The sequence below is a fragment of the Pristiophorus japonicus genome, chromosome 7, assembly GCF_044704955.1.
Source record: "Pristiophorus japonicus isolate sPriJap1 chromosome 7, sPriJap1.hap1, whole genome shotgun sequence".
In the NCBI taxonomy this organism is placed as follows: domain Eukaryota; kingdom Metazoa; phylum Chordata; class Chondrichthyes; family Pristiophoridae; genus Pristiophorus; species Pristiophorus japonicus.
This window is the reverse complement of record NC_091983.1, coordinates 222,027,865-222,149,760: the sequence shown is the minus strand read 5'-3', so window position 1 is coordinate 222,149,760 and position 121,896 is coordinate 222,027,865. Positions and strand designations below refer to the sequence as shown.

Genomic DNA, 121,896 nt, shown 5'->3' with positions numbered 1-121,896 from the left:
GCTCACCGTCACACTTTGCAGCACTGACTCTGCTGTTCCTCCAGAACGGAGAAGAAGGGCAGGTTTGTCAAGTCGCCCACTGAATCATACTTTACATCTCTTAAGCCACCGATGAACCTCACAAAAGAAAAGGTAGGAAAAAATAAGAGTGCAGATAAACGCATTTTAATTGAGATTAAATATATTATTGAAAGAAACGGTTTCTGAAATTGCACTGGCCATTAAAAAATAAAGCGCACAGCGATAAAATCTTTCCAAGTTTAATATTCTGGGAAAATTCTCTGCAAGAGTAACAGGCCAGAACATCAGGCCACATTTCCAGCAACATCTCTCTGCCAAGTAAGAGCCCATTACATTTCCGTTTCTCTGAAAATCAGAATAACGCAAACCATATAAAACAGCTGGTGGCGTCTATAATTAGGAATACAGCTGTAAATACAAAGCACAGAAAGTAAAGGGGGCGGGGAAAGCACTATGTACAAAACAAGTGTTAAAGAAACAATTATTTATAAAGGAGAGGGAGAAAAAAACCCACAAAAGCGCTGCCCGCAGAAATGGCCGCCATATCAGGTCACAGCTATACTGATGGGGACATACCAGAATCGCGCGCCAGGAAACAAACAGATCATTTCAAAAGGAAATTTTAAGTTACTCTTAACGTGAAGATGCTTTGGTAGCAACACAAAAACCTCCAGAACAAGCCATGACACCTGGTAGGCTGCAAGTGACCAAGGATGCCAGTACGAGATGCAAGCGTTAAATTATATTGCAAAAAAGTCTGCATCTAGCGCGGGTCTGTCACACTTTTGCTGCTAAGGCAAAAACGATTAATAAAAAAAAAAAAATTGCATCACACTGGGTTCTCCTGACCTGGAGCCCGACACTTTCAAGCAATTTGCCGACCTGGGGATTTTAGAAGCAGCTCTCATTCCCCCTGGGTCCCAACAGGGAGAAATGGAACAGCATCTTTAAAGGGACGGGCTAGGGCAGCAGCTACACTTCACCACTGCGCTCCGAACCAACAAGTGAGCAATACCATGGCGGATCCCTCCAAGCAGATACTTTTTTTTTGATTATGAGCATCCGCCATTAGACCTGTACAAGCCAAAAAAAAATTATAGCTTTGTTAAAAATTAAAATGGTGAACGGCTTTAGTGTGCTGTTTTAAGATGAGTACAGAAAAAGGAGCTATCCTGCGTTACAAGGAACGGACTGACACCATGCTATTCGGATACTGCCAGTGGAGTCGGCCATCCGCAGAGGGAGGAGGGGCAAGCTGGCTGCTCGGTAATTCTGCCCTCGACCCCAGTGTCTGCCCCATCTCGTCTGAAGGTGCTGCCTCATCGCCGGCCTGCAGCTGCATGCGCGCTTCCCACTTTACAGTGCCCCGTCCAAGTGCCCATCCTTCACCCGGGAGCCCCAGTAGGAGGGCGCCGGCCTGTCCTTCACCGACCGCCGCACGTGTTCGCTCGCCTTGCACATGGATCAGTGCATGGTGAATGAGGCAGCTAGCCGATTATAGCAGCCTGCTACTGCTTGCCCTGGGGCTAAGGTCAGCTAACTCGGGGGGGGGGGGGGGCGTAGAGACAGGTCAGTTCCAGCCTCCCCACTCTGCTTGTGCGAATCAGACCAAAGCACTTTGAAAATGGCAATCCATCTGAAAGATGACTGAAAGCAGGTGAGCCTTGAACTATGGACAAGGCATGAGTGCTGCATCTACCAGAGCACTTCTTTAATACTGTTCGCAGGGAGCGTCCAGGGCAACGTCCAGTGCACTATATTCCAACCATCGAGATCACTGGTCCTGCCAGTTCATCCAACCTCCCCCCTGGCATTTTCCTAAATAAAGTACTGCCCCCCCCCCCCCCCCCCATCCCAAATGTGCTCTGGTTTGCCATCGCTATTATCTTGCTGAAAAGGCTATTCAGGTTCAGGGATAATTCGAAGTTAGAACTTCAAATGATCACTGCAATATCAAGGAAGGAAGGCCTTTCTTTAGCACAGTTCTATTGCTTAGAATGAACACAATGGAGGGTTGGACGGTATAGACTGCACCAGGAAGGGTTTTGGCAACAGGGTGGGAAATTAAAGGATCTGTGGAAGCCATTTCAAAATGTTCAAATTCCCATTCAATCGCCAGCCAGCAGTGAAATGACCCCATTTGCCTGAGCTGAACTTGGGTTCCAAGTTCCCACAGCAGTCAATGTGGATGGATTGATGTGTCCCAGAGCTTAGCATTGCTTTCCCTACAGAGTCTTAACCCACAGCTTTACCACAAGGATTTCGTGACAGACCCAAGAATAATTTCTTTTTTAAAGAAATTCTTTACCTGGACAGAGTGGCAGCAGGATGCTCGACTGTAGAAGGCATCACAGGCAAGCCCGACCCTGCCTTCACTAGATGACCAGCAGCTGGGATTGTTGGACATGGACTATCAAGAGTTTAGCCCGCAGATGCTATGGGGAATCCTCGCCTCCCAATCACTGCTGCAGCCGAGATCCAGTAATTCAGCAGAACAGAGGTCGGAGCTGGGATCCTCCCGGTTAATGTAGCTCAGCATCTCACTGGTTGGTCCGCTTACACATCAAGCCATGCAATGGGGAATGGTTTGGAGGGGGGAGTGGGGCGGGTGGATGATAATGGGACATATATGCAACCTTAAAGTCAATCCTCAAAAAACAGCAAAACTGGGTAACGTACTGCTACAGTATTCCACCACTCTCTGCTTGCCCCTACATCCAGGGCCTTCATAGGCCTCTCCTGTCCTCTAGAACGAGGCGTTAGTCGAAGAGCTCAGGCAAGAGGCGCCAGTCTCTCAAGAGGCACTTTCAAGGCAGGACGATTCCTCCGAGGGCCGTCTTACTTCAACAAGGACACCAGCTCGTTAACACTGAGGAAAGGTTGCTGCGGAAACCAGACTGTGCAGGTCCCTAGGCATCCCTCTTGCCAGGGGAGGCATGCATGTCGTGGACTGAAGCAGGCGGAAGGTTAGACCAAGGGAGCACGGGGACAATTCCTTGTAACCAGGGGGATTTCAAATCCCGAATAAATCCCGGTTTTTAAAAAATATATAAAAGCGGGAAAAGGGGTGCCGCTCACTGAATGACTGGAGGCGAGCCTTCCCATTGAGGGTCCCACCTCCACTTCACAGAGTGAGCAGTGGGCCCAACGTCGTCCGAGACAAGACCACCGGCGAGATGCTTTGGGCGCAAGGACGGTCACGGCCAAAAGGCTAACCCGCCTTTCCTCTTCCAGACGCTCCCACTCCCACCTTTAATCTCAGATTTCAAGCCCGTGCGATATTCGGTTTAACCACACCTCGGTGGAAACTTTTGCCATTCGTTTTAAGAAGTGAAACCAGCTGAGATTTTTGAACACTGGCGAGCTCGGCAAAACAGGCAAAGCTTTTAAGCCCAGAGGATCCATCATCCGGCGTGAACTGCGCCGCGGAAGCCATTCATTCAGGTGTGTCGACAGGTCGATAGTGATTCTCGGTATATCTCCAAGTATTTCTTCCTTAACCAACCCCCTGCCCCTGGGCTTTCAGTCGGCACCCCCAGACTCGACAACCTACAGAGGGTACATGAACCAACACTCGCAACGCAACACCAAGTCATCAGTAACAGCAAGAACTCAGTATAATAATAAGACTGAAGAAGTCTAATGAAACCAATTCCTGGCAGTGATTCTCATTACTGCAGTAGCAGATCCTTCACCCAATTTATTATATAGAATGATTTAGATAATTATTTCAATGCACAATGTGCAAATTAAAGTTTACAAAAGAAAACAAAAAAAAAAAGCAGGTGCCAAGCGTGGGCACGCCTGGTTTTATCTGGTATAATATACTCTGTAATAAACGGTTTTTGACCTCCACAGTGAGTAGGAGTTGTCGAATTTCAGAAGGTAGACCCCTCTGCCCGGGTACTGATGGGATCCGGCGTAGACCTCCTCGTGGCAATCTCGTCTGTAGACCGGTACCACCTCGTCGATCTGAACTTTGCTGGCCCCCTTCTTGACCTTTATTCCTTCGCTGGGGCTGTCTGCAGAAAACACACAAAGGAATCGTCAAGACTTAAAACTTTCTGCACAAACGTACCACTCATCTCTGCGCCCGGAGGGATCGACCCCAGCTCATGCATCGTTCCACCAAGTGCCTTCCGGGATAAAAACATACACAAGAAATAGCAACAGGAGTAGACCATACGGCCCCTCGAGCATGCTCCGCTATTCAATATCATAGCTGATCTGATCACTTCCCCGCCCGCTCCCCATAACCCCTTATCCCCTTATCGTTTAAGAAACTGTCGATTTCTGTCTTAAATTTATTCCACAGCTCTGAGGCAGAAAATTACGCAGATTTACAACCCTCCGAGAAGAAATTTCTCCTCATCTCTGTTTTAAATGGTCGGCCCCTTATTTCAAGATCATGCCCCCGAGTTCTAGCCTACCCAGCAGTGATCTTGCTGCTCCCTGGACAAGAGGCACAGTCAGAAATTCCCTGCGCTAGCACGGCTCGGCTAACTCCCCGCTCAGACCGCTGATCGAAGCTGGGAGCTGCATGACCTCCACCGGCAGTTTTAATCTTCCCCTTTTTTGGTGGGGGGTGTGGAAGAAATGAGGCTATGCACTCCCCGTGCATCACCTCACCCCTCCCTTCACTTTTTAACCTTTCTGTGGGGTGTCGGTCTTCACTGTGCAATATAGAGACACAGTGCAAGCCGATAGTATGGGATCCTGACTGGGACATTGGTTTGCTAACCCAAAGTCGACCCATATTTCCATGTGTGGCTTACAGTGGGAGAATGCCAGCTCCTTGAGAAACATAGAAAATAGGTGCAGGTGTAGGCCATTCAGCCCTTCGAGCCTGCACCACCATTCAATAAGATCATGGCTGATCATTCCCTCAGTACCCTTTTCCTGCTTTCTCTCCATACCCCTTGATCCCTTTAGCCTTAAGGGCCATATCTAACTCCCTCTTGAATATATCCAATGAACTGGCATCAACAACTCGCTGCAGTAAGGAATTCCACAGGTTAACAACTCTCTGGGTGAAGAAGCTTCTCCTCATCTCAGTCCTAAATGGCCTACCCGTTATCCTTAAGACTGTGTTCCCTGGTTCTGGACTTCCCCAACATCGGGAACATTCTTCCCGCATCTAACCTGTCCCGTCCCATCAGAATCTTGTATATTTCCATGAGATCCCCTCTCATCCTTCTAAAGCCAATGTATAAAGGCCCAGTTGATCCAGTCTCTCCTCATATGTCAGTCCAACCATCCCGGAAATCAGTCTGGTGAACCTTCGCTGCACTCCCTCAATAGCAAGAATGTCCTTCCTCAGATTAGGAGACCAAAACTGAACACAATATTCCAGGTGAGGCCTCACCAAGGCCCTGTCCAACTGCAGTAAGACCTCCCTGCTTATATACTCAAATCCCCTAGCTATGAAGGCCAACATACCATTTGTCTTCTTTACTGCCTGTTGTACCTGTATGCCAACTTTCAATGACTGATTAACTATGACACCCAGGTCTCGTTGCACCTCCCCTTTTTCTAATCTGCCACCATTCAGATAATATTCTGTCTTCGCGTTTTTGCCCCCAAAGTGGATAACCTCACATTTATCCACATTATACTGCATCTTCCATGCAGTTGCCCACTCACCTAACCTGTCTAAGTCACCCTGCAGCCTCTTAGCGTCCCCCTCACAGCTCACACCGCCACCCAGTTTAGTGTCATCTGCAAACTTGGAGATATTACAATCAATTCCTTCATCCAAATCATTGATGTATATTGTAAAGAACTGGGGTCCCAGCACTGAGCCCTGCGGCACTCCATTAGTCACTGCCTGCCATTCTGAAAAGGACCCGTTTATCCCGACTCTGCTTCCTGTCTGCCAACCAGTTCTCTATCTACTTCAGTATATTACCCCGAATACCATGTGTTTTGATTTTGCACACCAATCTCGTGTGGGACCTTGTCAAACGCCTTTTGAAAGTCCAAATACACCACATCCACTGGTTCTCCTTTGTCCACTCTACTAGTTACATCCTCAAAAAAATCCAGAAGATTTGTCAAGCATGATTTCCCTTTCATAAATCCATGCTGACTTGGACAGATCCTGTCACTGCTTTCCAAATGCACTGCTATTTCATCCTTAATAATTGATTCCAACATTTTCTCCCCACTGATGTCAGGCTAACCTGTCTATAATTACCCACTTTCTCTCTCCCTCCTTTTTTAAAAAGTGGTGTTACATTAGCTACCCTCCAGTCCATAGGAACTGATCCCGAGTCAATAGACTGTTGGAAAATAATCACCAATTTCTAGGGTCACTTCCTTAAGTACTCTGAGATGCAGACTATCAGGCCCCGGGGATTTATCAGCCTTAAATCCCAATTTCCCTAACACAATTTCCTGCCTAATAAGGATATCCTTCAGTTCCTCCTTCTCACTAGATCCTCGGTCCCCTAGTACTTCCGGAAGGTTATTTGTGTCTTCCTTCGTGAAGACAAAACCAAAGTATTTGTTCAATTGGTCTGCCATTTCTTTGTTATAAATCCCATTATAAATTCACTTGAATCCGACTGCATGGGACCTACGTTTGTTTTCACTAATCTTTTTCTCTTCACATATCTATAGAAGCTTTTGCAGTCAGTTTTTATGTTCCCGGCAAGCTTCTTCTCGTGCTCTATTTCCCCCTCTTAATTAAACCCTTTGTCCTCTGCTGAATTCTAAATTTCTCTCAGTCCTCAGGTTTGCTGCTTTTTTTGGCCAATTTATATGCCTCTTCCTTGGATTTAACTCTATCCCTAATTTCCCTTGTTAGCCACGGTTGAGCCACCTTCCCCGTTTTATTTTTACTCCAGACAGGGATGTACAATTGCTGAAGTTCATCCATGTGATTTTTAAATGTTTGCCATTGCCTATCCACCGTCAACCCTTTAAGTATCATTTGTCAGTCTATTCTAGCCAATTCACACCTCATACCGTCGAAGTTACCTTTCCTTAAGTTCAGGACCCTAGTCTCTGAATTAACTGTGTCACTCTCCATCCTAATAAAGAATTCTACCATGTTATGGTCACTCTTCCCCAAGGGGTCCTCGCACAACAAGATTGCTAATTAGTCCTTTCTCATTACACATCACCCAGTCTAGGATGGCCAGCTCTCTGGTTGGTTCCTCGACATATTGGTCGAGAAAACTATCCCTAATACACTCCAGGAAATCCTCCTCCACTGCATTGCTACCAGTTTGGTTAGCCCAATCAATATGTAGATTAAAGTCACCCATAACTGCTGTACCTTTATTGCATGAATCCCTAATTTCTTGTTTCAATGCTGTCCCCAACCTTACTACTACTGTTTGGTGGTCTGTATACGACTCCCACAAGCGTTTTCTGCCCTTTGGTATTCCGCAGCTCCACCCATACCGATTCCACATCATCCAAGCTAATGTCCTTTCTTATTATTGCGTTAATTTCCTCTTTAACCAGCAATGCCACCCTGCCTCTTTTTCCTTTCTGTCTATCCTTCCTAAATGTTGAATACCCCTGAATGTTGAGTTCCCAGCCTTGGTCACCCTGGAGCCATGTCTCCGTGATGCCAATTACATCATACCCGTTAACTGCTATCTGCGCAGTTAATTCGTCCACCTTATTCCGAATACTCCTCGCATTGAGGCACAGAGTCTTCAGGTTTGTCTTTCTAACACACTTTGCCCCTTTAGAACTTTGCTGTAATGTGGCCCTTTTTGCCTTAGATTTCTCTACCCTCCACTTTTACTTTGCTTCTTTCTATCTTTTGCTACTGCCCCCATTCTACTTCCCTCCGTCTCCCTGCATAGGTTCCCATCCCCCTGCCATATTAGTTTAACTCCTCCCCAACAGCACGAGCAAACACTCCCCCTAGGACCTGCCCAGATGCAGACCGTCAGTTTGTACTGGTCCCACCTCCCCCAGAACCGGTTCCAATGTCCCAGGAATTTGAATCCCTCCCTGCTGCAGCACTCAAGCCACGTATTCATCTGAGCTATCCTGCGATTCCTACTCTGACTAGCACGTGGCACTGGTAGTTATCCTGAGATTACTACTTTTGAGGTCCTACTTTTTAAATTTAGCTCCTAGCTCACTAAATTCGTCTTGTAGAACCTCATCCCATTTTTTACCTATATCGTTGGTACCTATATGCACCACGACAACTGGCTGTTCACCCTCCCTTTTTTGAATGTCCTGCACCCGTTCAGAGACATCCTTGACCCTTGCACCAGGGAGGCAACATACCATCATGGAGTCTCGGTTGCGGCCGCAGAAACGTCTAGCTATTCCCCTTACAATTGAATCCCCTATCCCTATAGCTCTCCCACTCTTTTTCCTGCCCTCCTGTGCAGCAGAGCCACCCACGGTGCCATGAACTTGGCTGCTGCTGCCCTCCCCTGGTGAGTCATCCCCCCTAACAGTACCCAAAGCGGCGTATCTGTTTTGCAGGGGGATGCCTGCACTAGCTTCCTTGCACTGCTCTTCCTGTTGGTCATCCATTCCCTATCTGGCTATGGATCCTTTACCTGCGGTAAGACCAACTCACTAAATGTGCTATTTGCGTCATTCTCAGCATCGTGCATGCTCCAGAGTGAATCCACCCGCAGCTCCAGTGCCGCAATGCGGTCCGTCAGGAGCTGCAACCGGATACACTTCCCGCACACGTAGTCGTCAGGGACACCGGAAGCGTCCCTGACTTCCCACATAGTACAGGAGGAGCATAACACGTGTCTGAGCTCTCCTGCCATGACTTAACCTCTAGGTAAACTTAATTTGGCAACAAGGCTAAAAGGTTACTTACTGATAAAAGAAAAAGAAAAACTATTTACCAATCACCAGCCAATCACTTATCCCCTTGGCTGTGACGTCACCTTTCGATTTCTTTCTACTTCTTTTTTCCTTCTTTCCCTGCTGCAGCTGTATCAGCTGGGCCTTAAGTAGGCCTCCTGAACTCCCCGGACTCGCGCTGCTCTGAGCTCCCGCCTCCTGGGCCTTAAGTAGGCCTCCCAAACTCCCCGGACTCGCGCTGCCCCTAGCTCCTGCCTCCTCACGCCTGCTGGGCCGTGTATCTGATCCCACCCCTCCCCCCAAATCTTCGGGGAGAGGGTGGTGGGTGGAAGGGGAGGTGTGCATTTTATTGCCTCTTTCATTCCCCAACCGCCATCCCTGCCAAGAACCAAGACGACTCTCTCTTAGTCATTTATCAAAAGCACTCAGTCTCCAAAGAAATTGAAGAACTTGAATTTCTATAGCGCCTTCCACCACAGGACGTCCCAAAGCCCTTCACAACGCACTAAGTACTTTTGAAGTGTTGTCGCTGTTGTAATGCAGGAAACAAGACAGCCAATTTGTGCACAGCAAGCTCCCATAAGCAGCAATTTATGATCAGCTGAACTATTTTTAGGTGTTGGTAAAGGGATATTGGCCAGGACACCGGGGATAACTCCCCTGCTCCTCTTCGAAATAGTATAATGGGATCTGTTACGTCCACGAGGGCAGATGGGGTCTCGGCGGAAGACAGCACCTCTGACTGTGCAGCACGCCCTCAGTAATGCCTAGATTATGTGCTCATGTTTCTGGAGTGAGACTTGAACCCACAACCTTCTGGCTCAGAGGCACGAGTGCTACCCACTGAGTCACCTAAACATTCTGACTTGTGCTGGGACAAGATGCCCTCCAGTACTATGCCCAAAGTGAGTGCAAAACATTGCGGGGGGGGGGGGGGGGGGGTGGATTGGCAATCAGGGACAGGTCTCTTCTGAACTGGTCCTTGCCTGACATTTACCCACGTGGCCTAAACCCATTTCACTTAGGACACTTATGATGTTCCACCCCCGTCAGACGTAGAGCGAAAAGTCTGAGCTGTGATTAAAACAATAGTGGTAACCACTTTTGCCTAGGTCAGAAGATTGTCGGTTTGGGGATCACATAATCGCCGCTGACACTCCAGTGCCGTACTGGGGGAATGCTGCACAGTGGGAGGTGCCGTCTCTCGGATGAGACGCTAAACCGAGGCCCCGTCTGCCTGTACACGCAAACGTAAAAGATCCCACAGCACTATTGGAACAGGAGCAGGCAGTTGTCCTGGTGTCCTGGTCAACGCTCTTCCTTCAGCCAACAAATTAAAGGACCAATGCCTTTGTGGCCCCATAATAATCACTGCATTTCCAGTGAATTCACTGTCTACTTTGGGACATTTGTCAGCTGTGGCTCAGTGGGTAGCACTCTCGCCTCTGGGTTCAAGTCCCACTCCTGAGACTTAAGCACAAAAATCTAGGCTGACCCTCCAGTGCAGTGCTGAGGGAGTGCTGCACTGTCGGAGGTGCCGTCTTTCAGATGAGACGCTAAACTGAGGCCCCGTCTGTTCTCTCAGGTGGAAGTAAAAGATCCCATGACATTATTTTGAAGAAGAGCAGGGGAGTATTTATTCCTCAATCAACAGAACATAAAAAACAAAATTCTGGTCATCATCACATTGCTGTTTGTGGGAGCTTGCTGTGCGCATTTCCTACGTTACAACAGTGACTACAGTCCAAAAGTACTTCATTGGCTGTAAAGCACTTTGAGACGTCCAGTGGTCGAAAAAGGCGCTACAGAAATGCAAGCCTTTCTTTCTTCTATTACCTACAATGCAATTCAGCCTCTCAGTCCCCAAGACACAGTTTCCTAATGTGGGTGGTCATTAGTTATAGAAACATAGAAATCTATAGCACAGAAGGAAGCCATTCCGGCCCATCGTGTCTGCGCCGGCCGACAAAGAGCCACACGGCCCTCGGTCAGCAGCCCTGAAGGTTACATATAAACCTATGAGCAATGGCGGAAAGGTAAAGAGCACCCAGCCCATCCAGTCCGCCTCACACAACTGCGACACCACCTAAACCGCAACATTCTACACTCCACCCCAACTGGAGCCATGTGATCTCCTGAGAGAGACAAAAACCAGATAAAAACCCAATTAGTGAGCTGCAGGATGGGGAGTCACTACAGAATGCTGTCTCACGAGACTCGGTGTCACTAACGCAGCCGGGTTCAGTCACTTGGCAGGTCTGTGTGGCCATATATCAAGCATACTGCGATGCCACCTGGCCATCACTCTGGACCCTGCAAACCAGGCCGAGGGCAACCTGCTCCTTGCCCAAGTGCAGCTTGGCCCACATGCGCAGGTACTGTGCACTACTGCCCATCGCAGCAGTCTCCAGGCTGGGCCAGATCCCAGTCTCCCTCCCCACACCTCAACACCCTGGCAGGTAAATGCACCATCTGATGTGATATTGAACCACATAAACCCCTGCGTGTGACGCAGAAAGCTCCCAGGGTGGAGAGTTAGCTGGTCTCCACTGATTCGCATGCTACAATCGGCCTCGGTGTTGCTGGGCTGGGCAGGCGGGCAGAAAGGCAACAGAAAACAGCGAGGCTTCCCACTTCTGACTGCTATGCAGTGACCCCAGTTGTCAGTCATGTGCTCCTCCAATAGAAACATAGAAAATAGGTGCAGGAGTAGGCCATTCGGCCCTCGAGCCTGCACCGCCATTCAATGAGTTCATGGCTTAACATGCAACTTCAGTACGTCATTCCTGCTTTCTCGCCATACCCCTGGATCCCCCTAGTAGTAAGGACTACCTCTAACTCCTTTTTGAATATATTTAGTGAATTGGCCTCAACAACTTTCTGTGGCAGAGAATTCCACAGGTTCACCACTCTCTGGGTGAAGAAGTTTCCCCTCATCTCGGTCCTAATTGGCTTACCCCTTATCCTTAGACTGTGACCCCTGCTTCTGGACTTCCCCAACATTGGGAACATTTTTCCTGCATCTAACCTGTCTAAACCAGTCAGAATTTTAAATGTTTCTATGAGATCCCCTCTCATTCTTCTCAACTCCAGTGAATACAAACCCAGTTGATCCAGACTTTTAGTTTGTCAGTCCCGCCATCCCGGGAATCAGTCTGGTGAACCTTCGCTGCACTCCCTCAATAGCAAGAATGTCCTTCCTCAAGTTAGGAGACCAAAACTGTACACAATACTCCAGGTGTGGCCTCACCAAAACCCTGTACAACTGTAGTAACACCTCCCTACCCCTGTACTCAAATCTCCTCGCTATGAAGGCCAACATGCCATTTGCTTTCATAACCGCCTGCTGTACCTGCATGCCAACCTTCAATGACTGATGTACCATGACACCCAGGTCTCTTTGCACCTCCCCTTTTCCTAATCTGTCACCATTCAGATAATAGTCTGTCTCTCTGTGGATAACCTCACATTTATCCACATTATACTTCATCTGCCATGCATTTGCCCACTCACCTAACCTATCCAAGTCACTCTGCAGCCTCATCACAGCTCACACTGCCACCCAACTTAGTGTCATCCGCAAATTTGGAGATATTACATTTAATCCCCTCATCTAAATCATTAATGTACAATGTAAACATGTGCTTTAACTTTGCACATTAATCTCTTGTGTGGGACCTTGTCGAAAGCCTTCTGAAAGTCCAAATACATCACAACAACTGGTTCTCCCTTGTCCACTCTACTGGAAACATCCTCAAATAATTCCAGAAGATTTGTCAAGCATGATTTCCCTTTCACAAATCCATGCTGACTTGGACCTATCATGTCACCTCTTTCCAAATGCGCTGCTATGACATCCTTAATAATTGATTCCATCATTTTACCCACTACCGATGTCAGGTTGACCAGTCTAGAATTCCCTGTATTCTCTCTCCCTCCTTTTTTTAAAAAAAGTGGGGTCACATTGGCTACCCTCCACTCCATAGGAACTGATCCAGAATCTATGGAATGTTGGAAAATGACTGTCAATGCATCCGCTATTTCCAAGGCCACCTCCTTAAGTACCCTGGGATGCAGTCCATCAGGCCCTGGGGATTTATCGGCCTTCAATCCCATCAATTTCCTCAACACAATTTCCCGACTAATAAGGATTTCCCTCAGTTCCTCCTTCTTACTAGACCCCTTTTGTATCTGGAAGGTTGTTTGCGTCCTCCTTCGTGAATACCGAACCAAAGTACTTGTTCAATTGGTCTGCCATTTCTTTGTTCCCCGTTATGACTTCCCCTGATTCTGACTGCAGGGGACCTACGTTTGTCTTTACTAACCTTTTTCTCTTTACATATCTATAGAAGCTTTTGCAGTCCGTCTTAATGTTCCCTGCAAACTTGCTCTCGTACTCTATTTTCCCTGCCCATATCAAACCCTTTGTCCTCCTCTGCTGAGTTCTAAATTTCTCCCAGTCTCCGGGTTCGCTGCTATTTCTGTCCAATTTGTATGCCACTTCCTTGGCTTTAATACTATCACTGATTTCCCTTGATAGACACAGTTGAGCCACCTTCCCTTTTTTATTTTTACGCCAGACAGGGATGTACAATTGTTGTAGTTCATCCATGCGGTCTCTAAATGTCTGCCATTGCCCATCCACTGTCAACCCCTTAAGTAACATTCGCCAATCTATCCTAGCCAATTCACGCCTCATACCTTCAAAGTTACCCTTCTTTAAGTTCTGGACCATGGTCTCTGAATTAACCGTTTCATTCTCCATCCTAATGTAGAATTCCACCCTAAGTGGCCTCGCACAACGTGATTGCTAATTAATCCTCTCTCATTACACAACACCCAGTCTAAGATGGCCTCCCCCTTAGTTCGTTCCTCAACATATTGGTCTAGAAAACCATCCCTTATGCACTCCAGGAAATCCTCCTCCACCGTATTGCTTCCAGTTTGGTTAGCCCAATCTATATGCATATTAAAGTCACCCATTATAACTGCTGCACCTTTATTGCATGCACCCCTAATTTCCTGTTTGATGCCCTCCCCAACATGAGGTATTCCACTTAACACCAGCAACCCCCCTCCCCGCTTGACGAGAGCACAGAAAGGTGTAACTAATAGTTAAACGGTCTCTTGCTCCCCCTCCCTGCCGCCCCCACACCCCGTCAGCAGAGGTAGGGGTCAAAGTACCTTCGTCTTCTTCCTCGTCATCGCTGGACTCACTGACATGCACGCTCACAGTAGTGTTCGGAGAATCCGTCCATTCAAAGCACACGCCAAAGCCTATGTCATAACTGTCTGTAGCAAATTCCCAGAAGAGGTAAGAGCCCTCCTCGTGAGTGGGCACTCGCACGGTCACCACCTCCCCCCGGCCCACGGTGATGACAGAGTCCGCGTCCTGACGGATCTTCTCCTTGAAGTCTTTGATTTGTGGCCGGGTCCACATGGACGGTGCGGCAATGACCGGAGCTGCGTCTGCAGGAAGACCAAAACGGGACTGAATCGCGATGGAAGTCATTCAAAATAAACAACGGAAACCGTCGCAAGATGCACGGCAAGCTAACCCACAACAGACTCGGATCATAGAAACATAGAAAATAGGTGCAGGAGTAGGCCATTCGGCCCTTTGAGCCTGCACCGCCATTCAACAAGATCATGGCTGATCACCCACCCCAGCACCTCCCCCCCCCCCCCACACCCCTCCAGCCGCAAGGACCACACCCAACTCCCTCCCGAACACATCCAATGAACTGGCATCCACAACTCTCCGCGGCAGGGAACCCCACAGGCCAACAACTCCCCGAGTGAAGAAGTCTCTCCCAATCCCAGCCCCAAACAGCCCACCCCCCATCCCAAGAGACTGCCCCCACCCCCCCGGCTCTGGACCCACCCAACACCGGGAATACTCCCCCCGCACTGTCCCGTCAGAATCCTTCCCAAATGCCGAACATCCCCGGATGTCGAGCCCCCAGCCCCGGCCACCCCGGAGCCACGCCCCCACGATGCCAACCACACCACATCCACCAATCGCCATCTGCGCAGTCACCGAGGTCCACCCCTCCAACACACTTCGCCCCCCACCCCCGCCCCCCCAGACCTTCGCTGCAACGTGGCCCCTCCTGTCCCCCGCCTTGGATTTCTCCGCTCCCACCTCCACCACTCTCCCCTCCATCCCCGTCTCCCCTCAACTTCCCTCTGCCCACCTCCCATTTTAATCGCTCCACCATTGGCTGCCTTGGCCCCAAGCTGTGGAATTCCCTCCCTAAACCTTTTCACCTCTCTCTCCTCCTTTAAGATGCTCCATAAAACCGACCTCTTTGACCAAGCCTTTGGTCACCTGTCCTAATATCTTATGTGGCTCTCCTGTGACCCGCCACGGGACATTTTACTACATTAAAGACACTATACAAGTACAACTTGTTACTGTTACCTTCTACGTGATGTGATCTCTGCCCCAGTTTAACCAAGTAAAAACACACCGGTTGCCAGCACAGAATTGGTAAGCTACCCACTGCCCTCCCAGCTAGACCACCCTACCTGCTAGGTCAGGTGGAGAGTCTCTTTATGGGAGGCGGGAGAACATAAGAAATAGGAACAGGAGTAGGCCATACGGCCCCTCGAGCCTGCTCCGCCATTCAATAAGACCATGGCTGATCTGATCATGGACTCAGCTCCACTTCCCCGCCCGCTCCTCATAACCCATTATCATTTAAGAAACTGTTTATTTCTGTCTTAAATATATTCAATGACCCAGCTTCCACAGCTCTCTGAGGCAGCGAATTCCACAGATTTACAGCCCTTTGAGAGAAGAAATTTCTCCTCATCTTGGTTTTAAATGGGCGGCCCCTTATTCCAAGATCATGCCCTCTAGTTCTAGTCTCCCCCATCAGAGGAAACATCCTCTTTGCATCCACCTTGTCAAGACCCCTCATAATCTTATACGTTTCGATAACCTTCTGGAAATATTAGGGGACTGAGGGTCTAGAGAGACGAAGGAACTGAAGGAAATCCTTATTAGTCAGGAAATTGTGTTAGGGAAATTGATGGGATAAATCCCCAGGGCCCGATAGTCTGCATCCCAGAGTACTTAAGGAAGTGGCCCTAGAATTGGTGGTCATTTTTCAACATTCTATAGACTCTGAATCAGTTCCTATGGATTGGAGAGTAGCTAATGTAACCTCACTTTTTAAAAGGAGAGAAAATAGGGAATTATAGACCAGTTAGCCTGACATCGGTAGTGGGGAAAATGTTGGAATCAATTATTAAAGATGTAATAACAGCACATTTGGAAAGCAGTGACAGGATCGGTCCAAGGCAGCATGGATTTATGAAAGGGAATCATGCTAACAAATCTAGAATTTTTTGAGGATGTAACTAGTAGAGTGGACAAGGGAGAACCAGTGGCTGTGGTGTATTTGGACTTTCAAAAGGCTTTTAACAAGGTCCCACACGAGATTAGTTTGCAAAATTAAAGGGCATGGTATTGGGGATAACGTATTGACATGGATAGAGAACTGGTTGGCAGACAGGAAGCAAAGAGTAGGAATAAAGGGGTCCTTTTCAGAATGGCAGGCAGTGACTAGTGGGGTACCGCAAGGCTCAGTGCTGGGACCCCAGCTATTTACAATATGCATTCATGATTTAGACGAAGGAATTGAATGTAATATCTCCAAGTTTGCAGATGACACTAAGCTGGGTGGCGGTGTGAGCTGTGAGGAGGATGCTAAGAGGCTGCAGGGTGACTTGGACAGGTTAGGTGAGTGGGCAAATGCATGGCAGATGCAGTATAATGTGGATAAATGGGCGGCTATCCACTTTGGTGGCAAAAACAGGAAGGCAGATTACCTGAATAGTGACAGATTAGGAAAAGGGGAGGTGCAACGAGACCTGGGTGTCATCGTACATCAGTCATTGAAAGTTAGCATGCAGGTACAGCAGGCGGTGAAGGCGGCAAATGGCACGTTGGCCTTCATAGCGAGAGGATTTGAGTATAGGAATAGGGGAGGTCTTACTGCAGTTGTACAGGGCCTTGGTGAGGCCACACCTTGAATACTGTGTACAGTTTTGGTCTCCTAATCTGAGGAAGGACATTCTTGCGACTGAGGGAGTGCAGCGAAGGTTCACCAGACTGATTCCCGGGATGGCATATGACATATGAAGAAAGACTGGATCAACTGGGCTTATATTCACTAGAATTTAGAAGAACGAGAGGGGATCTCACAGAAACATATAAAATTCTGACGGGATTGAACTGGTTAGATGCAGGAAGAATGTTCCCGATGTTGGAGAAGTCCAGAACTAGGGGACACAGTCTAAGGATAAGGGGTAAGCCATTTAGGACCGAAATGAGGAGAAACTTCTTCACTCAGAATTGTGAACCTGTGGAATTCTGTACCACAGAAAGTTGTTGAGGGCAGCAAAAGGGAGTTAGATGTGGCCCATACAGCTAAAGGGATCAAAGGGTATGGAGAGAAAGCGGGAATGAGGTACTGAAGTTGCATGATCAGCCATGATCATATTGAATGGTGGTGCAGGCTCAAAGAGCCGAATGGCCGACTCCTGCACCTATTTTCTTACAACAGACTGTCAGATTTCTCTGACTCACTCACCCAGCCTACCTCCCTCTGAACTTGCAGCACTCCCGTTCTCTCGGCTCCAACCCCAACATTGTTACTAAAGTTGCTGACGAGGACAGCGCTGTTGTTGTTTGACAAACACCAACTCTGACACCTTCCCTTGGACCTTGACCCCACTATCGAACATCAAGCCATCGTTTTCAAGACCGTCACTGACCTCATCTCCTCTGGAGATCTTCCCTCCACGGCCCCCAACATCATAGTTCCCCAATTCCGCACAGCCCGCTTCTATCTCCTTCCCAAGATCCACAAACAGGACTGCTCAGGTAGACCCATCGTTTCAGCCTGTTCTTACCCCACATAACTCATCTCTTCCTATTTCGACTTTTTTTTTTTCTTCACTTGTCCGGTCTCTTCCCACCTACTTCAATGACTCTCCGACACTCTCCACCACCATCAGTGTCCTGGCCCCAACCATCCCTTTTCAAATCTCTCTACACCTCCATCCCCCACCAGGACAGCCTGAGGGTGCTCTGCTTCTTCCTTGAACAGAGGCCCAACCAGTCCCCATTCACCATCGGCCTGGCTGAACTTGTTCTTGCATTGAACAACTTATTTGACTCCAGTCACGTCCGCCTAATTAGAGGTGTGGCTATGGGAACCCCCATGGGTCCTAGCTATGCCTGCCTTTTTGTAGGATATGTGGAACATTCTTTGTTCCAGTCCTACTCAGGTCCCCTCCGTCACCTCTTTTTCCAGTACATTGATGACTGTTTTGGTGCCGTTTCCTGCTCTCGCCCTGAACTAGAAAATTTCATTCACTTTGCTTCCAATTTCCATCCTTCCCTCACCTTCACATGGTCGATCTCCAACACTTCCCTTCCTCGATTCCTGTCTCCATTTCTGGGATAAGCTATTGACAAATATTCACTACAAGCCCACTAACTCCCACAACTACTTGGATTATACTTCCTCCCATCCAGAATCCTATAACGACTCCATTCCATTCTCCCAGTTCCTCAGTCTCTGTCGCATCTGCTTCCGATATGTCTTCCTTTTTCCTCAACCGAGGATTTCCCTCCGTCGTGGTTAACATGACCCTTGACTGTGTCCATTCCATTTCCCACCTATCTGCTCTCACCCCTTCCCTCAGAGAACCACGACAGGGTTATCCCCTTGACCTCACCTTCACCCCACCAGCCTCCACATTCAACTCCTCCATCCTCTGTCATTTCCGCCACCTCCAGCATGATCCTAACGTCAAACACATCTTCCCCCTCCCTTCTTCGCATTCTGATGGGACCGCTCCCTCCACAACACCCTGGTCCAGTACTCAACCACCCCCAACACCCCCTCCCACGGCACCTTCCCGTGCAAGGGCAGGAGATGCAACAACTGCCCTTTCACCACCTCCCTTCCCACTGTCCAGGCATTTACTTGTACTTCTTGAAATGTAGTATACTGTATTCACTGCTCACGGGGAAATCAAATGCAGACTGGGTGACCTCTTTGCGGAACACCTCCAAGTAATCGAAGCATGTCCCCGAGCTTCCGCTCGCCCGCTCCATCCCACTCTGATTTCTACGTCCTTGGCCTCTTGCACTGTTCCAACGAAGCTCAACGTAAGCTCGAGGAACAGCACCTCATCTTTCAAATTGCGCACTTTACAGCCTTCTGGACTCAACATCAAGTTCAACAATTTCAGAGCGTAACCTCTGCCCCTATTTTTTATTCACATGGCAGTTGTTGATGTTTCTGCCATTTACACTGCTTCTAGACTCATCTTTTGTTTCTTAACTTGTCCCATTACCATCTCCTTTTGCTTTGTACTATGTCATTCAATCACAACTGCCTTCCATCCAATCACAGACCTTCCCTTTTGTTCCTTCCGCCCCTCCCTGCCCCTACACTTGCTTAAAAATCTGTTACATCTCAAACTCAATCTGTGCCGAGTTAGCTCATTGTAGCTGGGTGGTATCAGGGGCACAATTTACCTGAACAAGGGAGAGGGAGGGGCAAGTAATAAATGATCAGTCACAGCTGGAAGTTGGCTGTGACACCCCAACGCTGGAATAGCCGACCGACTCCATGGCGGGACTGACCTATCAAGAAAGATTGGATCAATTGGGCTTGTATTCACTGGAGTTCAGAAGAATGAGAGGGGACCTCATAGAAACGTTTAAAATTCTGACGGGTTTAGACAGGTTAGATGCAGAAAGAATGTTCCCAATGTTGGGGAAGTCCAGAACCAGGGGTCACAGTCTGAGGATAAGGGGTAAGCCATTTAGGACCGAGATGAGGAGAAACTTCTTCACCCAGAGAGTGGTGAACCTGTGGAATTCTCTACCACAGAAAGTAGTTGAGGCCAATTCACTAAATATATTCAAAAGGGAGTTAGATGAAGTCCTTACTACTCGGGGGATCAAGGGTTATGGCGAGAAAGCAGGAAGGGGGTACTGAAGTTTCATGTTCAGCCATGAACTCATTGAATGGCGGTGCAGGCTAGAAGGGCTGAATGGCCTGCTCCTGCACCTATTTTCTATGTTTCTATGTTTTCTATGTTTTAGGAGGGTGATGGAATACTCCCCACTTGCCTGGATGAGTGCAGCTCCAACACTTAAGAAGCTCCACACCATCCAGGACAAAACAGCTCGCTTGATTGGTACCCCATCCACCACCTCAAACCCTTTCCCTCCACCACCGGCGCACCGTGGAAGCAGGGTGTACCATCTACACTGCAGCAACTCAAAAACATAAGAAATAGGAGCAGGAGTAGGCTATACGGCCCCTCGAGCCTGCTCCGCCATTTAATAAGATCATGGCTGATCCAATCATGGACTCGGCTCCACTTCACCTGCCCGCTCTCTATAACCCCTTTTCCCCTTATCGTTTAAGAAACTGTCTATTTCTGTCTTAAATTTATTCAATATCGCAGCTTCCACAGCTCTCTGAGGCAGCGAATTCCACAGATTTACAACCCTCAGAGGAAATGTCTCATCTCAGTTTTAAATGGGGGGCCCCTTATTCTCAGATTATGCCCTCTAGTTCTAGTCTCAGTGGAAACATCCTCTCTGCATCTACCCTGTCAAGCCCCCTCATAATCTTATACGTTTCAATAAGATCACCTCTCACTCTTCTGAATTCTAATGAGTAGAGGCCCAACCTACTCAACCTTCCCTCATAAGTCAAGCCCCTCATCTCCGGAATCAACCTTGTGAACCTTCTCTGAACTGCCTCCAAAGCAAGTATATCCCTTTCGTAAACCAAAACTGCAAAAACAGGAAGGCAGATTATCTGAATGGTGACAGATTAGTAAAAAGGGAGGTACGAGACCTGGGTATCATGGTACATCAGTCATTGAAGGTCGGCATGCAGGTATAACAGGCGGTGAAGAAAGCAAATGGCATATTGGCCTTCATAGCGAGAGGATTTGAGTATAGGAGCAGAGAGGTCTTACTGCAGTTGTACAGGGCCTGGGTGAGACCACACCTTGAGTATTGTGTGCAGTTTTGGTCTCCTAATCTGAGGAAGAACATTCTTGCTACTGAGGGAGTGCTCCCTCAAAAGTAGTAATCTCAGGATTGCTACCAGTGCCACGTTCTAGTCAGAGTAGGAATTGCAGGATAGCTCAGATGAATACGTGGCTTGAGGAGTGGTGCAGAAGGGAGCGATTCAAATTCCTGGGACATTGGAACCGGTTCTGGGGGAGGTGGGACCAGTATAAACCGGATGGTCTGCACCTGGGCAGGACCGGAACCAATATCCTAGGGGGAGTTTGCTCGTGCTGTTGGGAAGGAGTTAAACTAATATGACAGGGGGATGGGAACCTATGCAGGGAGACCGAGGGAAATAAAAAGGAGGCAGAAGCAAAATATAGAAAGGAGAATAGTAAAAATGGAGGGCAGAGAAACCCAAGGCAAAAAACAAAAAGGGCCACATTACAGCAAAATTCTAAAGGGGCAAAGTGTGTTAAGAAAACAAGCCTGAAGGCTCTGTGCGAGGAGTATTCGGAATAAGGTGGATGAATTAACTGCGCAGATAGCAGTTAACGGATACGATGTGATTGGCATCACGGAGACATGGCTCCAGGGGGACCAAGGCTGGGAACTCAACATCCAAGGGTATTCAGCATTTAGGAAAGAAAAGGAGGCAGGGTGGCGGTGCTGGTTAAAAGATGAAATTAATGCAATTGTAAGGAAGGACATTAGCCTGGATGATGTGGAATCGGTATGGGTGGAGCTGCGGAATACCAAAGGGCTGAAAATGCGAGTGAGTGTTGTGTATAGACCACCAAATAGTAGTAGTGAGGTTGGGGACAGCATCAAGCAAGAAACAAGAGATGCGTGCAATAAAGGTACAGCAGTAATCATGGGCGACTTTAATTACACATTGATTGGACTAACCTAACTGGTCGCAATGCGGTGGAGGAGGATTTCCTGGAGTGTATTAGGGATGGTTTTCTAGACCAATGTGTCGAGGAACCAACCAGGGAGCTGGTCATCCTAGACTGGGTATTGTGTAATGAGAAGGGACTAATTAGCAATCTTGTTGTGTGAGGCCCCTTGGGGAAAAGTGACCATAATATGGTAGAATTCCTTATTAAGATGGAGTGACAAAGTTAATTCAGAAACTAGGGTCCTGAACTTAAGGAAAGGTAACTTCGACGGTATGAGGTGTGAATTGGCTAGAATAGACTGACAAATGATACTAGAAGGGTTGACAGTGGATAAGCAATAGCAAACATTTAAAGATCACATGGATGAACTTCAGCAAATGTACATCCCTGTCGAGAGTAAAAATAAAACGGGGAAGGTGGCTCAACCATGGCTAACAAAGAAAATTAAGGATAGTGTTAAAGCCAAGGAAGAGGCATATAAATTGGCTAGAAAAAGCTACAAATCTGAGGACTGGGAGAAATTTAGAATTAAACAGAGGAGGACTAAGGGTTTAATTAAGTGGGGGAAAATAGAGTAAGAGCAGAAGCTTGCAGGGAATATAAAAACTGACTGCTAAAGCTTCTATAAATATGTGAAGAGAAAAAGATTAGTAAAGACAAACGTAGGTCCCTTGCAGTCGGATTCAGGTGAAATTATAATGGGGAACAAAGAAATGGCAGACCAACTGAACCAATATTTCGGTTCAGTCTTCACGAAGGAAGATACAAATAACCTTCCGAAGGTACTAGGGGACAGTGGGTCTAGTGAGAAGGAGGAACTGAAGGATATCCTTATTAGGCAGGAAATTGTGTTAGGGAAATTGATGGGATTGAAGGCCGATAAATCCCCAGGGCCTGATAGTCAGCATCCCAGAGTGCTCAAGGAAGTGGCCCTAGAAATAGTGGATGCATTGGTGATTATTTTCCAACAGTCTATCGACTCTGGATCAGTTCCCATGGACTGGAGGGTAGCTAATGTAACACCACTTTTTAAAAAAGGAGGGAGAGAGAAAACGGGTAATTATAGACCGGTTAGCCTGACATCAGTAGTGGGGAAAATGTTGGAATCGATCATGAAGGACGAAATAGCAGCGCATTTGGAAAGCGGTGAGGGAAATCATGCTTGACGAATCTTCTGGAATTTTTTGAGGATGTAACTAGCAGAGTGGACAAGGGAGAACCAGTGGATGTGGTGTATTTGGACTTTCAAAAGGCTTTTGACAAGGTCCCGCACAAGAGATTGTTGTGCAAAGTCCAAGCACATGGTATTGAGGGTAATGTACTGACGTGGATAGGGAACTGGTTGGCAGACAGGAAGCAGAGAGTCGGGATAAACGGGTCCTTTTCAGAAAGGCAGGCAGTGAATAGTGGAGTGCCGCAGGGCTCAGTGCTGGGACCTCAGCTCTTTACAATATACATTAACGATTTGGATGAAGGAATAGAGTGTAATATCTCCAAGTTTGCAGATGACACTAAACTGGGTGGTGGTGTGAGCTGTGAGGAGGACGCCAAGAGGCTGCAGGGTGACTTGGACAGGTTAGGTGAGTGGGCAAATGCATGGCAGATGCAGTATAATGTGGATAAATGTGAGGTTATCCATTTTGGGTGCAAAATGGACAGGTTAGATGCGGGAAGGCTGCAGAATATTATCTGAATGGCGGCAGACTAGGAAAAGGGGAGGTGCAACGAGACCTGGGCATCATGGTTCATCAGTCACTGAAAGTGGGCACGCAGGTACAGCAGGCGGTGAAAAAGGCAAATGGTATGTTGGCCTTCATAGCTAGGGGATTTGAATATCGAAGCAGGGAGGTCTTACTGCAGTTGTACAGGACCTTAGTGAGGCCTCACCTGGAATATTGTGTTCAGTTTTGGTCTCCTAGTCTGAGGAAGCACGTTCTTGCTATTGAGGCAGCGCTACGAAGGTTCACCAGACTGATTCCATGGAGCTGTCATATGAGGAGAGACTGGATCAACTGGGCCTTTATTCACTGGAGTTTAGAAGGATGAGAGGGGATCTCATAGAAACGTATAAGATTCTGACGGGACTGGTCAGGTTAGATGCGGGAAGAATGTTCCCGATGTTGGGGAAGTCCAGAACCAGGGGACATAGTCTTAGGATAAGGGGTAGGTCATTTAGGATTGAGATGAGGAGAAACTTCTTCACTCAGAGAATTGTTAACCTGTGGAATTCCCTACCGCAGAGAGTTGTTGATGCCAGTTCACTGGATATATTCAAAAGGGAGTTAGATGTGGCCCTTGTGGCTAAAGGGATCAAGGGGTATGGAGAGAAAGCAGGAATGGGGTACTGAAGTTACATGATCATACTGAATGGTGGTGCAGGCTCGAAGGGCCGAATGGCCTACTCCTGCACCTACTTTCTATGTTTCTATGCAGTATTCCAGATGTGGCCTCACCAATACCCTGTACAACTATAGTAAGACTTCCCTGCTTTTATACTCATAGAAACATAGAAAATGTTCTGGACTTCCTCAACATCGGGAACATTCTTCCTGCATCTAACCTGTCTAATCCCGTCAGAATTTTATATGTTAATTCTGGCAAACTTGTTAAACATGACTTCCCTATCATAAATCCACGCTGACTCTGCCTGACCGAATTTTGCTTTTACAAATGTCCTGCTACTACTTCTTTAATAATGGACTCCAACATCTTCCCAACCACAGATGTTAGGCTAACTGGTCTATAGATTCCTGCTTTTTGTCTGCCTCCTTTTTTTTTAAAAATAGAGGGGTTACATTTGAAGTTTTCCAATCTGCTGGGACCTTCCCAGAATCCAGGGAATTTTGGTAAATTACAACCAATGCATGCACTATCCTTGACGCTTCTTCTCTTAAGACCCTAGGATGCAAGCCCAGGGGATTTATCTACCTTTAGGCCCACTATCTTACTGAGTACCACCTCCTTAGTGATTGTGATTGTTAAATTCCTCCCCCCCATAGCCCCTTCACTATCCACTGTTGGGATATTGTTAGTGTCCTCTACCCTAAAGACTGATACAAAATATTTGTTCAGAGTTTCTGCCATCTCCATGTTCCCCATTACTAATTCCCTGGTCTCGTCCTCTAAGGGACCAACATTTACTCTAGCCACTCTTTTCCTTTTTATATACCTATAGAAACTCTTGCTATCTCTGTTTGTATATTTTGTGCTAGTTTACTTTTATAGTCTATCTTCCCTTTCTTAATCATTTTTCTAGTCATTCTTTGCTGGCTTTTAAAAGCTTTCCAATCTTCTGTCCTCCCACTAGTTTTGGCCACTTTGTATGCCCTTGTTTTTAATTGGATACCATCCTTTATTTCTTTAGTTAGCCACGGATGGCTATCTTTTCTCTTACGCCCTTTCCTCCTCATTGGAATATATTTTCCTTGAGATCTCCTTAAATGTACACCACTGTTCATCAACCGTTCTACACTTTAATCTATTTTCCCAGCCCACTTTAGCCAACTCTGCCCTCATACCTTCATAGAGTCCTTTATTTATACTTAGTACGCTGGTTAGAGATCCAACTTTCTCACCCTCCATCTGAATTTGAAACTCAATCATGTTATGATCACTCATTCCAAGGGGATCCTTTACTAGGAGATGGTTTATTAATCCTGTCTCATTACACAGGACCAGAGCTAAGATAGCCTGCCCCCTGGTTGGTTCCGTTACATACTGCTTAAGGAACCCGTCCCTTATGCACTCTATGAACTCTTCCTCAAGGCTACCCTGACCAATTTGATTTGTCCAATCAATATGGAGGTTAAAATCACCCATGATTATTGCTGTTCCCTTTTTACAAGCCCCCACTATTACCTGGTTTATTCTCCGACTAACAGAGATGCTACTGTTAGGGGGCCTCTAGACTACGTCCATCAGTGACTTTTTCCCCTTATTATTCCTTATCTCCACCCAAACTGTTTCAACATCCTAATCATTTGAGCCAATATCGTTTCTCACTATTGCAGTGATTCCATCCTTTATCAATAGAGCTACCCCACCTCCTTTTCCTTTCTGTCTGTCCTTCTGCATTGTCAAATACCCCTGAATATTTAATTCCTTGCAACCACGTCTCTGTAATGGCTATTAGATCATACCCTAACCCTAACTCACCAAGGCTTCTTCAGCAGCACCTCCCAAACCCATGACCCACCACCTAGGACAAGGGCAGCAGGCGCATGGGAACACCATCACCTGCAAGTTCCCCTTCAAGTCACACACCATCCTGCCTTGGATGTATATCACCGTTCCTTCATTGTCGCTGGGTCAAAATCCTGGAACTCTCTCCCTAACAGCACATGGACTGCAGCGGCTCACCACCACCTTCTCAAGGGCAATTAGGGATTGGCAATAAATGCTGGCCTTGCCAATCCTGTGAATGAATGAAAATAAAAACTCTTGATGTTCAGGCTTGCATGTCAAGAACAGCCAGTTGAGTGAAGTACTGGAGGGTACCTGTGGAACTGGAACCCCTCTCCTCGAGATATTTAGGAGAGAAGGGGAGAAAAGCAGTTCCCAAAGTAGACGGGAAAGGGGGGCGAGAGGGGTATTTCAACTGGGTTGGCCAACCCAAACCTGGCTCGAGATCGAAGAGAGAAATAATGGCAAGTAAATCGACATTACATGAAGTTACCAAGAGTCCATGTACTGTACGTGGCAGAATGTATTTGACAAGGCAAGTATGGAAAACTGGGCCAGTCAATAGTTACAGAGCAAACATTTAAGATCACCAGAGGAAGAGGTTTAGAGAATAATATTTTATTGGCTGTTGGTATATGGAACATCCTCCTAGAAACAGTGGTGGAAGCACAACCCATAATTGCTTGAAAAAGGGATGTGGATAAAAAATTTAAAGGGCATGGGGAAAAGGGGCAGTGGACTGGGACAGAGTGGGCAGCTCTTTCAGAGATGGGCTTTTGTATTGTAAAATTCTAGGGTTCCAAATTGGGCTTTTTACTCCAATTCCATGTGCACCCTTCGCTTCTCTGGTACTGGCTCACTCCCTCCAAACTACCTTTCAACATCCCCGCCTTTCAAAAACCACCTGAAAACTCTTCTCTTAACTGTGTTCTGCATTCATTCCTTCCTACCAACGGTTGTGCCCCTTCAAATTGTCTTTGTCCACCCTGTAAAATGCTGAGAGACATCTGTGAGAGTAGTGCTGGGCCTGTATTCACTAGAGTTTAAAAGGATGAGAGGGGATCTCATAGAAACATAAAATTCTGATAGGACTGGACAGGTTAGATGCAGGAAGAATGTTCCCGATATTGGGGAAGTCCAGAACCAGGGGACACAGTCTAAGGATAAGGGGTAAGCCATTTCGGACTGAGATGAGGAGAAACCTCTTCACTCAGAGAGTTGTTAACCTGTGGAATTCTCTACCGCAGAGAGTTGTTGATGCCAGTTCATTGGATATATTCAAGAGGGAGTTAGATATGGCCCTTATGGCTAAAGAGATCAAAGGGTATGGAGAGAAAGCAGGAAAGGGGTACTGAGGGAATGATCAGCCATGATCTTATTGAATGGTGGTGCAGACTCAAAGGGCTGAATGGCCTACTCCTGCACCTATTTTCTATGTTCATAAACACGAACTGCTTTAGTTATCAATAATTAAGTCACTGAGATTGTATTTAAAACCGTATTTTTAATATTTATACGAGCCCCAGTTGCTAATTGGATCACTTTGAAGGGGGTTAAAGTGCAAACATTTCTGTGGCATCCTAGATAGTTACGATGGTGCTGCATGTAAGAAAATGAGTGTAGGACTAACATCACCAACTCAGGACTGGGTAAAGAACAGGTTAGGGCCCGGTAATATAGAAATGTAGAAATGACCAAGACTCCAATAGACTGTGGTTTGCACTTTCCATTTCTGCACTCACCAGCCCTGGATGTTCTGCCCATGAAAAATCAGTGTGTGCAAGTGAAGCAGCTGAAAACTCCAGTCCATCTCCTTGCTGTCCGAGCAGTTGTATCTGATAACGGTTCTCTTCATGACACTTGACCAATTTTACCCAGGTGATCCAAGCAGTTGCCCCTATAGCCTTCTCCCTTCAAGCTATTCCAAAAAACAGACCATCCACCCAACGTTTCCGTCCAGCCCTGTCCGAATCTTTATCTTCTCGGCTCTTATTGCTGTCTGATCCCAAATCAAATAGCCCTGACTGATCCTCTTCATCCCCAAGTTTGATTCAGAGAGTTGTTAACCTGTGGAATTCTCTACCGCAGAGAGTTGTTGATGCCAGTTCATTGGATATATTCAAGAGGGAGTTAGATATGGCCCTTATGGCTAAAGGGATCAAAGGGTATGGAGAGAAAGCAGGAAAGGGGTACTGAGGGAATGATCAGCCATCATACCCCTTTGCAGTCTTTTTCTCCCCAAGTCACAGCTCTTCCAGCCAATCCAATTCTCCGATGAGGAATCTTGGCTCCTCCTGTCAGGAGTTCCAGCTGTTTCAAGACAATCACTCTCCCCAATGAGAATAATTCCAGTTCTTTCAACCGACCCCATGTTATATTCTTTGACCCTCACATTTTAGCTCCTTTCTGTATCTTTTCCAACTCAACCACACTTTCTGGAGTGAGGGCTCCAGACAACACATAATACTCCAAGTGGGGCTTGACCAATACTGTATATAATAGCTGGATTGCTTCCTTTAATCCATTCTATTCCTCCTTTTATACAACCCAACATCTCATTAGCTTTTTTTTTTGGACAGCAACCAGACATTGGCTTGGTACCTTGAGGGTTGAGTGATTTAATCTCCTTTGACTCCTGCTTATACAGTATTTTCCCCATTAATTTTATAACACCTCTGCTTACTCTGTATCCCTAAATGCACAATGAGCTACATTAAACTTTTTTTTTAAAAAAGTGTCAGCTGTGGCTCAGTGGGTCACACACTTGCCTGAGTCAGAAGGTTGTAAGGTTCAAGTCTCACTCGAGAGACTTGAGCACATAAATCTAGGCAGACACTCCAGTGCAGTGCTGAGGGAGCACTGCACTGTCGGAGGTGCCGTCTTTCAGATGAGACATTAAACCGAGGCCCCATTTACTCTCTCAGGTGGACATAAAAGATCGCCGGTCAACAGGAGAGTTATCCCCGGTGTCTTGGTCAATATTTATCTCTCAATCAACATCACAAACAGATTATCACGTCATTATCACATTGCTGCTTGTGGGAGCTGGCTGTGTACAAATTGCTGCTGCGTTTCCCACATTACAACAGTGACTACACTCCAAAAGTACTTCATTGGCTGAGATGCCCAGTGGTGGTGAAAGGCACTATATAAATGCAAGTCTTTCTTTTTGAGCTGCAGAAATACAACAAAAAATGTAGTTCGAGATGTGGGGAAGGCTTGGCCGACATTTACTGTCAGCCCTAGTTGATAAGGTGGTGGGTCTTCTCCTTGACTTGACTTACTGGTATGTTATTTCCATTGCTGTACACGAATAAAAAACAACATCCCCTGCAACAACATTACTTCTATCCCCTGGCTATGTGGCATGAGGGTCTTTCAAAATTAGAACAGGAGTCATCCAGGAGTGTGTCAATATTCAGGGGGAGGGGCGGGCAGGCACCAGAAAAGTTTGAAAACCACTGCTGAAGAGTAGTAACAGTGCGAGCAGTTTTAGGCAATGAATTAAGAGCATCACATTTTTAAAAAAGACTTGCATATATATACTACCCCTGATCTCAGAAACAACCCACAGTACTTCACATATGATGAACTACTTTACAATGAAAGCTCTGCTAACGCATAGCCAAACAGCAAGATTCAACTGCATTTGGTGGTGGAGGATGAGGGAACTGTTGGCCAGGACACTGGATCTGTAGCCATCTCCTAATCAGGCAAGTAGGGCCTCAGTTTAACATCACATCCAAAGAATGGCATCTTTGACAATGTAGCACTGCCTCAGTACTGCACAGGAGTGTCGGCCCAATGTGATGAAGGATTGGGGGCTTGAGCCCAAAATCTAACCCCCAGGCGAGAGGATTCCCAACAGAAAGTGTGCTGGCTTTCCGGGGTGGGGGGGGTGGGTGAACAGTGGAACAGAGGCTGGTTAGTAAACTCAGATTTCTACCTTTTGGTCCATTTTCCAATACTTCTTCAGAAGATTCTGGCTCCGGCTCTTTCTCCAAGGAGTCTGTGTGTGTAGTTGTCTGTCCGTTCACTGTCGGGACCTCTCCTACCCCAATGTGGGTTGTTGATACGATTGGCTCCTGCTGTTTCTGTAGTGTTGCCTGAAGGGACCAAAGAAACCCACAGACAACATAAGCCTGCAGTTCTAACCGAGACACGCATAATCTGTGGAATTCGTTGCCTCAGAGAGCTGTGGAAGCTGGGTCATTCAATAAATTTAAGACAGAGATTATCAGTTTCTTAACCGATAAGGGAATAAGGGGTTATGGGAGCGGACAGAGAAGTGGACCTGAGTCCATGATCGGATCAGCCATGATCGTATTAAATAGCGGAGCAGGCTCGAGGGGCCGTATGGCCTACTCCTGCTCCTATTTCTTATGTTCTTAGTAGGATGCTATAACACAACAGACCAACTGAGGGTTTTTGATGGGAGTCTATGCTACTAGTCTAGGGTGGAATAGCATGATTTTTTTCCCCACCTATTTTCCTGAAGGCACTGAGTCCTCACTGAGATGTGGCTGCAAGGACACTGGTTATCCTCTGGTACCCTGATTATGGATGAGCTTTTATGGTCCATTCAAGCACAGGAGGCATCACAGCTAAACCTGTCCTCGCTTGATATCTACACAGGCACACTGTCAGTAAGGGTTTGAGGACTGTTCAGGAGCAGGAATGCTGGTTCCCAATCAAGAGGCACTGAGCCTATTTGCCGTACCATGGCTGAGACCAGCGAGCTCAACACAAACTGGGCAGTGAATGCTCGGAGGTTTGTGGCCAGTGTGGCTCAACTGCTCATTATATGATCTCAATGAGCAGTTCTCATCATCTGGAAAGCCGGATGTCCTAGGAAACTGGTTTACTCGATTGATTGGGATGGGTAAACAATCTATCCTCGGATAGATTGGTGAAAATCACAAACATACGATAGCAAGCTTTTCACATGCAGCACAATACCATCGGATCTTGGGTGGGATAAGAATGTTCAGGAGAAGAGTAATATTAGGCTCAAGAAGCCCTTCTTTTCCGTATTTGCATCTCACTATATCCCAAATCCTCTCTCCAGAAACCCATCTAATTGCCCCTGGAAACCACATACATTCCGCCTTTTAAAATGCTGCTTCCTGTTAATTTAACTTATTCCACAATTTCTGCTCAGCCTGCCTTTGTGCGGGATTACTCCAGCTCGTTGATTTTAGTCGTGGCCTGGGCCATGAATATTAGTTTGGACCCCTCAAATTTAAACTTGCCCCCAAAATTTTAACCAACTTCTCATTTCAGTTGATGAGCGCGGTTACAAAGTGAGCCTAGCTGATTCCGCCCGATTATTAATAGCCTAGCAGGTCTGAAGCAGCAGGAATGAATGTAGAAGGCAGTGCGGTACTGGTACTGGCACAGGGAAACTACGCAATCTTGTCCCCGCCCTGTATTTGAAGAGGCTAATGTCTCGTTCACGGCTCGCTGCCAGGCCCACCCTTACCTGCTGCTGTGCTAGCTGCACCTGGTACAGCTGCTGCATGTACTGTTGATAGTGCTGCTCTTGAAGCTGGCGAATCAGGAGCTGCTGCTGCTCAAAGTTGCCAGGATACTGCTGGGCTGCGTACTGCTGAAACTGTACTGCAGTCTGCGCGTTTAAGGCAGCCATGATTTGTTGCCTAAAATCAAAAGTTCAAAGAGTGAAGTTCTGGGTTAACGTGTCTCACTTTTGCACGAGATGCTTGAATTTCTGAGCAGCTCTCCTTTGGTCTTCCGCCCTCCTGCCAAAGGTCTGCTGGATGAGCGCACCATCCGAATATGGTGCGAAACCATGCAGGCCCGGCAGGGCCCAGGTTCAGGACCGTCCCAGGTCACAGCACGGAGGTTAGAACCCTGGAACCGTCCTGATTTTAGCCAGGTGGTTATAGGGGGACTTGAATATTGGGCTCAGTACCAAAGGAGGGAAGAAATCAGCCAGGGTTCCTACTCCCGACCACTATCCTACTGGAAGGTGCTGTTTGGAATGGGCTATAGTGACGTTTCCCAATAAACCCAACATGAAAGTGGACACACGGATGGTCACTTTGGAGACTGGTGCGCTCAGAACTGGAGTCCAGCACCGGTCAGCATCATCAGATAGAGCTATTTAATGCTAGATTATATCCTGGTGCTACTCGTGGACACCAGGAGGGAAGGCAACAGATAAACGATTAAATAAAAATACTCCTGGGACAACCAGCAGCCAGTTACATACAGCAGAGACACAGGCCTGATGATTGCCTGGTGGGAGTGGGAGGGAAGAAAGAAAGATATTCACATCTATTCACGCTGCATCAGTTTACTAAATGCCTCAGAACACTGCACAATGGATTCGTTTTTGGACTCTCTTGAAGGTAACCATTCTGCAACAGTGATGTTCCTCAAACAGCAAAGAGACGACCACTTGGCTCTTTTTTGCCCCTGGCGATGGTTAAGGAAGGAACGTTGGCAAAGACATAGGGAGAGCTCCCTGCTCTTATTCAAGAATTGCCATCCATCAGATAGTTGAGTGGCATCAGAGGGCCTCGGTTTGACACCTCATCCAAAAGACTGCCTCTCCGGTAATGCAGCACTCCTTCATACCTGCACTGGAGTGTCAGCCTCGATCGTGATCACGTGCTAGAGTAAGGCTTGAACCGACAACCTTCTGACCCAGAGACAAGAGTTACCAACAGACTCCCAAGTTAGACTATAATGCAATGGTAATTTCAATACTAGCAAGCCCAAATGAAGACCATATTAGTATATGAAGAGCATCAAGCACATTAAATGTACTTCATCTGATGAATAGCTCTTACTTTTGTTGTTCCATTCGAAACCGTTCTTCCTCCAGCCTCGTCCTCTCCTCCTCTTCCCGCCTCCTTTTTTCTTCCTCCTCTCGCTGTCTTCTCTCTTCCTCCTGCCGCAAACGTTCTCGCTCCTGCTCTTCCCTGAGACGCCTCTCCTCCTCTTCTCTCCTGCAGACAAAAGGCAAACCGAAGATACAGTAAAACAAAGTAGTCTGCGTGCAGGACATGTGCAGTGTAAATACCAACAACCACTTTCATTTACAGAATGCCTTCAATGTGGCCAAAGCGCTTCATGGGAGTGATTATCAACCAAAAATGAGACACAACCACAAAGATACTAGGATAGGTGACCAAAGTGGTAGGTTTTGCGGGGTCTCTTAAATGAGAGGTGGACGTTTGGGGGGGGGGGGGGGAGGATTCCAGAACTTACAGCCCAGGCAATGGTGGGGCAAAAGAAATCAGGGATGGACAAGAGGCCAGAATTGGAGGAGTGTAGAGATCTCGGAGGGTTGTAGGGCTGCAGGAGGTTACAGTGATAGGGAAGGGCGAGGGATTTGAAGACAATGAGAAGTTAGGCAACTGCTTTTAAAAAAGGGGGGAGGGATACAAAACTGACTGCATGAGAAGGGAGGTCAACTCAAGTGGAAAATAGAGATATTTGGCTGAAACGGAGGTTGGGGAGTACACCAGGGACATTGAAAGGAAACAGCACAGTACAGGGGCGAAGGGGGAGGGCCGAGAGAGCAGAGAAGTGGCTGGCACTGCATTACCACACTGGACTCTCACCTCTTGGATCTGGGTTCCAATGCACTCCGGACCTATTAGTGTCCCGTCTTCTATATGTAAGGGTGTTATATGAAATGAGCAAGTAGCGGCGTTTGTGGTGGAGGAGGGCGAGAGATTGTGGCGGAGGTGTGGCAAATGAGGGGTACGGGGCCCAGGGGCAGCACGGGCCAGCCCACACGGCGATATATGTGTGCACTAGGTCCGTGCAGCAGAGCTGGTCTCCAGTCGTCCTGGTTAATCCTTGCCACTGGATAACGGCCTAGCTCTGTCAAGCCCGTGTGGTGGCTGGTGTGAAACGGCCAACACACGGTAAAAAAATCCTTCCAGCCTTCAACATGTAGTTCGGGACCTGGTATATTAGGTCTTTCACTGAAACACCTGTGAACTCATCCCTTTTTGGCGTGGAAGCAAGTCATCCTCGATACTATGATGATCCCTTTGTACTCCAGCCCCTTGAGGTAACGGCCAACATTCCATTAGCCTTTTAAATGGTTTTTGATACCTGCCCACTAGTGTTTAGCAATTTCTGTACTTGGACTCCCTAAATCTCCCTGCTCCTCCAGCTTCTCATCATTTAGAATCTCACTTCTTGTGGCCAAGTATTTCATGCTCCAACAACTCCGCGTAATGAAATTTCTCCTAAACTCACACTCAGAGACAATTTTAAACCGATGACCTCCCGTCCCAGGCACCACAGGAAATAGCCTTTGTTCACGATCAGAACCTCTTAAATGTTCTCTGCTGTAGTGGAAATAGTCCCACTATCTCGAGTCTTGTTTTTTTCCATTCTCTGGCATTTGTTGCCCATCCCTAGTTGCCATGGATACAACTGAGCGGCTCGCTCGGCTACTTCAAAGGATAGTCAAGAGTCAACACTCTTGTGGGGACTGAAATCCTGCGGGCAAACTGGTTTCCTTCTCTAAAAGTACATTAGTGAACCAGTTGGCGTGTTACAATTATCCAGCCGTTTCATGCTCACTTTTACTGATAGCAACATTTTTTTTTTAATTCTAGATTTTTTTCCCCCCCAAACTGTATTCTATTTTTTAAACTGCCATGGTGGGAATTGAATTCTCATTCGCTGGACTATTCATCAAAGCCTCTGGATAATCAGTTAACGAACATAACCACTATTGCAACCATACCCGCACAAGTTTCTCTTCATAACTAGAGTTTCACATCCCTGGCATCTTCTTCACAATAGTGCCGTGGGATCTTTTACATCCACCTGAGGGAGCAGACAGGGCCTCGGTTAAACGTCTCATCCGAAAGATGGCAACTCCGACAATGTAGCACTCCCTCAGTACTGCAGTGGGAAGTTTCAGCCTCTGGAGTAGGACTTGAACCCACAAGCTTCCAACTCAGAGGACGGAATGCTATCCATTGAGCCACAGCTGAGACTCTGTGATCGACCAGCTCGGAGAAATACCAGCCTGCACCACTTGGCAAACTGTATTTATAAAAATATGTAAGCGCCTTATTAAATCGCAATCCTGTAAAGACAGGCAATGCTGCTCTTACCTCTTCCTTTCCTGCTCCTCCTTCTCTATTTTATGGGAGGTGACGTACGGTTCAAACAGGTTGCAACATTTGTTCAACAACTGGACAAATTCCACCATGGCATTTTCTTTCCTCATGTTCCCCAGGGCAGTCCATTCTCTCCTGATAAATATTAGCATAGTTAGAAAAGACAGACATGCATTAATATAGTGCCTAACCAAATCTCAAACATCACAAAGTGCTTCTAATATAATGAATTATTTTAACTTAAGCAGGCAAGCCTGGGCACACTGCAAGATCCCATAACCAGCAATATGAATTGATCAGCTAATCGGTCTTTTGCAGTATTGATTGAGGAATGTTTGCTCAGGTGCTGCCTGACCCGAGCTGCTTCTGCATAATTATGAATTTTAACTGAACTGGCTTGGAAGGGGAATTAAGTTCCTGGTTCTTCACATAGCACCACAGGACCTTTGAGATCCACCCTATCACCAGGACAGACATTCGGTTAAACGTCTTACCTGAAGGACAGCGCGCGCCTCTGACAATGCAGCAAGCACTCCCTAGATTACGTGCCCAAGTCCCGTAGTGAGGCGTGAAATCTCAATCTTCTGACTCAGAGGCGAGGGCTACAAATGGAGCCACGTTGATGGTGGGTCAAAGAAAGCTAAAGCAGAACCTGCACTAAGCTCTCACTTTCAGCACCAAACCGATAATTATAAAGACTGGCTGCCATTACAGCATTCAGCCGTTTATGATTTGAGTCCAAATGTCCCGGCTTCAACACTTCCCGGCATCTATTCTAAACTCATCGTTCACAACAGTGAGTTTGTGATACCTTATCCTGCTGTCCGTGTATCTGAAAGTAATGCTCCAAGTGTGCTTTCTCCGCTCCACAAAAGAATCTTATATACCTCTATTGGATCCCTCAGAGATGTCTTTTACTGAGACCGAGACAGTCATAGGAACAGGAGGCCGTTCAGCCTATCCAGCCTGTTCTGTCATTCCATCAGATACTGGCTGATTTGTACCTCAACTCCATTTACCCATCTTTCATTCCCTTAACTAATAAAAAAAATCTATCAATCGCAATTGAAAGTTTCAATTGACCCAGCATTCACAGCCTTTTGGGGGAAGCGAGTTCCAGATTTCCACTGCCACAGTCCTACCTTATCCAGTGGTTCCTCATACGTCATCTCTCCAATACTTGGGCTCAGCCTCCTCACTCCCTCCGCAGTGCCTCTACCCCCTCCATGGTGGCCCACGTGTGGTGGTGATCAGATTTGCACAGAGTACTGGAAGTGCCAGGTAGCCAGAGGCATGCACAGCTTCAGCCTAACCCATGGGGGGGGGGTCTGAAGTCAACCGGCTGGGAGGGGGAATTAAATGCACCACATTGTGATGAAGGACCCCACCATCTGTAACCGTTAACTGTTCTCGTTCAAAATGCTGCCTGACCCAGCTCATCTCAACCGAAGGTGCCAAGTCACAGAGCAGCAGCTGTCCAGGTCAGTGCCCTGCCCAAGTGGCCACTCCTGAAGGCCGATTGCCAGCAGGTTATTGCGGTTTTCCCTCTCTGGCTGTTGCTGCGTGGAAGTTTAATTAAGAGGCCGAGAAGCAGAGATTTCACCATTCCAGTTTGATAAGTGCTGGGATGGAGAATTAAGAGAGCAACACAGTGGGAGGGAAAAAGGAAATGAGAAAACATTTCACAAATGGAAACCAGCTGGGCTTGGAACAAAAGGCAGCAAGTACAAGTTCTTAATGCACAGCCTCCTGTCCTTGGGTACAGCTCGAGTGTATATGGGACATTTGCTTCCAACCTGGGCTCTATGGACCACAGCAGGCTGGCAAGAGCTAACAGTAGCAACAATGTTGGTCAGAGCATAAACCAGGAAATAGTGGGGGCTTGTCAAAAGGGAACAGCAATAATCATGGGTGATTTTAATCTCCATATTGATTGGACAAATCAAATTGGTCAGGGTAGCCTTGAGGAAGAGTTCAGAGTGCATAAGGGACGAGTTCCTTGAGCAGTATGTAACGGAACCAACCAGGCGGCAGGCTATCTTAGATCTGGTCCTGTGTAATGAGACAGGATTAATAATCAATCTCCTAGTAAAGGATCCCCTTGGAATGAGTGATCATAGCAGGGTTGAATTTCAAATTCAGATGGAGGGTGAGAAAGTTGAATCTCTAACCAGCGTACTAAGCTTAAATAAAGGAGACTATGAAGGTATGAGGGCAGAGTTGGCTAAAGTGGACTGGGAAAATAGATTAAAGTGCAGGACGGTTGATGAACAGTGGTGTACATTTGAGAGAGGTATTTCACAACTCTCAAGAAAAATATATTCCAGTGAGGAGGAACGGATTTAAGAGAAAAGAAAGCCATCCATGGCTAACTAAAGAAATAAAGGACGGTACTCAATTAAAAACGAGCGCATACAAATTGGCCAAAACTAGTGGGAGGACAGAAGATTGGGAAGCTTTTAAAAGCCAGCAAAGAATGACTAAAACAATGATTAAGAAAGGGAAGATAGACTATGAAAGTAAACTAGCACAAAATATAAATACAGATAGCAAGAGTTTCTATAGGTATATAAAAAGGAAAAGAATGGCTAAAGTAAATGTTGGTCCCTTAGAGGACGAGACCAGGGAATTAGTAATGGGGAACATGGAGATGGCAGAAACTCTGAACAAATATTTTGTATCAGTCTTTACGGTAGAGGACACTAACAATATTCCAACAGTGGATAGTCAAGGGGCTATGGGGGGGGGGGGGGGGGGAACTTAACACAATCACAATCACTAAGGAGGGGGTACTCAGTAAGATAATGGAACTAAAGGCGGATAAATCCCCTGGACCTGATGGCTTGCGTCCTAAGGTCTTAAGAGAAGTAGCGGCAGAATAGCGGATGCATTGGTTGCAATTTACCAAACTTCCCTGGAATCCAGAGGCCCCAGCAGATTGAAAACTGCAAATGGAACGCCTCTATTTAAAAAAGAAGGCAGACAAAAAGCAAGAAACTATAGACCAGTTAGCCTAACATCTGTGGTTGGGAAAATATTGGAGTCCATTATTAAAGAAGCAGTAGCAGGACATTTGGAAAATCAAAATTTGGTCAGGCAGAGTCAGCATGGATTTATGAAGGGGAAGCCATATTTGACAAATTTGCTGGAGTTCTTTGAGGATGTAACGAACAGGGTGGATAAAGGGGAACCAGTGGATGTGGTGTATTTGGACTTCCAGAAGGCATTTGACAAGGTGTCACATAAAAGGTTACTGCACAAGATAAAAGTTCACGAGATTGGGGGTAATATATTAGCATGGATAGAAGATTGGCTAACTAACAGAAAACAAAGAGCCGGGATAAATGGTTCATTCTCTGGTTGGCAACCAGTAACGAGTGGGGTGCCGCAGGGATCAGTGCTGGGACCCCAACTATTTACAATCTATTAACGACTTGGAAGAGGGGATTGAGTGTAACGTAGCCAAGTTTGCTGACGATACAAAGATGGGAGGAAGGGTAATGTGTGAGGAGGATATAAAGAGGCTGCAAGAGGACATAGACAGGCTAGAATTTGGCAGATGGAGTACAATGTCGGAAAGCGTGAGGTCATGCACTTTGGCAGAAAAAAAAAGAGCAGGTTATTATTTAAATGGAGAAAGATTGCAAAGTGCCGCAGTACAGCGGGACCTGGAGGTACTTGTGCATGAAACACAAAAAGATAGTATGCAGGTACAGCAAGTGATCAGGAAGGCCAATGGAATCTTGGCCTTTATTGCAAAGGGGATGGAGTATAAAAGCAGGGAAGTCTTGTTACAGCTGTACAGGGTGTAAGAGAAATTTGGCATTAGGGGTACCAGCAGGACAAGAGTTAAAGTGCTGGTTCCTGCATCGACCCATAAGGAGGTAAAAGGCCTCTCTTCGGCCTTGTACCAAGGCTCCAGAAGTTATCAATTCAATAATATTCCGACAGGATATGATGCGAGAACCTAAACAGACATTGATAAGACCTTGCGAAGAGGCTCGAGGCGGACTCATGGGCACCAAGGAGAATCAGCAAATTCTGACCTAATGAAGTCATTCTAGTCACGGCCTAAGGTGGTCACAAGGGTTTTGGCCTGTCAATCCAAAGTAGCACTAATAAGGTAGTCCAATTAGAGAAGTAGTACTGATAAGGCAGTCCAATTAGAGATCTAGGGAGGTCTTACCAGGGAACGGAGGGGTTTTTGAAATGTATAAAAGTTGTATGATTGTGCTGTTCGGGGAGCATCTCCACTCACAGGCGGCTGTGATGAGAGGTGTTCACGGATGTTCATAATAAAAGATCGTTATACCTTGCCATCCGTCTCTGTCTGCTAACTCCGGGGGCTGTTTCGCGGGTCGGGGCGAGCGTCGACCCTCTATATCAGGGGGCCCGCTCATGGGAGGAGAGGCCTTCCCATTTTCCCCTTACAAGGATATTGGTGAAGCCACACCTGGAATACTGCGTGCAGTTTTGGTTTCCATATTTACGAAAGGATATACTTGCTGTGGAGGTAGTTCAGAGAAGGTTCACTAGGTTGATTCCGGAGATGAGCGGGTTGACTGATGAGGAAAGGTTGAGTAGGTTGGGCCTCTACTCATTGGAATTCAGAAGAATGAGAGGTGATCTTATCAAAATATATAAGATTATGAGGGGGTTGGACAAGGCGGATGCAGAGAGGATGTTTCCACTGATGGGAGAGACTAGACCTAGAGGGAATAATCTTAGAATAAGGGGCCATCCATTTAAAACAGAGATGAGGAGACATTTCTTCTCTGAGGGTTGTAAATCTGTGGAATTCGCTGCCTCAGAGAGCTGTGGAAGCTGGGACATTGAATAAATTTAAGACAGAAATAGACAGTTTCTTAAACGATAAGGAGATAAGAGGTTATGGGGAGCGGGCGGGGAAGTGGAGCTGAGTCCATGATCAGATCAGCCATGATCTTATTGAATGGCGGAGCAGGCTCGAGGGGCCGTATGACCTACCCCTGTTCCTATTTCTTATGTTCTTAGAGTGCCAGTCAGGGATTGGGCTTACTCCGCACCACAAGAGTTCTGTAATCCTCACATTTTGCTCTATAGGACAACCACAACCACATTATTTGTTGTTTAATACTAATTTTTTAAAAAACAAACCCACCTGCAACAAAGGCACCGTTTTCCTTCCATAGAATCATAGAACAGTACAGCACAAAAAAGGCCACTCGGCCCATCGAGTCTGGGCTGACTCTTTCGAAGAGCAACCAGTCAGTCCCCAGTCCTTAGTCCTTTCCACGTATCCCTGCAATTTTTTTCTTCTCCCAAGTATTTTTCCAGTTCCCTGTTGAAGGCTACTGTTGAATCTGTAGCCACGGCCCGATCAGGAAGTGCATTCCAAACCCTAACCACTCGTTGCGCAAAAAAGTTTTCCTCAGGTTGCCCTTCACCGTAAATCTGCGCCCTCTGGTTATTGGCGACCGTTTGTTTATTTACTCTAGCTGAACGCATGATTTTAAGTACCTCGACCAAATCTCCCCTCAGCCTTCTCTGCTCCAAAGAGAACAAGCCCAGCTTCTCCAGTCTATCTACATAATTGAAGTCCCTCATTAATTATATATAATATATATATATATATATACACACTATATATATTATATTTAAATATATATATGGTACTGAACCCTGGGGAGCTCGACTGTATACTTCCCTCCAGTCTGAAACACAGCCATTCACCACAACTCTCTCTTCTATCCTTTAACCAATGCTGTATCCATGCTGCTACTGCACTTTTTTATCACATGGGCTTCAATTTCACTAAGTATAATATGTGGTATTTTATCTTTTGAAAGTCCATATGCACTGCCCTCATCCACCCCTGCCCTCATCAAAAAACTCAAGTTAGTCAAACACTATTTGCCCTTAACAAATCCGTGCTGTCTCTCCTTTATTAGTTTATGCTTATCCAAGTTGCTACTAATATTCTCCTGGATTATTGTTTCTTAAAGCTTCCTCACCACCAAAGGTAAACTGACTGGCCTGTCTTTCTCCCCTTTTTGAACAGGGGTGTAACATTCCTTTGTCACCACCCCTGTATCTAAGGAGGATTGGAAGATTGTGGTCAGCACCTCTGCAATTTCTGCACTTACTTCCCTCAGCATCCTAGGATGCATCCCATCTGGTCCAGGCAACTTATCTACTTAAAGTACTGTCAGCCTTCCTAGTAACTCCACTTTATTTTTTTTTTATCTCATCCAGTATCCTGGTATCCTCCTCATTTACCGTAGCTTTGGCAAAGTCCTATTCCTTGATAAACACCGATACAAAGTATTCATTTAGAGCCTCAGCCATGCCTTCTGCCTCCACAAATAGACCTCCATTTTGGGCCCTTATTGGCCCCACCATTCCTCTGACAACCCTTTGTGCAGCTGCTGGGTTGTTTTGGAAGTTAGGACAGGGGATCCCGAAAAGTGCATTGAATGTTGCAAGGTCCCCGAATCAGGAAAGTTTGAAAACTACTGTTGTATGGATGGTGGGTTTCACCAACAGAGAGGATGGGTGTCAGGTTCCACCCACAGTCTAACTATTCAAATTCCAATCATTTTTATACATTTTCCCCATCGTTCGTCCTCTCCCCCCGTCCTCCATAACATTGAAGAAATAGATCATTCTGGGATGGTACAAATTACATATTAATTACAGCACAGAAAACAGGCCATTCGTCCCAACTGCTCAATGCCAGTGTTTATGCTCCACACGAACCTCCTTCCACCCCTCTTCATCTCTTCCCATCAACATAACCCTCCATTCCTTTCTCCCTCATGTGTTTATCTATCTTGCTCGGTCTGTGCAGCAGAGCTCGTCTCCAGTCGTCCTGGGTAACCCTTGCCACTGGACAAAGACCTTGCTCTGTCAAGCCTGTGTGGTGGCTGGTGTGCAACAGCCACTACACGTTAAAAACAATCCACGCACAGGCATCTTCCACCCTTCAGGATGTAGTTCGGGATCTGGAATATTAGGTCCTTCGTTGAAACACCTATGAACTCATTCCTTTCTGGTGTGGAAGCAAGCCATCCTCGCTTTGAGGGACTGCCTATGATAGAAACATAGAAAATAGGTACAGGAGTAGGCCATTCGGCCCTTCGAGCCTGCACCACCATTCAATAAGATCATGGCTGATCATTCACCTCAGTACTCCATTCCTGCGTTCTCTCCATACCCCTTGATCCCTTTAGCCTTAAGGGCCATATCTAACTCCCTTTTGAATATATCTAACGAACTGGCTTCAACCATTTTCTGTGGTAGAAAATTCCACAGGTTCACAATTCTCGAGTGAAGAAGTTTTTCCTCATCTCGGTCCTAAATATGATGATCTAGCTTCCCCTTAAAAGTCATCTATGCTATTCGCCTCAACTACTCCCTCGTGATCGCAAGTTCCACATTCTCAGCACACTCTGGGTAAAGAAGTTTCCCCTGAATTCCCGATTGATTTTATTAGTTATTATCTGATATTTATGGCCCCTAGTTTTGGACTTCCCCAAAAGTAGAAATACCTTCTCCACTTCTACCGAATCAAACCCTTTCATAATTTTAAGGACTTCTATCAGGTCACCCCTCAGCCTTCTCTTCCAGAGAAAAGAGCCCGAGCCTGTTCAGACTTTCTTGTTAGAACCTCCCACTTCTAGTATCATCGTTGTAAATCTTTACTGCGCCAACTTCTTTTTATTTCAGATTCCCAGCAGTATTTTGTTTTAAAAGTTTCCAATCCCTGGTATCAACCTGGTGAATGTTCACTAAATGCTCCCTGTTGCTTTAACGTTCGTTCTATAATGGGGCACACGGCACTCTATGGCACCTCTAACAATGCAGCACTCCCTCAGCACCGCACTGCATTGTCAGCCTCGATTGTGAGCCCGCATCCTAGAGTAGGGCTTCGACTCATAACGTCCTGAATAAAAGCTGACCAGATTGACACGTAAACTGCTGTTCGGTCATAACTATGCCATTGATATGCCCAGCTGTGAATGCCGGCATTAGAAGATATACAGATAAAAAAATCAATACACCATTTTTATCTTTTAGAAAATGTCTTTTAAAAATGCTTATACATTGACTTATTAATTGTTAAATGTTTCGCCATTTCAATTAATAATGTGTTTGTTTTCGATTCGTTGCTTAACACAAAGTTGTTTTATTGAATAAAACGGTTAGGTGTAACTGAACTTCGATTGATTCAAACTAGCGGGCCCCAGCACAGAGTCTTCGCTGTTGCTCAGAGCTGGCCAGGCTGCTAAGCTTTGGGATCTATGACTTCTTTTATGCACTGGGGAACTTGAACGAGATAATGCAGGCGATTTTTCTCCTCTGCTTTACAGTAATGGGGGTTCTTGTCCCGATACTGATACACTGAATACATCCAGTGTACTAAAAGGGCTGCAACAAGATAGCTGAAAGAGCAGATTGTACTTGTTACGGATATTTTGGTCCAATGAAAATTCTCAGCACCAAAATGTCCTCTCAAAGTATATTAGAACATTGCAATATCCATGTAACTCCTTTCCTCCTGCCCCCCCCGCCATGGATGTGTTGGCAAATTCAGGACCCTCAATCAAATGGCCCGCTGAAAGTCACTGTCAAGGCTCTCAAGATAGCAATTAGAACTGGAAGTCAACCTCAAGGCATCAAATCCAAGTGCAGTAATGGTTCCAGAGAACTGGACCACCCGCTGGTAAAGGACCCACACACGCACATCGTTATGGCTGACATTCTCCTTCCCTTTTACAAGAGGTGCCAAGGTCAATCGTACACCCTACTGCTGACTCAGTGTTTGGTTACCCCGCCAAACATTTCCTCCCTTGGCTCAGCATTCAATTTTTGTTTGATTCCACCTTTAAGAAATGCCCTGGGGACGTTTTTGTCCAAGTTAAATGCTACATAAATGCAAATTATTGCTGCTGAGGAGAGGGGGAAATGATAGAGATTCGATAGGGTAGATACAGGGGAACTGTTTACTCTGAGGGAGTAATCCAGATCAGGGGGCGGGGGGCATAATCTTAAAATTTAGGAAACACTTTTCACCCCCCACAAAGAATACTGGAAATCTGAAACGCCCCTGCCCTCAAAGCTTGTAGATGCCAAGTCAATTGAAACTTTCAAGAGAGATCATGTGTTAGACAAGTGTATTAAAGGATAGGCGAGTAAAATGGAGTTGAGCAACAGATCTAACTGGGGAAATGGTCTAATCCTGTTCGATTCAACACGGAAGGGCCGTCTTCCAATGAGATGTTAAACCAAGGTCCCATCTGCTATCGGGTGAACGCAAGATCTCCAATGGCACTATTTGGAAGAACAACTTGTATTTATATTGCCCTTTAGCAAGGTAAGGTGCTTCACAGGAGTGTTACAAGACAAAGAAATAAATCTGACACCGAGCCAGATAAGAAATAATGGCAGATGACCAAAACTTGGTCAAAGAGGCAGGTTTTAAGGAGCATCTTGAAGGAGGAAAGGTAAGGTTTAGGGAGGGAGTCCCAGAGCTTAGGACTCAGGCAGCTGAAGGCACGGCCACCAATGGTTGAGCGATTATAATCAGGGATGCTCAGGAGGGCAGAATTTGAGGAGCGCAGATATCTCGGGGGAGGCGGGGGGGGGGGGGTGTTGAGGCTGGAGGAGATTGCAGAGATAGGGAGGAGAATCCATGGAGTGATTTGTAAACAAGGATGAGAATTTTGAAATCGAGACGTTGCTTAACCGAGAGCCAATATAGGTCAGCGAGCACAGGAATGATGGGTGAGCGGGACTTGGTGCGAGTCAGGACACGGGCAGTCGAGTTTTGGATCACCTCAAGTTTACGTAGGGTAGAATGTGGGAAGCCAGCCAGGAGTGCATTGGAGTAGTCAAGTCTAGAGATATCCTTAAACTTGTATTTATACAATGCCTTTAGTAGTCAAGTCTAGAGGTAACAAAGGCATGGATGAGGGGAGCAAGGGAGTTCTCCCCAGTGTCCTGGCCAGTATTTCTTCCTAATCGAATATCAATTAAAATAATTAAAGTCATACGTCTGTATGAAACATGCTGAGTTTATGAAAGGCACTATTCTAAATGCAAGTTCTTTCTTTCAACATGGGAAGCAAAAATGGCCAACACACACTCAGCCAATGTCGAATCAATGCAGAGCAGTGATCAACAAAGCCATTCGAATGCAGAGCTACATAGTCAGAACAGCACAGTCTAAGTCAGATGAGGTGGACACTCAGTGTATAATGCCCTGGTCAGACAATAACCTCGAGTACCATTTTCAGTTCTTGTCTTTCAGACACAAGGACATTCAAGCACTGAAGAACAAAATGTCACAAGCTTTGTCCCTAGTATCAAAGATATGAAGTACTAGGATAGCCTGGAGAAACTTGGGCTTTTCAGCCTCAAAAGTTGGTGACAGAGGTGATCTTATAGACATATATAGACAAAATAGAAATGAAAAAATAAATCCGGAAAATGACTTCAAACTGAACTGCAAAGATTAGGACCAGGGGACACAGGTTCAAATGTAGGACAGTCAAGAGGTTCTTCACATGTGATCAACAGGTGGAATTAACTTCAGGACAGAGTAGAGGCAATAAACCCTGGAAACATTTAAGAAAAAAAATGGATACAATGGCGGCAGGAGGGGCAACGGCACTAATTTGGGCAAAACGGCTTTCCTCATCTGTATTTATCTTGTGATTCTGGAGAAGCTTAGACCAGAATCAACACTCGAGTACGGCAGGATGTGTTCGGCTCAGAGAAAGTTAAAGAAGCTTTGGACCGCACTGTGCATCGAGGACACTGGGCAGCAACAAGGACAGAATGATCAACTCGACAGCAACGAGGTGCGTTGGGCTGCGTGCAGTACCAAAGTATGTTATGGTCAGACAAGTGCAATGGAAGGAGTGTGCGCTGAACAGCTGAAGATCAATACTCTCGCAGGTTGATTCGTTTCCAACTAGGAAGAGCCCTGCTCTTCTTCGAATAGTGCCGTGGGATCTTTATGTCCACTTGAATGTGCAGACAGGGCTTTGCGTGAACATCTAACCTCTAATACTGACGCACTCCCTCAGTATTGCACTGAAGTGTCCGTCTAGACTATGTGCTCAAGGCCTGAAGCTGGGCTTGAACCCCGTCAACCTTGTGACTCAGAGGCAAGAGTGGTACCACTGAGCCAAGCTGACACTCCGAGGTTCGGGAAGAGATGAGAGTACGGAAAGCCACAAGTAAAAGGTTTTAAAAATGCCTATTAAAGATTTTTATATAAAACAACAGAAAACAGGGGCAACACTCCGCAGATCAGGCAGCGTCTGTGGAGAGGGAAACAGATGATCGCTCAATCAACCTGAAAGGTTACCTCAGATTTCTCTCTCCACAGACGCTGGCTGACCTGCTGAGTGTTTCCAGCATTTTCTGCTTTTATTAAGGAATTCCAGCATCTGCAGTATTTTGCTTTTACATAACATAAGAAATAGGAACAGGAGTAGGCCATACTGCCCCTCGAACCTGCTCCGCCATTCAAGAAGATCATGGCTGAGCTAATCATGGACTCAGCTCCAGTTCCCTGCCCGCTCCTCATAACCCCTTATTCGTTGAAGTGTCTATTTCTGTCTTAAATTTATTCAATGTCCCAGCTTCCACAGCTCTGAGGCAGCAAATTCCACAGATTTACAACCCTCAGAGAAGAAATTTCTCCTCATCTCAGTTTTAAATGGGTGGCCCCTTATGAAGATCATGCCCTCTAGTTCTAGTCTCCGCCATCAGTGGAAACATCCTCTCTGCATCCACCTTGTCAAGCCCCCTCATAATCTTATACGTTTCGATAAGATCACCTCTCATTCTTCTGAATTCCAGTGAGTAGAAGCCCAACCTACTCAACCTTTCCTCATAAGTCAACCCCCTCATCTCCGGAATCAATCTAGTGAACCTTCTCTGAACTGCCTCCAAAGCAAGTATATCATTTCTTAAATACGCAGTATTCCAGGTGTGGCCTCACCAATACCTTGTATAGCTGTAGCAAGACTTCCCTGCTTTTATACTCCACCCCTTTGCAATAAAGGCCAATATACCATTGGTCTTCCTGATCACTTGCTGTACCTGCATACTATCCTTTTGCGTTTCATGCACAAGTACCCCAGGTCCCGCTGTACTGCGGCACTTTGCAATCTTTCTCCATTTAAATAATAACTTGCTCTTTGATTTTTTTCTGTCAAAGTGCATGACCTCACACTTTCCAACATTATTCTCCATTTGCCAAATTTTTGCCCACTCACTTAGCCTGTCTATGTCCTTTTGTTAAAATCCTTCAGAACAGAGGGAAGCAAAGATAGAAAAAGGAGCTGGAGAATGGGTCCTGCATCAAGCACAGAGAAGAGCTCTGCTTGTTCCATGTGCCTGTCTGCTGTGCAATAAACCAAAAGCTCAAAAGTAAAGTTAAGTGTTGACACTGGGATCCTCAGCAGCCTTCTGAATGATACCCAACCTGAAGGGAGTGTTCCTACGACTGAACCATGCCTGTAATTCTCTGATCCAGCGAGAAGTCAAGCAATTCAACAACAAGAGAGGTTGTTTCCACTGGTAGGGGAGTCGAGAACTAGGGGGCACAGCCTCAAAATACGGAGGAGCCAATTTAAAACCGAGTTGAGAAAGAATTTCTTGTCCCAGAGGGTGAATCTGTGGAATTCTCTGCCCAAGGAAGCAGTTGAGGCTAGCTCATTGAATGTATTCAAGTCACAGATAGATAGATTTTTAACCAATAAGGGAATTAAGGGTTATGGGGAGAGGGCGGGTAAGTGGAGCTGAGTCCACGACCAGATCAGCCATGATCTTATTGAATGGCGGAGCAGGCTCGAGGGGCTAGATGGCCTACTCCTGTTTCTAATTCTTATAACTTGCATTTATATAGCGCCTTTAACGGAGTAAAATACCACAAGGCACTTTACAGAAGCATAATCAGACAAACATTGACCGAGCCATGTAAGGAGATATTAGGACAGGTGACCAAAAGCTAGGTCAGAGAGGTAGGTTTTAAGGAACATCTTAAAAGGAGGAGGGGGAAGAGAGTTTAGGGAGGGAATTCCAGAGGTTAGGGCCTAGGCAGCTGAAAGCATGGCCACCAATGGTGGAGCGATGAAAATTAGGACTGTACAAGAGGCCAGAATCAGAGGAATTCAGAAATTTGAAAGGTAGCGCCTGAGAGAGCGAGCGGGCTTATCTTTCTGGACGGGACTCTGCATCACAACTCAGTTCTCCAAAAAAATCCCATTTGAAATGTTAGGCTGCCTCAACTCTCTTTCAGGTTCGTTGTATCTCCAGCATTTTCTGTGCCCCTCCCCATTAGATTTTCAGGGTCTATAGTTCTTCTGTTTAATACAGTATTGTCAATTTGAAACCTAGTTATTTCTGCATGCCCACTAAATTCAAAGTCCAACCAAATAAGAGCCTTTTTAAAAAAAAAAAGGCAAGATTGAGTAGTGTGATGAAGACTGCAGTTGGGAGAGTGCAGGTATGAAATACCCACTCAGAATCAGGTCACAATTACCTCCTATCATTGCCAAGAACATCAAAGAAGCCAACTTCCGGACAGGAATCGGGGCTGTAAGGGCCGACGGAGATCTGTTTGTGCAGAGCCACGAGCTTCAGTTTCTCTTCATATGTCGGGTGAAAAGCTTTTCCGTCTTTTTCTGTAAATGGAAAGATAGGTTAGAAGGTTTCTTTTAACACGCTCCCACCGCTCCCCGACATGAAGAACATAAAAGCAGTAGGCCCCACGAGTCTGCTCCACCGTTCATGGCTGATCATCAACCTCAACTCCACTTTCCCGCCCTATCCTCATATCCCTTGATTCTCAGTGTCCAAAAAGCTAGCGATCTCAGCCTTGAAGATGCTCAATGACTGAGCATCCACATCCCTCGGGTCCAAAGATTCACAACACTCAGTGAAGAAATTTCTCCTCATCTCAATCCTAAATGGCCGACTCCATCAGGGATCGGATCCTGCCACTACTCCGCAGACTGGGAGTAAAGAACACAAGGAACTGGATCTGGGGAGACGGACGTCACGAGCCGGTGTTGGCAATCAATCTAGGAGGGTCCCAGCCAATAACTGGACTGAGTATCTATTCTACAGCAGTGGATCAGGACCCTCACCAGTCATCTTCCCGACAATGTACAGCAGCCCTGGCACTAAGTTCTTGTCCCTTGGGACATAAGTGGGTTCCGTCTGTGGGCTTTCATTCTGGCTCCTTACACCCACGTCTACTCGTCCTTTCCGAGGCGCTCCTCACTTGCGGAAAATGGTCTGTTCGGACCACAAGACCGGCTACCACATGCAGCCCCTCTCGCTAGAACCCACTCTTTACAGGTTTCTTTCCAACAAGAATTTTTTTTAAACACTGTGCTCGGAACACTACTATTGTAGGTTCAGTGTCAAAATCTACTTCCAGAGATCAAGATTAGGGGATGGGGCAAACAATCCTATTAAGTAGGATAAAGGGGGGGGAAAAGAGTTGAACCTTCCCTTGGTTAGGGGATGGGAGAACCTTCCCTTCGATTAGTGGACAGGGATGGAGAAGGAAATTAACTTTCCCGACTAGGGGACAGGAATGTCGTTGAAACTTGCCGTTGATTCGGGCAGTTAATTCATTGTTGGCGAGACACTGGCATTTTCACCTCCTTCAGGCCTTTTATGATTATTCTGGGACTCTGGCAGCAGACTGCGCTAGACTTGTTAAGTGTAGAAATTGGCAGAGCTTCAGGCCATGCCAAATCCCTGCTCCTATTGATAATCCAGCTGTTGGCCTCGCCATAGTCCCAGAACTGGCTGATGGAGGGGTGATACCATCGTGAAGCTTAACTCTGATCACTGCCGCTTCAATTTGATGCCTTTAATTTGCTTTCCTCCTTGGCCTGGAGCTGCTGATTCATGTGGGGGGTTACAGCAGCCCTCTGTACCGAACTCAAGTGGCCATGCTTGATGCGCAAGTCTAAACTGCGCGTGATGGCTGGTTATTTGACTGCATAGGATAAGTTAAGCCTGATCCTGTCCTCAACTCACACCAACACCCAGGCAGTTCCCGGGAAAAATAGTGGCTAGTGATCAGGAACCCCGGCAAATGCTCCCTCATCTACCCCCCCCCCCACGCGGTGGGCAACCATAGAGTCCTAGTCAGTACCCCAGTTGAGAACAGTGAGGTCAGCACAGAGCTTGCTGGTGCAGTAGTTCAGCAGGGGCTGTATTCACACACCGAGAAGGAGATCCTTTCTTGTTCACAATTGTTCCAGTCACAGGACTCAACCACCACCCCCGCCTGCCAAAACACATGACAAAGTCCATTACAATACTGACCCCTCTGATCGAGCCAAGGGCTTTAGTGCGTAGGCTTTGAACCAGAACACCCCCCTGACCCGAGGGGATTGGCAAGCTCGTCGGAGTCCTGTATTGGCTGACTTACGGACATTACTTCTGCTGCTGCATACACTTCCTGCAAACTGAACATGTAGATGCATTTATAGGGAAGCTAGATAAACAAGTCTTCCTCGATTCCGAGGGACTGCCTATGATGATGATGAGATAAGCATATAAGGGAGAAAGGAATCGCAGGATATGCTGATCAGGTGAGATGAAGGAGAGGTGGGAGGAGGCGTGTGTGGAGTATAAAGGCTGGCAGAAACGAGCTCGGCCAAATGGCCTGTTTCTGTGCTGTACATTCGATGTAATATGTGTTCAGACTCAGTCTTTCGACAGTTCGGAACAGGCATCTCAGGGGTGTGCAGTGTCATCAGGTTTCCTGTCCTAAAGTACATTAGTGATCCAGATGGGTTTTTACGACAATCCACCTGCTTCATGGTCACTTTTACTGACACCAGATTATATAAACTGGATTCAAGTTCTCAAACTGGCACAGTGGGATTGGAACTCACATTCTCTGAATTAAGTGACAGCCGTGGCTCAGTGGGTAGCAATCTCACCTGTCAGGTGAATTCATGGCCCCTCCAGGGACTTGAGCACATAATCCAGGCTCACTTCAGTGCAGTACTGAGGGAGCACTGCACTGTCGGATGAGACGTTAAACCAAGGCCCTGTCTGCCCTCTCAGATGGGCATAAAAGACCCCATGGCACTATTTCTAAGAGCAGGAAAGTTTTTCCTGGAGCCCTGCAACCAACATCACTGAAAAATATCTGGTCATTTTCACATTGCTATTTGTGGGAGCTTGCTGTGCGCACGACGGCACAGCAAGCTGCGCATGTCCTACATACTGCAACAGTGACTACGCTTCAAAAGTGCTTCATTGGCTGTAAAGCGCTTTGCAACATCCTGGGGTCATGATAGGCACTATACAAGTGCAAGTTTTTTTTCTTACTGCTCCAGTAACATAACCACCATACAACTGGACCCAAGTGTTCAGTGACAGTTCACCCATTACATGAATGTAACTTGATACATAGCTGCTCTGGAATCAATGGTCCCAGAAGTTTCAGTGTCTAGGGAACAAAACTGGAGGGTACACATAATCCCGAACACATTATCTGGGCCCCATGATCGAATTCAACTGGCCAATTCATCAACAGGCGTTTACAGGCCTATTATAAAAGTACCAAGTTTCACAATGCAATTCCACTCTCTAAAATTCACTTATCTAGGAACAGCTTTCATTAATCATTTAAAAAAAAACACGAGATTACCAACAGGATCGTGAAAGAGCATTTAACTTAACATTTATAAAGCTGTTAACCTGTCAAACACAATGTTCCACAGATGGTTATAAATATATAAATTAATCAGTAGGAGGGTGAAGTGAAAAAAATAATGGCATTCTAAAATGAAATTATACCAGTCAATCACTGACATTTCACACGGGAGAGCAAAGACAAAATGTATTCTTCAGATGGAGTGAGGTTAGAGGGTCAGAGATAAATGGATCAGGGCGAGCAGACATCAATCAGCCTCCATTTTAAATTTATATATATTTGGCCCTTGTTTTTATTTGATACTTTGATTATTGTCAACCATAGAAAGTACAGCAATTCAGGAAGCAGGGTTGGTTGGAACACAAGAATTTTCCGATACAGGGTGAGGGGCCGAATGCCCCACCCTCCCTATTGTGCTGTAAGATGCCCGGCCATTCAAGACTGGGGAGCTGGGAGACACAAATTGGAGGTACTACAGTGCCACTACTGACAGAGGGCCGCAAATACAGCGTGACAAACTTACAGGGGCAGTCTCCATTATAAATCATAGCATCATGGAGCACAGGGGGAGGCCATTCAGCCCATCCTGTCTGTGCCAGCTGAACCACTCCCCTGCTCTTTCCCCAAGTGTGGACACAGGAATTTATAATGGCAAAGCTAAGACTGCATCAGCTAACTAATGGAAAATAGTGGCGTCACTGCAGAAAATGGCTCTTTTCAATCAGTAAAGCAGCAATAAAATTAATATGCCGGCAAGTCAATGAATACAGGAACACACAGCCCGTCACAAATTTGAACCCGAGGCCTCTCACCTTTCTGCCCTGGTACATCGGAAAGTGTTTACTCTCTCTCAAATACTTTATGTACCTCTGTACAATCCCTTCAGTGATGTCCATGGGGCTGACGAGCCCCGCACTCTAACCGAGTGTCAAGTTTAAAGAATAATGGTAGGAAATCGCTTATTTTCTCCAAAATTTCTCAAGGGGAGAGAACCTGAAGCAGGTTTTGAAATGTTTATGGACGCCAGCCTTATGGCAAATGATAGAATGTTACAGCACAGAAGGAGTCCATTCAGCCCACAAGCCCATGCGGCTCTTTGAACGAGCGAGCCAATTAGTTCCACTCCCTCGATCTTAACTCTCAGCCTTAAGTTCGCTCTTTGAAAGAGCTATTCAACCAGTCCCACTCTCTGCCCTTTTCCTATAGCCCTGCAAATATTTCCCCTACCAAATATTTATCGAATTCCCTTTTCAAAGTTAACATTGAATCTGCTTCCACCCCCTTCAGGCAGTGCATTCAGATCATAACTTACTGTATAAAGAAAATAACATGTCCTGGTCTCCCCTCTTGTTTGCTCTTCTGCTAATTATCTTAAATCTGTGCCTTCCAGTTACCATCCCTCCAACCAGTGGACAGTTTGTCCCCATCTACTTTATTAAAATCCCTCATAATTGAGCACCTACATTAAAATCTCCCCTTGACCTACACTGCTCGAAGGAGAACAATCCCAGCTTCCCCCGTCCCTCCTCTCTCTAAAAGCAGGGTAAGTATACAAAAACACACACACACAGAGAAAATCATTAGACAGCAGCTCCAAATTACCCAAACTCTTGGAAACAGAGAGGCTGAATCCAATATACTTGTTCAACATGAAGAAAAGGCTTGAGCGGGTAAATAGTGAAAGAGTACCTGTGTTGCATTTGGTCAGTTAGTCAGTAACAAGCAAGCATCAATTTAGGATAACTATTAAAACCTTTACCACAAGGGACTATTGGAGACAAGTCGAAGAGGACACGAGAGAAGAAATGAGATAATCACTCGGAGAAAATAAAAGGATTAAGGGTACGAGGGAAGAACGTGGAAATAGGATCAGAAGAGATAACTGATTTGTCGCTAGATGGGTCAAGTAGCCTCGTCCAGTGCTGAAGGTTCTATGGCTTTGTGACATACAATCCAAAACCAGAAAATAATTTCCAAAGAGAATCTCCGAAGAGATAAACTGAGAATTGAAGCCAGGTAGTGGGATGGTGTCCCTACATTACAACAGTGGACCACCCCGACACCACCGCAGGTCGGGAGTTTAAGAGCTGGAGCGAGCCCACTGCAGCTTCCAGCGCGAGTCGACACAAATGTGCGACGGCTTCGAGGTGGGCGACTGGGTGACATCATCAGGACCCAGGACGCCATTTGGAGCGTGGGTAGAGCCCTGGTGCGACGGAGTACGTTCGCGGCGGCAAACGAGAGTACGGGGCCCAAAAGAGTGAGGGCTCAGGGGCAGTACGGACCAGCCCACACTGCGATGTGTGCGCGCACTAGGTCCATGCAGCAGAGCTGGTCTCCAGTCGTCCTGGTTAACCCTTGCCACTGGATAAACCTAGCTCTGTCGAGCCCGTGTGGTGGCCGATGTATAACGGTCACCACACGTTAAAACAATCCACGCACAGGCATCTTCCACCCTTCAATTGGAGTTCAGGGGGAACATCGGGTCCTTCATTGAAACATCTGTGAACTCATGTGGAAGCAAGTCATCCTCGTTCAAGGGACCGTCTATGATGAGTACACTTCAAAAAGTATTTAATTGGCTTTAAAGCACTTTGGGGCATCCCGAGGTCATGAAAGACACGATATAAATGCAAGTTCTTCCCCTCCCATTACAACACACAAGCAGGCTATCAGCCCATTCGTCAATCTCCCTTTCACTCCCTGTGCCCTTTAATGTTCTCTTGATCAAGCAACTACCCAATTCTATTTTAAACAACTGATGAGTGCCGCTTCCACAACAGTTTGTGGAAGAGAATTAGTCTTGTGATCATCTCAACTCACTGTCACGCCAACGAGCAGAAATAATCTCTCACTATTTACCTCATCATAATCTTGAAGACGTTGTCTTGGGTCACTCTTTAACCTTCTCAGCACTGGTGTAAAATGCCCCAACTTCTCAAGTCTCTCTTCATAACCGTAAACCCTCATTCCTCGTAATATCCTACTGATCCACACTGGACACTTTCAACCTCTAATAAAACCATTTAACGTGCTGTGCAAGTCAAGTATAGCCATAAATGCATTATTGTAGCATTCCTCAATGGCTCACTTGTTAACTGTATTCCCTCCCTACTTGTGAACCTGAACCACACAGAACAAAGAAGTCCCAACGTACATCTTTGGTCTGTGCTGGTTTGGCTGATCTTAAGAACAAACGAACTTGCATTTTTATAGCACCTTCCACAACCTCAGGTCGTCCCATAGAAATATAGAAAATAGGTGCAGGAGTAGGCCATTCGGCCCTTCGAGCCTGCACCACCATTCAATAAGATCATGGCTAATCATTCACCTCAGTACCCCATTCCTGCTTTCTCTCCATACCCTTTGATCCCCCATATCTAACTCCCTTTTGAATATATCTAATGAACTGGCATCAACAACTCTCTGCGGTAGAGAATTCCACAGGTTCACAACTCTCTGAGTGAAGAAGTTTCTCCTCATCTCAGCCCTAAATGGCTTACCCCTTATCCTTAGACTGTGTCCCCTGGTTCTGGACTTCCCCAACATCAGGAACATTCTTCCTGCATCTAACCTGTCCAATCCCGTCAGAATTTTATATGTTTCTATGAGATCCCCTCTCATTCTTCTAAATTCCACTGAATACAGGCCCAGTCGATCCCAAAGCACTTCACAGCCAATGAAGTACATTCTGAAGCGGAGTCACTGTTGTAATGTAGGAAACGTGTTAGTAGAGTTGTGCACGGAAAGCTCCCACAAACAGTAATGGGATATTGTTCGTATTAAATAGAGAGAGAATACCTGTATTGCATTTGATCAGTGATCGTATTAAATGCTGGAGCAGGCTCGAGGGGCCGTATGGCCTACTCCTGCTCTTATAATGACCAGATCATCTGTTTTAGTGATCCACACGGTGTACTTTCCAGCACAGGGCATTGTTCAGGTATGACGAAAGGTCATCGACCTGAAACCTTGACTCTGTCTCTCTCTCCACAGATGCTGCCTGGCCTGCTGAGTAGTTCCTGGTTTTTATTTCAGATTTCCAACATGCGCAGTATTTTTCTTTTGTATGTGTTTTCGTGATGCTAGTTGAGGAATAAATATTGGACAGAAAATGTTACTATCAGCTTCAGTGCCTCGAATCTGGGTGAGGTTTGAAAACAAAAAAAACAAAATTATTCATGCCCGAACAATGCACTGTGATGGAAAGTACACCTGTGTGGATGCCAGGCGATGCACTCCTCAGTCAAAAAGCCCACTGATACAAGCGAAGGACAGCTATTTGGATGAAGTACTGGGGTTTTTGGAGGGGGGGGGGAAGGGAAGGGAAGGGAGAGAAGGGAACTTACTATCACAACATGGTGGCATCATTCACATTATAAATCATCAGTTCTAACTATTTGACACCTAGTTTCAACCCACTGGGTCTCGGTAACCTCGCCATCAATTGCATTCCAGGTGTTTATTGCAGCTTCTGCCACAGTCTGCCAGACCCACAAAAACCTTTTCAGAATGCAAAAAAGTTGCTCAGCTTAGCGGCAACAGGCAAGCAGAACTAAACTGGTCGTCAACTGCAACAGGGATCATTAGAAACAGGAGAGCCCAGAGAACAACCGCGATAAAGCGTCCCGCAATCCAGAGACAACGCAAGCTTGCATCGCAACTGTGCAGCTAGCAAAGTAACGCAACATGTTTGGAAACATACACCCACCCCATCACCACTGCAAAACATCAGTTAATTACAAAGAAACCCTTTAGGAAGCAGGAAGCTGCTGTGTTTAAAAATGCAACAGGGTTGGTTCACCAACAGTAGAATCGAACAGATACGAGTACTGCTCGCTCTATTTCACCACCACTCTGTCCAACGTCCGCTGCTTAAGATGCTGACTCATGTTGGGAGTATGATTCCCACAGGTGCCAATGCTCAACCATCATGTACAAAGTTTCTGGTGAAAGTGGGCAGGCTTTGGGAGGGGGGGGGGGGGGGGGGTGAAAGAGGAGGCCGAGGAAAGAGGGCCAAGCCTGATGGTCTCCTCACCCAGTACCCACGAACTAGGGGTGGGAGAAACACTAGCCAGGGTGCCTGCTTACTATAGAGACCAGTACTGGAAAGTAGAATTGCCCTGGTGAGTGGGGACAGATTTGGGCTCATCTCTGTGGTCGAAGAAGTCTGACACCAACTGTCTATGCTCATGTATGGAGAATGGTCACTAGTGCAAAGTAAAGCCCTCTTCGAGGGAAGATCCCCCTACCCCAGCAAGTGGTTTCAAGTGGGCCAGGGGAGGGCAGAGAGAAAACTATACAGACAAAACAGAATCTGGCCTGTTCAGTTAACCAAGTCATAGAAATCACAACACAGATCAACTAAAACAAGATACTCTCATCCCACTGCCCTGTCAGATGAGTGGCATCCAGATAAACAGTTCTTATTTTTTATATGATGCAGTTATATGGAAGTTACAACACAGGAACAGGCCATTCAGGCCCAACAAGTCAGTCTGGTGTTGGTGTCCCCTCCACATGAGCAATAGCCCTTTTCTCATGAAGCAGCTCATTCCCATACTCCTTTATTCTGTGGCTCAATGGGTAGCGCTGTCGCCTCGGAGTAAAAAAGTGTGTTCAAATCCCACTCCTGAGACTTGAGCACAAAAATCTAGGCTGACACTCCAGTGCAGTGCTGAGGGAGTGCTGCACTGTCGGAGGTGCCGTCTTTCGGATGAGGCGTTAAGCCGAGACCCCGTTTTCTCTCTCAGGTGGCCATAAAAGATCCCACGGCACTATTCCGAAGAGGAGCAGGGGTGTCACCCCCGGTGTCCCGGCCAATATTTACCCCTTAATCAACATCACTAAAACAAATTATCTGGTCATTATCACATTGCTGTTTGTGGGAGCTTGCTGTGAGCAAATTGGCTGCATTACGACAGTGACACTTCAAAAGTACTTCACTAGCTGTAAAGCGCTGTGGGACGTCCCGAGGTCAGGAAAGGTGCTACATAAATGCAAGACTTTCTATTATTGTTTCCTTTAACCACCTAGCTAACCATTTCTCAAATGTTAGTCTCTGCTTCCATCACCAGCTCCTGTAATGCACTCCACAGCCTCACAGTCCTCTGTATAAAAAGTTGATCTAGTATTATTTATAGTTAAATGGCAAAACATACAGCAACTGGGAAATAGAGAATAGTTGATTGGAACTTCTCTGCAATATCAGCTGAGGAACTGAGACACAAAATTGAGGTGTGACAGTTCCAACAACAGCGGGTGGCGTAATTACAGGGTGGCAAATTTACATCGGCAGTTCGGCAAAAAATGTGGACATCGGTATTTATACTGGGAAAAATTGACAGGAAATCTACAATGTACAGTTTTGGTCTCCTGGGATGGGGGGGTATTGTCCTACGGGGGGGGGGGGGGGTGAGATTGAGGAAACGAGGCCTACGTTCCCTAGAAGAATGAGAGGTGATCTCACTGAAACATCTAAAATTCTGACAGAGCTTAACAGGGTAGATGCCGAGAGGTTGTCTCCCCTGGCTGGAGAGTCTCGAACTAGGAGGGGGCGTCAGTCTCAGGATAAGAGGTCGGTCATTTAGGACTGAGAGGAGGAGAAATTTCTTCACTCAGAGGGTGGTGAATCTCTGGAATTCTTCCCCAGTCACTGAGTATATTCAAGTCAGAGATCGATAGATTTTTGGATACTAAGAGAGCCAAGGGATATGGGGATAGTGCAGGAAGGTGGCATTGAGGTCAATCAGATCATCTTATTGAATGGCAGAGCAGGCTCAAAGGGTCAAATGGCCTACTCCTGCTCCTATTTCTTATGTTCCTAAAGTGTACTCAGAGGCAAGATTTTTAATACAGATGTTCAATAAATATTTTAAATGAAGCAGCATTTTAAATATACACTATATATTTTGCATATAAAATGAATATATTAAAATCTTACACTTCCTGTTAACTTTTTTCAATTATGTCCACATTTCTAATTGAAATTATCCATGTAACCTCATCAACCTGCAATTACACCCTCCCCTTAGTCGAGGTGCCTGTGACACCACTGGTGCAACGACACCACAACAAATTTACATCAATACAAACAGGGACATCATTTCTAAAATGGGAAAATATTTGAAAAGGACTTTGAAACGGAGACTGAACTATATTCACAACTCTTGTCCAATTATGCTCCAGCCTTCTAACCCCGCTTCTCTTGAAGGCTATAATTTGGTTTTGACTCCGTGTTACACGACAGATCAGCTAGTAATTATAATAAAGCACTTTAGATACTACACAGCATTTTAAAAACATTTAATGCTTTAAAAGTGCACATTGTACGCGATCATCACCATCTAAATATACGTGAATTATACTGTTGAGAGTCTAGATAAACTGGGATTGTTCCCCTTAGAGCAGAAAAGGTTAAGGGGAAAGGAATGTTCAAACCTATGAGGGGTTTGAATGGAGTAAATAAGGAGGATTGGTAACCAAAGGACACAGATTTAAGATAACTGGCAAAAGAACCAGAGGCGAGTTGCAGAGAAGACTCTGGAAAGGATGAGCAGGCTGGATTTCTTTTCTCTTTAAAATTATAAAAAGATATTGATAGAGTAAATAGAGAGTGTTTCCACTTGTGGGGAAGAGCAAAACTTGAGGCCATCAATACAGGATAGTCACCAAAAATCAAATAGGGAATTCAGAAGGAACTTCTTTACCCAGAGAGTGGCGAGAAGGTGGAACTCGCTACCACAGGGAGCGTTGAAGTGAATAGTATAAATGTATTTAAGGGGTTGCTTATGTAGCCTAGGAGGGAGAAGGGATTAGGGGGTTATGCGGGTAAGAGTTAGATGAGGAAAGACAGGAGGAGAATTGAGATGAGCATAAACTACGCCATGGACAGGTTGGGCCAAATGACCTACGTAAGTTTTTTTTTAAAAACACAGCAAGTTGATTTGATCTGGAATGCTCTGCCTGAAAGGGCGGTGGAAGAATAGTAATATTCAAAAGGGTATTGGATACATACTTGGAAGAGGAAAAAGTGTGCAGGGTGATGGGGACAGAGGGGATGGAGTATAAAAGCAGGGAAGTCTTGCTACAGTTATACAGGGTATCGGTGAGGCCACACCTGGAACACTGCGTGCAGTTTTGGTTTCCATATTTACGAAAGGATATACTTGCTTTGGAGGCAGCTCAGAGAAGGTTCACCAGGTTGATTCCGGGGATGAAGATGGATTGACTTATGGAGGAAAGGTTGAGTAGGTTGGGCCTCTACTCATTGGAATTCAGAAGAATGAGAGGGGATCTTATCGAAACGTACAAGATTGGGAGGGGGGCTTGACTTATGAGGAAAGGTTGGGGACAGCGGGGGAGCAATGGGACCCATTGGATCACTCTGCCCAAGAGCCAGCACAGGCTCGGTGGGCCGAATGGCCTGCTCCTGTGCCGGATGATCCGAATAGAAGTTAATGTGACATCTATAAACAGGACCGTGCACACATAATAACTTTATTTTAAACATAATTGCTATTAATGATGAAAGAGTGTGGGAGGGGGTGCTGTACCTTTGAAGAATTTGAGAGCTAGACAGTAGAGTTCAGTGAGGAGGAAGCCCCACTGCCTCTCCATCTCCTCGGCCTGTGACTGGGCCTCCTCCTCCTCCTCCTCCTGCTCCTGCTCCTGCTGCTGCTGCTCCTCTTCCCCGGCGGCGGCGGCCCGTCCATCCCCAGAGCCTGAGCCCGGCCCGCTCCCGGGCCCCGCGGGACTGGGCTGTGGATGAGCGTTGCCGAGCGAGGCCTGTTGCGGCTTGCTGTCGTCGAGCGCTCCGTCCTCCGGGTCCGGGCTCAGCGTCAGGCCGTCGATGGACACTTCCAGCCGCCCGCTGCCCGAGCTACCCTGGGCCGCCGCCATCATCTTCAGCATCGCCGCGGCGCTGGCCCTCTCTGGCCCCGCCTCCCGCTCCGCCCCAGGCCCCGCCTCCCGGGACCCGGCCCAGGCTCCGCCCCCCGCCACCTCACCAGGCCCGCGCGCGCACTTCCGCCCCCCCCCTCGCGCGCACCGGAAGCACTGCGGCCCCACTCCGCCCACAGGGGTTGCCGGGAGACAGGGCAGTCCAGTCAGGCTGTCAGTGGCAACTCTTTTGATAGGAGACAAAATTAACCAGTTAAGTCACGTGCCCCCAAACATTTTTCAACTGCCCTTTTTTTGTTTTTTTTTTAACTTTTTTTTTGTGATTTTTTTTTGCTGTCAGTGGCAATCCCTGCTTCACCTCTCACCTCCTGGCATTTCAGGTGATTTCACTTAATCCATGTCAGGTGATTTCACTTTGTTAATTTCAGGTGATTTCACTTAATTCATTTCAGGTGATTTCACTGTTAATTTCAGGTGATTTCACTTAATTCATTTCAGGTGATTTCACTGTTAATTTCAGGTGATTTCACTTAATTCATTTCAGGTGATTTCACTGTTAATTTCAGGTGATTTCACTTAATTCATTTCAGGTGATTTCACTGTTAATTTCAGGTGATTTCACTGAATTCATTTCAGGTGATTTGACTGTTAATTTCAGGTGATTTCACTTAATTCATTTCAGGTGATTTCACTTTGTTAATTTCAGGTGATTTCACTGAATTCATGTCAGGTGATTTCACTTTGTTAATTTCAGGTGATTTCACTGAATTCATTTCAGGTGATTTCATTTTGTTAATTTCAGGTGATTTCACTGAATTCATTTCAGGTGATTTCATTTTGTTAATTTCAGATGATTTCACTGAATTCATTTCAGGTGATTTCACTTTGTTAATTTCAGGTGATTTCACTGAATTCATTTCAGGTGATTTCACTTTGTTAATTTCAGGTGATTTCACTTAATTCATGTCAGGTGATTTCACTTTGTTAATTTCAGGTGATTTCACTGAATTCATTTCAGGTGATTTCACTGTTAATTTCAGGTGATTTCACTTAATTCATTTCAGGTGATTTCACTTAATTCATTTCAGGTGATTTCACTGTTAATTTCAGGTGATTTTACTGAATTCATTTCAGGTGATTTCACTGTTAATTTCAGGTGATTTCACTTTGTTAATTTCAGGTGATTTCACTTTGTTAATTTCAGGTGATTTCACTGAATTCATTTCAGGTGCTTTCACTTTGTTAATTTCAGGTGATTTCACTTTGTTAATTTCAGGTGATTTCACTGAATTTATTTCAGGTGATTTCACTTTGTTAATTTCAGGTGATTTCACTGAATTCATTTCAGGTGATTTCACTTTGTTAATTTCAGGTGATTTCACTGAATTCATTTCAGGTGCTTTCACTTTGTTAATTTCAGGTGATTTCACTTTGTTAATTTCAGGTGATTTCACTGAATTCATTTCAGGTGATTTCACTTTGTTAATTTCAGCTGATTTCACTTAATTAATTTCAGGTGATTTCATTTTGTTAATTTCAGGTGATTTCACTGAATTCATTTCAGGTGATTTCACTGTTAATTTCAGGTGATTTCACTTAATTCATTTCAGGTGATTTCACTTTGTTAATTTCAGGTGATTTCACTGAATTCATGTCAGGTGATTTCACTTTGTTAATGTCAGGTGATTTCACTGAATTCATTTCAGGTGATTTCATTTTGTTAATTTCAGGTGATTTCACTGAATTCATTTCAGGTGATTTCATTTTGTTAATTTCAGATGATTTCACTGAATTCATTTCAGGTGATTTCACTTTGTTAATTTCAGGTGATTTCACTGAATTCATTTCAGGTGATTTCACTGTTAATTTCAGGTGATTTCACTTAATTCATTTCAGGTGATTTCACTGAATTCATTTCAGGTGATTTCACTGTTAATTTCAGGTGATTTTACTGAATTCATTTCAGGTGATTTCACTGTTAATTTCAGGTGATTTCACTTTGTTAATTTCAGGTGCTTTCACTTTGTTAATTTCAGGTGATTTCACTTTGTTAATTTCAGGTGATTTCACTGAATTCATTTCAGGTGATTTCACTTTGTTAATTTCAGGTGATTTCACTGAATTCATTTCAGGTGATTTCACTTTGTTAATTTCAGGTGATTTCACTTAATTCATGTCAGGTGATTTCACTTTGTTAATTTCAGGTGATTTCACTGAATTCATTTCAGGTGATTTCACTGTTAATTTCAGGTGATTTCACTTAATTCATTTCAGGTGATTTCACTGAATTCATTTCAGGTGATTTCACTGTTAATTTCAGGTGATTTTACTGAATTCATTTCAGGTGATTTCACTGTTAATTTCAGGTGATTTCACTTTGTTAATTTCAGGTGCTTTCACTTTGTTAATTTCAGGTGATTTCACTTTGTTAATTTCAGGTGATTTCACTGAATTCATTTCAGGTGATTTCACTTTGTTAATTTCAGGTGATTTCACTGAATTCATTTCAGGTGATTTCACTTTGTTAATTTCAGGTGATTTCACTGAATTCATTTCAGGTGCTTTCACTTTGTTAATTTCAGGTGATTTCACTTTGTTAATTTCAGGTGATTTCACTGAATTCATTTCAGGTGATTTCACTTTGTTAATTTCAGCTGATTTCACTTAATTAATTTCAGGTGATTTCATTTTGTTAATTTCAGGTGATTTCACTTAATTAATTTCAGGTGATTTCACTGTTAATTTCAGGTGATTTCACTTAATTAATTTCAGGTGATTTCACTGTTAATTTCAGGTGATTTCACTTAATTCATGTCAGGTGATTTCACTTTGTTAATTTCAGGTGATTTCACTGTTAATTTCAGGTGATTTCACTTAATTCATTTCAGATGATTTCACTTTGTTAATTTTAGTTGATTTCACTTAATTCATTTCAGGTGATTTCACTTTGTTAATTTCAGGTGATTTCACTTAATTCATTTCAGGTGATTTCACTTAATTCATTTCAGGTGATTTCACTTTGTTAATTTCAGATGATTTCACTGTTAATTTCAGGTGATTTCACTTAATTCATTTCAGGTGATTTCACTTTGTTAATTTCAGGTGATTTCACTTAATTCATGTCAGGTGATTTCACTTTGTTAATTTCAGGTGATTTCACTTAATTCATGTCAGGTGATTTCACTTTGTTAATTTCAGGTGATTTCACTTAATTCATTTCAGGTGATTTCACTTAATTCATGTCAGGTGATTTCACTTAATTCATGTCAGGTGATTTCACTTTGTTAATTTCAGGTGATTTCACTTAATTCATGTCAGGTGATTTCACTTTGTTAATTTCAGATGATTTCACTTAATTCATTTCAGGTGATTTCACTTTGTTAATTTCAGGTGATTTCACTGTTAATTTCAGGTGATTTCACTTAATTCATTTCAGGTGATTTCACTGAATTCATTTCAGGTGATTTCACTTTGTTAATTTCAGGTGATTTCACTTAATTCATTTCAGGTGATTTCACTTTGTTAATTTCAGGTGATTTCACTTAATTCATTTCAGGTGATTTCACTTTGTTAATTTCAGATGATTTCACTGTTAATTTCAGGTGATTTCACTTAATTCATGTCAGGTGATTTCACTTTGTTAATTTCAGGTGATTTCACTGTTAATTTCAGGTGATTTCACTTAATTCATTTCAGGTGATTTCACTTTGTTAATTTCAGGTGATTTCACTTAATTCATTTCAGGTGATTTCACTTAATTCATTTCAGGTGATTTCACTTTGTTAATTTCAGATGATTTCACTGTTAATTTCAGGTGATTTCACTTAATTCATTTCAGGTGATTTCACGTTGTTAATTTCAGGTGATTTCACTTAATTCATTTCAGGTGATTTCACTTAATTCATGTCAGGTGATTTCACTTTGTTAATTTCAGGTGATTTTACTTAATTCATGTCAGGTGATTTCACTTTGTTAATTTCAGGTGATTTCACTGTTAATTTCAGGTGATTTCACTTAATTCATTTCAGGTGATTTCACTGAATTCATTTCAGGTGATTTCACTTTGTTAATTTCAGGTGATTTCACTTAATTCATTTCAGGTGATTTCACTTTGTTAATTTCAGGTGATTTCACTTAATTCATTTCAGGTGATTTCACTTTGTTAATTTCAGATGATTTCACTGTTAATTTCAGGTGATTTCACTTAATTCATGTCAGGTGATTTCACTTTGTTAATTTCAGGTGATTTCACTGTTAATTTCAGGTGATTTCACTTAATTCATTTCAGGTGATTTCACTTTGTTAATTTCAGGTGATTTCACTTAATTCATTTCAGGTGATTTCACTTAATTTATGTCAGGTGATTTCACTTTGTTAATTTCAGGTGATTTCACTTAATTCATGTCAGGTGATTTCACTTTGTTAATTTCAGGTGATTTCACTGAATTCATTTCAGGTGATTTCACTTTGTTAATTTCAGGTGATTTCACTGTTAATTTCAGGTGATTTCACTTAATTCATTTCAGGTGATTTCACTTAATTCATTTCAGGTGATTTCACTTTGTTAATTTCAGGTGATTTCACTTAATTCATTTCAGGTGATTTCACTTAATTTATGTCAGGTGATTTCACTTTGTTAATTTCAGGTGATTTCACTTAATTCATGTCAGGTGATTTCACTTTGTTAATTTCAGGTGATTTCACTGAATTCATTTCAGGTGATTTCACTTTGTTAATTTCAGGTGATTTCACTGTTAATTTCAGGTGATTTCACTTAATTCATTTCAGGTGATTTCACTGAATTCATTTCAGGTGATTTCACTTTGTTAATTTCAGGTGATTTCACTTAATTCATTTCAGGTGATTTCACTTTGTTAATTTCAGGTGATTTCACTGAATTCATTTCAGGTGATTTCACTTTGTTAATTTCAGGTGATTTCACTGAATTCTTTTCAGGTGATTTCACTTTGTTAATTTCAGGTGATTTCACTTAATTCATTTCAGGTGATTTCACTTTGTTAATTTCAGATGATTTCACTGTTAATTTCAGGTGATTTCACTTAATTCATTTCAGGTGATTTCACTTTGTTAATTTCAGGTGATTTCACTTAATTGATGTCAGGTGATTTCACTTTGTTAATTTCAGGTGATTTCACTTAATTCATTTCAGGTGATTTCACTTTGTTAATTTCAGGTGATTTCACTTAATTCATGTCAGGTGATTTCACTTTGTTAATTTCAGGTGATTTCACTTAATTCATTTCAGGTGATTTCACTTTGTTAATTTCAGGTGATTCACTTAATTCATGTCAGGTGATTTCACTTAATTAATTTCAGGTGATTTCACTTTGTTAATTTCAGGTGATTTCACTTAATTCATTTCAGCTTTTGCTCACCTGCCCTAATTTCTCTTTCTGTGACTTGGTGTTCAGCCCGACTGCCTGCCTCTCTTCCACGGTTAGATTCGAGCCAGTGTGTCCTTGGAGATGGAACACGCGGTGTCCAGTGGTACGCTCGCGGCCTTCCGTGAGTGGTGGGCACCGGAGGGACTGGAGTGCATCATCATCCCTAGCAACCAAATTCAAATTTGATTAAAGGTTTTTGTTAAAGTTTTAAAATGTTAATTTCTGGGTTCTAGTCCCTTGTCAAAAGGGGGTATTTGATTTTACTATCAACATAATAGTTGTGGCTCGCTGTCAACTGTTGTCTCATAATCACTCCTGTGAAGCGCCTGGGGGAGGTTTTTGTACATTAAAGGCACAATATAGACCAGTTAGCCTAACATCTGTTGTTGGGAAAATGTTGGAGTCCATTATTGAAGAAGCAGTAGCAGGACATTTGGAAAAGAAAATTCAGTCAGGCAGAGTCAACATGGATTTATGAAGGGGAAGTCATGTTTGACAAATTTGCTGGAATTCTTTGAGGATGTAACGAACATGGTGGATAAAAGGGAACCAGTAGATGTGGTGTATTTGGACTTCCAGAAGGCATTTGACAAGGTGTCTTCACAAGATAAAAGTTCATGGGGTTGGGGGTAATATATTAGCATGGAGAGAGGATTGGCTAGCTAACAGAAAACAGAGAGTCGGGATAAATGGGTCATTTTCTGGTTGGAAATCAGTAACTAGTGGGTGCCGCAGGGATCAGTGCTGGGGCCCCAACTATTTACAATCTATATAAACGACTTTGAAGAAGGGACTGAGTGTAACGTTGCCAAGTTTGCTGACGATACAAATATGGGAGGAAAAGCAATGTGTGAGGAGGACACAAAAAATCTGCAAAAGGACATAGACAGGCTAAGTGAGTGGGCAAAAATTTGGCAGATGGAGTATAATATTGGAAAGTGTGAGGTCATGCACTTTGGCAGAAAAAAATCAAAGAGCAAGTTATTATTTAAATGGAGAAAAATTGCAAAGTGCTGCAGTACAAGGGGACCTGGGGATGCTTGTGCATGAAACACAAAAGGTTAGTATGTAGGTACAGCAAGTGATCAGGAAGGCCAATGGAACCTTGGCCTTTATTGCAAAGGGGATGGAGTATAAAAGCAGGAAGGCTTGCTACAGCTGTACAGGGTATTGGTGAGGCCACACCTGGAATACTGCATGCAGTTTTGGTTTCCATATTTCTGAAAGCATATACTTGCTTTGGAGGCAGTTCAGAGAAGGTTCACTAGGTTGATTCCGGGGATGAGGAAGTTGACTTATGAGGAAAGGTTGAGTAGGTTGGGCCTCTACTCATTGGAATTCAGAAGAATGAGAGGTGATCTTATCGAAACGTATAAGATTATGAGGGGGCTTGACAAGGTGGATGCAGAGAGGATATTTCCACTGATGGGGGAGACTAGAACTAGAGAGCATAATCTTAGAATAAGGGGCCGCCCATTTAAAACTGAGATGAGGAGAAATTTCTTCTCTGAGGATTGTAAATCTGTGGAATTCACTGCCTCAGAGAGCTGTGGAAGCTGGGACATTGAATAAATTTAAGATAGAAATAGACAGTTTCTTAAACGATAAGGAGTTATGGGGAGCAAGCAGGGAAGTGACTTGAGTCCATGATCAGATCAGCCATGATCTTATTGAATGGCGGAGCAGGATCGAGGGGCCATATGGCCTACTCCTGCTCCTATTTCTTATGTTCTTATATAAATGCAAATTGTTGTTGTTTTTGTGTCTCACAAAATAAAGAGCTCCAGATTTATCTTCAAAGCACCTGCAGTGCCAGCCGTGGGTCGCACCCTCGCCTTTTGAGTCAGAAGTTTACACAAGAACATAAGAAATAGAAGAAGGAGGAGGCCATTCGGCCCCTCGAGCCTGCTCCGCCATTCAATGAGGTCATGGCTGATCTTCAACCTCAACTCCACATCCCCGCCCAATCTCTATATCCCTTGGTTCCCTTAATATCCCAAAATCTATCTATCCCTGTCTTAATTATACTCAACGACTGAGCATCCACAGCCCTTAGGGGTAAAAAATTCAAAAGATTCACCATCCTTTCAGTGAAGAAGTCTCTCCTCGTCTCAGTCTTAAATGGCCGACCCCTTATCCTGAGACTGTGACCTCTAGTCCTAGGCTCCCCAGCCAGGGGAAACAATCTCTCAGCATCTACATTGTCATTCCCCCTCAGAAACTTACATGATTCAATGAGATCTCCTACATTTTAACGAGTATAGGCCTAATCTCAATCTCTCCTCACAGGCAACCCTCTCATCCCAGGGATTAGACTAGTGAAACTTCATTGAATCGCCTCAAAGACAAGGTTGTGGGTTCAAGTCCCACTCCAGAGACTTCTGCGCGTAATCCAGGCTGACACTCCCATTGCAGTACTGAGGGAGTGCTGCATTGTCATAAGAACATAAGAATTAGGAGCAGGAAATTAATGCAATAATAAGAAAGGACATTAGCTTGGATGATGTGGAATCGGTATGGGTGGAGCTGTGGAATACCAAAGGGCAGAAAACGCTAGTGGGAGTTGTGTACAGACCACAAAACAGTAGTAGTAAGGTTGGGGACAGCATCAAACAAGAAATTAGGGATGCATGCAAGAAAGGTACAGCAGTTATCATGGGTGACTTTAATCTACATATTGATTGGGCTAACCAAACTGGTAGCAATGCAGTGGAGGAGGATTTTCTGGAGTGTATTAGGGATGGTTTTCTAGACGAATATATTGAGGAACCAACCAGGGAGCTGGCCATCCTAGACTGGGCGATGTGTAATGAGAAAGGACTAATGAGCAATCTTGTTGTGCGAGGCCCCTTGGGGAAGAGTGACCATAACATGGTAGAATTCTTTATTAAGATGGAGAGTGACACAGTTAATTCAGAAACTAGGGTCCTGAACTTAAGGAAAGGTAACTTCGATAGTTTGAAGCGTGAATTGGCTAGAATAGACTGGCAAATGATACTAAAAGGATTGATGGTGGATAGGCAATGGCAAACATTTAAAGATCAAATGGATGAACTTCAACAATTGTACATCTCTGTCTCGAGTAAAAATAAAACGGGGAAGGTGGCTCAACCGTGGCTAACAAGGGAAATTAAGGATAGTGTTAAATCCAAGGAAAAGGCATATAAATTGTCCAGAAAAAGCAGAAAACCTGAGGACTGGGAGAAATGTAGAATTCAGCAGAGGAGGACAAAGGGTTTAATTAAAAGGGGGAAAATAAGAGTATGAGAAGAAGCTTGCCAGAACATAAAAGCTGACTGAAAAAGCTTCTATAGATATGTGAAGAGAAAAAGATTAGTGAAGACAAACGTAGATCCCTTGTAGTCAGATTCAGGTGAATTTATAATGGGGAACAAAGAAATGGCAGACCAATTGAACAAATACTTTGATTCTGTCTTCACGAAGGAAGACACAAATAACCTTCCGGAAGTACTAGGGGACCGAGGGTCTAGTGAGAAGGAAGAACTGAAGGATATCCTTATTAGGTGTGAAATTGTGTTAGGGAAATTGGGATTGAAGGCCGATAAATCCCCAGGGCCTGATAGTCTGCATTCCAGAGTACTTAAGGAAGTGGCCCTAGAAATAGTGGATGCATTGGTGATCATTTTCCAACGGTCTATCGACTCGGGATCAGTTCCTATGGACTGGAGGGTAGCTAATGTAACATCACTTTTTAAAAAGGGAGGGAGAGAGAAAGCGGGTAATTGTAGACCGGTTAGACTGACATCAGTAGTGGGGAAAATGTTGGAATCAATTATTAAGGATGAAATAGCAGCGCATTTGGAAAGCAGTGACAGGATCGGGCCAAGCCAGCATGGATTTATGAAAGGGAAATCATGCTTAACAAATCTTCTGGAATTTTTTGAGGATGTAACTGGTAGAGTGGACAAAGGAGAACCAGTGGATGTGGTGTATTTGGACTTTCAAAAGGCTTTTGACAAGGTCCCACACAAGAGATTGGTGTGCAAAATCAAAGCACATGGTATTGGGGGTAATATACTGATGTGGATAGAGAACTGGTTGGCAGACAGGAAGCAGAGAGTCGGGATAAACGGGTCCTTTTCAGAATGGCGGGCAGTGACTAGTGGAGTGCCGCAGGGCTCAGTGCTGGGACCTCAGCTCTTTACAATATACATCAATGATTTGGATGAAGGAATTGAGTATAATATCTCCAAGTTTGCAGATGACACTAAACTGGGTGGCGGTGTGAGCTATGAGGGGGACGCTATGAGGCTGCAGGGTGACTTAGACAGGTTAGGTGAGTGGGCAACTGCATGGCAGATGCAGTATAATGTGGATAAATGTGAGGTTATCCACTTTGGGGGCAAAAACGCAAAGACAGAATATTATCTGAATGGTGGCTGATTTAGGAAAAGGGGAGGTGCAACGAGACCTGGGTGTCATGGTTCATCAGTCATTGAAAGTTGGCATGCAGGTACAGCAGGCGGTAAAGAAGGCAAATGGTATGTTGCCGTTCATAGGTAGGGGATTTGAGTATAGGAGCAGGGAGGTCTTACTGCAGTTGTACAGGGCCTTGGTGAGGCCTCACCTGGAATATTGTGTACAGTTTTGGTCTCCTAATCTGAGGAAGGACATTCTTGCTATTGAGGGAATGCAGCGAAGGTTCGCCAGACTGATTCCCGGGATGGCTGGACTGACATATGAGGAGAGACTGGGTCAACTGGGCCTTTATACATTGGAGTTTAGAAGGATGAGAGGGGATCTCACAGAAACATACAAGATTCTGACGGGACTGGATAGGTTAGATGCGGGAAGAATGTTCTCGATGTTGGGGAAGTCCAGAACCAAGGGACACAGTCATAGGATAAGGGGTAAGCCATTTAGGACTGAGATGAGGAGAAACTTCTTCATTCAGAGAGTTGTTAACCTGTGGAATTCCCTGCCGCAGAGAGTTGTTGATGCCAGTTCATTGGATATATTCAAAAGGGAGTTAGATATTGCCCTTATGGCTAAAGGAATCAAAGGGTGTGGAGAGAAAGCGGGAAAGGGGTACTGAGGGAATGATCAACCATGATCTTATTGAATGGTGGTGCAGGCTCGAAGGATCGAATGGCCTACTCCTGCACCTATTTTTTTTCTATGTTTCTATGAGTGGGCCTTTTGGCCCCTCGAGCCTGCTTCACCATTCAAGGAGATCATGCTCTTCCACCTGAACTCCACTTTCCTGCACTATACCCATATCTCTTAATATCCAAAAATCTATCGATTTCTGTCTTGAATACACTCAAAGACTGAGCCTCCACAGCCCTCTGGGGTAGAGAATTCCAGAGATTCACCACCCTCTGAGTGAAGAAGTTTCTCCTCACCTTGTCCTAAATGGCCAACCCCTTATTCTGAGACTGTGATCCCTGGTTCTAGACTCCTCAGCCAGAGGAAACATCTTCCCTGCATCTACTCTGTCAAGCCCTGTCAGAATTTTGTTTGTTTCAATGAGATCACCTCTCCTTCTAAACGCTAGAGCATATAGGTCTAGTCTACTCAATCTCTCCTGTCATAGGACAATCCCCCCATCCCAGGAATCAGTGTGGTGAACCTTCGTCGCACTCCCTCTATGGCAAGTATATCCTTCCTTAGGTAAGGAGACCAAAACTGTACCCAGTACTTCAGGTGTGGTCTCACCAGGGCCCTATATAATTGCAGTAAGATGGCTTTACTCTTGAACTCAAAACCTCTTGTAATAAAGGCCAACATACCATTTGCTTTCTTAATTGCTTGCTATACCTGCATGTTAACATTCAGTGATTCATGTACAAGGACACCCGGGTTCCTCTGAACACCAACATTTCCCAATCTCTCACCATTTAAAAAATACTCTGCTTTTCTATTTTTCTTACCATTGTGGATAACTTCACATTTCTCCACATTATGGGCTCAATTTTCCCCAGTGATTTGCGCCATTTTTTTTTGAGCAGGCTGCTTTTTTTGGCCTAAGTTAAAAATCCACAGTTTCCCCAATCAATTTGCACCATCGTAACTCAGTTAGTTTTTAGCTAAGTTTTCTTTCTGCCACAGGGGGCGTAACCAGCCACCTACGCCAATTCTGACCATTGAGGGAACTTTGGCCTGCTGAGAATTACTCCAGTTCTGCTTAGGCCAGCGTATGTGGCCTCTCCAGAAAAACCTTGCGGAGAGTTAAAGAAATTGGCGCAGGTAAGGAAATGGGAGGAGGCCCTTCGGCCTGGGCTAGGTGCGGGGAGTGGACCGGCTGTGCACTCAGGGCCAGGGTCGGGCGGGGGAGCGGATCGGCAAGCCCTTTGGCCTGGGTTAGGAGCGGGGAGCGCTGGTGCAATCCCTCCCTCACCACGATAAAATCGCCACCCATGCACACCCCCGGACGCCCTTGCATGGCACCGTCTTGATGACACGGCAAATGAAACCTCTGACACCCGCACAACAAGCTCGGCTCACACCCTTACCTCAGCCCGATCGACATTGCTTTGGGTACTGTTGAGAGGGATGACTTATCAGGGGAGGGCAGCAGCAGCCAAGTTCATGGCACCGTGGCTGGCTCTGTTGCACAGGAGGGCAGGAAAAAGAGTGGGAGAGCGATAGTGATAGGGGATTCAATTGTAAGGGGAATAGATAGGCGTTTCTGCGGCCGCAACCGAGACTCCAGGATGGTATGTTGCCTCCCTGGTGCAAGGGTCAAGGATGTCTTGGAGCGGGTGCAGGACATTCTAAAAAGGGAGGGAGAACAGCCAGTTGTCGTGGTGCACATTGGTACAAACGACATAGGTAAAAAAAGGGATGAGGTCCTACAAATTTAAGGAGCTAGGAGCTAAATTAAAAAGTAGGACCTCAAAAGTAGTAATCTCGGGATTTCTACCAGTGCCACGTGCTAGTCAGAGTAGGAATCGCAGGATAGTGCAGATGAATACGTGGCTTGAGCAGTGGTGCAGCAGGGAGGGATTCAAATTCCTGGGGCATTGGAACCGGTTCTGGGGGAGGTGGGACTAGTACAAACCGGACGGTCTGCACCTGGGCAGGACTGGAACCAATGTCCTTGGGGGAGTGTTTGCTAGTGCTGTTGGGGAGGAGTTAAACTAATATGGCAGGGGGATGGGAACCAATGCAGGGAGATAGAGGGAAACAAAAAGGAGACAAAAGCAAAAGACAGAAAGGAGATGAGGAAAAGTGGAGGGCAGAGAAACCCAAGGCAAAGAACAAAAAGGGCCACTGTACAGCAAAATTCTAAAAGGACGAAGGGTGTTAAAAAAACAAGCCTGAAGGCTTTGTGTCTTAATGCAAGGAGTATCCGTAATAAGGTGGATGAATTAACTGTGCAAATAGATGTTAACAAATATGATGTGATTGGGATTACGGAGACGTGGCTCCAGGATGATCAGGACTGGGAACTCAACATCCAGGGGTATTCAACATTCAGGAAGGATAGAATAAAAGGAAAAGGAGGTGGGGTAGCATTGCTGGTTAAAGAGGAGATTAATGCAATAGTTAGGAAGGACATTAGCTTGGATGATGTGGAATCTATATGGGTAGAGCTGCAGAACACCAAAGGGCAAAAAATGTTAGTGGGAGTTGTGTACAGACCTCCAAACAGTAGTAGTGATGTTGGGGAGGGCATCAAACAAGAAATTAGGGGTGCATGCAATAAAGGTGCAGCAGTTATAATGGGTGACTTTAATGTGCACATAGATTGGGCTAGCCAAACTGGAAGCAATATGGTAGAGGAGGATTTCCTGGAGTGCATAAGGGATGGTTTTCTCGACCAATATGTCGAGGAACCAAATAGGGGGCAGGCCATCTTAGACTGGGTGTTGTGTAATGAGAGAGGATTAATTAGCAATCTCGTTGTGCGAGGCCCCTTGGGAAAGAGTAACCATAATATGGTGGAATTCTGCATTAGGATGGAGAATGAAACAGTTAATTCAGAGAGCATGGTCCAGAACTTAAAGAAGGGTAACTTTGAAGGTATGAGGCGTGAATTGGCTAGGATAGATTGGCGAATGATACTTAAGGGGTTGACTGTGGATGGGCAATGGCAGACATTTGGAGACCGCATGGATGAACTACAACAATTGTACATTCCTGTCTGGCGTAAAAATAAAAAAGGGAAGGTGGCTCAACCGTGGCTATCAAGGAAAATCAGGTATAGTATTAAAGCCAAGGAAGTGGCATACAAATTGGCCAGAAATAGCAGCGAACCTGGGGACTGGGAGAAATTTAGAACTCAGCAGAGGAGGACAAAGGGTTTGATTAGGGCAGGGAAAATGGAGTACGAGAAGAAGCTTGCAGGGAACATTAAGACGGATTGCAAAAGTTTCTATAGATATGTAAAGAGAAAAAGGTTAGTAAAGACAAACGTAGGTCCCCTGCAGTCAGAATCAGGGGAAGTCATAACGGGAAACAAAGAAATGGCAGACCAATTGAACAAGTACTTTGGTTCGGTATTCACTAAGGAGGACACAAACAACCTTCCGGATATAAAAGGGGTCAGAGGGTCTAGTAAGGAGGAGGAACTGAGGGAAATCCTTATTAGTCGGGAAATTGTGTTGGGGAAATTGATGGGATTGAAGGCCGATAAATCCTCAGGGCCTGATGGACTGCATCCCAGAGTACTTAAGGAGGTGGCCTTGGAAATAGCGGATGCATTGACAGTCATTGTCCAACATTCCATTGATTCTGGATCAGTTCCTATCGAGTGGAGGGTAGACAATGTAACCCCACTTTTTAAAAAAGGAGGGAGAGAGAAAACAGGGAATTATAGACCGGTCATCCTGACCTCAGTAGTGGGTAAAATGATGGAATCAATTATTAAGGATGTCATAGCAGCGCATTTGGAAAGAGGTGACATGATAGGTCCAAGTCAGCATGGATTTGTGAAAGGGAAATCATGCTTGACAAATCTTCTGGAATTTTTTGAAGATGTTTCCAGTAGAGTGGACAAGGGAGAACCAGTTGATGTGGTGTATTTGGACTTTCAGAAGGCTTTCGATAAGGTCCCACACAAGAGATTAATGTGCAAAGTTAAAGCACATGGGATTGGGGGTAGTGTGCTGACATGGATTGAGAACTGGTTGTCAGACAGGAAGCAAAGAGTAGGAGTAAATGGGGACTTTTCAGAATGGCAGGCAGTGACTAGTGGGGTACCGCAAGGTTCTGTGCTGGGGCTCAGCTGTTTACACTGTACATTAATGATTTAGACGAGGGGATTAAATGTAGTATCTCCAAATTTGCGGATGACACTAAGTTGGGTGGCAGTGTGAGCTGCGAGGAGGATGCTATGAGGCTGCAGAGTGACTTGGATAGGTTAGGTGAGTGGGCAAATGCATGGCAGATGAAGTATAATGTGGACAAATGTGAGGTTATCCACTTTGGTGGTAAAAATAGAGAGACATACTATTATCTGAATGGTGACAGATTAGGAAAAGGAGAGGTGCAACGAGACCTGGGTGTCATGGTACATCAGTCATTGAAGGTTGGCATGCAGGTACAGCAGGCGGTTAAGAAAGCAAATGGCATGTTGGCCTTCATAGCGAGGGGATTTGAGTACAGGGGCAGGGAGGTGTTGCTACAGTTGTACAGGGCCTTGGTGAGGCCACACCTGGAGTATTGTGTACAGTTTTGGTCTCCTAACTTGAGGAAGAACATTCTTGCTATTGAGGGAGTGCAGCGAAGGTTCACCAGACTGATTCCCGGGATGGCGGGACTGACCTATCAAGAAAGACTGGATCAACTGGGCTTGTATTCACTGGAGTTCAGAAGAATGAGAAGGGACCTCATAGAAACATTTAAAATTCTGACGGGTTTAACAGGTTGGATGCAGGAAGAATGATCCCAATGTTGGGGAAGTCCAGAACCAGGGGTCACAGTCTAAGGGTATGGGGTAAGCCATTTAGGACCGAGATGAGGAGAAACTTCTTCACCCAGAGAGTGGTGAACCTGTGGAATTCTCTACCACAGAAAGTAGTTGAGGCCAATTCACTAAATATATTCAAAAGGGAGTTAGATGAAGTCCTTACTACTCGGGGGATCAAGGAGTATGGCGAGAAAGCAGGAATGGGGTACTGAATTTGCATGTTCAGCCATGAACTCATTGAATGGCGGTGCAGGCTAGAAGGGCCGAATGGCCTACTCCTGCACCTATTTTCTATGTTTCTATGTTTCTAATACGGAAGTTTTTTTCCCCCGCGCATGCGCAGAAGGCCCGGCTTCATTTTTCGGCTCAGTCAGCAGGCTCTACCCCCCGAGGCGACTGGACATGCTGCGTGGTTTCGAATGCCATTTACAGATCAGGGAAAGTTTGGACAAGTATTTATGGCGCATTTCTGGCCCTAAAAGTCCGGTGTAACTCTGGCAATACGCCAGAAAACGGGCTTGGGAAAAATTGAGCCCAATATTCCATTTGCCATGTCATTATCATAGGCAATCCCTCGGAATAGAGGAAGACTTGCTTCCACTCTAAAAGTGAGTTCTCAGGTGACTGTACAGTCCAATACGGGAATTACAGTCTCTGTCACAGGTGGGACAGACAGTGGTTGAAGGAAAGGGTGGGTGGGGAGTCTGGTTTGCTGTACGCTCCTTCCGCTGCCTGCGCTTGGTTTCTGCATGCTCTCGGTGACGAGACTCGAGGTGCTCAGCGCCCTCCCGGATGCTCTTCCTCCACTTAGGGCGGTCTTTGGCCAGGGACTCCCAGGTGTCGATGGGGATGTTGCATTTTATCAAGGAGTCTTTGAGGGTGTCCTTGTAACGTTTCCTCTGCCCACCTGAGGAACGCTTGCCGTGCCGGAGTTCCAAGTAGAGTGCTTGCTTTGGGATTCTTGTGTCGGGCATTCGGACAATGTGGCCTGCCCAACGGAGCTGGTCGTGTGTGGTTAGGGCGTCTATGCTGGGGATGTTGACATGATCTAGAACACTGACGTTGGTGCATCGGTCCTCCCAGGAGATTTGCAGGATCTTGCGGAGACATGGTTGGTGATATTTCTCCAACGACTTGAGGTGTCTACTGTACATGGTCCACGTCTCTGAGCCATACAGGAGGGCGGGTATCACTACAGCCCTGTAGACCATAAGCTAGATGCCAGATTTGAAGGCCTGGTCTTTGAACACTCTCTTCCTCAGGCGACCGAAGGCTGCACTGGCGCACTGGAGGAATGTGTTGGACCTTGTCGTTGATGTCTGTCCTTGCTGATAGTGGGCTCCCGAGGTATGGAAAGTGGTCCACGTTGGCCAGGGCAGCGCCGTGGATTTTGATAACCGGGGGGGCAATGCTGTGTAGCGGGGTCAGGTTGGTGGAGGACCTTTGTCTTACAGATTTTTAGTGTAAGGCCTATGCTTTCATACGCCTTGGTGAATGTTATTGCCTACTCACTTAATCTGTCTATATCCCCTTGAAGTCTCTTTGCATCTTCCTCACAACTTATGTTCCCACCTCGCTTTGTATCATCAGAAAACCTGGATATATTACAGTTGATCCCCTCATCCAAATCATTGATATATATTTTTTGAATAGCTGGGGCCCAAGCACCAATCCTTGTGGCACCCCAGTAGTTACAGCCTGCCAACCCGAAAATGACCCGTTTATTCCTACTCTCTGTTTTCTGTCCGTTAACCAATCCTCAATCCTTGCTAGTATATTACCCCAATCCCACGTGCCCTAATTTTGTTCAATAACCTCTTGTGTGACATCTTATCGAATGCCTTCTGAAAATCCATATACATCACATCCACTGGTTCCTCCTTATCTATTTACTAGTTACAACCTCAAAAAACTCTAACAGATTTGTCAAACATGATTTCCCTTTCATAAATCCGTGTTGACTCTGCCCAATCCTATTATTATTTTCCAAGTGCCCTGTTACCACGTCCTTAATAATAGATTCTAGCATTCTCTCTACTTCTGATGTCAAGCTAACTGGCCTGTAGTTCCCCGTTTTCTCTCTCCTTCCTTTCTTAAATAACGGGGTTACATTGGCTACCTTCCAATCTGCGGGAACCGTTCTAGAATCTAGAATTTTGGAAGATGACAACCAATGCATCCACTATCTCTGTAGCCACCTCTTTCCAAACCCTAGGATATAGGCCATCAGGTCCAGGGGATATCGGCTTTCAGTCCCATTCATTTCTCCAGTATATTTTTTTACTAATACTAATTTCTTTCAGTTCCTCATTCTCGCTACACCCTTGGTTCTCCACTATTTTCATGTCTTCTTCCGTGAAGACAGACACAAAGTATTTATTTAATTTCTCTGCCATTTCCTTGTTCCCCATTATAATTTCAGCCTGTAGGGGACCCACATTTACTTTCTCTAATCTTTTACTTTTTACATACCTATAGAAGCTTTTACAATCTGTTTTTCGTCTCTCGCTAGTTTACTCTCATATTCTTTTTTCCCTTTCTTTATCAATTTCTTGGTCCTCCTTTGCTGAATTCTAAAACCCTCCCAATCCTCAGGCTTACTGCTCTTTCTGGCAACATTATAAGCCTCTTCCTTTGATCTAATACTGTCTTTAACTGTCAGAGGCGCAGTCTTTCAGATGAGATGTTAAACTAAGGTCCGGCCTGCACTCTCAGATGGATGTAAAAGATCCCACAGCACTATTTCAGAGAAGAGCAGGGGAGTTCTCCCGGCCAATATTTATACCTCAATCAACATCACCAGAGCAGATTATCTGGTCATTATTGCACTGTTGTTTGTGAGAGCTTGCTGTGTGCAAATTTAATTAAATTAATTTAATGTGATTTCATTTAATTAATTTAAGTTTTTGGTCATCTGCCTTAACATTTCCTCGGTGTCAAATAATGTCTGATAAATGCTCCTGTGAAATGCCTTGCGACGTTTTACTACATTAAAGGCAGAATATAAATGCGAGTTGCTGTTGTCTCACTTACAAAATAAACACAGCTCCAGATTTTTTTTTTAAAGAACTTCACCTAGGATATACAGGACAGAAACAGGCCATTCGGCCCAACCAGTCCATGCTGACGTTTATGTTCCACTCCAGCCTCCTCCTGCCTTTCCTCATCCAGCTCTATCACCGTAATCCTCTCTTCCCTTCTCCCTCATATGCTTATCTTAAATGCATCTATATTATTTGCTTCAGCCAGTCCCTGAGGTAGCGAGTTCCACATCCTCACCATGCTCTGGGTAAAGAAGTTCCTTCTGAATTCCCTATTCTTGGTAACTATCTTATATTGATGGCTCCAGTTACACTCATCCCCACAAGTAGAAACACGGTTTCTGTATCTACTCTATCTACCTGCCTCTCCAGTCACCATTAATTTAATGTGATTTAATTTAAGCTTTTGCTCATCTGCCCTAATGACTCCTTATGTGGCTCAGTGTCAAATTGTGTGTTATAATCACTCCTGTGAAGCACCTTGGGACATTTTACTATGTTAAAGGCATAATATAAATACGAGTTGTTGTTGGTGTGTTTCAGTGTTTATAGCATCTTTCACGACCTCAGTACTTTGCAGCCAATGAAGTATTTTTGGAGTGTAGTCACTGTTGTAATGTGGGAAACGCGGCAGCCAATTTGCGCACAGCAAGCTTCCACAAACAACGATGTGATAATGCCCAGATAATCTTTTTTAGTGACGTTGGTTGAGGAATAAATATTGGCTCGGATACCGGGGAGAACTCCCCTGCTCTTCTTCAAAATCTTTTATGACCACCTGAGAGGGGTTAATATCTCATCGGAAAGACGGCACCTCCAACCGCGCAGCGCTCCCTCAGTACTTCACTGGAGTGTCAGCCTAGATTTTGTGCTCAAGTCTGTGGAATGGAGCTTGAATCTACAACTTTCTGACTCAGAGGCGAGAGCGCAACCAACTGAGCTGGCACCTAAAAACAAAACTGCATAGCTATCTAACCGTATAAAAGTTTTATCGGCCATACTCACAGGTGAAATGGAATTTCCAATCTATAGAGGAAGTAGGGTTGCCAGTTCTGCTTTGATGTTTTCCTCGAGGCTTGAACACATTAGGGTCGATCTTGACTTTGTGCGACAGTGTAAAACGTGAGATAGTGAGTTGCCAATCTGTTTTGTATGTCTCCCCATTTTTATTTGCATTGAAGTCAACAGGCTGCCAATTCACTATCACCTGTTTTATACTACTGTATCACACAAAGTCAATATTCACCTTCCGCCTCATAAAAACATAATACGGTGCAGGAGTAGGCCATATAATCACTCGAGCCTGCTCCACCATTCAATAAGATCATGGCTGATCTTCGACCTCAACTCTGCTTTACCGCCTGAGCCCCATATCCCTTGATTCCCTTAGAGTCCAAAGGTCTAGCTATCTCCGCCTTGAATATACTCAACAATTCAACATTCACAGCTCTCTGGGGCAGAGAATTCCAAAGATGCACAACTCTTAAGAGAAGAAATTCCTCCTCATCTCGGTCTTAAATGACCGACCCATTATCCTGAGACTGTGACCCCTGGTTCTAGACTTTCAAGCCAGAGGAAAATGCCTCTCAGCCTCTCCCTTGTCAACCCCCCTCAGAATCTTATGTTTCAATGAGATCACCTCTCAATCTTCTAAACTCCAGAGAGTATAGGCCCGTTCTACTCAAGAACTGCCCTGCCCTGTCAAACAGTCTTTTATCCCCATTATTTTTCTACTCATCGCAGTGTCGAGGAGATTAATCTTTAATTCCTGGAGACTCCAGGAAATCATGGAAGGTCTAAGAGGTTCCACAGCAGAAAATTACAAACAAATCATTTAAAAAGGCCATTCTGATTTCGAAGTGATGTGAGGAACTGGCGAAGAAGAATTGATTACGTCAAAGGCGCTATATAAATAGAATTGTTGTTGTTCTGTTAATAGCACTGAAATTGTAAACTGTGGCCTTAAAGGGCCACACTAAGTTACACTTCAGCAACAGAATAATACATTGTGTGTTGCATGGCACAATGCTCCTGCTTTTATAAAACAACAATGAGCAATGCCACTGGTAGTACACTAGTGCGTGTAAAATTATACTATTCATTAGTGTGGTATCACGCCAAAGTAATCAACTAACTCTAATTGTATGGGTTCCTGATGATTTCATCGCATGACCTTCCACTGCCCCATGGGGTACAGTGGCGCAGTGGTTATGTTACTGGACTAGTAATCCAGAGGCCTGGACTAATGATCCAGAAACATGAGTTCAAATCCTGTTCAAATCCCATCATAGCAGCTGTGGAATTTAAATTCAGTTAATAACATTAATCTGGAATTAGAAAGCTAGCATCCCCAGACTAACTAAAACAGTAGTAGTAACTAACTGTGTCCTTTATAGCAACTCCCAAAATGGTGCCCCAAAGCCAGAATGTTTACAGCAGTGTGTGAATAGCTCCCGCAAGGTCCTCATGCCTGTCCTGTAACAAACAAACAGAGTATGAACAACAGTATCAGTAATCATGAAACTGCTGGATTGTAAAAACCCATCTGGTTCATGAACTGCTGGTCTATATGTGACTGCAGATTCACAATGTGGTTGACTCTGAAATGGCAGCTCACCACTGCATTCTCAAGGGAAATTAGGGATGGGCAATAAATGCCGACCTTGCCAGTGATGCCCACATCCCATGAATGAATAATTTTAAAAAACCCTGCCACCGGTCAGCCGCGGCACACGGCAATCGGACAGAGAACAGGCTCTTCATTACCCAATTGGATGATTCCTGACAGTTAGTCAAACAGCTTTTTTTTTTCCACCTCCATTATTCCAAAGAAAATGGAACCAAAACCCACACGTTCCTGGAGGATTAGCAGCGCTAAGCAAAGTAGGTGCCACCCTTGTGCCTGATGGACCCAAATGTTGGGTTCCATACACGGCAACGAATCAGAGCCGAGGATTTACCGAGGAGTCACCGGTGTACAGGAACAAATACTGCCAATCACAGAGTTCATGATGAGATGTGGGGGAATCCTGATCGACAATAAGAACATAATAAACTGGAATAGGCCAGCTCAGCTCCACCTCCCCACACTATCTCCATATTGTTCAAGTCCCTTCGTATCCAAAAACCTGCCTTGAATATACTCAACAACTGAGCGCCCATAGTTCTCTGGGGTAGATAATTCCAAAGATTCACCACCCTCATAATGAAGAAATTTCTCTTCATCTCAGTCCTATATGGCCGATCCCTAATTCTGCGACTGTGACCAATGTTCCTGTAATTTTCCCCGCAAATGCAGGGTTTTTGCATTGAAAAGCCGGCAGCGTGGGTTCCTTAAGAGGAACAGCGTCTGTGACCCCCCCCCCACCCCGCACCGAGTTGTAGACTCGCCAGCAAGAAGAGACATTCTCCCAGCATCTACTCTGTTCTGTCTTTAGATGCTCTGCTAATGACTCCACGAGGCAACGTATTGTACTTGAACTGTAGTGAACCTTAGTCCATTTAATGTAACTCCCGAGTGAGGATCACACATGGTGGCCTGCCTTTTATACTAGGCCTGGCCCACCTGTACAGGTAACCTACAAGTCTCCCACTGCAGTGCCCTCTGGTGGCACACCTTAGTGACCATACAGCTGGTGTACAAGTTTCCCATAATAGTGTCCTCTGGTGGCACATCATATGTAATAGTACAGGCAGTAACATGTCTAGATACATGACATACTCTGTCAAGCTCTTTAAGAATGTTCTATGTTAAAAGAACATAAGAACTTTTTAAAAGAGAGAATTTTACACTATAACCTGAGCTATAATAAAAATACTACTAGGGGGATCAAGGGGTATGGCGAGAAAGCAGGAATGGAGTACTGAAGTTGCATGTTAGAAACATAGAAACATAGAAAAAAGGTGCAGGAGTAGGCCATTCGGCCCTTCTAGCCTGCACCGCCATTCAATGAGTTCATGGCTGAACATGCAACTTCAGTACCCCATTCCTGCTTTCTCGCCATACCCCTTGATCCCCCTAGTAGTAAGGACTACATCTAACTCCTTTTTGAATATATTTAGTGAATTGGCCTCAACAACTTTCTGTGGTAGAGAATTCCACAAGTTCACCACTCTCTGGGTGAAGAAGTTTCTCCTCATCTCGGTCCTAAATGGCTTTCCCCTTATCCTTAGACTGTGACCCCTGGTTCTGGACTTCCCCAACATTGGGAACATTCTTCCTGCATCCAACCTGTCCAAACCCATCAGAATTTTAAACGTTTCTATGAGGTCCCCTCTCATTCTTCTGAACTCCAGTGAATACAAGCCCAGTTGATCCAGTCTTTCTTGATAGGTCAGTCCCGCCATCCCGGGAATCAGTCTGGTGAACCTTCGCTGCACTCCCTCAAAAGCAAGAATGTCCTTCCTCAGGTTAGGAGACCAAAACTGTACACAATACTCCAGGTGTGGCCTCACCAAGGCCCTGTACAACTGTAGCAACACCTCCCTGACCCTGTACTCAAATCCCCTCGCTATGAAGGCCAACATGTTATTTGCTTTCTTAACCGCCTGCTGTACCTGCATGCCAACCTTCAGTGACTGATGTACCATGACACCCAGGTCTCGTTGCACCTCCCCTTTTCCTAATCTGTCACCATTCAGATAATAGTCTGTCTCTCTGTTTTTACCACCAAAGTGAACAACCTCACATTTATCCACATTATACTTCATCTGCCATGCATTTGCCCACTCACCTAACCTATCCAAGTCGCTCTGCAGCCTCACAGCATCCTCCTCGCAGCTCACACTGCCACCCAACTTAATGTCATCCGCAAATTTGGAGATACTACATTTAATCCCCTCGTCTAAATCATTAATGTACAGTGTAAACAGCTGGGGCCCCAGCACAGAACCTTGTGGTACCCCACTAGTCACCGCCTGCCATTCTGAAAAGTACCCATTTACTCCTACTCTTTGCTTCCTGTCTGACAACCAGTTCTCAATCCACGTCAGCACACTATCCTCAATCCCATGTGCTTTAACTTTGCACATTAATCTCTTGTGTGGGACCTTGTCGAAAGCCTTCTGAAAGTCCAAATACACCACATCAACTGGTTCTCCCTTGTCCACTCTACTGGAAACATCCTCAAAAAATTCCAGAAGATTTGTCAAGCATGATTTCCCTTTCACAAATCCATGCTGACTTGGACCTATCATGTCACCTCTTTCCAAATGCGCTGCTTTGACATCCTTAATAATTGATTCCATCATTTTACCCACTACCGATGTCAGGTTGACTGGTCTATAATTCCTTGTTTTTTCTCTCCCTCCTTTTTTAAAAAGTGGGGTTACATTGGCTACCCTCCACTCGATAGGAACTGATCCAGAGTCAATGGAATGTTGGAAAATGACTGTCAATGCATCCGCTATTTCCAAGGCCACCTCCTTAAGTATTCTGGGATGCAGTCCATCAGGCCCTGGGGATTTATCGGCCTTCAATCCCATCAATTTCCCCAACACAATTTCCCGACTAATAAGGATTTCCCTCAGTTCCTCCCCCTTACTAGGCCCTCTGACCCCTTTTATATCCGGAAGGTTGTTAGTGTCCTCCTTAGTGAATACCAAACCAAAGTACTTGTTCAATTGGTCCGCCATTTCTTTGTTCCCCGTTATGACTTCCCCTGATTCTGACTGCAGGGAACCTACGTTTGTCTTTACTAACCTTTTTCTCTTTACATATCTATAGAAACTTTTGCAATCCGTCTTAATGTTCCCTGCAAGCTTCTTCTCGTACTCCATTTTCCCTGCCCTAATCAAACCCTTTGTCCTCCTCTGCTGAGTTCTAAATTTCTCCCAGTCCCCAGGTTCGCTGCTATTTCTGGCCAATTTGTATGCCACTTCCTTGGCTTTAATACTATCCCTGATTTCCCTTGATAGCCACGGTTGAGCCACCTTCCCTTTTTTATTTTTACGCCAGACAGGAATGTACAATTGTTGTAGTTCATCCATGCGGTCTCTAAATGTCTGCCATTGGCCATCCACAGTCAACCCCTTAAGTATCATTCGCCAATCTATCCTAGCAAATTCATGCCTCAAACATTCAAAGTTACCCTTCTTTAAGTTCTGGACCATGGTCTCTGAATTAACTGTTTCATTCTCCATCCTAATGCAGAATTCCACCATATTATGGTCACTCTTCCCCAAGGGGCCTCGCACAACGAGATTGCTAATTAATCCTCTCTCATTACACAACACCCAGTCTAAGATGGCCTGCCCCCTAGTTGGTTCCTCGACATATTGGTCTAGAAAACCATCCCTTATGCACTCCAGGAAATCCTCCTCCACCGTATTGCTTCCAGTTTGGTTAGCCCAATCTATGTGCATATTAAAGTCACCCATTATAACTGCTGCACCCTTGTTGCATGCACCCCTAATTTCCTGTTTGATGCCCTCCCCAACATCACTACTACTGTTTGGAGGTCTGTGCACAACTCCCACTAACGTTTTTTGCCCTTTGGTGTTCTGCAGCTCTACCCATAGATTCCACATCATCCAAGCTAATGTCCTTCCTAACTATTGCATTAATCTCCTCTTTAACCAGCAATGCTACCCCACCTCCTTTTCCTTTTATTCTATCATGAACTCATGCCATGAATTCACCATTGAATGGTGGTGCAGGCTCGAAGGGCCGAATGGCCTACTCCTGCACCTATTTTCTATGTTTCTATGTAATGTAGGAAATGTGACAGCCCATTTGTGCACAGCAAGCTCCCACACACAGCAATGTGATAAAGACCAGATCATCTGTTTTAGTGATGTTGGTAGAGGGATAAATATTATTTTTTAATTGTCCTCTCCCCTCCTGCAGTAGCACACTGCCCAAACAATTCCAGCTCAGGCCTAGGGAACAAGCACAGGACCTGCCTTTATTGCACAAGGGTGACGTTCAGCCTCAGTGGTGGCTAAGAACAGGCAGTAAAGAAAGTCTTGCATTTCTATAGCGCCTTTCGCAACCGCAGGACGTCGCGAAGCGCTTCACAGCCAGTGAAGTACTTTTGGAGTGGCCGTCACTGTTGTAATGTAGGAAATGTTATGTATGTAAACTTTACTAGTGTGTAAGACTTGCCACCAGGGGGCGCACCTGTTGGATACCCAAGAGTCAACTGCACACCCTGGGCAAGCAGGTATAAAAGGCTGCTTCCTCACTCTGGCATTACATTAAAGAGACCAAGATCACAACAGTTTGAGCTTATAGTATACAGTCTTGTGGAGTTATTCTAAACATAACAGGAAACAAAGCAGCTAATTTGTGCACAGCAAGCTCCCACAAACAGCAATGTGATAATGACCAGATAATCTGTTTTTTTAAATAGTGATGCTAGTTGAGGGATTACTATTGGCCAGGACACCAGGGAGAACTCCTCGACTCTTACAGTGCCCGTGGGATCGATTACGTGCATCTAAGAGGGCAGATGGGACCTTGGTTTAACATCTCCTCCCAAAGACGGCACCTCCGACAGTGCAGCACTCCCTCAGTGCTGCACTGGAGCGACAGCCTGAATTTGTGCACAAATCCCTGGAGTGGGATTTGAACCCACAACCGTCTGACTCAGAGAGTGAGTGCTGCCCACAGAGCCGAGGCTGACAGGTAGCTGATCGGACGGCTGTTATATACAAATCCTGATTTTACTCATCGTTGACTTTACAGACAATCGAGCAGGGTGTTTGACGGGCAGCTGATCCATTACCGCCTCCATCTCATCACCACCCAAACCAATAATCAGCCCGATGGAAATCTTCCCCGAGTCACCAGTGGCCCCTGTTTTCAAATGCTCAGTGTAATAGAAAAAAAATAATGGATTCACAGAAGGAGATTTCACACTGTACAGGAGCATTCAAGTGTTTTAATAGGTTTCAATTCTTTTTTTGTGGCTTTTATATAAAGCGTTCCACCCAACACAATCAGTAAAATCTTCCCGGAGAAGCACAAATAGATCACCGCCTGACAAACACACAGGTCTACTCTGCAATCTACTTACATTCTGCAAACATGTATTCCTAATAACCGAATGTTAAGCTCCCAGGTCAAGGGTGACTGTTCTCTGTGTCTAGTCCGATGGAATGATTGAGGGGATGGAGCGATCGGGTTCTGAGGAGCGATTAAGTGAAGAGACTTTTCTCCAGTTTACATTTTAATATATTCTTTTCTTTGGTCAGTGATTTGTCAAGTTTCTCGTCCTCAATGTTGCAGAGATTTTCTCGTTCTCACTGAACTTGAGGGATTTGAAAATAAGGATGAGATTATGTTAAAAATAAAGGAAAAGTGAAATCTGGACATACGGTACATAAAGTATGGCACAATCACAACCAAAGGCTATGGAGCTTTCCACATTTTTTATATTTCTGGTGCACTTCAGTTACATGCTTAAGACATTTACATTTTGAAGAAGAAATACATTTCTTAGACCATGAGCAAAATATTGTTAAACTAGACCCGATATTTTTCTCAACGGATTTTTATTTGTTTCTACAGGTCTGTTTATTTCATATTCAAATGATTATCGTGTGCTTTTGGATCCAAAATCTGTCCAAAATTAATTTCCCAACATTTGATCTGTTTCTGAGCTGCCCAAGACTGGGATGAATAACATCAGTGTTGCTTTCTGTATAGTTTGATCCACCCATAGGTTGCACCTGCCCTAATTTCTCCTTATGTAGCTCGATGTCAATTTAAAAAAAATCTCAAAACTCCTGTGAAGCTCCTTGGGACGTTTCACTGTGTTAAAGGCGCTATATAAATACAAGTTTAAGGATGTCTCTAGACTTGACTATTGCAATGTATAGTGTGGCCTCCCACACTATGTAAACTTGGAGTCATCCAAAAAATCAGCAGCCCGTGTCCTAACTCGCACCAAGTCCCGCTCACCCATCACCCCTGTGCTCGCTGACCTACATTGGCTCCTGGCTAAGCCTCGCCTCGATTTCAAAATCCTCATCCTTGTTTACAAATCCCTCCATGACCTCACCCCTCCCTATCTCTGTAATCTCCTTCAGCCCCCCCACCGAGATGTCTGCGTTCCTCAAATTCTGCCCTCTTGAGCATCCCTGATTATAACTGCTCAACCATTGGTGGCCATGCCTTCAGCTGCCTGAGCCCTAAGCTCTGGAACTCCCTCCCTAAACCTCTCTGCCTCTCTCTCCTCCTTTAAGATGCTCCTTAAAACCTACCTCTTTGACCAAGCTTTTGGTCACCTGCCCTAATTTCTTCTTTTGTGGCTCGGTGTCAAATATATTTGTTTTGAGTTAAAACACTCCTATGAGGCACCTTGGGACGTTTCACTACATTAGAGGCGCTGTATAAATAGTGGAACAGAGACTGACACACACGAAGCTCACAAATCCCCAGTTTGGAGACCTTTAAAAGAATGGCGCTGATGCGCTGAGAGGAGATGTGGAGCGAGCTTGCAGAGAGGCAGCACGGTTGTCCCAGTCGGATTCCGGATCGCTGGGCTCAAAAATGGGGGAATACTGGCTCGCGCATTCCCACGGGGAGCGTTGCCGGCTGGGATTCACAGATACATTGGGACGGAGCCGAGTGTTCAGCTCAGACCCCGCGGCGCGAGCGTGGAAATGGTGGCGGAGGTCACCGTCAAACATCGTCGGCAGGTTCTACTCGACCTGCGTTGTCACTTCGCCCCGAGACGACAGGCCTTCCCCCTCGATCTGGGGCTGGCCTGATGCTCGGAATAGACTGGGGTCGGGGCCCCGGCCAGGGACACCCTGCCTTGTTCTCCACTGGCAGCCAATGTCGGACAGTGCCAGACCCTTGGCCCAAGCCAGGAAGCCCTCTGCCGAGGCCGCTTGATGCTGGCGGCTGCAGGAGGATTGGGCCCGCTCGGGGCCGTTACTGGGCAACGGCTCGGGGCCGTTACTAGGCAACCGGCTCGGAGGCGTTACTAGGCAACAGCCCGGAAGCGTTACTGGGCAACGGCTTGGGGCTGTTACTGGGCAACGTTACGGGGCAACAGCTCGGAACCGTTACTAGGTAACGGCTCGGAACCGTTACTAGGCAACAGCGTGCGCGGCCCAGCCTTGGCCTCGTGAGTCACCTCCGTGTTCTGGCGGCGGCCTTTTGCCCGGCGGTTCTGGAACCACACCTATAAAACGACGAGAGTTTAATTAGCAGGCTGCTCACCTGTGGGGGGAGGGAGGTCGAACATAAGAAATAGGAGCAGGAGTACGCCATTTGACCCCTCAAGCCTGCTCCACCATTCAATAAGGTCATGGCTGATCTGATCATGGACTCACCTCCACTTCCCTGCCAGCTCCCCATAATCCTTCACTCACTTATGGCTCAAAAATCTGTCTATCTCCACCTTAAATATATTTGTTAATGAAAATAAATTCTCATAGACTCGAGTAAAGTAAGAGAGACAACTTTATTGCTAACAGAGCTCTGGGAGAAGAGTTGAGATCCCGCGATCTGCGAGCACCTTATCCCCGAGTGCCTTGTGCCGCGGGGTTATAAGCAGTTTACAGGGGGCGGAATACAATCATTTAAATTAATTTACATACAACCAATCAATCCATATGGCAACGCAATTCATTTACAGACAACTTTTTAGTCCTAGTGAAACCTGATAGCATGGCGCGAGTTTGGGGGCCCTTCCTCTGTATCTTCTTTTGTGGTTAGTTATTCTGTTGCAAAGCTTTCTATGAAACAGTGGCCTGCACCTGGCCAGGAGTCACTTGTTGCTGCAGAGTTCATATCAGGGATAGCGGATAGGCTTCTTGGTACAAAGTTCATTCAGTGGAAAGGCAGATAGTTGGCTTACCCCATCATGCTTCGCTATATCCGAAAATCCACTCCAACAGTTCCCCTTGTTGATCCTGGAGGATGGTCACGAAATCCAGATGACCAAAATGAAGGTGGCTCAGTGCCTACCTTCAAGGCAAGTTATTTCCCTGCCTTGCCTGTAGCTCTAGCCTACCCTTCATAGGTAGTGGTCTGTGCCTGCGTCATCCGCTCCGTCTTCCTCGGCGTCTCCGGGTGTTCCCATCAGATGTTCTTTTCCGGTGATCACGCTGGCAACCGGCACTATTCGGGCCATCATGACTTTACAGCAGATATTAAAACATCCGATAATCAAGCAACAAGTAATTATTATTGCAACAAGAATAACTACTCCATGCGTTAAATAGGACCTCCAGGATCCCCCTAATAGTCAGTCAAGCCAGCTATTCCCCCTTTTTGGGCCGTGTCTGAACTCGTCAAGCTGCTTTCTTATGGCATCAATGGCTTGGGTGATATTGTATGATTCATCCGTAACATGCGTTATAAATTTGTCTCCTATTATTGTGCATACTCTCCCCTGTTGGGCTAACTAATAATCTACGGCATAACGGGTCTGCTGCGTATACAATCTTAATTCAGACAGCTCCCGGTTGATGGCATCCAATTCCTTGGAGGTGCCGTTTCCCGGAATGGTTAATCCACAAATAAGGTAGTTCCTATTTTTGGCACTAATTACCCCCGCTGATCCCCCCCCAGACAGGGCCCCGAGGAACCCGTAACCCAGTGATGATCCCAGCGTGATAGGATCCTCCCGATCGGCACAGAACTCCTTGCTGATGGCCCGTGTTACTATCCTTCTCCGGGTATACCCCCTTTGGGGGCATGGAACAGTGAGTGGTCCTATAGTTCCTACTGCAAAGAGGACCGGGAGGGTCGGTGTGGCTGTCTTAAAGGTACCATTAAGGAGGAACACAAATCCTTCCTTAGCTCTATAACACTTTACGTTGGTGTTGCTAACACTCGTGAACTGCTTATACCACCAATTGCTCGGTTCCCTTGAATTTGAGCCCGATCCTACCAATTGGTAAGCATCAAACGGGTATGCCCATGTTTCTGAGCTGACATGAGTTCCGTTACACTGACCGCAGATAACTTGCCTCCCTGCGGTCACGTTCAGGTATCTTTGCTCATTACAGGTGCAAGTAAACTGACCTCTATGCACTCGACAGTGCTGACGGGCACACTGCGTCTGCACACAGGTGGCGTTCTCGGGGACCAGGGCATATGCACAACCCCACCCTTGCCCCGAGAAGCAAAGTGGGTCGCTTGCATTGTCTGAGCATACCGTTTTATCCTTTCCCCGGGACCCCCTGCACACGGGATCGGTGGGATTTATTAATTCCACACATCTTCCCGGTATACCCTTTCTATATTCGCCCGTTTGTCCCTCACAGGGTGCGTCCGAGGTATCCGCCGTATATAAATCACAGAGGGTCCACCCAGGGGTGGCCACGAACAGGGCCTCTACTGATTGGGCTAGTGGGTAACACATGGTTCGATTGCCGTGTAAACGTATATGGGTCTTGAAAAACAAGTTATCTTCTAATCCTATTAGCTTTACAACCGTGACAACATAGAGTAACGTGATTATATACGCTATCTTAGACATGTTTGTTACGCTCAAACAATACAATATTTACACATTAGCAGTAGCCGTAATTTGGACTTGCTTGCAGTCGTCACCTGTTCGGGGTGCATAAACAAGTATCCTGGTTACATTATCGTGAATCACATGTCTTATGTTTACTCATTAGTTTCTTTGTACAATTTCAACTGGGTCCAATGTTTCCATACACTCTTCCCTCTTATGTCCAGACAGGCACAGGTGTCTCCACTGATTATGACCTCATATGGGCCATTTCATTTTGGTGCAAACCCTGGTTTTTCAGGTAATGTTTTTACCATGACGCGACGTCCCGCCATCGGGACGTCAGGGAGCCTTTCAAGCTCTTTCTGAGCGTCTCTCTCTTCCTGATTGTCTCTTACTAATTTACGCATCCCTTTGAGTTGAGTGCTTAGTTCCAAAACATACCGTTTAATTTTGTCTTTTTTTTTTTGAAATTCGTAGCCAAGCGTTCCAATTCTTTGTCAAATCACAAACGCCAGAGGTCACCTTGCACACATCAAGGATCACTCTGCGCCAATGCTCCCAGCCAAAGGCCTAGAGCCACTGCACCGTTCCTGGAAGTACTGCAACACCAGGTTCGTGCCATGGAGGTGGGTGGGTCAGGCCCCACACACACCTCCGTGGAGGTGGATGGGTCAAGCCATCCCACCCACCTCCTATCTGGGCCTACGTCGGCCCCACCTGTTATGATGTTCTCTGGTAATTGCATCGCCCTTCCTGTCATTAGTTCATAAGGGGTTAATCCGGTTGTCCGGTTTACCATGGCTCTTAACTTCATTAATATAATGGGTAATACTTCTGTCCACGTTTTTCCTGACGTTTGCATGGCCTTGGCCAGGGCGTTCTTAAGGGTACGGTTCATGCGCTCTACCATTCCAGAACTCTGCGGGTGGTAGGGGATGTGGAATTTTTGTTTTATGCCCATCAGCTGGCATACTGTTTTTACAATCTTCCCGGTGAAGTGGGTGCCTTGGTCGGAATCTATTTGAAGAGGCACTCCCCATCGGGGAATCACCTGCTCGGTCAATATCCTTGCCACTGTTGAGGCACTCCCCATCGGGGAACCACCTGCTCGGTCAATATCCTTGCCACTGTTGAGGCACTCCCCATCGGGGAATCACCTGCTCGGTCAATATCCTTGCCACTGTTGAGGCACTCCCCATCGGGGAATCACCTGCTCGGTCAATATCCTTGCCACTGTTGAGGCACTCCCCATCGGGGAACCACCTGCTCGGTCAATATCCTTGCCACTGTTGAGGCACTCCCCATCGGGGAATCACCTGCTCGGTCAATATCCTTGCCACTGTTGAGGCACTCCCCATCGGGGAATCACCTGCTCGGTCAATATCCTTGCCACTGTTGAGGCACTCCCCATCGGGGAATCACCTGCTCGGTCAATATCCTTGCCACTGTTGAGGCACTCCCCATCGGGGAATCACCTGCTCGGTCAATATCCTTGCCACTGCTGAGGCACTCCCCATCGGGGAATCACCTGCTCAGTCAATATCCTTGCCACTGTTGAGGCAGTGCAATCACGTGTGGGGAAAGCTTCCACCCAGCGGGTAAATTGATCTATAATCACTCGGCAATATCTGTTTCCATGGGCTGGGGGCAAAGGACCTGTGAAATCAATTTGTAAATGTTCCCATGGCCCCCTTGGACGGGGCTGGTGTCCCATTTTAATTTTAATGGGTCTGCCTGGATTATATTGTGCGCACGTAACGCATCGATGGCAATATTTGACGATATCTCTCCCCATCCCTTTCCACCACCAATCTCTTCCAAGACTCCCGGCCATGGCCTCTCGTCCCGAATGGGACAGGCCATGGTGCAACTCCAATAAGGTATTCTGTATGCATTCAGGCGCCATTACCTTGTCGTTTCGTCTCCAAACGTTATCCTTCCCTTGCGTTGCGCCCTGCTTTGTCCACATACCTATTTCCTCCTCAGAAGTGTCCTGGTGTAGTTTCACGATACTTATCTGTTTGTCTCGGACCCTCGCACTCCTCTTGTTCTAATGCCTCTTGTGCAGCTAAGTCCGCAGCTTGATTTCCCTGGTGACTCAGCCAATCTGGACTGGTTCGGTCCGGTTCCCTTTGGTGGGCTTTAATTTTAATGGCCGCTACCTGTTTTAGTTTATTACTGGCTGCTAAGAGAGCTTCTATTCTCAGCTGGTGTTTTATGGGATGTCCGCTGGTTATGATAAAACCCCTTCTCCCCCATGCTGTCATATAATCGTGTACTACCCCGAATGCATATCTACTGTCCGTATCGATATTAACGATCTTACCCTCTGATAGCTCCAGTGCCCGGGTGAGGGCTACCAATTCTGCCACCTGAGCTGACGACCCCCCCACTAATTCGGCCTGATTCGACTGTCTCTAGATCCTGGTTAACTATAGCCCATCCGGTACAAGGTAGTCCCTCTACGTATTTTCGCGAGCCGTCCACAAACAAGGTTTGTTCTGCAGTTTGAAGTGGCGTGTCTTTTATTCTATCCTCTTCCATGTCCATATCCACGTCCCCGCAATCGTGGGGCTCTCCCTCTTGCACTATGCCCTCCGCGGGGTTTTCCCCTACATCTCTAATTATAGTTACTGCTTTGTTGGGTGGCAAGAGGACTGCTTCCCATATTGCCCGTCTCATATTAGAAACGGTTCTCAGTTTTCCTGTGTTTAACATTTCTACCAACGTGTGTTTGGTGTGGAGAATGATGTTTCCGGTCATCACCACAGGCTCGCTTATTTTTACTGCCCAAGCTCCTCAGTCTAGTGCAGCTATACATCTGGATAATCCGGTCACCACCGGACCTTCGGCGATGGAGTAATAGGCTATAGGTCTCCTTTTATCCCCGTGATCTTGGGTGACCACGGCCATATAGAACCCATCTTCATTGGTACAGTGGATGTGGAAATCTTTACCCATGTCAGGCAGTCCCAATCCAGGTGCGGAGACTAGTTCTGACTTGAGTTTACTATACGCCTGTTCTCGTTCAGGGCCCCACTCTATAAGGTCTAGGGCCGGTTTTCCTCCCTTTACTAGTCTTTGTATAGGCTCGGCAATCTTTGCAAACTCAGGGATAAAGTTCCGGCTGTAATTAAAGAGACCCAGTACCTTCCTCACCCCCCTTACCGTTACTGGTCTAGACATGTCCTTGGCAGCCTTTTTCCTATCCGAGGGCATTTCTTTCAACCCCTTTGAAAGGCAGTACCCTAGGTACAGGACTTGGGTTTTCCCGGGGTTGACCTTAAGGCCTGTCGTCTCCAAAGCTCGTAACACCAGGTATAGGGTTGCCTGATGTCCCTCCTTGGTTTCTGAAGCCATTAATATGTCGTCGACATATTGTAAAATACTATTTCCTGCCGGTACTTCTATTTGTTTTAGTACATCGCTCATGACTCGGTGGAATATGGCAGGACTATTTTGGAACCCTTGTGGTAATCGGGTCCAAGGCGAATTTCTCTTGTGATTCTGGGTCGAGGGGAAGTGCCCAGAAGCCATTGGCTATGTCCAGGACTGTAAAGATTTTATGTTCAGGGGATAATTCATTAAGGATTGTGGAGGAACTGGCCACTATCGGGTATAGTTTGGGGGTGACCTTATTAAGGGCGGTGTAGTCAATGGTTAGTCTATAACTCCCATCTGACTTCCCTACAGGCCATGTTGGGGAGTTCGTGGTGCTAACAGTTTCTCTTAAGATACCTTTTTCCACTAGTCCCTTTACTATTTCTACAACTGCTGTTCTGGCTTCGGGTCTTAAAGGGTATTGTCGGTGTGGTTTATGAGGTGGTCCAGGGACTTTAATAGGGTCCATGTCCGCCTTTCCGGTATCCAATTTTGTCTGTGCCCAAACCCCAGGCACAGAGGCACAAATGCCACCATATCCCCCAGTCTCGGTATGCCAGTTGGTTTTTGTGGCTGTTGCTATACCTAAACTTTCCATGTGGTGAGCTATCTATCCCAAATCTCCCTTACTGCCATCTGCCTTTGGCCATGTTAATTTCCCCTCGCCACAATCAATCAGGGCCTGAAATTCCTTCATTACGTCATTCCCCAATATTGTTCCCTCACGATTCTTGCATACATAAAATCTCATGGGTATACATAAATTATCAATTTCCACCACTTGGGTGGTGCTCAGGTAGGCTGGTGTTGGCCGTCCATCTATTCCGTTTATTAAAGCCTTTTTGTCGGTGACGGGAAGGGGCATATTGGTAATGGATATTGAGGCTCCCGTGTCCACTCGCATCTCACACTGTCGGCCCCCTGCTAGTGCAGACACATATATCCTTTCCACCTTTTTACTTTGTACAGGGGCCATCGGGCATCACAGGGTGGCTTTGTACGCCTGCCACTGCTGTTCTGACAGGGTCCTTGCCTTATTAGGATAGCCATTTTTACTATAGCAGGTCGTGTCTAAATGTCCCTTTTTGCCGCAATAGTTGCATTATTTTTCCATGCGTTTCCCCTTACATTCTTTGGCAAAGTGACCCACCTTCCTGCAGTTATGACATGTCCCCTTTTTCTGTCCCCCCCTCCGTCCTTGCTGCAAAAACCCTGCCTTGTTTTATCTTTGTTTGGGATTTTTCATCGCCCCCTCCCTGGACGCCACTCGCCCACTCGACCAGTTCATTATAATCCTGGGTTACAATTACTCCCATTTTTATAATGGTCTGGTGTGCAGCGGATAGTCCGTCCTTAAATGCCTGGATAAATGCTCGGTCACCGCGGCCCGGGTTCCCCTGTCCAGAGCATTCTTGATATATCTGGAATAATCATTCCCCATACTTTGAGGCTCCTTCCCCCTTTTGTTGTTTGGTTGTAGTCATTTTACTCCAATTAGTAGGGGCATTACCTAAAACTGGTTGGATCTGGGTTTTAAAAGGGCCAAAGGCCGCCTGTTGACCATCTACTTCGATGGTTAAAGATACCGCGGGTGTCCAACGTCCCCCTGAAAAGTCAGCATTGGCTGCTACTGAGGCTCCTCCCTTTTCTCTCTAACGTCCTTTACTTGCTCAATTAGTCCTGCTAACTGATGAACTAGTAATACTCCGGCCTTTTTGGTTTTATCTTTCTTTTGTTTTGCCATCCAATTTCGTTGTTGTTCTAATGTCTGGGATACATCCCAGCCGTCTTTCTGCATTTTTTAAAATTAAGACTTGTCGATCGGTCATGTAAGAGTTAATTAGGGACCCGGGCGGACCACATTTTACGTCCGTTTCTTTACCTGCCATCGAAGATGTTTACTCTATGTTCCTGTATTCCCCTTTAGTTTATGGAATTTCCGAACTTAAATACTCACGGCCACGATTCACCTCGCAGAGACCTCTTGTCTTGCTCGCGAAGATTAACGTGTTTCCTTACCACCAGAGTCCGGCTCTTGGTTGGAGTGATCAGCTCCCTTCCGCACCGATTTCTATATCACCTTCTATGAACATTGGACTAAAATAATCAACCCCCGCATCACTAATTACTTTACTTTCAGTCTGCGTTGTACGCCACAACAGTCTGAATTTCTTAACTCTTATCACATACTATCACATACTATCAAGTTTTGTCTCTTTACTTACTTAATCTATTTTATTCGTTTGATACCACTTCGCCGGCCAGCCGCTTCCCCCAGTATAATTTCTGGGTGGTCAGAAATTGATTACTATCCCGTTCTACTGGGTCATACGACTATCCAGCTCTGCAGTATCCTGCCGACTACGCCAATTTGTTAATGAAAATAAATTCACATAGACTCTGGTAAAGTAAGAGAGACAAGTTTATTGCTAACAGAGCTCTGGGAGAAGAGTTGAGATCCCGCGATCTGCGAGCACCTTCTCCCCGAGTGCCTTGTGCCGCGGGGTTATAAGCAGTTTACAGGGGGCGGAATACAATCATTTAAATTCATTTACATACAACCAATCAATCCATATGGCAACGCAATTCATTTACAGACAACTTTTTAGTCCTAGTGAAACCTGATAGCATGGCGCGAGTTTGGGGGCCCTTCCTCTGTATCTTCTTTTGTGGTTAGTTATTCTGTTGCAAAGCTTTCTATGAAACAGTGGCCTGCACCTGGCCAGGAGTCACTTGTTGCTGCAGAGTTCATATCAGGGACAGCAGATAGGCTTCTTGGTACAAAGTTCATTTAGTGGAAAGGCAGATAGTTGGCTTACCCGATCATGCTTTGCTATGTCTGAAAATCCACTCCAACATATTCAATGTCCCAGCCTCCACAGTTCTCTGGGGCAGAGAATTCCACAGATTTACAACCCTCTAAGAGAAGAAATTCCTCCTCATCTCAGTTTTAAATGGGCGACCCCTTATTCTGAGACTATGGCCTCTAGTTCTATATTCCCCCACGAGGGGAAACATCCTCTCTGCATCTACCTTGTCGAGCCCCCTCAGTATCTTATACATTTTAATAAGATCACCTCTCATTCTTCTAAACTCCAATGCGTATAGACCCAACCTGCTCAACCTTTCTTCACAAGTCAACCCCTTCATCTCAGGAATCAACCTCGAGAACCTTCTCTGAACTGCCTGCAATGCAAGTGTATCCCTCCTCCAATATGGAGACCAAAACTTTACGCAGTATTCCAACACCCTGTACAGTTGTAATGGGCATAGCTACCAGCCCCACCCTCTCCCCCTCAGGGACGGGTAAATCAGTCGGGGTTCCCATTGCCCCCCACGCTGTTAGTTATGACGTGTGTGGCTGAGGGCAAGGGTTGTGATGGCCTTTGTGGTTGAATAGCCTGCTGACGTTCACCGTCAGGCTTTGAAACATAAATAATAGCCATTTGGGTGAGTCACAGCAGGGGGGGGGGAGGGGGAGAGGGGCGTGACCACAGCCTGCAGGAAGTACCCCAGTGGGAGGCGCTAACTTAATTCCTTTTCCAAGGAGCCGCCTTGTTGCTAGGGAGCACACCCCACCCCACGTACCTTGCTCAAGTTGCCATTCCTCATGTGTTGGACCAACTGTAAATATTGATGGGCTATTTCACTAAGTGGGGAATCACGAACGAATCCAATCCTGTCCTCACTTGAAGTCCCCACTCGCAAGTTTCCTCTACCAGGGGCTATCTATAACAATCAGGAGCAGGAACCCTGGCCTGATTGTTCTTTCTCTATCTGTCTCTCTTTCTCTCCATACCCCAGTGGCACGGAGTCCAATTGTAACAGTGTCTACCCCTTGTGATCGATGTAGAGACCAGAGACGGAACCTGGCGCTTTCCTGATCTGCACGGAACTTGCCAGCTAGGTTACCAGGGCAAGAGGTAGCAAATAATTCAACAACAAAAACCAATGTCCTCACTTTATCGACATACTGGTTATGCCTCAGCTGGAGTGTCCAATTCTGGGTCCCGCACTTTAGGAAGGACATCAAGCAAAGTTCCCTCTCATTTTTGGGGGCCGTGCGGCCCCTTTAATGGGCAGAGCGGCCCCTTTAATGGGCAGAGCAGCCCCTTTAACGGGCAGAGCAGCCCAAAGAAATATCTGCGCATGAGTGGTTATTCCATTTACAAGCCGGTCGGGGCTCAGCGGCTGGGAGGGAGCTCCAGCACGTGCGCGCACCATACAGGGAACACTGATGTCAAGACCTTGGAGAGGTGCAGAGAAGATTCACCAGAATGATACCAGAGGTGAGGGACTTCAGTTACATGGATAGACTGGAGAAGCTGGGGTTGTTCTCCTTGGAGCAGAGATGGTTAAGGCAAAATTTGATAGAGGTGTTCAAAATCCTGAGGGGTTTTAATGAGTAAATAAGGAGAAACTGTTTCCACTGGGCAGCAGGGTCGGTGACCAGAGGACACAGAGTTATAATAATTGGCAAAAGAACCAGAGGCGAGATGAGTAGAACATAAGAAATAGGAGCAGGAGTAGGCCACCTGGCCCCTCGAGCCTGCACCGCCATTCAATAAGATCATGGCTGATCTGATCTTGGACTCAACTCCACTTCCCCGCTCGCTCCCCATAACCCTTATCGTTTAAGAAACTGTCCATTTCTGTCTTAAATTTATTCAGTGTCCCAGCTTCCACAGCTCTCTGAGGCAGTGAATGCCACAGATTTACAACCCTCTGAGAGAAGAAATTTCTCCTCATCTCTGTTTTAAATGGGCGGCCCCTTATTCTAAGATCATGCCCTCTAGTTCTAGTCTCCCCCATCAGTGGAAACATCCTCTCTGCATCCACCTTGTCAACCCCCTCATAATCTTATACGTTTCAATAAGATCACCTCTCATTCTTCTGAATTCCAATGAGTAGAGGCCCAACCTACTCAACCTTTCCTCAAGTCAACCCCCTCATCTCTGGAATCAACCTAGTGAACCTTCTCTGCACTGCCTCCAAAGCAAGTATATCCTTTCGTAAATATGGAAACCAAAACTGCATGCAGTATTCCAGGTGTGACCTCACCAATACCCTGTATAACTGTAGCAAGACTTCCCTGCTTTTATACTCCATCCCCTTTGCAATAAAGGCCAAGATTCCATTGGCCTTCCTGATCACTTGCTGTACCTGCATACTATCCTTTTGTGCTTCATGCACAAGTACCCCCAGGTCCCGCTGTACTGCGGCACTTTGCAATCTTTCTCCATTTAAATAATAACTTGCTCTTTGATTTTTTTTCTGCCAAAGTGCATGACCTCACACTTTCCGACATTATACTCCATCTGCCAAATTTTTGCCCACTCACTCAGCCTGTCTATGTCCTTTTGCAGATTTTTTGTGTCCTCCTCACACATATTGTTTTTCCTCCCATCTTTGTATCGTCAGCAAACTTGGCTACGTTACACTTCCAAGTCTTTAATATAGATTGTGTACACAGCGAGTTGTTGTGATGTGGAATGCACTGCCTGAAAGAATGGTGGAAGCAGATTCAACAGTAACTTTCCAAGGGGAATTGGATAGCGAAAGGAAAAACTTGTAGGGCTGTGGGGAGCGAGCAAGGGGAGTGGGACTATCGGATAGTTCTTTCAGAGAGCCGGCACAGACACGATAGGCCGAATGGCCTCCCCGTGCTGTAAGATGCTCTGATTCTACAAGCAAACCAATGGTGCGGGAAGACTTACGTGAATTCTGGACTCTGACTGACCGATCAGCTCTGCCAAGGTCTCTCGGAGGTAAACATTGGGATATCTGCAGGAGCTGAAAACCGACTCCATTGCGAGAATTTGTTCCCGAGTGAAGCTCGTATGTTTCCTCCTCTGGAACTTCAATCCCACCTCGCTAGGGGTGACAGAGGAAGATGTTTCCGACCACTGCCCCATGGACTGAGAGAAACCTGTTTTTAAATGTAAAAAATATATATACTGATCAGCATTTAGTTTACTCTAAATTTCTGCCCTTGCACCACCGTGGCACCATCTCCTTGTGAAAGTTCGATACCCTGTCCATTTTTCAATATTTATAGGGGTTTCCCACAGTTCATAGAATCATATAGCACAGAAGTAGGCCATTCGGCCCATCATGCCTGTGCCAGCTCTTTTGCAAGAGCTCTCCGTTTACATTGGATTACACAGGATATATGGCTCAGAAATAGGCCATTCGGCCCAATCAGTCCATGCCGGCGTTTATGCTCGACTCGCGCCTCCTCCCGTCTTTCCTCATCTAACTCTATCATCATAACCCTCTATTCTCTTCTCCCTCATTTGCTTGTCTAGCCTTCCCTTAAATGTAGCTATACTATTCGCTTCAACCACTCCCTGTGACAGCGAGTTCCACATTCTCACCACTCTCTAGTCCCTGTTACCCAATAGCTCCTTCCTTTGATCAAACTCCCTGATAAAGTGTTAATCTGGGTTGATAGTTTCTGACTGGCACTGAGGTACTGGTCAGCAGGAAGTGGTTGTACAGGTACAAGCAAATCTTCTGCTCTCCCACACACTCAGACTTCCTCCCCACCAGCTCCTCTGATCTCCCATCTTTCCCAAATAGCAAAAATATATATTTTTTAAAAGCTTCCTTTTTCTGATATAGCATGTCATTCTCACAGACAGAAGAGACCTTTTCAATACACATTTGAGGGCTGATATTTTAAATCCCCTCTAGATGTGACGAATTTGTAACTGTTAATCTAAACCAGTTATTTAGTATAATCTACACATGTTGACACCATTGCCCCTAGCACGAAATCCAAACTATTGATATTCACAATGAACTGAAGTGTTCCGACAACAGAAACCTGTGCAACTCCACCTCCAACCACTCTGGAAAAACTGCTCTCAACCCACACCCTTTGCACCAATGTTTTATCCAGTTTTCTATCCTCCCCGAATCATTTAAAGATCAAATGGATGAACTTCAACAATTGTACATTCCTGTCTGGCGTAAAAATAAAACGGGGAATGTGGCTCAACCTTGGCTAGCAAGGGAAATTAGGGAAAGTGTTAAATCCAAGGAAGAGGCACATAAATAGCAGCAAACCTGAGGACTGGGAGAAATTTAGAAGTCAGCAGAGGAGGACAAAGGATTTAATTAGGAGGGGGAAAATAGAGTATGAGAGGAAGCTTGCTGGGAACATAAAAACTGACTGCAAAAGCTTCTGTAGATATGTGAAGAGAAAAAGATTAGTGAAGACAAATGTAGGTTCCTTGCAGTCAGAATCAGGTGAATTTATAATGGGGAACAAAGAAATGGCAGACCAATTGAGCAAATACTTCAGTTCTGTCTTCACAAAGGAAGACACACATAACCTTCCGGAAATACGAAGAGACCGAGGGTCTAGCGAGAAGGAGGAACTGAAGAAAATCCTTATTAGTCAGGAAATTGTGTTAGGGAAATTGATGGGATTGAAGCCCGATAAATCCCCAGGGCCTGATAGTCTGCATTCCAGAGTACTTAAGGAAGTGGCCCTAGAAATAGTGGATGCATTGGTGATCATTTTCCAACAGTCTATCGACTCTGGATCAATTCTTATGGACTGGAGGATAGCTAATGTAACCCCACTTTAAAAAAAAAGAAGGGAGAGAGAAAACAGGGAATAATAGACCGATTAGCCTGACGTCGGTAGTGGGGAAAATGTTGGAATCAATTATTAAAGATGAAATAGCGGCGCATTTGGAAAGAAGTGACAGGATCAGTCCAAGTCAGTATGGATTTATGAAAGGGAAATGACGTGTGACAAATCTTCTAGAATTTTTTGAGGATGTAACAAGTAGAGTGGACAAGGGAGAACCAGTGGATGTGGTGTATTTGGACTTTCAAAAGGCTTTTGACAAGATCCCACACAAGAGATTAGTGTGCAAAATTAAAGCACATGGTATTGGGGGTAATGTATTGACGTGGATAGAGAACTGGTTGGCAGACAGGAAGTAATGAATAGGAATAAACGGGTCCTTTTCAGAATGGCAGGCAGTGACCAGTGGGGTACCGCAAGGTTAAGTGCTGGGACCCCAGCTATTTACACGAATGATTTAGACGAAGGAATTGAATGTAATATCTCCAAGATTGCAGATGGCATTAAGCTGGGTGGCAGTGTGAGCTGTGAGGAGGATGCTAAGAGGCTGCAGGGTGACTTGGAGAGGTTAGGTGAGTGGGCAAATACATGGCAGATGCAGTATAATGTAGATAAATGTGAGGTTATCCACTTTGGTGGTAAAAACAGGAAGGCAGAATATTATCTGAATGGTGACAGATTAGTAAAAGGGGAGGTGCAACGAGACCTTGGTGTCATAGCACATCAGTCATTGAAAGTTGGCATACAGGTACAGCAGGCGGTGAAGAAGGCAAATGGAAAGTTGGCCTTCATAGCGAGAGTATTTGAGTATAAGAGCAGGGAGGTCTTACTGCAGTTGTACAGGGCATTGGTGAGGCCACACCTTGAATATTGTGTACAGTTTTGGTCTCCTAATCGAGGAAGGACATTCTTGCTATTGAGGGAGTGCAGCGAAGGTTCACCAGACTGATTCCCAGGATGGCTGGACTGACATATGAAGAAAGACTGGATGGACAAGGCTTATATTCACTGGAATTTAGAAGAATGAGAGGGGATCTCATAGAAACATATAAAATTCTGATGGGATTGGACAGGTTAGATGCAGGAAGAATGTTCCCGATGTTGGGGATGTCCAGAACCAGGGGTCACAGTCTAAGGATAAGGGGTAAGCCATTTAGGAGCGAGCTGAGGAGAAATTTCTTCACTCAGAGAATTGTGAACCTGTGGAATTCTCTACCACAGAAAGTTGTTGAGGCCGGTTCGTTAGATATATTCAAAAGGGAGTTAGATGTGGCCCTTACGGCAACAGGAATCAAGGGATATGGAGAGAAAGCAGGAATAGGGTACTGAAGTTGCATGATCAGCCATGATCTTATTGAATGGTGGTGCAGGCTCGAAGGGCTGAATGGCCTACTCCTGCACCTATTTTCTATCTCTAGTAATCTCCTGTGTGGTTCCAGGTCAGCGGCCTTCTCAGAGTACACGTACATACATTACCTTTACTGCACTCCCCCAAAACACCACCAATCTACCGACTGTTGACATGGCCTCCAATTCTATCATGGGCACTCCAGGCCCCACAGCCGTCTGTGTAAAACAGTTTCTCCTGCTCTCTGTCCTAAACTGCTTACATTTAATCTTATCGTTATGTCCCATCATTCTAGTGAAGCAATAGGGACAAAACAGGTGTGGTATTCTCTCTATTAATATATATATATATAAATACACAGTATGTGTTATTGACTATAATATATACAGGGTGAGTTATTGACTATAATATATACAGGGTGAGTTATTGACTATAATATATACAGGGTGTGTTATTGACTATAATATATACAGGGTGAGTTATTGACTAATATATACAGTGTGTGTTATTCTCTATAATATATACAGGGTGTGTTATTGACTACAATATATACAGGGTGTGTTATTGACTACAATATATACAGGGTGAGTTATTGACTAATACATACAGGGTGTGTTATTGACTATAATATATACAGTGTGTGTTACTCTCTATAATATATACAGGGTGTGTTATTGACTATAATATATACAGGGTGTGTTATTGACTACAATATATACAGGGTGAGTTATTGACTATAATATATACAGTGTGTGTTATTCTCTATAATATATACAGGGTGTGTTATTGACTACAATATATACAGGGTGTGTTATTGACTACAATATATACAGGGTGAGTTATTGACTAATACATACAGGGTGTGTTATTGACTATAATATATACAGTGTGTGTTATTCTCTATAATATATACAGGGTGTGTTATTGACTACAATATATACAGGGTGTGTTATTGACTACAATATATACAGGGTGAGTTATTGACTATAATATATACAGTGTGCGTTATTCTCTATAATATATACAGGGTGTGTTATTGACTACAATATATACAGGGTGTGTTATTGACTACAATATATACAGGGTGAGTTATTGACTAATATATACAGTGTGTGTTATTGACTATAATATATACAGTGTGTGTTATTCTCTGTAATATATACAGGGTGTGTTATTGACTACAATATATACAGGGTGTGTTATTGACTACAATATATACAGGGTGAGTTATTGACTAATACATACAGGGTGTGTTATTGACTATAATATATACAGTGTGTGTTATTCTCTATAATATATACAGGGTGTGTTATTGACTACAATATATACAGGGTGTGTTATTGACTACAATATATACAGGGTGAGTTATTGACTAATATATACAGGGTGTGTTATTGACTATAATATATACAGTGTGTGTTATTCTCTATAATATATACAGGATGTGTTATTATCTATAATATGTACAGTGTGTGTTGTTGACTATAATATATACAGGGTGTGTTATTCTCTATAATATATAAAAGAGTGTGTCATTCTCTATAATATATACAGGGTGTTTTATTAACTATAAATTATACAGGGTGTGTATTTGACTATAATATATACAATGTGTGTTATTGACTATAATATATACAGGGTGTGTTATTAACTATAATATGTACAGTGTGTGTTATTCTCTACAATATATACAGGATGTGTTACTGACTATAATATATACAGGGTGTGTTATTAACTATAATATATACAGGGTGTGTTATTGACTATAATATATACAGGGTGTGTTATTAATTATAATATATATAGGGTGTGTTATTGACTATAATATATACAGAGTGTGTTATTAACGATAATATATACAGGGTGTATTATTAACTATAATATATACAGGGTGTGTTATTGACTATAATATACACAAGATGTGTTATTAACTATAATATATACAGGGTGTGTTATTCTCTATAATATATACAGGGTGTGTTATTCTCTATAATATAAACAAGGTGTGTTATTCTCTACAATATATACAGGGTGTGTTATTAACTATAATATATACAGGGTGTATTATGAACTATAATATGTACAGGGTGTGTTATTGACTATAATATACACAGGATGTGTTATTAACTATAATATATACAGGGTGTGTTATTGACTATAATATATACAGTGTGTGTTATTGACTAGAATATATACAGGGTGTGTTATTGACTATAATATAAACAGGGTGTGTTATTCTCTATAATATATACAGGGTGTGTTATTGACTATAATATATACAGGGTGTGTTATTGACTATAATATATACAGGGTGTGTTATTCTCTATAATATATACAGTGTGTGTTATTGACTATAATATATACAGGGTGTGTTATTGACTAGAATATATACAGGGTGTGTTATTCTCTATAATATATACAGTGTGTGTTATTGACTATAATATATACAGGGTGTGTTATTGACTATAATATATACAGGGTGTGTTATTCTCTATAATATATACAGGGTGTGTTATTGACTATAATATATACCGGGTGTGTTATTCTCTATAATATATACAGTGTGTTATTGACTATAATATATACAGGGTGTGTTATTGACTATAAAATGTACAGGATGTGTTATTAACTATAATATATACAGGTTGTGTTATTGACTATAATATACACAAGATGTGTTATTAACTATAATATATACAGGGTGTGTTATTCTCTATAATATATACAGGGTGTGTTATTCTCTATAATATATACAGGGTGTGTTATTCTCTATAATATAAACAGGGTGTGTTATTCTCTACAATATATACAGGGTGTTATTAACTATAATATATACAGGGTGTATTATGAACTATAATATGTACAGGGTGTGTTATTGACTATAATATACACAGGATGTGTTATTAACTATAATATATACAGGGTGTGTTATTGACTATAATATATACAGTGTGTGTTATTGACTATAATATATACAGGGTGTGTTATTGACTATAATATAAACAGGGTGTGTTATTCTCTATAATATATACAGGGTGTGTTATTGACTATAATATATACAGGGTGTGTTATTCTCTATAATATATACAGTGTGTGTTATTGACTATAATATATACAGGGTGTGTTATTGACTATAATATATACAGGGTGTGTTATTCTCTATAATATATACAGTGTGTGTTATTGACTATAATATATACAGGGTGTGTTATTGACTATAATATATACAGGGTGTGTTATTCTCTATAATATATACAGGGTGTGTTATTCTCTATAATATATACAGGGTGTGTTATTGACTATAATATATACCGGGTGTGTTATTCTCTATAATATATACAGTGTGTTATTGACTATAATATATACAGGGTGTGTTATTGACTATAAAATGTACAGGATGTGTTATTCACTATAATATATACAGGGTGTGTTATTAACTATAATATATACAGGGTGTGTTATTGACTATAATATATACAGGATGTGTTATTAATTATAATATATACAGGGTGTGTTATTAACTATAATATATACAGTGTGTGTTATTCTCTATAATATATACAGGGTGTGTTATTCTCTATAATATATACAGGGTGTGTTATTGACTATAATATATACCGGGTGTGTTATTCTCTATAATATATACAGTGTGTTATTGTCTATAATATATACAGGGTGTGTTATTGACTATAATATATACAGGATGTGTTATTAATTATAATATATACAGGGTGTGTTATTAACTATAATATATACAGTGTGTGTTATTCTCTATAATATATACAGTGTGTGTTATTCTCTATAATATATACAGGGTGTGTTATTGACTATAATATATTCAGGGTGTGTTATTCACTATAATATGGACAGTGTGTATATATTAGTACCTGGGCTGGAGGGGCCAGAACCTGGGCTGGAGTGATTATAAATACTGTTTGCCTGAGGATACCCAAACAGAGCCTTTGTCTTTTAATGCAGTGTCAATTTTCTTGTCTCCGCTGATTTAGATTAGTGAATCGTTGGAGGCTTGTCACAGATAGAGTGGATTCAGAATGACATTAGCTTGCAAATGTGTATTGAAAATGTCTCTTCTGTTTGAGAGAATCCCTTTCTGTCCCAGTGAAAGAAATTTTTTTTTAACAATTGCTATTTTAAATTTCTCCACCATTATCTTGCTACAGCTATACAGGGTATTGATGAGGCCACACCTGGAATACTGCGTGCAGTTTTGGTTTCCATATTTACGAAAGGATATACTTGCTTTGGAGGCAGTTCAGAGAAGGTTCACTCGGTTGATTCCGGAGATGAGGGAGTTGACTTATGAGGAAAGGTTGAGTAGATTTGGCCTCTACTCATTGGAATTCAGAAGAATGAGAGGTGATCTTATCGAAACGTATAAGATTATGAGGGGGCTTGACAAGGTGGATACAGAGAGGATGTTTCCACTGATGGGGAGACTAGAACTAGAGGGCATAATCTTAGAATAAGGGACCGCCCATTTAAAAGAGAGATGAGGAGAAATTTCCTCTCTCAGAGGGTTGTAAATCTGTAGAATTCGCTGCCTCAGAGAGCTGTGGAAGCTGGGACATTGAATAAAATTAGACAGAAATAGACAGTTTCTTAATCGATAAGGGGATAAGGGGTTATGGGGAGCAGGCAGGGAAGTGGAGCTGAGTCCATGATCAGATCAGCCATGGTCTTATTGAATGGCGGAGCAGGCTCGAGGGGCAGTATAGCTTACTCCTGCTCCTATTTCAAATGTTCTTATTGGCGACCACGCCTTCAGCTGACTAGGTCCCAAGTTCTGGAATTCTCTCCCTAAACCTCTCCAACTCGCTCCCCTCCTTTAAGACAAGCCTTAAAACTTATCTCTTTGACCAAGCTTTTGGTCACCTGCCTGAATAGGTCATGTGGTCCGGTGTAAAATTTTATTTGATAACACCTGTGAAGAATCTTGTGATGTTTTACTATGATAAAGACGCTTTATAAATACCAGTTGTTATTAAAACGAGCATGGATCCCAATTAGATAAAAGCAGTAAAATGCTCAAAATCCACAACAGGTCTCTTAGCATCTGAGGATAGAAAAGACAGTTTAGCATTTCAGCTACAGCCTCTTCATCTAATCCTTGATCATCTTTTCTCCGAAGCTACTAGCATTCCCAGTTCTTTCTTTCTTCCCAGCTTTGGAAATGTTTAATTAACTCCCCCCATCTGTTTAAAACAGCTGGCAGCAAGACTCATTGGAACAGAGGAGGTTGAGAGGAGATCTCATTGAGGTGTACAAAATATTGAGGGGCCTGGACATAGTCGATTTCCATTGGTGGAGGAGTCTATAACGAGGGGGCATAGTTTTAAGGTGGTTGGTGGAAGGTTTAGAGGGGATTTGAGGGGAGGGGGGCTTCTTTACGCAGAGGGTTGTGGAACTCACTGCCTGGAATAGTGGTGGATTCAGAAACCCTCACCACTTTTAAGAGATGGTTGGATGGGCACTTAAAGTGCAGTAACCTGCAGGGTTACGGACCTAGAGCTGGTAATTGGGATTAGACTGGATGACCTTTTGTTGGACGGCGCAGATATAATGGTAAGTATCGCAGGGAATAGAATACGGCCAGGATGATCTCCTGGACTAGTTTCGATCGCCTGGATGGGTCGGAGAGGAATTTTCCCAGATTTTTTCTCTCTAAATTGGCCTGGGTTTTTATCTGGTTTTTGCCTCTCCCAGGAGATCACATGGCTCCGGTTGGGGTGGAGTGTAGAATGTTTTAGTATAAGGGGCGTCGCAGTTGTGCGAGGCGGATTGGTTGGGCTGGGTGCTCTTTGCCTTTCCGTCATTGTTCATAGTTTTATGTGTAACCTTTAGGGCTGTGGCTCTTTGTCGGCCGGCGCAGACACGATGGGCTGAAATGGCCTCCTTCTGCACTGTAAATTTCTATATTACCATTTGGAAAACACCTTGTCCATTCCCTGCAGACAGCTGGCTTCAATTCCTACAAACAGGAAATGGATGCAATACTCCCAAGCCCAGATCATCATCATCATCATAAGCAGTCCCGCGAAATCGAGGAAGACTTGATTCCACTCTAAAAGTGAGTTCTCAGGTGGCTCAACAGTCCAATACGGGAATTAGTCTCTGTCACAGGTGGGACAGACAGTGGTTGAAGGAAAGGGTGGGTGGACTGGTTTGCCGCACGCTCCTTCCGCTGCCTGCGCTTGTTTTCTGCATGCTCTCGGCGACGAGACTCGAGGAGCTCAGCCCAGATCAACATGCCAGCAACAGCAGTAGGCCATTCAGCCCTCGAGCCTGTTCCACCATTCAATTAGATCATGACAGATCTGTATCTTAACTCCATCTACCCGCCTTGGTTCTGTAACCCTTAAAACCTTGCCAAACAAAAAGCTATATAGCTCAGTGTTGAAATTTTCAATTGACCCCCAGCCACAGCTTTTTTTTTGGGGGGGGTGGGGGGGGGGGAAACTGAACGGCCTAGCTCTAGGTTTAAGCTTATGTTCTCTTGTTTTGGACTTCCTCACCAGAGGAAATAGTTTCTCTCTCTGTACCCTATCAAAGCCTTTAATCATCTTAAACACCTCAAATAGATCATCCCTTAATCGTCTGTACTTGAGGGAATGCCTGTGCAACCTGTCCTTATAATTTAACCCTTATAGCCCTAGATATACTGGAGACATTACGGCTACTAAATAGCCAGATAGGTGAGATTAGCCGAGCTGATTTGCTTGTCTGAATCTTAAATACATGCAATTTCTCTTCTGTCCATTTGTCCTGGTCAGGTTGGCTGATCTGGTTGCAGTAGGCACTGTTTTCACAAGTCATTTCCCCTACCCCCAAACTGGAATAAAAAAGCTTTCAAGGTGCTTATCTACTTGCCTTTCCTTTTGTTCCAACCTACCTGCAATCAAGGTCTCCTCATTCAAATCAGTTGTGTTCTCCACATCCTGGGTGGGGCCCCACTCGACATCAGGGAGACCAGATTGCAGAAAAGCCCAGACGTGGGGGACTGACTGCCACATGGCAGAAAAGAACTTGCATTTTTATAGCGCCTTCCACAACCTCAGGACAATCCGAAAACGACTTATAGCCAATCAAGTCCTTTCTGAAGTGCAGTCAGCAGCCAATATGTGCACAGCTGAGCGGCCCCCGGCCTGTGAGCACCATCGGAGCAGGCCGGGGAGCGGAAGGAGAAGCGTGGCAGCATACCACTCCAGTGAGCAGTGTGAGCTGGAGCAGGAGAGCAATGGCAGTGAAAAGTCCAGGTCAGTGATTGGAGCGTGGGCAGGTACAGCAGGAGCGGCGAGAGATTGTCGAGGGACGTGATCGGGGCCCAGGAGAGGCGTGAGTTCGGGGCCCAGAAGAGGCGAGGGCCCAGGGGCAGCACGGGCCAGCCCACACTGCAATGTGCACGCACTAGGATCGTGCAGCAGAGCTGGTCTCCAGTCGTCTTGGTTAATCCTTGCCACTGGACCAAGACCTAGCTCTGTCAAGCCCGTGTGGTGGCTGGTGTGCAACGGTCACCCCACGTTAAAAAAATCCACGCACAGGCATCTTCCACCCTTCAGGATTTAGTTCGGACCTGGAATTTTAGGTCCATCATTGAAACACCTGTGAACTTTTTGACGTGGAAGCAAGTCACCTTCGGTACGAGGGACTGCCTATGATGATGACAAGCAGAAATGAAATAAATGATTAGATTCTAGTTCTAGTGACGTTGGTTGAGGAGTAAATATTGGCCAGCATACTGGGGAGAACTCCCCTGCTCGCCTTTGAAATAGTGCTGTGGAATCTTTTACATCCACCTGAGAAGGCAGGCGGGACCTCAGTTTAACGTCTCAGTACTACACTGGAGTGTCAGCCTGGATTATGTACTCAAATCTCTGCAGTGGGACTTGAACCCATAACCGTCTGACCCCGAGGTGAGAGTGCCAGCCACTGAGCCACAGCTGACACCCGGTACAATGGGCGCTGGGCTACCCTACCTTGTTTGAAGATGGAGGACATCGCAGCCAAGTCCAACATTGCTCTTGCCCGAGGCCCCCCCCCCCACACACACACAAACTCACATACTTCCAACAAAGTCTGGATTGCGGATACCTCATTCCCTTGTCAACAGGCAAGGTTGCCATTTGTATCACCCTAGCCGCTGCCCAGCACAGGAAATCGAACTGGGGATCTTCTTGGCTCTGCATGGTTGAGCGACACGAATGTTTTACCAAGCCACTGGGGACCTACACTGTAGTTTGGGTCCCAGTGCCCCGTCACCCCATTTACATTGCAGGGTACAGTTTGGAGCATTGACTGTTAACAAGGAAAATATCACAGGCATCAAGACTTTACTGTCTGTGGATATCTACCACCACCAGCTGGGAGAAGGGACTGCGAGCAGTGGCTGCTTTGCTTCCAGAGACAGTGAGCACACCCAACATTTGTCGTTCCATCATTGTCACTGGGTTAAATTCCTGAAACTCCCTCCCTAACAGCACTGTGGGAGTACCTTCAACACACGGACTGCAGCGGTTCAGGAAGGTCTGCTCACCACCACCTTCTCAAGGACAATCAGGGATGGGCACTGACACCCCATGAACGAATAAATAAAAACTCACACGGCAATTCCCTGGGCCTCGTTTACAGGACAGGAGTATTTGCACTTTAAGAAAACCATTACAACTTTGGAAGAACAAGCCTCTGAGCAGCTCTTCCCTCCCGTCCACGTTTCTGCTTCGTGCTGGTCCCTCCACACCAGCGAGTCTCAACTTGGCTTAGATGGGACAGACACTGCAATCTCGCACAGGGGGAGTGCAACGTTGCCAGAGGCATTGTCTTTCAATGGATGGGCGGTGGACCTTCAAGATGTTGTGGCATTATTCAAAGAGGAGCAGTGGACTCTCTCGGTGCTCTGGCCTCTATCCTTCTCGGTTATCATGAAAAACAAAACATTACATCAAATTCATCTCATTGTGGGGTCATGCAGCGCACAAAATCGCTGCTGCGTGTCCCTACGTACCAGTGACTGTGGTGCAAATAATAATTCACTTCGGGGTGCAGACAACAATCGGAGAACAATGCTTCTGTGGCTGTAACACAAAAGCACTGTAACAAAGTGCCTCTAAAGAGACACTTCTTCGGTATAAAGTGGATTGGCAGATTTATGTGCATGAGTAATTGTGAATAGAAGAGCAACAAAAAAAAGAGGGAGAATGGGAAGGGAAAGGGATAGAGCACAGGAAAGTAAAGAGGCAGAGTGTGAGAAATCAGAATGAGAGTACAGGAGGGAAAGCAGAGTAAGAGGTCGAAAACGAGAAAGCAGAAAGAGATAGAGCGCAGGATGGAAATCAGAGAGAGCAAGCACAAACACAAAGAAGGAGAGAATATGAGAAAGGAGAGAGAGAACATGAGAAAGGAGAGAGAGAGAGAACAAACACGAGAAAGGAGAGAACAAACACGAGAAAGGAGAGATCAAACACGAGAAAGGAGAGAGAACAAGAGAAAGGAGAGAGAGAACAAGAGAAAGGAGAGAGAGAACAAGAGAAAGGAGAGAGAGAACAAGAGAAAGGAGAGAGAGAACAAGAGAAAGGAGAGAGAGAACATGTGAAAGGAGAGAGAGAACATGAGAAAGGAGAGAGAACAAGAGAAAGGAGAGAGACAAGAGAAAGGAGAGCGACAGGAACAAGAGAAAGGAGAGAGAGAACAAACACGAGAAAGGAGAGAGAGAACAAACACGAGAAAGGAGAGAGAGATCAAACACGAGAAAGGAGAGAGAACACGAGAAAGGAGAGAGAACAAGAGAAAGGAGAGAGAGAACAAGAGAAAGGAGAGAGAGAACAAGAGAAAGGAGAGAGACAACACGAGAGAGAGAGAGAACACATGAGAAAGGAGAGAGAGAACATGAGAAAGGAGAGAGAGAGAGAACATGAGAGAGAGAACATGAGAAAGGAGAGTGAACAAACACGAGAAAGAGCACACAAGAGAAACCAGAACGTGAGAAGCATGTGTGAGTGAAAAAGAGATGAGAAAAGTGTCAGATGTTAGTGAGAGGGAGAAAGTGTGGAGAGAGAAAATGAAACAGGCGAGATGTTGAGTGCAAGAAACTAAGATGGGCAAAAGAAAGAGAGTCATTTTAATTATATATTATCTTTATTTATAAATATTTAAAGCGGCTTTCAATTTTATACACCATACAAAAGGTAACATATCTGAAAAGGCAGTACTACATACACTAATTCTGATTTAATTACAATGGTATATAGAACTATCTGGTTGAAATTCCAAGAAATTTTGAAAGAGTGCAAGGGGAAGAAGATTCTATTTACACTGAAAAGTAGGAAGGGAGAAAGTAAAAACAGAGGCACCAATACTAACAAAAGACACAGACTTTAAAAAAAACTTTTCAACTATAACCAAGTATAAAACCTGTTAAAGTTTGAAAGTAATAATAGTTCTGTGAACATTTTTTGCTTTTTTTGTTAAAACATTTAAAAAGATACCTCAGTTTTCCCTCCCCCAGGTCGCTTAATGATCAGAAAAGGTTATTTGTACTGATTTCCCCTAAACTTATGCTTCAAATTGGAAATTTAAAGATTCAAAACTTTACAGTAATCTACATTAAACTGGAAACTTTTCATTATCCACTCATTACAATATAAACATTTAAACACACTTCAAAAAAAAAAATAACTCACTCGACCAACTTTCACATGACAGACTTGCTCCCCTGCATCACTTGCATTGACAGTCCTGTGATCCTGGGAGGGAGGTGGCTGGAGGAGAAAGGATGGGCAGTGTGGGGCAAGAGAGCTTCACGTTACTGTGGTAAGGACAGATCCATGTGCAAATAACAACCTACTTAAATCTAATTAAACGACTGGTTTGCGGGGTAGGGAAGAAGAGGGGTTTCCAGACGTATGAAGTTAGACATTTTTCAACATGTTCCGACAGTACCAACTCCCCCTCCCTCGAAGGCACTGACTCCTCGCTGAGGGATGGCTCCACAGGCAGCGACCATCCGAGGCCCATGGGGCCGTTATTCACGCCCGAATGGGGGCGTCACTGGTGGAAGTGGAAGCGCGCAGAACGTGAGGCAAGCAGAAGATTTGTCTCAGCATCACAGCTGAGCACAGCCCTGTTCTTGCCCAACCTACACACACACACACACACACACACACACACACAAACAGTGCTTTGCTGGACAGCGATCAGATTTAGAGTCCTAGCCATTTAAAGCACCCCCCGCCCCACACTGCTGACTTAGTGTAGACCGGCGAATCGAGCTTGGGATCTTTCTGGTCCGTTCCCAGCAGAGAACGGAGACTTGAGCTTTGGAGGGTGAAGGTGGAACAAGGCATCTCAACATACCATCTCTCTCTCTCGTCTCTATTCAGCCACTTGCCTCCGAACGGCACCTCACTTGAAAAGCTGCGGCACACACTTTTGCTGCACGTGGTGGCAATCTGCTCGGCCAACATGGGTTAAACAGCACTCGCTTTGCTTTTCAAAACCGGAGATAAAGCGCTATCTGGAGGTGGTGCTATACCTTTTGACTGGGGAGGGGGAAACATAGGAACAGGAGTGAGCCATTCAGCCACTCGAGCCTGCTCTGAAGAGTGGGGGGGAAAAATCACAATAAAAAAAAGAGGCAGATGGGGAAGTTGAACACCATGGAACTGCAGGACTTGAAGATGCAACCAGTGCACCAGGAGATCGCTGTCACGACGTATCTATTTTCTGTTTAAAAAAAAACTATTTACATTTTTACATAATTCAGCTCGAGATCCATCACACGAGTCGATTCGATATCTACCTCAGTTTACAGTTAATATTTACAGTTAGAGAAAGCATGAGTAATAAACCTTTAAATGACAAAACATACAAAAATAAATCAGATTCCTGAAAAACTCAGGGTGCTGTGCTACATATTTAATGAAAAAAGTACAGAGAAAGAGCACGGAAATCTCTCTCTCTCTCGTGTGTGTGTTTTATTTAGTTATTTATTTTTTTAAAAAAACCTCTTCTCTCCTCCTGCCATTCATTGGCGAGCTCACGACTGACCCTTGCAAGTGCCCAGACGGGGGTTAAACGGGGTTCCTTCAGTCCCTGTTGGTGTTGTTGGCGGTGAAGGCATGGAGGTTTCCCATCTGGCTGAGGCCGCTCTGGATGTGGGCGACGTGGATTTCTACATTGTTTTGGAAGCAGCTACAGAAACAATAACTTGAATTTATACAGTGCCTTTAACATAGAAACATAGAAAATAGGAGCAGTAGTAGGCCATTCGGCCCTTCGAGCCTGCACCGCCATTCAATATGATCATGGCTGATCCTCTATCTCAACACCATATTCCTGCTTTTTCCCCATACCCCTTGATGCCTTTTGTTTCTAGAAACCTATCTCTCTCCTTCTTAAATATATTCAGTGACTTGGGCCTCTACATCTTCTGCTGTAGAGAATTCCACAGGTTCACCACCCGCTGAGTGAAATTTTTTTCCCTCATCTCTGTTGTGTATGGAGAAAGAGTCAGACTGAACACTGTGAGCTCAAAGTAAAGTGTGACCGTAGTCTTTTATTGCAGGTCTCCAGAGTGCCTCTCCAGCCTGTGAAGCCTCCTTAAGTACCTGTGGTCCCAAGGGATTGTGGGATCCCTTGGGACTCTAGGGGATGAGCCCTCTGGTGGCTGTACAAGGTATATGCAAATTTACATATATAACAATCTCGATCCTAAATTTCCTACCCCATATCCCGAGACTGTGACCCCTTGTCCTCGACTTCCCAGCCAAGGGAAACATCCTCCCTGCATCCATTCTATCCAATCCAGTCAGAATTTTATACGTTTCAATCAGAATTTTATATGTTTCACAGGAGCATTATCAGACACAGTTTGACACCAGGCCAAAGAAGGAGATATTAGGATAGGTGAAAGAGATAGGTTTTAAGCAGCATCTTCAAGGAGGAGAGAGAGAGAGAGAGAGAGGCGGAGAGGTTTAGGGAAGGAATTCCAGAGCTTAGGCGGAGCAAAGGCAGTGGGGATGCACAAGAGGCCAGAATTGGCGGAGCAGAGATCTCAGCAGGTCAAGCAGCATTTGTGGAGAAGAAGCAGAGTTAACATTTTGGGTCGATGAGATAGGGAGGGGTGAGGCCATGGAGAGATTTGAAAACAAGGATGAGAATTTTAAATTTGAGATGTACCTGGACCAATTAAAAAAAAAACATTCAGGGGATGTGAGTGTCGCTGGCAAGGCCAGCATTCATTTCCCATCCCCAATTGCCCTTGAGAAGGTGGTGGTGAGCCGCCTGCTTGAACCACTGGAGTCTGCGTGGTGCAGGTATGCCCACAGTGCAGTTAGGGAGGGAGTTCTGGGATTTTAACCCAGCGACGATGAAGGAATGGCGATACATTTCCAAGTCAGGATGGTGTGTGACTTGGGTGGGGAATTTGATGGTGTTCCCATGCACCTGCTCTCCTTGCCCTTCTTGAGGTCACGGGTTTGATAGGTGCAGTTGAAGAAACCTAGGTGAGTTGTTGCAGTGCATCTTGTAGATGGTACACACTGCAGCCACGGTACGTCGGTGGTGGAGGGAGTGAATGCTTAAGATGGTGGATGGGATGCTGACCAAGCGGACTGCTTTGTCCCGGATGGTGTTCAGCTTCTTGGGTGTTGTTGGAGCTGCACTCATCCAGGAAAGTGGAGGATATTCCATCACACTCCTGCCACTGGTGCCTTGTAGATGGTGGAAGAGCTTTAGGGAGTCAGGAGGCGAGTTATTTGCTACAGAATACCCAGCCTCTGGCCTGCTCTTATAGCCACAGTATTTATGTGGCTGATCCAGTTAAGTTTCTGGTCAATGGTGACCCACAGGATGTTGATGGTGGGAGATTTGACGATGGTAATGCCATTGAATATCACGGGGAAGTGGTTAGACTTTCTCTTGTTGGGGATGGTCATTGCCTGGTATTTGTGTGGTGTGAATGTTACTTGCTACTTTTCAGCCCAAGCCTGAATATTGTCCAGGTCTTTTTGCATGTGGGCACGAACTGCATCATTATCTGAGGAGTTGTGAATGGCACTGAACACTGTCGTCAGCAAACATCCCATTTCTGATCTTATGATGGAGGGAAGGTCATTGATGAAGCAGCTGAAGATGGTTGGGCCTAGGACACTGCCCTGAGGAACTCCTGCAGCGATGTTCTGGGGCTGTTATGATCAGCCTCCAACAACCACAACCATCTTCCTTTGTGCTAGGCATGACTCCAGCCAGTGGAGAGCTTTAACCGATTCCCACTGACTTCAATTCTACTAGGGCTTCCTGATGCCACAGTCAAATGCTGCCTTGATGTCAAGGGCAGTCACTCTCACCACACCTCTGGAATTCAGCTCTTTTATCCATGTTTGAACCAAGGCTGTAATGGGGTCTGGAGCCGAGTGGTCCTGGCGGAACCAAAACTAGGTATCGGTGATCAGGTTATTGGTGAGTAAGTGCCGCTTGATAGCACTGTCGATGACACCTTCCATCACTTTGCTGATGATTGAGAGTAGACTGACGGGGCGATAATTGGCTGGATCGGATTTGTTCTGCTTTTTGTGGACAGGACATACCTGGAGCAGTTTTCCACAGTGTCGGGTAGATGCCAGTGTTGTAGCTGTACTGGAACACCTTGGCTAGAGGTGCGGCTAGTTCTGGAGCACAAGTCTTCAGCACAACAGCCGGGTGTTGTCGGGGCCCATAGACATTGCTTCTGTGATGGTGGGGACCTCAGGAAGAAGACGATATGGATCATCCACTCGGCACTTCTGGCTGAAGATGATTGTAAACGCTTCAGCCTTGTCTTTACGTGCTGGGCTCTGCCATCATTGAGGATGGGGATGTTCATGGAGCCTCCTCCTCCTGTTAGTTGTCCAATGGTCCACCACCATTCACGACAGGATGTGGCAGGACTGCAGAGCTTTGATCTGATCAGTTAGTTGTGGGCTCGTTTAGCTGACAACAGCATGCTGCTTTCACTGTTTAGCATTCATATAGTCCAATGTTGTAGCTTCACCAGGATGGCACCAGGTAGGTAAGCCTGGTTCTGCTCCTGGCATGCTCTTCTGCACTCCTCCTTGAACCAGGATTGGTAAAGTGAGGAATGTGCCGGCCATGGTCACTCTCAGGCTGAGCCAGACCATTCTGAACCTTAGTGTCATATTTGACCCAAAGCTGATCCTGTCAATTCTGCTGCTGCTAATGGCCCACAGCACCTCATGGATGCCCAATTTTAAGCTGCTAGATCTGCTAGAGCTGCTAGATTAAGCTGAATTAATCCCATTTAACGTGGTGGTAGTGCCACACAACACTATGTAGGTCAGCGAGCACAATGTTGATGGGTGAACGGGATTTGTTGGAAGATGGGAGGCTGGCCAGGAGAGCACTGGAATTGTCGAGTCTGGAGGAAACAAAGACATGGATTTGGGTTTCAGCAGCAGATAAGCTGAGGAAGGGGTGGAGACAGAACGATGATGAAAGTACGTGATCTTAGTGATGGACAGGATCAGCTTTGGGTCAAATATGACGCTGAGGTTCAGAATGGTCTGGCGCAGCCTGAGAGTAACCAAGGAGAGGGATGGAGTCAGTGGCTAGGGAAAGGAGTTTGTGGCGGGGGCCGAAGACAATGGCTTTGGTCTTCACCATATTTAATTGGAGGAAATTGCGGCTTATCCAAGATGGGATGTTGGACAAGCAACACAACCACACCGAGCAGTGGAGGAGTCAAGAGGGGTGATGGTGAGGTAAAGCTGGGTGTCGCCAGCGAACGTATAAAAATTGAGATATTTTTGGATGATATCGCTGAGGAGTAGCATGTCGATAAGAAATAGGATGGGGCCAAGGATTGATCCTGCTGGGTGGGGGAGGAGACGGGACACCAGAGGTAACGCTGCTGGAGCAGGAAGAGACACCATTGAAGGAGATTCTCTGGCTACGACACGATAAGCAAAAGTGGAACCAGGTGAGTGCAGTCCCACCTAGCTGGATAACGGAGGAGAATGGTATGGTCAACCATGTCAAAGGCTCCAGGCACGTGGAGAAGGATGAGGGGGTACAGTTTACCATGGTCACAGTCACATAGGAGGTCATTTGTGACTTTGAGTAGGGTCAATTCAGTGTTGTAACAGGGGAGAGTACCTGATTGGAGAGGTGCAAACATGGAGTTGCAGGAAAGCTGGGCTCGGATTTGGGAGGTGACAACATAAGAACTTATCAAAAGATCATAAGTAATAGGAACAGGAGTAGGCTATACGGCTCCTCGAGCCAGTCAATAAGATCATGGCTGATCTGATCATAGACACAGCTCCACTTCCCCGCCCGCTCCCCATAATCCCTTATCGTTTAAGAAACTGTCTATTTCTGTCTTAAATTTATTCAATGTCCCGGCTTCCACAGCTCTCTGAGGCAGCGAATTCCACAGATTTACAACCCTCAGAGAGAAGAAATTTCTCCTCATCTCAGTTTTAAATGGGTGGCCCCTTATTCTAAGATCATGCCCTCTAGTTCTAGTCTCCCCTATCAGTGGAAACATCCTCTCTGCATCCACCTTGTCAAGCCCCCTCATAATCTTATACGTTTCGATAAGATCACCTCTCATTCTTCTGAATTCCAATGAGTAGAGGCCCAACCTACTCAACCTTTCCTCATAAGTCAACCCCCTCATGCCCGGAATCAATCTAGTGAATCTTCTCTACTTTGCGTCCAAAGTAAGTATATCCTTTCGTAAATATGGAACCAAAACTGCATACAGTATTCCAGGTGTGGCCTCACCAATACCTTATATAGCTGTAGCAAGACTTCCCTGCTTTTATACTCCATCCCCTTTGCAATAAAGGCCAAGATACCATTGGCCTTCCTGATCACTTGCTGTACCTGCATACTATCCTTTTGTGTTTCATGCACAAGAATCCCTAGGTCCTGCTGTACTGCAGCACTTTGTAAGCTTTCTCCATTTAAATAATAACTTGCTCTTTGATTTTTTCTGCCAAAGTGCATGACCTCACACTTTCCAACATTATACTCCATCTGCCAAATTTTTGCACACTCACTTAGCCTGTCTATGTCCTTTTGCAGATTTTTTGTGTCCTCCTCACACATTGCTTTTCCTCCCATCTTTGTATCGTCAACAACTTTGGCAAGGAAAGGGAGGTTGGAGATTGGAAGTTCGGTAGTTTGCAAGGACAGAGGGGTCAAGGGGAGGTGGGTGATGACAACAGATTTTTAAGGGAAAGGACAGTACCCGAGGAAAGAGAACTGTTAACAATATCAGCTAACATGGCAATCAGGAAAGGAGAGGGGGTAGGCTGGTCAGCAATTTTGTGGAAATAGGATCAAGAGAGCAGGAGGTGGGTCTTATGGACAAGGCTCACAGAGAGCGAGGGGAGCTAGGAGAGAAACTAGAGATAGATGAGAGTTTAGGGATAGGGGGCAAATCATAGAAATTTACAGCACAGAAGGAGGCTCTTTCGGCCCATTGTGTCCGTGCTGGCCGACAAAGAGCTATCCAGCCTAATCCCACTTTCCAGCTCTTGGTCCGTAGCCCTGTCGGTTACGGAACTTCAAGTGCATATCCAAGTACTTTTTAAATGTGGTGAGGGTTTCTGCCTCTAGCACCCTTTCAGGCAGTGAGTTCCTGACCCCCACCACCCTCTGGATGAACAAATATCCCCTCAAATCCCCTCTAAACCTTCTACCAATTACTTTAAATCTATGCCCCCTGGTTGTTGACCCCTCTGCTAAGTGAAATGGGCCCTTTCTATCCACTCTATCTCGGCCCATCATAATTTCATACATCTCAGTAAGGTCTCCCCTCAGCCTCCTCTGTTCCAAAGAAAACAGACCCAGCATCTCCAATCTTTCCTCATAGCCAAAATTCTCCAGTCCAGGCAACATTCTTGTAAATCTCCTCTGTACCCTCTCCAGGTCAATCATGTCCTACCTGTAATGCGGTGACCAGAACTGCACGCAGTACTCCAGCTGTGGCCTAACTTGTATTTTATACAGTTCAAGCATTCCCCCCCCCCCGCGCTTGTATTCTATGCCTCAGCTAATAAAGACAAGCATTCCATATGCCTTCATAACCACCTTATCTACCTGGCCTGCTACCTT

General features: G+C 45.1%; 3 protein-coding genes across 3 annotated transcripts in view; all 3 read right to left on the bottom strand.

The window, feature by feature from the left end:
* Positions 1-246: 246 nt before the first annotated feature.
* acbd3 (acyl-Coenzyme A binding domain containing 3) lies at positions 247-60,724 on the bottom strand. The gene is made up of 8 exons (XM_070885837.1): positions 60,336-60,724; positions 48,631-48,772; positions 35,085-35,225; positions 32,787-32,945; positions 31,454-31,628; positions 29,918-30,077; positions 14,008-14,292; positions 247-4,043 (listed from the first exon to the last, which is right to left on the bottom strand). Exons 1-8 carry the CDS (start codon positions 60,691-60,693, stop codon positions 3,832-3,834), a joined length of 1,632 nt encoding a protein of 543 aa, XP_070741938.1. The 5' UTR covers positions 60,694-60,724; the 3' UTR covers positions 247-3,831.
* A 625-nt stretch (positions 60,725-61,349) lies between these two features.
* Positions 61,350-62,144, bottom strand: LOC139266674 (neurofilament heavy polypeptide-like). The gene is made up of 2 exons (XM_070884263.1): positions 61,826-62,144; positions 61,350-61,612 (listed from the first exon to the last, which is right to left on the bottom strand). Exons 1-2 carry the CDS (start codon positions 62,142-62,144, stop codon positions 61,350-61,352), a joined length of 582 nt encoding a protein of 193 aa, XP_070740364.1.
* A 51,861-nt stretch (positions 62,145-114,005) lies between these two features.
* lin9 (lin-9 DREAM MuvB core complex component) overlaps positions 114,006-121,896 on the bottom strand; it is a 203,110-nt gene continuing 195,219 nt past the window's right edge. Inside the window, exon 15 of the mRNA XM_070884578.1 lies at positions 114,006-115,965. Coding sequence (XP_070740679.1) covers positions 115,860-115,965 — 106 coding nt within the window. The 3' untranslated portion in view covers positions 114,006-115,859. The remainder of the gene's footprint in view (positions 115,966-121,896) is intronic.

Coding starts and splice junctions, on each gene's coding strand:
- acbd3 (XM_070885837.1), bottom strand. CDS start 60,693: ATGCTGAAGATGATGGCGGCGGCCCAGGGTAGCTCGGGCAGCGGGCGG. Junction 35,226..48,630: donor GTTCTTGGCAATGATAGGAG/GTAATTGTGACC, acceptor AATATTTATCAG/GAGAGAATGGACTGCCCTGG. Junction 30,078..31,453: donor TGCAGCTAGCACAGCAGCAG/GTAAGGGTGGGC, acceptor TGGTCCCTTCAG/GCAACACTACAGAAACAGCA.
- LOC139266674 (XM_070884263.1), bottom strand. CDS start 62,144: ATGAATTCAGTGAAATCACCTGAAATTAACAAAGTGAAATCACCTGAA. Junction 61,613..61,825: donor GAAATCACCTGAAATTAACA/GTGAAATCACCT, acceptor AAATTAACAAAG/TGAAATCACCTGAAATGAAT.